The 120,148-nt window shown below is 41.1% G+C and overlaps 3 protein-coding genes across 6 annotated transcripts in view; 2 read left to right on the top strand and 1 right to left on the bottom strand.

Annotated features, from left to right (window-relative positions):
- Positions 1 to 3,033: 3,033 nt before the first annotated feature.
- On the top strand, positions 3,034 to 107,119 carry LOC308614965 (uncharacterized protein; the record flags this gene model as incomplete). Its single annotated transcript, XM_081229860.1, has 7 exons — positions 3,034 to 3,072; positions 4,754 to 4,922; positions 5,497 to 5,557; positions 24,781 to 25,022; positions 35,624 to 35,708; positions 102,706 to 102,850; positions 107,038 to 107,119. 7 exons carry the CDS (start codon positions 3,034 to 3,036, stop codon positions 107,053 to 107,055), a joined length of 759 nt encoding a protein of 252 aa, XP_081085986.1. The 3' UTR covers positions 107,056 to 107,119.
- GATM (glycine amidinotransferase) lies at positions 81,747 to 97,078 on the bottom strand. Its single transcript, XM_081227097.1, has 9 exons — positions 96,911 to 97,078; positions 95,208 to 95,426; positions 88,667 to 88,862; positions 87,603 to 87,793; positions 86,496 to 86,633; positions 86,190 to 86,354; positions 84,858 to 84,921; positions 84,282 to 84,398; positions 81,747 to 82,302 (listed from the first exon to the last, which is right to left on the bottom strand). The coding sequence occupies exons 1-9, from the start codon at positions 96,977 to 96,979 to the stop codon at positions 82,190 to 82,192; spliced, it is 1,272 nt and encodes a 423-aa protein (XP_081083223.1). The 5' UTR covers positions 96,980 to 97,078; the 3' UTR covers positions 81,747 to 82,189.
- A 10,443-nt stretch (positions 107,120 to 117,562) lies between the features above and the next one.
- The window catches only part of AFG2B (AFG2 AAA ATPase homolog B), a 15,640-nt gene continuing 13,054 nt past the window's right edge, over positions 117,563 to 120,148 (top strand). For 2 of the 4 annotated variants that reach the window (XM_081228207.1, XM_081228206.1), the window contains exons 1-2: positions 117,566 to 118,840; positions 119,848 to 120,033. In XM_081228207.1, coding sequence (XP_081084333.1) covers positions 117,746 to 118,840; positions 119,848 to 120,033 — 1,281 coding nt within the window. In that variant the 5' untranslated portion in view covers positions 117,566 to 117,745. Of the gene's footprint in view, positions 118,841 to 119,847; positions 120,034 to 120,148 lie in introns of all 4 variants that reach the window. The other 2 variants (XM_081228208.1, XM_081228209.1) reach the window with 2 other exon arrangements.

Here is a 120,148-nt window from a genome sequence, read left to right as displayed (position 1 = left end):
ATCAATGGAACAGGATAGAAAGCCCAGAAATAAACCCACACATGTATGGTCACCTTATCTTTGATAAAGGAGGCAAGAACATTGGAGAAAAGACAGCCTCTTCAATAAGTGGTGCTGGGAAAACTGGACAGCTACATGTAAAAGAATGAAATTAGAACACTCCCTAACACCATACACAAAAATAAACTCAAAATGGATTAAAGACCTAAATGTAAGGCCAGACACCATCAAACTCTTAGAGGAAAATATAGGCAGAACACTCTGTGACATAAATCACAGCAAGATGCTTTTTGACCCACCTCCCAGAGAAATGGAAATAAAAACAAAAATAAACAAATGAGACCTAATGAAACTTCAAAGCTTTTGCACAGCAAAGGAAACCATAAACAAGATGAAAAGACAACCCTCAGAATGGGAGAAAATATTTGCAAATGAATCAACTGACAAAGGATTAATCTCCAAAATTTATAAACAGCTCATGCAGCTCAATATGAAAAAAACAAACAACCTAATCCAAAAATGGGCAGAAGACCTAAATAGACATTTCTCCAAAGAAGATATACAGATTGCCAACAGAAACATGAAAGAATGCTCAACATCATTAATCATTAGAGAAATGCAAATCAAAACTACAATAAGATATCATCACACACCAGTCAGAATGGCCATCATCAAAATATCTACAAACAATAAATGCTGGAGAGGGTGTGGAGAAAAGGGAACCTTCTTGCACTGTTGGTTGGAATATAAATTGATACAGCCACTATGGAGAACAGTATGGACGTTCCTTAAAAAAAACTACAAATGGAACTACCATATGACCCAGCAATCCCACTACTGGGCATATACCCTGAGAAAACCATAATTCAAAAAGAGTCATGTGCCAAAATGTTCATTGCAGCTCTATTTACAATAGCCAGGACATGGAAGCAACCTAAGTGTCCATCATCAGATGAATGGATAAAGAAGATGTGGCACATATATACAATGGAATATTACTCAGCCATAAAAAGGAATGAAACTGAGTTATTTGTAGTGAGGTGGATGGACCTAGAGACTGTCATACAGAATGAAGTAAGTCGGAAAGAGAAACACAAATACCATATGCTAACACATATATATGGAATCTAAAAAAAAAAAGAAATGATCATGAAGAACCTAGGGGCAAGATGGGAATAAAGGTGCAGCCCTACTAGAGAATGGACTTGAGGATATGAGGAGGGGGAAGGGTAAGCTGTGACAAAGTGAGAGAGTGGCATGGACATATATACACTACCAAACGTAAAATTGATAGCTAGTGGGAAGCAGCCACATAGCACAGGGAGATCAGCTCAGTGCTTTGTGACCACCTAGAGGGGTGGGATAGGGAGGGTGGGAGGGAGGGAGATGCAAGAGGGAAGAGGTATGGGGACATATGTATATGTATAACTGATTCACTTTGTTATAAAACAGAAACTAACACACCATTGTAAAGCAATTATACTCCAATAAAGATGTTTAAAAATACATAAATAGGGCTTCCCTGGTGGCGCAGTGGTTGAGAGTCTGCCTGCCGATGCAGGGGTCACGGGTTCGTGCCCCGGTCTGGGAGGATCCCGCATGCCGCGGAGCTGCTGGGCCCGTGAGCCATGGCCGCTGAGCCTGTGCGTCCGGAGCCTGTGCTCTGCGATGGGAGAGGCCACGGCAGTGAGAGGCCCGCGTACCGGGAAAGAAAAAAAAAAAAAAAAAACATAAATAAATAAATACAAAGAAAAAAAGTGTTTCATGACTCTGTATGTGGAATCATTACTATAAAAGTTATTGTAATATATAATTAACATAATTGACAAATGCTTCACTTTATGTTGGCTGGAGTTGCCCTGAAGTAGACCTTGGATGTTATCTGAATACTTTGGGAAGGATGCTGTTAGAGGTACCCATTTGAGAATGAAAGTTGCAGTTTAATGCCCTTTACTTATAGCTTACTGGTTTTCATTTCATTTTTCTTTTTGTATCAAAACAATGTATTACAATGGGCATTTGGACAATTTAAACACTTGGATAAAATATATAATTGGCAAAATTTTAAAAAAATTATGTGGATGTGCTATAAATGTGATTTGGTATGTAATGTGTACTGAGGTGAAAAGCTGTATTTCTTGGAGTTCTGTGGATGAGCTGGGTTTATGGTACTAAAGGTACATATGAAAGTTCCATGAATTTTTTTTTTTTTTTTTTTTTTTTTTTTGTGGTACGCGGGCCTCTCACTGTTGTGGCCTCTCCCGTTGCGGAGCACAGGCTCCGGACGCACAGGCTCAGCGGCCATGGCTCACAGGCCCAGCTGCTCCATGGCATGTGGGATCTTCCCGGACCGGGGACGAACCCATGTCCCCTGCATCGGCAGGCGGACTCTCAACCACTGCGCCACCAGGGAAGCCTTCCATGAATATTTAAGGATAAGATTTTTCTGGTTGCCACACATTCATAAACCTGAAAACTCTTTAACATCATTACACAGTAAACAGTTTTTCCTATATGCAAACTTATAAGGAATATCCGTTTCTTAGAGGCCCTTACTTCATTTTAGTATTCTGCTTTAGTGCCATATTTGCTTCAAGTTTACAATGAGTCTTTTAAAAAAGTGATTTTCGGCAGGGAGGGGGGACAGTTTTTCCTCCCAGAGGACATTTGGCAATGTCTTGAGATATAATTAGTTGTCACAACTGGGGGAATGCTACTGACATCTTCGACGGAGTAGAGGCCAGAACTGCTGCTAAACATTCTACAGTGCACGAGTTAGCCTCCACAACAAAGAATTCTCTGCCCCAAATGTCAGCGGTGCTAAGGCTGAGATACTCTGATTGAAAATATTTAACATATTTCTTATATCTAATATTATTTATAGTATTAATAATATTATAGCCTTAAGGAAGAGTTTCAAAAGGATGTAGGAGTTCCTCAAAAAGTTAAAACTACCCCCTGGCCCCACAGTTCTATTCCTTGGTATACCCAAAAGAACTGAAAACAGGTACGCCAACAAGTACATGTACCCGCATGACCATGGCAGCATTCATTATTCACGATAGTCAGAAGGTGGAAACAGTCCAAATGTTCATCAACGGCTGAACGGATAAACAAACTGTGTTATGTACATACAATGGAATTCTATTCAGCCATAAAAAGCATGAAGTACTGATATATCCTACACAGAAGAACCTAGAAAACATTATGCTAAGTCAAAAAGCCAGACACGAAGGCTTATTATTGTATGATTCTATTTTGTATGATTCCCTTTATATGAAATTTTCAGCATCGATAAATCCATAGAGACAGAATACAGATTGGTGGTTGCCAAGGGTGGGGCGGAGGGGGAATAGGGAATTACTACTTAATGAATATGCAGTTTTACTGTGGGACGATGGAAATGTTTTGGAACTAGATAGAAATGGTGGTTACACAACATTGTGAATGTACTAAATGTCACTGATTTGTTCACTTTCAAATGGTTAGTTTTATGTTATGTGAATTTCACCTCAGTAAATTTTATATATGTGTAAAATTTATATATATAAATAAATATATATATAATTTTGTATATGTAGACTATTTGTATGTTCCCTTAGCTAATCTACCTTCTTCCATTTCACAATTATCTGAGCTCAGAACCTCTTGGTCTGGGCTTCCCTGGTGGTGCAGTGGTAAGAATCTGCCTGCCAATGCAGGGGACACGGGTTTGATCCCTGGTCCGGGAAAATCCCACATGCCGCAGAGCAACCAAGCCCGTGTGCCACAACTACTGAGCCTGCGCTCTAGAGCCCGTGAGCCACAACTACTGCAGCCCATGTGCCACAACTACTGAAGCCTGTGAACCTAGAGCCTGTGCTCTGCAACAAGAGAAGCCACTGCAATGAGAAGCCCACGCACCACAGAGAAGAGTAGCCCCTGCTTGCCACAACTAGAGAAAGCTGTGCACAGCAATGAGGACCCAACACAGCCAAAGATAAATAAATAAATATCTTCATACTTTAATAAATAAATAAATAAATACCTTTAAATAAAGTTTATTAAACTTTATTAAAGTTTATTAAATAAATATATAACTTTAAGTGGCGAGGGGGTGGTGGTGTGATGAATTAGGAGATTGGGATTGACTATCCATATAGTTATCTTATGGATAATTAATAAGAACCTGCTGTATAAAAATAAATAAATAAATAAATAACTTTATTAAAAAAAGAACCTCTTGGTCTTCCTTCCAGTCTCCTGTCCCAACTTCTCTCCCTTATTTTCCAAACTTGAGGTAAAAGAAAACGAAGCCTCAATAAAGAAGCATGCTTCTTGTCCTGCACACCGATTTTCACCCTAGCCTAGTTTCTTTCTGAGAGGCAGCTGAATGCAGTGGTGGGTGGTACTGGACAGTAGGCCAGATTACTTGGGTTCTGCTTTGAGCTCTGCCACTTATCCCAGAGGATCATGGGCAAGGTCCTTAAGTCTCTGTGCCTTGGCATCCTTGTCTGTAAAATGGGGTTAATGGGACCTACCTTATAGTTAACGGTTGTGAGGTTGTAAAGGGATCAAGAGTGTCCGCTCACTGTAAGCCCAATGTAAGGGTTAGATACTATTATTACCATTTAAGGAGCTGAGTTCACAACCATCAATTTATTGAGTTATGTATGAAATTTAGTTCACACGAGGAAGGGTATGGGGCGGAGGAATCTTCTTATTTCCTTTCAGGGGAATTGACTGGCTTTCTAACTCTGTCTCCTATTTCAAGCAAATCTGGTCTAAATTCTCACACTTAGAGGGCCGCCCTGTAACAGCCGGAAGCGTGACAACACCATCACCAGCAGAACAGCCTCACAAGCGGGAGGAACGAACAGGAAAAGCTGAGCGTGATATGGGCAAACACAATGCTGCCTCGTGGGGCCAAGAGGCACTCGCAGGTGAGCACAGCAGAGACCCGGGTGGAAGTGGGCTGGGCGGGCCTGGGTTGAGTTCGAAGTGCCCGGTCAACCCGGAGGGGAGGCGCAAGACGGGGACCAATGGCCCTTGGGCTCCGTCCTGTGGGCGGGGCAAACATGCAGATTCCCAGCTCTTGGAGACTCCATGGTGCATGCACTTGACTGCCACAAACAAGTCTCCTTGTTTCCATCCCTGATAAAGGAGTCTTAGGCAGAGAGAAGAGAGGAGCCTGAGGAAGAGCGGCCAAGAGAAAAGACTGGAGGACTAGGAAGGGGGCTGTGTTGGGATGTGGGAGCCGTAGTGGGAAATGTTGCAGGAAGGGGGACCCCTTCCAGGGCCCGAGAGTGGGCTCTTGTCTAACACTCGGAAATGAATTGTCGGAGGAGACACACGTGCTGACAAAGCGAGAGACTTTATTGGGAAGGGGCACCCAGGTGGAGAGCAGGAGGGTAAGGGAACCCAGGAAGGACCGCTCTGCCACGTGGCTCGCAGTCTTGGGTTTTATGGTGATGGGATTCGTTTCCGGGTTGTCTCTGGCCAATCATTCTGACTCAGGGTCCTTCCTGGTGGCGCACAACCACTCAGCCATGATGGATTCCGGCGAGGATTCTGGGAGGTTGGTAGGACCTGTGGACTGGCGTCTCCTCTCTCCTTTTGACCTTTCCCGTATTCTTCTGGTTGGTGGTGGCTTGTTAGTTCCGTGGTTCTTACCAGGATCTCCTGTCGTAAAATAACTCATGGAGATTGTTACTGTCTTTACCTGGCCAGGGCGGGCGGTTTCAGTCAGTGTTTCCCCTAGGAAGGGAGACGGTGGAAATGAAGAAAGGAGAGTGGCCGACTGGATCACTGAATGGGTAGAGTCTGTTCTTGCAAACATTACACCATAAAGCCTCTTTTGTGTATATTATTCCACAACCTGCAATTTTTGCTTATGTGTGTGGACATCTTTCTAGACCGGTACATGTAAACAGTTTGTGTTTGACTCCCACTGCTGACTGTCCTTTAGATACCTGAACTACTCTTGGTGAAATTCTTTGGCTAAGCTATTGGTTGTCAGACATTTAAAAGGTTATCCCATCTGTAGGAATAATTGACTTTCAAGATAGGAATAAAAAGATTAGGAGGGCTTCCTGGTGGCGCAGTGGTTGAGAGTCCGCCTGCCGATGCAGGGGACACGGGTTCGTGCCCCGGTCTGGGAAGATCCCACATGCCGCGGAGCGGCTGGGCCCGTGAGCCATGGCTGCTGGGCCTGTGCGTCCGGAGCCTGTGCTCCGCAACGGGAGAGGCCACAACAGTGAGAGGCCCGCGTACCGCAAAAAAAAAAAAAAAAAAGATTAGGAGCCAGAAGATCTGGATTCAAAGTCCTGTCCTGAGTCCCTTTCAAGCCACGTGAAAGTTCTGAATAATTCGAAAGCTCAATTTCCACTTCTGCTGATAATTATAATAATGAAGGTGATGATAATAATATCTACCTTTTAAGTTGCTAGAAAATTTGAATTAATAATATATATGAAAAAAGTACATTATGTAAATGATAAGGTGTGCCAAAGCTATTCTTTTCACAAGTAGTTAAAGTGTACGGATTTTGTTTTTTCCCTTTGGGCTGTGTTGTGCGGCATGCAGGGTCTTAATTCCCCGACTGGTGATCCAACCTGGTCCCCCTGCATTAGGAGCATGGAGTCTTAACTACTGGACCACCAGGGAAGTCCCAAGGTGTAAGGATCTTAAATAGAGAGCATTTGTTCCTTCATACATGAACATTTGCTTGGCAATTATCAAGTTCCTTGCGTTGCTTAATGAGATGTGCGTGTCCCCTGCCCCAATTTAATCTGTACAACAATCCTTTAAGAAAGGTACTATTATTATCCCAGTTTTCCAAAGGAGGAAAGATAGGCTTAGAGAGATTAAGTTGCTCCCTAGGGTCACATAGTAAGTGACAGAACCATGATTTGAGCCCAGGGAGTGTCTAACTCCAAAAGCCTCTTAACCACTCTGTCTGTTCTCATTCTATCCCAGCCCTCCCTGCCTTCTTTCCTTCTTTAAACCAGTGCCTCAAGGCCAACCAGTTTAACCCAAGTGATCTCATCAGCTTCTAAAGTATTTATTATTTCTGAACGACTTGTGTGCCAGTCATGTCCTGCTGTGTGGCATCTTTTGTATTTTTGTCTTATTTTGCAGTTTGTCTTATTGTTGTCTTCTATTGCAGTAAGTAGAAAAATGATTGTTATAAAAACTGGCAAGTACCTCAGATAGAATTGTCTTTATTTAACAAGTTACTTTTATCAGGTCTTTGAATATGGAGCTCCATGAGGGCAGAAACCAAGTCTGTTTTATTTATTACCAAAGCTCTAGGAGCTAGCACTGTGCCCAGCAAAACAAAACAAACCTGCAAGCAAAAAATGCATTTAATATTGTTGAGAAACAAAAAAGAGGAAACTCCAAGGGTTTTGGCCTAGACACCTGGGAGCAAAGCAAAGTGAGAGAAAATGTCTGCTATATGATAGAACATACGGCCTAGTACAAAGTAAGCTTTTATAATCAGTATTAGTTATTATTGCTACATATATATAATAGGTTTGGGGAGGGTATGGGTAGCAGGTAGAAAATGGGAAGGCAAAAGAAAGAAAAAATAGAACAAAATGATGCTGGGCTAGTTTGTGAATAGATGGCCAGTGAGGACTTTTCAGGCAGAAATGGGTAAAGAGCATTTAAGAATAGGGATACTTAATATTTAACCCCACCAACTTTGCCCTCAAATCCTCAGTAAAAGTCTGCTCTCTATATGATCTGGTGCCAATGGTATTTTGATGAATTCAAGAATCCAGATGGTATCCAGTACAGATAGTATGGTATGGGAACTCCAGTCAACAGGAGTAAAATAGAGCCATAAATTATAAGGAGAAAGGTAAGGTGTCCAAGAAACCTCAGAAACATTGGGAACAATGCTGGTTTTTCTCATTTTATATAGGACGGGGACTCAAGACCATTTCCATTAAATTGTAAAGGATGGGGAATTCTCCAGTAGGCAGGAGGACTTTTGAGATATCAAGACAGCTAAACCTTGAGTTACACTGCTGTGGTTATTCTCTGTAAGTTATGTTTATGTCATGTCCTCCCAGCTGGATTGTAAAATTTTGCAACTTGAAATGATGAGAAATGAGTTGAGTTTGTATGGCATTTTTCTATGTATGAATTTTTTTTTTTACATGAGTTCATTGAAACTAACAAAACCATTTGTGGTATGTATGATGTCATCACTTTTCTCCCCTCTGTTTTAAAAACAAGGCAATTCATGCACAGAGAGTTTAAGTACACCTGCCCTTGGTTACAAAGCTAGCAAGGACCTAAGCCAGTGTGGTATAGTGAAAAGGATATAGTTTAATAAGGCTTTTCACTATATGGGTGAAATCTAGCTTTCCAATCTCTTTCTTTTATTTTTTCTTCTCTTTTTTTAAAAATTGAGATATAGTTGATTTACAATATTATATTAGTTTCAAGTGTACAACATAGTGATTCAAAATTTTTATACTTTATACTCCATTTATAGTTATTATAAAATATTGGCTATATTCCTTGTGCTGTACAATACATCCTTGTAGCTTATTCACTTTATACATAATAGTTTGTACCTCCTAATCCCCTATCCCTATCTTGCCTCTCCCCCTCTCTCTCCCCCACAAGTTTATTCTCTGTATCTGTGAGTCTTTTTCTTCTTGTTATATTCACCAGTTTGTTTTATTTTTTAGATTCCATATGTAGGTGATAATATACAGTATTTGTCTTTCTGTGTCTGACTTATTTCACTAAGCATGATACCCTCCATGTCCAGCCATATTGTTGCACATGGCAAAATTTCATTCTTTTTTTTTTATAACTGAGTAGTAGTTCATCCAGTCTCTTTCTTACCACTATCTCATGCTACCCATCCATGTACACAATCACCACAGAGATCTACCGACTTTCCCTAAGAAATCTACACCTCAGTGACTTTGAAAAAGTACCTAACCTCTGAGAGCCTCTATTCTCACAGTTATACTAATGAAGATAATAATGGCTTCATTAAAGGGTTGTTGTGGAGGTTAAATTTTTTAACTCTAAAGTGCTTGGAACACAGAAATGCTTAAGGAATGTTCTCTCCTTGATTCTTTGGTTTGCTTTCTTTTTCATATCTTTCAACTTAAAGTTCAATACTTTCTGCATAACTCTACCAAATATTTCTTATATTTCTCTGCAACTTCGATGGCACCTGGCTTCATGTCCTGTGCATGTCCCAGCTCCTCCCCTGGGGCCAAAGGTAGTCTCAGAAAGATGGGGCAAAGGGCTGGGTTAGGTCTGGCTGGTAGTTGCTGAGGGTGACCTGAGGCACTGCAACAGGAACCCCATGCCACGTTTAAGTCACAAGACCAAAGATCAGACTTGATGGAGCCAAATCTTTTCTCAGGGAATGGAGGTGATGTAGATCTGGAAACAGGGGTGACTAGGTCATCAAAGGGTTTCAAACAAATACCAGATACTCATGACAAACACTTGTCATCAACAAGAAAAGCATGATTTAGGAAATTTATTAGAAACCACCCCTGTTAACAGCTTACATTTTTCATTAGATAATAACTTTTACCAGTTTTTATTTTTAAAAACTCAACTCTTATATCCAGAAAAGAAAAGCATATTTTTTGAAAACCCCAAATGCACTTTTCAGTTTCAAGGCTCATGTCTATCACATTTATCACATAGATTTACCTTGACTATAAAAATCCTTTCTGTATATTTTAAGCAAGAATCAAAACAGAATATTGAAGCCATTTTTAACACATAGAGCAGCAATTTCTTTGCTGAAACCATATTTCCACTTGTCAAGAGCTGTTGTTCCCTCAAGGGAAGTACACATTATGTCTGTGGCACTGAGTGTCTCATACAGAAAAAAATGGAGGAGGGAGCCCTCTTTTCCATGGTGACAAGACTAAGGTTTGAATTATTCATTAAGTGAAAGATACTTATTTGTGATTAACCAAACTCAGAGGATGATGTAGGAAATTTCCCAAAGAAAATATTATCCCTCAGGTATTTGGCTCCTGTGTTCATGGTTTCAGAAGCAAATCTATGACTCTGTGAAAGGGCAAATTATCCTTCAGCTACATGGCTATGATTTATAGAACAAAAAACAATACCAGTTTACTTCCTCAGTGGATTTCAGAGACAAGTTAAATGCTTAAAAGAATTTTTTAAGGTGGCTAAACAATGAAAGGCAGTATCACTAGTCATATTTTATAAAGGGAAGATACTCAGCTCCATCGCACAGCTGTATGCTGCCTGGCCAGTGGCCACCACTCTTGTGAATTTGTTGCAAATCCATTTGGCTGCTTGGCTATCCCCCGCTGTTGTGGACCACTGCCTATGGCATTGCTGAACCACTCAGACGAGTCTGGCTCTGTATCAGAGTGATGATTGGGTCCAGTGGTGCCTAACAAAGGCTTGGTGGGGGAGGGGGGAGGAGGATGCTCATAACAGTCATATCACATAACAATCACACACAAAATTTTCACTTAATTACTATTAATAATAATAGCTAACATTTGCTGAGTGCATACTAAATGCCAGGCACTGGGTATTACTTGACCGAGTCCTCACAAAAACACTATGAGGTATCCTGTAGTCGTGAAGTTATAGCCCCTGGTGCTATCTGGCCCCCACAACTGAGGGTCCTCCACAGGTAGTACTGACTGGGAAGAAGAACTGAAGCACCTGAAAATTGGCCAGAATGAACTGCTGAGGCTTTAGCTTCCCAAGAAGCTACCTGGGTGGGGAGGGGTAGGGCTGGGTAAAACAATCCAGAAGTGTAGCAGAGTTATGTCTGGGGGTAGATAAAACTTAACCCATGAGAGACAGGAGACAGAAAGAAGCCAGCATTGCTCACTCTTTCTCCTGTGTGAAGGGCAGTTCTGAGAAGTAGTAGCTTCATAAGTACTTCCTGGAGATGCCCTGGATGATCAAGCAGCCAGCTTTGTTTGCAATTAAGCTATGGCCATCTTGGTAGCACATCCGTTATGTTTGTTTTTACTTTTTCCCTACCTCACTTCCTTTTTCTCTCACACTTTCTTCCCTGGAATTTCACCCATCAGCAAAGCATTAGTATATTATCTTCTGCTTCAAGTTTTGTTTTCTTAGACTCTCTATTAAAAAGCACTGGTACGGGCTTCCCTGGTGGCACAGTGGTTGAGAGTCCACCTGCCGATGCAGGGGACACGGGTTCGTGCCCCGGTCCAGGAAGATCCCACATGCCGTGGAGCGGCTGGGCCCGTGAGCCGTGGCCGCTGAGCCTGTGCATCCAGAGCCTGTGCTCCTCAACGGGAGAGGCCACAACAGTGAGAGGCACGCGTACCACAAAAAAAAAAAAAAAAAAGCACTGGCACTAGGAGTGGTCTTTAAGAACAGACCGTCAAAATGAGATTTTGGAGTTGAATAGCCCGCCTATCTGAAGGCAATAGGAATGGTTTTCCTGATAGTAAGTAGGATAATAATTCCTGCTATGAAGTAGCATGGCATCACAGTTACTAAATCTTTCATCTGTACTTAAATGGGATGAGGTGCAGGTGGAAGATAAAGCACTGGGATACCAAGTGGATGCTGTACTTGACTGGTATGGGAGAAACGATAATGATAAGGATTGGGGAAGAGATTGGCTCCTTTGTTTTTGAAGTATAGTTGATTTACCACGTTGTGCCAGTCTCTGCTGTACAGCAAAGTGACTCAGTTATACACATAGAGACATTCTTTTTATATATATATACTCTTTTCCACTATGGTTTATCCCAGGTGATTGGATATAGTTCCCTGTGCTATACAGTAGGACCTTGTTGTTTATCCATTCTAAATGTAATAGTTTGCATCTACCAACCCCAAACTCCTGAGACTGGCTGCTTTTGACAGCACTGGAAGCCTTGCAAAAAGAAAACAATAGTTTGAAGCAGCTAATTGCTGATGTAGGAACACTGTGGAAGCCAGAGGACTTCTCTGGCAGCCATAAAGGAGACTCTGATCTCTTGCAGAGCAAGTGAGGCACTGTAGAAAATTCAGTTCAAGATCCAGAGTGGCAGAGCTGCAAAAGAGATTGACTGCATAGCTTCAACAGATCAAAGACTTTTCCAGATAGGAAAAATGTGAGACCTTAAGACCTGGACAAGAAATATTTGGGTGGATGGATCCTCAGAACCTTGACCTCCCAATTGTCCCTAAATCTTCTGGGCCTGAAGAAGCAGTCCATTTCCTCTTGACTGAAGAAAACAGTCTCCCTTTACCCGGAGACTGTACATGAATGAAATATTAATAGATTCATTGCAAGATGGCTCTTGTTTTCCTCCATTGCCCTTATTTGCTTCCAGTCTGATAACCAGTGTCAGAGCTCTGCACACCCTAACCAGGGAAGTACAGGTCCTGCTCCAGAAGGAATTCGCCTACATTCTAAAAGAATTATAGGACCTGAGAATATGTGAGGATCAGAATAATATAGGAAGGAACTTGACAAAAGTCATGCAGAGCCAAATTTGAAAAGACTTTAGTTCTAGGTAGAATAAAAGATCAAGATAATCTCTGATGTCATTTTCTCTTGGAAAATGAAGGTTGTAGGAAAATAACTCAGGAGTGAATCCCCACCTAAACTGTGTTTAAACCTGTAACATTTCATTAATTCCATCATTCTATAGACGGGTGTCTTAACTGACCTCTGAATGTATTCAGAAATTGGCAGTTTACAGGACCACTTTGGTAAGCCTCATGCATCAACTGATATGCATGAGGACTTTCACTGTTTTGGTAGGAGTTTGGGGCAGGTGTGCCAGGGATGGAGAGTAAGAGAAAAATGAGATAACGAGGCAATAGATGGAGTGTATGTATCAGCTAGAACCAATGATCTAGTTTTGAGCTTCTTTAGAAAGGTTTAGTTTTAGAAAGAGAAAAAGCACCATATTCATGAAAAACTTTAAGAGACTCTGGGATTATTCACTATATTCCAAAACTCAGGGGGAAATGTAGCCATAGAGCTGGAGAACATGTCATTCTTTCTTTCCTTTCCCCCTCTGCCTCTGTATAGCCTTGGGACCCCAAAGGCTCCAGAAGACCATCATCACAAGTCTAAGTAATTACCTTCAGTGGCTACTGCATCTAGAGGAAGGACATTCTCACAGAGGGCACTGGGAGTGGAAAATGAAGGTTGTAGGAAAATAAACCAAGAGTGAATCCCCACCTAAACTGTGTTTAAACCTGTAACATTTCATTAATTCCATCATTCTATAGACGGGTGTCTTAACTGACCTCCGAATGTATTCAGAAGTTGGCAGTTTACAGGACCACTTTGGTAAGCCTCATGCATCAATAGAGGCATTAGATAGCCAAGTCTCTAAACAAGGTAGATGGAGCAAGAGAACTCAAGACACAACTACTCTGAAGTTCTGCTTCTATTTCTCTAATCCCAGGCAGTGTGGAGTAGAGGAAATAAGACCAGACTTTAGTCAGGTAGCCTGGGACTTTAAACCCTGGCTCTGCCACCTACTGGTGACGTCGATTTTGCTCATTAGAAAACTGCGGTAATAATACGTACAGGCAGGGTGGCTGTGAGGATGAGTAACATCCCATCTGTGCAGAACCTGGGAGGAGGTGCTGAAGAAGAGGTAACTTATTTTTCCTGTTTTAAAATTCACTTAGAAATACAAGTGTCATCTCAAAGTCTATTTTTCTTTCCAAAGCAATTACTCCCCCAGACCTGTCTTTTCATTAGTAGCTCTGTCATTCTTCCAGCCAGCCAGGCTGAAAACCTGTCATACTGGATTTCTCCTCATTCTTTATCTGCCTATTTTTAACCAGCCACAAGATCCTGCCCTTTTTCTTTCCTTCTTCTAGCATCCTTGTCTTATACTTCAGAATTCCCTACCTGGACAATTGCGATTGTCTTCTGGCTGGTCTCAGATACCACTTCACCAGTGTCACTCCTTTGTGCCAAAATCTTCCATGGATCCTTATTAGCTATGGAATAAAGTCTCAGTTCCTTAGTATATATGAAAACCTTCCATAATCTGGCCATATGGTTGCCAGATTTAGCAAATAAAAATACATGGAGCCCAGTTAATTTTGAATTGTAGATAAACAACCAATTTTTTTTGGTAAAAGTATGTCACATGCAATATTTGGGATGTACTTATGCTAGTAAATATTTTGCTGTTCATCTGAAATTCAAATTTAACTGGGAATCCTGTATTTTATCAGGCAAACCCACTTGGCCCTAACTTTTCTCTCTTTGGTCCTATAACTCAATACTCTCCATGAACCTAGGCTACCTGTGGTCTGTCCTCAGGTCTCATGTTGCTCATGGCTTGTATTTTGGCCTCAGGTGCCCAAGGAGAATCAGAAAGATCTGATTTTGAACCTCTGCTTTCTTACTTACCAACCCTATGACTTTGGAAACTAATTTAACCTCCCGAACCTCAGATTTCTCATTACAAAATATGAGCCCTAATATTGACACATGAGGGAGTGATTGTGAGGATCAGACGAGCTATGTAAAACCTGGAATCATGGGGTCTACTGTATGTATTCAGCGTGTTCATTGTTGCTGTTGCTAGGATTTCTGTAAGAGCAGAACTTAGTCAGCTCTTCAGGTCCTCAGTTGTACTGCTGGCCATGATTTGCAAGAAGCAGTGTGGTCTAGGTCACATTTGGAAGTTACAGAGGCTGGAGTGGATGTCAGGGTGATCTCTCCCGGGCACACTTGCCTTCCCACGTCATACTCTGAGCCCAGCAGTGGGAATGAAGCAAACTGTGCAGCAGGGGGGACCTGGGGACAGGGAGCCACTCACCTCCCCTGCGCCAAGGTTCCTCTACCCCACAAAACCTTCTCTCCTCACCTTACTCTCTCTCAACCTGTATCCTGTCACTCTCCTTGTCTGTTTATTGCTGAACGTCTTTTTTTTTTTTTTGGCGGTACGCGGGCCTCTCACTATTGTGGCCTCTCCCGTTGCGGAGCACAGGCTCTGGACGCGCAGGCTCAGCGGCCATGGCTCACGGGCCCAGCCGCTCCACGGCATGTGGGATCCTCCCAGACCGGGGCATGAACCCGTGTCCCCTGCATCGGCAGGCGGACTCTCAACCACTGCGCCACCAGGGAAGCCCCCGACGTAGTTTAAAGGTTCTCACACTTGCTGTTTTCCATTTCTACATATGAAGCTCAGTTGACACCCCAGTAACTCCTTTGAAACAGTGCTTTCAACCCTCTCCAGTCACCTCCTAATTGCCAAATTTGGTCTATTCTTTACTCCTGTATTTGGAACCGCTGACCATTCATCTTCCTGTGACCTCTGTGGTATTGACCTCTTCTGGTTCTCCTCCTACTTCTCCGATGGCTCCTTCTAAGTCTCTTCTGCCTGCTCCTTATGTATGACTCTTCCGAGCAGGATGGTAGAGTATGGAAGCCTAGCATCTGCCTCCCCCAAGTCCACTGAAATAATCAATAGAGCAGGGAGACGGGAGGAAATAATTTATCACTACTGAAAACTAAGGTTGGAATCATCTATAAACTAAAAATCTGGAGGAATTTCTTCTAGCAATAATGATGGGCTCGGATTAAAGAGAGCCAGTGAGGACTTCCCTGGTGGTGCAGTGGTTAAGAATCTGCCTGCCAATACAGGGGATATGGGTTCGAGCCCTGGTCCAGGAAGATCCCACATGCCGTGGGGCAACTAAGCCCGTGTGCCACAACTACTGAGCCTGCGCTCTAGAGCCGGCAAACCACAACTATTGAGCCTTCGTGCCACAACTGCTGAGACCGCGTGCTACAGCTACTGAAGCCTGGGCACCTAGAGCCCGAGCTCCGCAATAAGAGAAGCCACTGCAATGAGAAGCCCGCACACCGCAACGAAGAGTAGCCCCCGCTAACCGCAACTAGAGAAAGCCCGCACGCAGCAACAAAGACCCAACGCAGCCAAAAAAAAAAAAAAAAAAAAAAGCCAGTGAGGGCTGAGAGCCACCCTCCTTCACGAGGGAGGATGACTCATCTAAGACTCCCTGGCTGCCTCCACCGTCACCCGCTGACTTGGAGAGGCAAGGGCAGCGCTGTTCTGGCAGAGAGGATGTGAGGCAGATCGGGGTGGGGGGTGCTGTTGAGAGGCCCAGCACCAGGAGCACCTCTGGCCTCTGTGGACCTCTGACACTGTACTCCACTGCTAGCTTGCAAGGACTGGCTTGCAAGCAGTAAACAGAGACTGAATGCTGTGTGTGTAGGGATCTGGGGGTCCTTTTACAGGGCATAATGGCCCTGTGACTTAGGCTTCCTCCTCATTCACAGCCTTGGCTGGTGACCTCAGTACTCATTACCTCCAGTTGCGCCCAGCCTCGCCTCCAGATTCAGTCCCAGACCATCTGCTGTTTGCCCACGCCCACCCTCTACGCCTCTCCCCTGCCTTCTCTTGTTTCCCAACTCCCATTTGGCCTTTGGACCAACCCAATCCTTTCTGTAAGGGGTGGCACTTCAGCTCAAGCACTTTAAAAAATGTATGGCTAAAGAGGCAGCACTATGGACTGATTTTTTTAAAATTAATTAATTAATTAATTTATTTTTGGCTGTGCCGGGTCTTTGTTGCTGCGCGCGGGCTTTCTCCAGTTGCAGCGAGCGGGAGCTACCCTTTGTTGTGGTGCACAGGCTTCTCATCGCAGTGGCTTCTCTTGTTGCGGAGCTCGGGCTCTAGGTGCCCAGGCTTCAGTAGCTGTAGCACATGGGCTCAGTAGTTGTGGCATGTGGGCTCAGTAGCTGTGGCACGTGGGCTCAGTAGTTGTGGCTCACAGGCTCTAGAGCGCAGGCTCAGTAGTTGTGGCACACGGACTTAGTTGCTCCACAGCATGTGGGATCTTCCTGGACCAGGGCTTAAACCCGTGTCCCCTGCATTGGCAGGCGGATTCTTAACCACTGCACCACAAGGGAAGTCCCTGGGCTGATTTTGTGTGTGTGTGTTTGGTACGCGGGCCTCTCACTGTTGTGGCCTCTCCCTTTGCGGAGCACAGGCTCTGGATGTGCAGGCTCAGCGGCCATGGCTCACGGGCCCAGCCACTCCGCAGCATGTGGGATCTTCCCAGACTGGGGCACGAACCCGTGTCCCCTGCATTGGCAGGCGGACTCTCAACCACTGCGCCACCAGGGAAGCCCCCTGGGCTGATTTTTAAATGCCCTCCTCCTTTATACTCTTCTCAGGAGGTAGAACACCAAACTCTTTGATACAATCTGGGCTCAAAAGAATATCCCTCAGAGGAGTATGATGCCACAGCAAAGTAATTTCAACAGTTTTCTCACTTCAAGATATTTCCCCAAGGGCTCTCCCAGGTCATTAGGACACCATCTGGCTAGTAGTTTGATAAGGATAGATAGTGCTTTCCAAGATGAGTAAGTGAACTACAGCCAGCAGCAGAACAAAGAAATTTTACACTGTTTGAATTTCAAACAGTTTGTGAAAATGTAACAGGTCTCTCTGGGGGGATAGCCAAATATAAAAGAAATAAATCTTTGCCTCCCAGGAAATAAAATTCTATTGTTGAAGTTCTGCATGCAGTGAAGGAAAACTGGCAGTAAAAACAAACAAACAAAAAAACACCTTCCTTACCTGCCCAAGTTCAGGATCAACTGAAAGACAAAGGAGTTGGTTAGCTGGATATTTTTTAAATGAGAGAACATCTGCCATTCTTTTTAAATCCCATTCCCTGTCCCCCCCCTCCCCCGCCCCAGTCTTGTCTTCCCGTTCATTTTCTTTCCTCCTGGGCACGAAGGCAGTGAGCTGGGGGCAGGGGTGAGCTGCATGAGGTGGTGTGGCAGCTGCCCACCTGCACCCCGGGACACACACACTGAAGGGAAAAGGAAGGCCCTGTGCAGAGCATGTTGGTGTTGTGCCCACTGGTGCCCAAGAGCGAGGTGAGGAGACAAACAGCAGGGCTGGGAGGCTGCTTACACTCAGCAAATAAGAAAATTCATTGAGCAAATAATTAAATATATTTGGGATTAGAGAGCTGGTTTCTCACCATTGGAGAAGGGAAACATGGAAAGAGGCAAAGTTCAAAAGAACCCAGAGGTGTTGTAGTGGTTTTAGAAGTCATGGTATAAATTCATGGATATGTGTCTACATACATGCCTACTTATGTACATAGACCTCCTAGCTCTGTCCACTGAAAAAAGTCTGGAAGCAATGACACTCTGGAAGCAGTGAGCACATCTAGTAGCCAGATCTTGGTTTTCAAATACCACCCTTCTCTAAAATGCTAGAACTCCTTGGAAAAATGGCTGATTCCAGTGGAAAAATGGCTGATTCCAGGGCTGGGGCAGGGAACATACAAGGTGATCCTGGAATATCTTGTTCCAGAAAACAAGAAAATATTTACAGAATGATGGGGACATGTCAAAAGATCTTAGAAGCCCCTTGATGGAACTCCCATTGGCCAAACCTGGATCAATTTAAGCATGAAAATAATGATAGTAACTTACGATAATGAATGAATAAATGAATAGGAATTCATGAGTCCATACTAATATAAATAAATAAATAAATGAAAGAGTAAATAAATAGGGAGGAGGGAAAGATCTTCTTTACAGTAGAATATCAAGTACTAAACGTAGCAGGAGTGCTGGAAGTAGAAAATCACCATTTGGCAACGTTCATAGTAGTGGTTTATTGAGGTAAAGTTGTCAGTGAAGGCTAGGGCTGTAACTGGAGGTTGATGGCATTAATTTGGCAGCACATCTCCAGGAAGTACTAATCAACATTTACAAAGGTGAATGGGGACCTTACAGGAGAGAAAACTGCAGACGTCAACACCACCAGGTGACTAAGGTTAACATCACCAGCGGTGGGAAGGATTGACAACGCAGGCCCCATCTCTACCCTAGAAAGTGTCCAGCATCATTTCTGAGGAATCCCTGACAAGAAAGCACAACTCCAGCGTGGTCAAGAGGAAACACCAAACTTAGATTAAGGATCATTTCTCCAGAGTGTAAGGTCTGTATTCCTTAAAAGTGTCACAGACATGAGGTAAAACTGTTGAGGGTGTGAAAGGCAGGGAAAAAGGGAGGACAGGTTCTGGCCAGAGGAGACGGAAGTGACATGACCCCAATGGCAGCGTGTGTTCCTTTGAGGGTTAGTTGCCAGAAAGGAGGAAGAGGCATTGTTGGGAGAGTTGGGGAAATGTGAGTTGGGACAGGATGGGGGTGGGAGTCTGTGAACTAAATGATGGTGTTGTATCAATGTTGATTTCCTAACTGGGAGGGTTTTATGGTAGTTGAGTAGCAAAGGGTCCTTAATTTGGGAAAATACACACTGAAGTATTTAGGGGTGGTGGGGTATCATGGATGTAACTTGTTCTCAAAAGGCTCAGAAAACAATTATATATATACATACAATACACATACAGAAGGAGCAAATGTGATCAAATGTAACACCCACTGGGTGAGGGGGATGTGGATATTCTTTGTACTGTACTTGCAATTTTTCTGAAAGTTTGAAAATAAATTAATTAATTTTTTTTTTTTTTTTGCGGTACACGGGCCTCTCACTGTTGTGGCCTCTCCTGTTGCGGAGCACAGGCTCCGGACGCGCAGGCTCAGCGGCCATGGCTCACGGGCCCAGCCGCTCCGCGGCATGTGGGATCCTCCTGGACCGGGGCACGAACCCGTGTCCCCTGCATCGGCAGGTGGACTCCCAACCACTGTGCCACCAGAGAAGCCCTAAATTTATTTTTGATAAATAAAATAAAGTTAGTAATTTATCAATTTCCAAAAAAATCTTTAAATTAATTAAAAGAGAGTGTCAGCTTTTTTTCTTTTCCTTTTTTGACTGACGAAAGCTAAGTTGAAGAACGTACAGCCCTTTTCCACCCAGGACAAATAACCAAGGACAACCTCAGGCCTCACTCTGCAGGAACAGTCTCTTTACTATACAGACTAAAATACCTGCATCCCAAGATTAGGCTGGGTCCCAAAGAGGAGGAAGTGAGAGGCTGAACCTCATATGCTGTGTCCCTTCTCCCAAACTCACCACTCATACAAGTCTCCTCCCAGCACATCCCAAACACAAATACCCAAGGAGGAGTGAGGGAGGGAACCTCATTTAGCTGACGTCTCTCTACTTGGAAACACAAAGATTGAACATAAGTGTTATTCCTCAACAGCCTTGTTTTGAGGAGCCTCCTGTTTTTCAGGTGTTGGTGGGTTGCCCCATGGGCTCCTCGATTACTTTGGGGGGCATGAACCCTGCAGCTGCCCAGAAACTCCTCTGCTCCAGTCCCACCACCCACTGAGACCAAGTGTGTTGATCTCAGCACGGGTGCGAATGCTCTTGCAGCTGGTGTTGCTTCTCTTCTAGCTGCACGTGCTGTCAACTCTCAGGCCAGCGACTCTGTGCCAGGTGTGGACTCAGAACCACTTGGTGGTCTCCCCCAGCCCAATTCTCACCCTGGGAAGACCTACTATTTTCCCATTTCTCAGACCACTTGGGCAACCTCTCCCAGGAAGTTAACTGGCTTGGGCAATAGCCGAGCCTGTCTACTGTGCCTTCTGAGTCGTTCTGGGATGTTTCAGTCTGACCAGGAAGTCACTTCCATCTTTCTTTTTCCATCTGCATATGCTGGGCCACCAAGGTCTGGGACGGGAGTCCTCCCAGACCCCATCCGGGCCTCCCCCTTCCTTAGAAATGGTTTTCTTCCCTTTCCGTTCTGCCAGCCATCTCCCCACTAGCATCCAGTCAGCACATTTTAAGGGGTCTTGTTTTTTTCTTTCTTTTTTTAAGTTTCATAGCATTCTCATTTTACAAATGAAGAAAGTGGTGCTCAGAGAGGTTAAGATGCTTACCTAAGATCACCCAGCTGGGATGTGGTAGAGCCAGGACTTACACACACTCTAACTCCACAGGTGTGCCCTCCATCTCAATCAGCGAGGCCTTCAAGGTTCCACATTCACTGGTCTCCTGTCTCTTCTCCTACCACATCCCTCTGTCCTCCTGAGACTGCTGGTTAGTGCTCTGGCTCACTGGTGCTTTCATTCTTCCACCCACGTCCATTGCTATTTCCTAAGTCTGGAAGGACACTGTCTCATTCCTCATTTATAGAAATCTTGCTCAGCTTTTAAAGCTTACTCAGCTCAAATATAAATTATCATATTAGTTAGAACTGCAGAAGACTCAGGAGGAATAATGCTGAAGTTAATAAAATCACAAGTGAACATGGACTTGTTTAACAAGTTCTACAATATTAAAGGAAGGGAATATGTCGTGGAGCTTCAAAAAGGCATTTTGGGGGCATGTAAGAGAGGATCATATGAAACGGTGAGTGGTAAACTAGTGGAACCTGTTATTCCACAGGTGATAAAGCTGGAAGATCAACAGCTGACATTTATTGAGCATTAACTCCACGCTGGTTCCAGGAGACTAAATGAGTAGCTTAGTGTTTAATTGGAGAGACATGTGCTTAAGTACACAATTACAACGGCAATGTGCCATGTGCTGTCATTTGGTACCATGAGAGTGTTGAGTAGGTCTAAAGAAACCAGGGAAGGCTTTATAGGTGATGCTGCACTTACAGTTGAAGGAACAGGAATTTCTCAGGTAGATAAGTGGGAACAGGGAGTAAGAAAGACATTGTAGGCAGATTGAGCCGCAGTGTAAAAGCATGGCAACATGAGAGAGTTTGAAGGGTTTGCATTTGATATTGCTAGAGCAGAGGTCAGTGTGAAACTTGCGCGTGTGTATGTGTGAGATCGTCATGAAGTGTAGGTGGGTGAACAGATTTCTTGGAAATAAGGCTAGGAAGGTGGTGTAAGGTCTTATCATGAAGAGTTGATGTGAAAAGTTAAGGAGTTTAGCTTTTTTCTCTATAATTTTGAATAGTTGCATGATCAGTTTCTTTTCGGAAAGATCATTCTTGGTTGCCATGTGGATCCTGAATAAGAAGAGATGGTTGAATCTAGAGGTAGAGTTTCTAACGAGAAGGCTACTGCAGTAGTTCAAGTGGTGATGAGGGCTGGTGTGGTAGACACTGGGGTGTCCTGCCCAGATCTCCTTGCACCGGGCTGGAGCCCCCAGCCCCGGCAGTGACTGTGGATGCTCATGGCTCACAGCTGCCTCTTTCTCCAGAGAATTACCCACCACTGACTGCGGCCACCTCGCCCAGGAAGTTACAATGCCCCCACGGGGTGGATACAAGAGATTGGCTACTACTAATTAGAGGAGTGAGAAGGGAAGATGAGTAGAGGAAGGGATCTGGAATGTTCTCTAAATCTGGCTTGAGTCTAAGGGGGGGCTGCTATTCATTTACTGAAATAGTTCTGGGGTGGGGGTAAGGGAGGAGATAGGCTAATTCCATTTTGTGGTTGTTTTTTTTTTTTGATCGTGCTATACAGCATGTGGGATCTTAGTTCCATCTGCACCCCCTGCACCCCCAGAAGCACAGAGTCCTAACCACTGGACCACTAGGGAATTCCCTCATTTTGGACACTCTGGGTTGGAGATGCTGTGGGATACCCCGGGCATCCAGGTAGAGATGAAGAAGGCAGCTGGAGTTTAAAGTTCAGGATAGGAAATCAGAGTTGGAGACATAGATTTGGAACCAACAGCAAATAAGTGACAGTTACAATAGAGGTATTATGTTCTCAATCCTGGCTCCATGCAGGGAGAGTTACAAGATGCTCTCCTGTTGAATCTGTAGGTTAGCATCAGGGAAGGCAATCTAGTTCTCCAATTTAGTCCTTTTGGTCCATTGTGAGAATTCTGAGCTGTACCATCTGGACCTGGTCTTTTTTTTCTTTTTTTTCTTTTTTAATTCTTTTGTTCTTTTGTTCCTATTGTGGCTCTGTGTCATCTAATGATGACAAATGTAGTAAAGAATATTATAAAAATAACCAACTTTTGTTCACGAGTCATAGTCACATCACTCATATATATTATGCCAAAATGAAAAAAAATACAAGAGTTGTTTCTTACTCTCTTCTTTCAGAGCCAGAATTGACTGTTTGCTAAAGCCCCATAATGAAGGCCATTAGCCTCCAGAATCTGAAAGGAAGGACAATTTTTACCCAATCAATTATACTAGACATTAAGCCTGAATTTCTATCCTCTCTGTCTCAGAAGTAGAGAGCCCTGAGGATACCTAACTCAACTTTTAGGATGGAGGCCCACCAAAGAAATTACTTGGTAAAGCATGACCTAAGTTGCAACAAAGGTTGGGAAGTGAGTTTCCCAACAGGGGCAGAGTTAAGTATGAAGCATGGGAGAAGAAAGGAAGGAACTAGGTCTCCTAACACATCCTGTAGAGTTCCTTTCTGGTATAATTTGAAGTATGAAAGAGAATACATTTTTTATTCACTTATTCACTGCTGAAGTCCTCACCTCCAGCTACTTAGCATAACATATTGATACAGTCTCATTGCTCTGTATTAATCTGAACCACTATGTATTCCTTTGCCTTTTCATGTCACCACTTCCCTGAAGGGACCATCACTTTCCAGTCCCTAAGTGAAACAGAGTTTAGGGTTTAAATAGGCCACTATGAGACTGGTTAATTTCTTTACTATTCCTTATTCAAATTACCTTTTTGTTGGCAAAGTTAGTTGAGTTCCTGCTCTACAATCAACTTACCAAGATCTTTAATAGAAAATCTTAAATTTAGTCTGTTCACTATATCCTAAAAATGAAAACTTACTGAACAATATTAGAAATTGACCATGGACCTTACCTGAACTTAGATTTGAAATAATAAATATTACCATAATATGGTAATAAATTCAATCAAATAAATTCTTAACATTTTTGTTCCTGGTAGTCAGTCTATAAATTATATGATGTAATGTGGTATACATGTGTTATGATGAGTAATGGAATCATGGTGAATATGACATGTATTGCAACCTTAGTAAACACCAAGTGCTGTGCATGTCTTATATGTATTCTTCAAAAACCTGGGCTGTAGGTACTATTGTTCCCTTTTTACAAATAAGGAAACAGGCTGAGTGATTAACTTTCTAATATGTGGTATAGCTGGGATTTGATCCCAGGAGATCTGACTCTAAAACCTGCCTGCCTAACTGATTAAGTACAAAAAAAAGAATTACTAGATAGTGGCAGGGCCATGATTTTTTTTTTTTTTAACCACACCAAAGTTTCCATGTCTTAAGTCTAAGGCTCTTTATACTTATAACAGTTCAGTTATCTATACTGTGTATAAATGGCGCATGTATCTACTTGGCTACCGCAAGTTCAGTTCCTCCATTTGGTCATAAAACACTTTAGTTTCAAGAAAATTTTCTATTTTAGGCTTCCCTGCTAAATTAGGAGTTAGGGAATGCTGACTTTACAGTTCTGACTGTAGCAGTAGATTTTGCTATGGCTACTGTGGAATAGGCAAGGGTGAAAGTTGAGAAATAAAGCTGGAAATCCGACCACCTGTGTTCTAGTTTTAGTTCACTTATTAAGCTGATCATGGGCAAGATACTTAACCTCCCTGTAACTTAGTTTCCTCATTTGTAAAATGGAGATAATATGCATCTACCTTACAGAGAAATTAGCTAATTCTTATAAAGCGTCTATAATAGTGTCTGTGGCACAGTAAGTTTGGAGTGTTAGCTACTATTATCATCATGGAGCTCAGTCCATGGCTATGAATCAGTTTGTTGGACTTCTTTAAAAGTTGGGCCAACACACATGAACATGGAGACAACTTGGAGAGGAAGGGCAGGCTTTCTAATTCTGACTCGTCTCCTATGTAAAGGAAATCTGGGTGCAGCTCTCCTCGCAAGGAAACAAGACGGTGCTAAGACCATCCCCCGCAAAACAGACTGAAAGGTTGGAAGAGGAAAAACGAGGCTTGTCCGGACCTTGGCAGGCTGGACACGTCGGTTGGGTGGAAAGAGCTGCCAGTCCTGGGAGGCGCACACTGGGGACCAATCGCTCTCGGGCTGCGCCTTCAGGGGGCGGGAGAATCGGGACGTCCACGCGCGTTGGGCGGGGCCTCTGGGGCGCTCGCATTTCTGCCTTCAATCCTGCGTGGGTCGGCAAGCCGCGGTCGGCTGGAGCAAGGTGAGCGCGGGAAAGCAGCGCGTACGGGGTGGTAAAGGAAAGAGCGGGGGCTACGACTGTAGAAAATGGGAAATAGGAAACGATGGGAAGGAAAGAGAGGGTGGGAGTTTGGGAGGGTCCGGAGAAATGGGGAGAGGGAGGGAGTGGGGGAGGGATGGGGACCGGGCGGCGTGGTGAGACCAAATGGACGGGGAAGGGAGAGTGCAGACGGGGCGTTGAAAGGGGAATGGGAAGAGTAGGATAACCCACCTTACAGGATGCCCTAGGAGTTCATTCCGAGTGAGGCAGTAAAGCAAAGCCTGGAAGAGAGCTGTCATATGATCACCAACCTAGCCACACTTTCTGCCTCACTCGGCATGCAAATTACCCGGTGAGTGCAGAAGTGCTGTCTGGCCCTTTAAGACGAGGCTGATAATGGGACTTTTCCTAGGCTCCTTTGACTGGGACTGCCATTCTACTCAAAGCATTGGACTAACAGATCAACAGATTCGACCTCAAAGTCACTGCAGGATTACCCCTCACATCCTGTAGTTTTGAGAAAGGAGCATCTTTTCTTACCTCTTCCTTTACAGGATACCTGACACTTTGACTCCTCCGACACATCCTCTAACGTATACTCCCCGAAGACAGAAGACAGTTTCTACTGATTTATCTGCCACCTTTCTGAAAACTTTTCTTTCGCTGACTTTTATGTTAGACTATTTTCTCTACATCCTCCCAGCCCGCCGCCGCCTAAGAAACCCATCCTGATCGTGTAGATTTACAGACTGGTAAGGCAGGTTTGGGAAAAAAACAAAAAACAAAACAAAACCAAAAACCCAAAAAAACAAAAATAACAAGAGACTCGGAAAGGTGAACGTGACATGTATTGCGACCTTAGTAAGCACCAGGTGCTGTGTATGTCTTATATGATTCTTCAAAAACCTGGGCTGTAGGCACTATTGTTCCCTTTTTACAAATAAGGAAACAGGCTGAGTGATTAACTTTCTAATATGTGGTATAGCTGGGATTTGATCCCAGGAGATCTGACTCTTAAAACCTGCCTGCCTAACTGATTAAGTACAAAAAAAAAGAATTACTAGATAGTGGCAGGGCCATGATTTTTTTTTTTTAACCACACCAAAGTTTCCATGTCTTAAGTCTAAGGCTCTTTATACTCATTACAAGTTCAGTTATCTATACTGTATATAAATGGCGCATGTATCTACTTCGCTACTGCAAGTTCAGTTCCTCCATTTGGTCATAAAACACTTTAGTTTCAAGAAAATTTTATATCTTAGGCTTCCTTGCTAAATTAGGAGTTAGGGAACGCTGACTTTACAGTTCTGACTGTAGCAGTAGATTTTGCTATGGCTACTGTGGAATAGGCAATTAGGCAAGGGTGAAAGTTGAGAAATAAAGATGGAAATTATTGGAATGACAGTTGCTGGCACTTAAGGGTTTAATCTATTAGGTTCCCTTCTACTCAAGGCCCCCAGATTTTAGGAGTGGCTTAGGCAGGCTTTAAATGTATAAGTGTCCTCTTATACTGTAGCTACTAACTTCTATTTAAATGGAATATCATGAAGCTGGAGTTGTCCATCTTCCTGTTACCATTTTTTCTGCATGTGCGACTCTTGACGTAATGAGCAGTGCCATGATTTCTGGCATCTCTTGATATGCAATAATCTCAAATCCTCATTACCTAGAATTTGTCCTTTTCATACTATTCATTGCCTTTTTATAATTTATTCTTTTTTCTCTTTATAATTAAATAGCTTATTTTTTCAGGAGCAAACATCAGTCATGAAACAGCCATCTACCATTTTAATTCCCAGAAATTGACATGATATATATATATATATATATATATATATATATATGTCCATATATATGCCATATAGCTAAAAAATATATACCTTCTCTCTATATATTAAATGTATATATTTGTTTTAAATTATATAATTTAAGTCCCAGAAATTGGCATTTTATACGTAATTACCATATATACCATATTTTAAAATATATTAATATTATATATTTAAATATTATAGATGTGTTTTAATTATATACCTGAATTAATGTTTATTGTAAAAAATTAAAACGAGACGTATATAGAGTAAATGAGAAAATCCTTTTTTTTTTTACCCTATCCTTGTATCCCACTTATTTTCCTGAAATAATCACTGTTAATAATTTAGTGTATTCCATATCGTCTGTACATTTACATAGCTGTGGGGGGGTGGGTATGTGCATACACATACACACACAGGTTTTTAAAAACATAAATGAGACACTGTATCCATCTAGGGTCTCAGGAGACAGAAACCATACATCAAATAGAGTAAGTTTGACATGGAGAATTATTAACTAGTAATAGGGAATTAACTACTAAGGGGTGAAGAGAACTCTAAAAGAATTCGATAGCCAATATAGGGAGAAGCCACTACCTCCAGGTTTGAGGCAAAGCATTCAAGGAAGGAAAGAATTTGAAAGAGGCCCTCTTTTCCTCCAAGACTGATAATTGGACTATATGGGAGAGTATGTGATGGTTTATGTCCCTGGATGACAAAGTTTGCTGAGTTGCTGCCCACTGAAGGGCTGGCATGCAGGAAACTGGATGTGCTGGAATGCCGAGTTGGAGGGCTGATGAAACTCGCCAGGAAGTCACTACGATTCTGGGAAGCTGCTCACAGGGATGCTGAGGGAACTCAGTGGGAAGACACCCACAGGGGTGCTGTTGAAACTTGATGGTAGGCAAGCACCCAGGCACGGAGAAACCTACCCGTTCCTCATCAGAGTTCCTCTGGCGCCCTCTACTGGTAGAGGTTAAAATCATATCAGAGGGCAAAGGAAAAATGCTTACAACGTCCAGGTCACAAAACAGGCAAAGAAGGGTAGATTCGGAGCTAAGGAGCAATAAACTACCTGGCACAGATTCACAACTTACTTTTTTTCACTTAACATCTTAGAGAATTCTCCATTTGATATATACAGCTCTATCTTATTCTTTTTAATGATTACGTAATATTCCATGTGACTTAATTTCATTCCTTGATAGATATTTGGGTTATTTTCAGTTTTTCACTGCTGGGTGAGCATTCTTATACACATCACTTTGTGTATATGGCAACTATATCTTTAGGATTAATTTCTAGAAGTGGAATTGCTGGATCAAAGGATATACATGTTTAAACCTTTATAAATAAAATTGATTTTTCACCAGTTGTGCATGATAATGCTGCTTCAGTCAAGCTTTTAACAAAATGGATATCATAAATGTTTTATTTTTTGCCAATCTAATGGGTAGAAATGATGTTGTTTTAATTTGTGTTTTCTTGATTCTTAATGAGATTAAGCATCTTTCCATATGTTTTTCTCATTCTGCAAGCATTGTTTTTTTAAATTACAGAAGTAATTTTTATAATAATTCAGTGTCAAAGTATATAAAGTGAAAATGATAATGGTTAACGTGTAATGAGCATTAACTATGTGCCAGGCACTATTCTGCAGGCATATTAACTTAAGCACAGTCTGTCAATCATTACCACCTGAGGTGACTGCTGTTGACAGTTGTGTGTGTGGTCTTCTAGGCTTTATTCTAGGCTAACACAAACATATGCATTTATAGAACTTGTTCCTTGGGACTTTTTGTTTGCTTTGGTTTTTACAAAAAAATGGAAACTCTTGTGCATATATTGTTCTACATTATGCTTTTTTCCCACTTAGTTATGTTTTGGACCTCTTTCTAGGCCAATATGTAAAAATCTACCTCACCCTTTTAAATGTCTTCATAATATCTCATTGTATGGAGGTACCATAATTATCCTTTTCCATTCTGGTAGATATTCACTTTGATTCAATTTTTTCTTTTGCTAAAAGAATCAGCACTGCAATAAACCTTTGTATGCATACCTTTATACACTCATTAGGTTAACCTTTCAACACTATTTTCTGAGAATTAAAATGTTAGATTACTGCTTTGTGAATCCTCACATCTTCCAGTTTGTCCACTGTAGTTCAACTCATAGAGCTCCAATGCACATGTACTGTAGTATGTGTATATTACTGTACAGTATATACACAATGTGTAGTTGTAATATAATCAAGGTTTCCTCACAAATTACTTACATAGATGTAGGTTTTAAAGCTTGAATAGTCTCTGTTAGGTATTCAGTGTCTTCCTATCTTTTATTACGATATCCTGACTGTAGGTCCTGATCCTCAGGGTAATAGTTTTTCTTTTCTAGTCTTCCCTGTATCCACTTTTAAACCATTCTGAGATATCTCTGTCAAATCCCCTTGTTCTCAGAAATGCAGGGTTCTTCTCTATCTCTGTTCCCTCTAGGTTTCTTGCCCTTCAGTATCTTAGTGAGTCTTATGATAATCACTCGTCTCACCTATTCCACCAGCATTCCCAGAGCTCTGCCAATGAGAAAATCCTTGCATTTGCTTTTTTGGTGATTATGTACACTCTGCTCCCTTTTTTTGAGCTAAGAATGTTCATATCCATCATTGTTTCCAGGGTGAAATTCTCAGTTTTATAATTCCTTGTTTTGATTTTCTTTGTATTTGTGTCACTGTGCTTTTTTCTGTCTTACTCCTAAGGCCTTTTTGGTGGGTCTTTCAGCATCTCCCCCCTTTTTTTTATTGAGGTGAAATTCACATAATAAAATTAACCAGTTTAAAGTATACAAATCAATGACGTTTAGAACATTCACAATATCATTTAGTCACCACTTCTATCAAGTTCCAAAACATTTTCATTAACCCACCCCAAAAAGATAACCCCATACGCGTTAAGCAGTCATTCTTCACTCTTTCTTCCTCCAAGTTCCTGACAACTCCAGACTGTTTTCTGTCTCTGTGGATTTACTTATTCTGGGTATTTCACAGAAGTAAAATCATGTGATCTTTTTTGTCTGGCTTAAACTAAGCATAGTGTTTTCAAGGTTCCTCCACATTGTATCATGTATCAGTGCTTCATTTCTCTTTATGGCTGAATAAAATTCCATTGTGAGTATGTGTGTACCATAACTTGTTTATCCATTCATCTGTTGACGGACATTTGGACTGTTTCCACCGTTCAGCTTTGTGAATAATACTGCTGTGAACATTCATGTACGTGTACTTGCTTGAGTCCCTGTTTTCAATTCCTCTGTATACGGTATACCTAGGGGTAGAACAGCTGGGTCGTATGGTAATCCTATATTTAACTTTTTGAGGAACCACCAAATTGTTTTTTGCGGCAGGTGCACCATTTTACATTTCCATCAGCAACACACAAAGGTTCCAATTTCTCCAATCCTTTCCAACACTTATTTTCCACTTTTCAAAAATAGTCATCCTAATGGACTTAGAGTGTTATCTCGTGGTTTTGATTTGCATTTCCTTAATGATTAATGATACTGAGCACCTTTTCATGTGCCTGTTGGCCATTGGTTAATTTTTTAAAATTAATTAATTTATTTATTTTTGGCTGCGTTGGATCTTCATTGCTGCGTGCGGGCTTTCTCTAGTTGCAGCCAGTAGGGGCTACTCTTCGTTGCGGTGTGTGGGCTTCTCATTGGGGTGGCTTGTCTTTGTTGAGGAGCATGGGCTCTAGGCGTGCGGGCTTCAGTAGCTGTGGTACGCGGACTCGGTAGTTGTGGCTCGCAGGCTCTAGAGCGCAGGCTTAGTAGTTGTGCCACACGGGCTTAGTTGCTCCGCAGCATGTGGGATCTTCCTGGACCAGGGCTCGAACCCGTGTCCCCTGCATTAGCAGGCAGATTCTTAACCACTGCATCACCAGGGAAGTCCCAGTATAATTTGTTTGAAGACATGTCTATTCAAGTTATCTGCCCATTTTTACTTCGGGTTGTTTATCTTTTTGTTGTTGAGTTGTAAGAGTTCTATATACATTCTGAATACTAGACTCTTTTTTTTTTTAATATTTATTTGTGCCGGGTCTTAGTTGCAGCAGGTGGACTCCTTAGTTGAGGCTCAAGGGCTCCTTAGTTGCAGCATGTGGGCTCCTTAGTTGTGGCATGAAAACTCTTATTTGCAGCATGCATGTGGGATCTAGTTCCCTGACCAGGGATCGAACCCGGGCCCCCTGTGTTGGGAGTGTGGAGTCTTAACCACTGTGCCACCAGGGAAGTCCCAAGACTCTGTATTAGTCATGTGATTTGCAAATATTTTCTCCTATTCTATGGGTTGTCTTTCTCATTTTCCTGGTAATGTCCTTTGATGAACAAAAGTTTTCAATCTTGATAAAGTCTAATTTATCCATTTTTCTTTTGTTGCTTGTGCTTTTTGTGTCATATCTAAGAATCCATTCTGAATCCAAGGTCTGAAGATTTACCCATATGTATCCTTCTAAGAGTTTTATAGTTTTAGCTCTTATATTTAGGCTGTTGATCCATTTTGAGTTAATTTTGATATATCATATGAAATAGGAGTGTGGGTATCCAGTTGTCCCAGCACCATTTATGGAAGAGACTATTCTTTCCTTGTCGAATAGTCTTGGCATGCTTTTTGAAAATCAATTGGCCATAGATGTATGGGTTTATTTCTGGACTCTCAGTTATATTCCATTGGTCTATATGTCTATCCTTATGCCAGTACACACTGTTCTAGGTTACCATAGCCATATAGTAAGTTTGGAAATTGGAGAGGGAGTCCTCCAACTTTGTTCTTCTTTCTCAGTATTGTTTTGGCTGATCAAGGTCCTTTGCATTTCGCTATGAATTTTAGAAGATTGGCTTTTCCATTTCTTTAAAAAACTTCTTCTTCTTCTTCTTCTTCTTCTTTTTTTAGTACTGTCTCTTCCTCCCTCAATTTATCCTTATAATTGATCCCAAAGTTTCCTACGTTATCTTTCTTTTCACGCTTTTCTGATACCATTTCACTACCTAAAGCCTGATGGTAGGTCCCTGTTGCATTCTGGATCAAGAATAAGTTTGCTGTAGGCTCCCTCAACTTCTCTTTTATTCCACTCCTGCTGCTTTTTAAAATGTATAAATAAATAAGTCCTCAGGTTTAGTTATTAAAATATTTTTTCATCTACTCTGTGTCAAAATGAGTATTTCTTATCATATAAATAGTTCCTCAAATTTTGCTTTTTCCATAAAGCCTTCCCAGACTGATTATTGGGGAGGGGGGAAGCTAATTACCTCTCTTCTCCTAATGCATTTGGACATGAGATTCCTAAGTTGTACTTGCTCCAGTATCATTCCCAACTATGTTCACTCTTGCTTTAACAAAAATGCACTTAAAATCACAGTATTTAGTGTTGGAGGGAACCTTAGGACTGTAATGCAGACTCCTAGTTAAATGTGGTTGAATGAACAGCTTCATTTATCTCTGCTCCCTATCCAAAGTCTTCTAAAAGGAATAAGTTCAAAATGCATAAACCCACAAGACAAAGAACGTGGGTGAGCAGATGACAGCAACCACATTTTGGAAGAGTGGAAACTGACTTAGCAGAGTAGTAATTCACTAAGCTATTAGTGGGGAAGCCATAACAAGCCAATTTTTAGGACCCCCAGGAAAGATTAGGTGGTGGAGGTACTAGATGTCTCTGAAAGGGGGAGTGTGAGTGAGACAAAAAAATAAGAGGCATAGCTGAGGACAGTATTGGATGGTGATATCTCAGCCTCCTTCTGTAACTCAGCTCTGAGAACGCTGGCAACCAGGCTTGCTCCATGCCCTCCTTGACCCACAGGCAATTGGATAATTCCTCAGTGGGAAAACTTTCCAGCCCAAGAGGGGCAAAACCCGGCAGTCCTAATACGATCATCCTGCACTGACCAGCCCGACCTCCTACCCTGCCTCATCCCTGCTGTTGGTCTCATTGCTCTTCATGGACAGCCAAGGCTCACCCTCAGACAATCCAAGAAAGGCCCAGCATGAAAGACAGACACCAAAAGGAACTCAGAGGACATTGAGGCAATGAAGCTGGCAGGGAAACTTCTTTTAAAAAATTCTATTTTCTGTCCTTGTTGATATCCTTGTCCCCCCAAAGAAAGAAGGCTTTAAAAAGGAGCTTTCAGAAGAAAAAAGACTCATAAATTGAAGATACTATAGTAGAAGTGAAAAATTCAACAGAAAGGAAGGAAACTAAGGTGAGGAGACCCCTGAGAACTGAAACCATCTGTACCCACACAGCTTATTGTTTGCATTTACAAGACTTACTATTCCACTCATCTCAAGTATAACTTTATTATTACAGGGAACTTTTTCACAAGGCAATGACAGATGTAAATAATTTTGTTTATTCTGGGACTGTCCTTCCCCCAAACCCATTTAAATGCTGAGCTTACCAATAGATAGCATCAAGGAACAGTTTACTCCCCTAGACTCTTTGAATCTGCGTCTCAAAATCCTTCCTTGCTGGGACCACCAACACTAAACTATTATTCTTGTCCAATCCTAATCAAGCCCTAGCATTGAAAGACCTGCCCTAAACCAGGTTGCAAAACCTCAGAAGTGACTAAGCTTTGCCCTCCCCACTCCAAGAGGCTAAGACTCCGTCAAGTTAGTGCTGTCCCTTCCTTCAGTAAGAATAAACTCAGCTTTTTTAAAAAAAATTTTGATTTTAATTTTTTTATTTTTGGCTGCGTTGGGTCTTCGTTGCTGTGTGCAGGCTTTCTCTAGTTGCGTCGAGCGGGGGCTACTCTTCGTTGCGGTGCACAGGCTTCTCATTGCAGTGGCTTCTCGTTGAGGAACACAGGCTCTAGTCACATGGGCTTCAATAGTTGTGGCACGTGGACTCAGTAGTTATGGCTCACGGGCTCTAGAGCGCAGGCTCAGTAGTTGTGGCGCACGGGCTTAGTTGCTCCATGACGTGGGATCTTCCTGGACCACGGCTCGAGCCTGTGTCTCTTGCATTGGCAGGCGGATTCTTAAGCACTGTGCCACCAGGAAGTACCTCAGCTTTGTTTTGCCAGAGGTTGTTTTGGAGATACTTTGGTGGAGCCAGAAATATCACCTCTAAAAAATTAGTACAAAAAAAGAGAGGAGGAACATGGGAGAAAAAGGATAAGAAAGTTAAAAGCCAATTCAGGAGATCTAACATCCAAATTATAAGAATTCCCAAAAGAGAAAATGGGGAGAAAAATATCAATGAAATAATTCAAGAAAATGCCCTAGAACTGAAGGACATATTTCCAGAATAGAAGGCATGATGGATAAAAGGAGACTCATACCAAGGTTAAAATCATTGTTAAATTTCAGAAAAATTGAGACAATTAGTAGGCAGAGGGAAAAGTTCTTGGTTGCCTGCAGGTTAATATTATTGCCCCCAGATGGCAGTAATGCCTCAAAAGGTCTCAGATTGTTTTGTTTTGCTTTGCTTTGTTTTCTTCATAAAATGTCATCTCTTTCCAAAGCATTAGAAAGAGGCAGGCTCTGTCTGGATTCTTTCAGAGCTCGCTCTGATTTTTTCCTAAAAGACTCTGCTAAAAGGTCACCGTACAATGAAGGAAGGAAGTAAAAAGACAGTTCTCTTTGAGGAATGGCTTATGTGGCTCTGAGGGAAAAAAGACTCTTAAGAGAATGGACTCTGAGCCTTACTTGTCTGTGTGGACAGGAGGACTTCTATCATTCATTTATTCTCTCAAGTCTTATTGATGCCTACCGTATTCCAGGTACTGTGCTAGGCACCAGGAATACCCCAGTTAAAAAAAAAAATCAGAAGGGATCTTTGTCTTCATGAAGCTTACATTCTGAGGGGAGAAATATCCAATAATCAAGTTAAATCACATATGTATCTGAGGAATTTGATAGAGTCAGGGTAGAAGCAAGCACGCCAGCTTGGAAGCTAATGCAGTTGTCCGGGTGGGAGATATGCATGACTTGGGTTACAGTACTGGTAGGGGAGAGAGAAGTAAGCAAATTCAAGATGTATTGGAGGGGGCTTCCCTGGTGGCGCAGTGGTTGAGAGTCTGCCTGCTGATGCAGGGGACATGGGTTCGTGCCCCGGTCTGGGAAGATCCCACATGCCGCTCCGCCGCAGAGCGGCTGGGCCCGTGAGCCATGGCTGCTGAGCCTGCGCGTATGGAGCCTGTGCTCCACAATGGGAGAGGCCACAACAGCGAGAGGCCCGCGTAATGCAAAAAAAAAAAAAAAAAAAAAAAAAAAAAAAAAGATGTATTGGAGGGTAGAGTTGACAGGACTTGGTCATGGTCTGGACTCGGTCATTGTCTAGAGCAGATGTGTTAACATGTCCAGATAGAGCAAGTGGCTGGGTGGATGGGTTGCCATTTTCTCAGGTGCAGAAAGCATGGAGGGAAAGAGGTTTTGGAGTAGGGGATGGTGGTTAGAATCAAGAATTCAGTGAGGAATATTAATTAAGTTAGTCTTTCTCCCCAGGCATTAGGTTCTGGTAGATGTCACTGATCCAGGCTAAGATGAGGTTTGCTTTGACTACTGCCCAAACAGGGTGGCTTGGTCTGGCATATTTGTTTTAAATTGGCTCACAGTTAGCGTTCATTAAGTTAAAAATTGCTTTAACTCAGTCTCCCACGGAGCAAGAGCAAAATCAGCTGAAATTTGCAGTGTTTTTTTTCCTGAGGTCTGCATTTGAGAGTTAAAGAGCATGCCAGAGCACCTTTTACATTTTTTTTTTGTACTCTGTTCAGAAATGGCACACAATCTCAAAGACAAGAAACTTCTAGAAAATGCAAGACCAGTTGTGTTGGTGGATCCTTGCGTTCGTATTTACAGGTAAGATCCTGAGTGTGATTCTGAGATGTCAGAGATGAAAACATCTTCCATTGACTCTGAGGATAGAGACCTTTGTCTTATTTTGTCCCCAACGTAGTACCTGATACAAATGTACTCAGTAAATATGTATTGAATTGAAGCCACTCCATCTGGATTTTTTTCCAAGCCTCCAGACCCAAGTTAATCTCTCCTTAGGACTTGAAATAGCTCATATTACCTGTTTCCCAAAAAGCTGTTACATGGGAGGAGGTGCCTCTCCAGACTCATCATGGCTTAGGACCACATCACCCGGTGTGTTAGGAAAAGACACACCTTCTTCCTTGTTCCCCATGGGAATATTTTGCTATCATCAACACAGTGTTAAGACAGAATTTTAAAATCAACTTAGCCCTGAGCATCTGTGTTATCATTTGTAACCTGGAGGTTGAGTAGTTCTGTACTGTGCCCATAGTCAACAGTTAGTTACCTCAGTCACCTTCTTTGATTCCCTCCTTGCATACTCTTTACACCTTTGGATTGTGCTTTTCTGAGGGTAAGAATTGTGTATTTTATTTTTATATTTTTATTTTTTAATTAATTTTTATGGAGTGCGGTTGATTTACAATGTTGTGTTAGTTTCTGCTGTATGGCAAAGTGAATCAGTTATACATCTATCCACGCTTTTCTAGATTCTATTCCCATATGGGCAGAATCGCATCTTTTTAAACTTTATGCTTTCATACAATTTAGAACAGTGCTTTGTAGACCTGTGGGTGTGAAGGAGTGGCTTAGGAGAGCTTTAGCTTCCCCCACCGATTTGCATAAAACCCACAACTGCCCTCCAGAATCAGAATTCATATGTAAGAAGAAAAAAGTTTGTAAATTATAAATAAGAGCATCTTTAGAAAACACATTATTTTTATTGTTGTGTAATATGCATTCGAAGTAAAAATGGTGTGCTAACTACCGAGAAGCAGCACTCAGTTAAGACAAGTCCTCCAGTCTTCCCTTCCAGCCAGACAGCTACCCCTGTTTCCCAGCTAAAAATCTGACACTCGCACTGCTCAAGAGATTTATTAACAGCTGTTGTTTAAGAGAGGGAGCCAATGCCTGGCAGAGCATTCTCCTGTGAGCTGTCTCTCTCTCTGGGCTGTTCTTCTCCCTCTCTCATTAGATTATGTTGTTTTTGTGCTGTAGACTGTTTTCTGGATTTTCAGGAGTCCTTATTTATCTGTATGTGTGTGATTCTTGTTTTCCTGATCCAAAGCTTTTTATGTAATACACTTTTGGGGGAAGTGACATGTCTAAAGTCCTGTGAAAATTCCCCTTGAATGTCTGCCTGAAATGGTAAGGAAAAAGTTCCGCTGTTTCTGGAAGGCAGACTTCGTTATAAGTTCTTTCAAAGCAACGCAGATGTGGGATATTTAAACAAAGTGAAATTTTGGGAAGCTTTTTGTGTAGCAGATTTGGGGAGGGTAGTCTGGAAACATCATACTTACAGTTACACCTCAATCTAAATAATAAAATGTGTAAAGTAGTTTTCCTATATATTATTTTCTCCCAATTCAGAAGACTATTCTGAGGCTCAAGTTTTTCTCATAAAAATGATAACTGCTTGATAGACAGTATAATCAGTCAAAAAAACAAAATTAGAGGTTTAAATATTGAAAAGGAGGTGGCAAAATTATCATTAGTTGCAGATGACATTATAACGTAGCTGGAAAACCTAAGGAAATCAACTTAAAAGTTGCTAGAAATAATAGGAACATTCAATAAGGTAGCCATTACAAAATAAATGTATAAAAATCAATAATAGTCTTATATTCCAACCAAAACCAGCTCAAAACTATCATAGGTAAAATTATAATCACAAATCAGAACTATAATAACAGCAAACTCCTAACAGGAAGTATGCATGACCTAGATGAAGAAAAATATAAAACTTAATAGAGGATATAAAAAGGCTTGCTGAGAACACTCCATACTATAAATATATCCATTTCCCTTGCATTAATCTGTAGATTTAACTAAATCTCAACAAAAACTATAACTGATTTCTCTTTTTGGAACGTGACTTGATTTTCAGTTTCACTGAAAGAGTGACGGTGAAATTGATCAGCTAAAAAAAAAAAAGTGTTGTATGGGAAGACTTAGCTCTGGTAGCCAAGCTGTAAGACAGACCCCAGTGATCACTGTCTGCCTCTTGTCTTTCACACCCTTGTGTAGTCCCCTCCTATATTGTACCAGGGTAGGGCTGCCAGATAAAATATAGAATTCTCAGTTAAATTTGAACTTCAGACAAACAATGCATAATTTTAAAATGTTGCACAGGGCATACTTACATAGGCATACCGTATTTTATTGTGCTTTGCTTTATTGTACTTCAGAGATACTGTGTTTTTTACAAATTAAAGGTTTGTGATAACCCTGTGTTGAGCAGTCCTGTTGGTGCCATTTTTCCAAGAATATTTGCTCATATTGTGTCTCTGTGTCACATTTTGGTAATTCTCATAGTATTTCAAACTTTTTCATTTTTATTATACCTGTTACGGTGATCTGTGATCAGTGATCTTTGATATTACTATTATAATTGTTTTGGGGCACCACAAGCTGCACTTATATAAGATGGCAAACTTAGTGATAAATGTGTGTGTTCTGACTGCTCTACTCAGCAGCTGTTCCCCCATCTCTCTCTCTGTCACCTTGGGCCTCCCTATTCCTTGAGACACAACAATATTGAAATTAGGCCAATCGATAACCCTACAATGGCCTGAGTGTTCAAGTGAAAGGAAGAGTTGCACATCTCTCACTTTAAATCAAAGGCTGGAAATGATTGAGCTTAGTGAGGAAGGCAGTCAAAAGCCCAGATAGACTTGAAAGCTAGCCCTCTTGCACCAAACAGTTAGCTAAGTTATGAATGCAAAGGAAAAGTTCTTGAAGAAAATTAAAAGTGTTACTATAGTGAATACACAAATGATAAGAAAGCAGAACAGCCTAACTGATGATAGGGAGAAAGTTTTATTGGTCTGGATAGAAGATCAAACCAGCACAACATTCCCTTCAGCCAAAGCCTAATCCAGAGCAAGGCCCTAACGCTGTTCAATTCTGTGAAGGCTAGGAGAGTGAGGAAGCTACAAAAGAAAAGTTTGAAGCCAGTCAAGGTTGGTTCATGAGGTTTAAGGAAAGCTGTCTCCATAACATAAAAGTGCAAGATGAAGCAGCAAGGGCTGTTGTAGAAGCTGCAGCAAGTTATCCAGAAGATCTAGCTAAGATAATTAATGAAGGTGGCTACACTAAGCAACAGAGTTCAGTGTAGATGAAACAGCTTTATATTGGAAGAAGGTGCCCTCTATGACTTTCATAGCTAGAGAGGAGAAGTCAATATCTGGCTTCAAATATTCAAAGGACAAGCTGCTTCTCTTGTTAGGGGCTAACGCAGCTGGTGACTTTAAGTTAAAGCCAATACTCATTTACCATTCTGAAAATCCTAGGGCCCTTAAGAATTATGCTAAATCTACTCTGCCTGTGCTGTGTAAATGGAACAACAAAGCCTGGATGACATCACATCAGTTGACCACATGGTTTACTGAATATTTTGAGCCCACTGTTGAGAGCTACTGCTCAGAAAAAAAGATTCATTTCAAAGTATTACTCTTATTGACAATGGACCCAGTCACCCAAGAGCTCTGATGGAGATGTACAACGAGATTCATGTGTTTTTTTTGTTTTTTGTTTTGGCTGCGCCGAGTGGCATGCGGGATCTTAGTTCCCTGACCAGGGATCAAACCCATGCCCTCTGTATTGGGAGCTCTTAGTCTTAACCACTGGACCACAAGGGAAGTCCCTCGTGTTGTTTTCATGCCTGCTAGCATAACATCCATTCTGCTGCCTATGGATCAAGGAGTAATTAACAGTTTAGAGTCTTATTATTTAAGAAACACATTTTGTAAGTTTTTAGCTGCCATAGACAGTGATTCCTCTGATGGATCTGGGTAAACTAAATAGAAAGCTTTCTGGAAAGGATTCACCATTCTAGATGCCATTAAGAACATTTGTGGAGGGCTTCCCTGGTGGCACAGTAGTTGAGAGTCCGCCTGCTGATGCAGGGGACACAGGTTCGTGCCCCGGTCCGGGAAGATCCCACATGCCGCGGAGCAGATGGGCCCGTGAGCCATGGCTGCTGAGCCTGCGCGTCCGGAACCTGTGCTCCACAGCGGAAGAGGCCACAAGAGTGAGAGGCCCGCGTACCATTAAAAAAAAAAAAAAAAAAAAAGAACATTTGTGGAGACACTGCTTTGGGAAAGATCCCTAGGTGTTCTCCTTACTAGCTTCAAGTAATAAATCAATCTTTCCTCCTCCTGAAAGGAAAAAAAAAAAAAAAAAAGAACTTTCATGATTCATGGGAAGAGGTCAATATATCAGTATCCATAGGAGTTTGGAAGAAGTTGATTCCAACCCTCATGGATGACTTCGATGAGTTAAAGGCTTCAGTAGATGTGGTAGCAAGAAATAGCAAGAGAACTAGAATTAGAAGTGGAGCCTGAAGATGTGACTGAATTGCTGCCATCTCATGATAAAACTTGAATGGATGAAGAGTTGTTTCTTATGGATGAACAAAGAAAGTGATTTCTTGAGATGAAATCTACTCCTGGTGAAGGTGCTGTGAAGATTGTTGAAATGACCACAGAGGATTTAGAATACAGTAAGTCCCCCAAGTACGAACCTTCAAGTTGTGAACTTTCAAAGATGCGAACGTGAATTTGCATGTCCAATTATGTAAGTAAGTTCACGTGTCTGGTGTACATTGTCACGTGCATGCATCCTCTACAAGTGGTTGTGCTTTTGTGTACTTTACAGTACTGTATAGAGAGTACAGTAGTACAGTATCTTTATTTCAAGCCCAGGATGTCCAGAAACAAGCGTAAAAGCAGTGGTGATGTAGCTGGTACTGCTAAGAAGCATCAAGCGATAATGATGTAAACAAACTGAAAATAATTGAGAGAGTGGAGAGAGGCAAAAAGATGGTAGCTGTCAGTCATTATTATAACATGAATCGTTCCACCATTGGCACAATTCTAAAGAACAAGGACAAGATCATGGAACATGTGAAGTCTGCTGTGCTGATGATGTTGACAATAATATTCAAGAAGTGTGGACAAGTGACGGAGGAGATGGAGAAGCTTCTCAGTGTGTGGATGCAGGATCAGCATCAGCCTCGAGTCCTGCTCAGCTTAATGCTGATTCAAGAGAAAGCTAAAAGCCTGTATGAAGACTTGAATAAGAAACACAGCAAATAATCAGAGGGCACATCTTTTCATGCCAGCCGTGGCAGGTTTCATTGGTTCAAGGCTAGAGCCAACCTTCACAATGTAAAGATAAATGGCAAGAAACTGGGGAGGTCAAGATGGAGGAGTAGGAGGACATGGAGTTTGCGTCTCCTCACAAGTAGGGCACCTACCAGGTGCTGGTGGGGGACCTTGGACACCTAAGGGGACGGGAGGAACCCCCGAGCGACCGGGTAGGATGTGGGAGGGGAGATTTGGGGAGGAGAAGTGGAGGCGGGACAGGACCTGTGCCCCTGAGGGGCGGCTGGGGGAGGGGAGGGGTTCCCATGCTCGAGAGGGGCCCACCCACAGTGAGATCAGTGGAAATGGAAAGAGACCCCTGAGGGATAGGAGGGAATGGGCCAGCATTTCCCCCACCTATTTGGGCCCCAGGGAGCCTGCTGAGGTCCTGATATTCTGCGCTCTGAGGCCCCCTTTGGCCGCACACCATGCCAAAGCCCTGCTCCCCGCCAAAGCCCTGCCCACCATGGCCAAGGCATTTTCTGGCTTTTTTTTTTTTTTTTTGCTGTTGTGGTTCTGTTTTACCTTGCTGTTGTTTCACTTATATTTTTATTTTTTCTAATACATTTTTTTATTTTTCTAATTTTATTTTAGTTTTTATTCTTTGTTATTGTTCTGCCCCCCCACTTTTTGTTTTGGTCAAGCCAAGCAGCTTGCAGGATCTTGGCTCCCAGACTGGGGGTTGGGCCTGAGCTCCTGTGGTGGGAGGGCCGAGTCCAAACTCTTCAGGGCAGAAGGGAGTGGCAGGATATATTTAAAGTGATGAAAGGGAAAAACCTACAACCAAGATTATTCTACCCAGCAAGGATCTCATTCAGATTCGATGGAGAAGTCAAAGCTTTAGAGACAAGCAAAAGCTAAGAGAATTCAGCACCACCAAACCATCTTTGTAGCAAATGCTAAAGGAACTTCTCTAAGCAGGAAACACAAGAGAAGAAAAAGGCAGGGACTTCCCTGGTAGTCCAGTTGTTAAGAAACTGCCTTCCAATGCAGGGGATGCAGGTTTGCGCCCTGGTTGGGGAACTAAGATCCCACATGCTGCAGAGTAACTAAGCCAACATGCTCTGGAGCCTGCGCACCACAACTAGAGAGAAGCCTGCACACTGCAATGAAGAGCCTGCGTGCTGCAACTGAAGACCCAATGCAGCCAGATAAATAAAATAAATATATATATAGATAGATACATAATATTAAAAAAAGACCCACAAAAACAAACCCAAAACAAGAAAATGGTAATACGAACATACATATCAATAATCACCTTGAATGTAAATGGATTGAATGCTCCAACCAAAAGACACAGACTGGCTGAATGGATACAAAAACAAGACCCATATATATACTGTCTACAAGAGACCCACTTCAGACCTAGGGACACATACAGACTGAAAGTGAGGAGAAGGAAAAAGATATTCCATACCCAAAGCAATCTACAGATTCAATGCAATCCCTATCAAATTGCCAAGGGCATTTTTTTACAGAACTAGAACAAAAAATCATAAAATTTGTATGGGGACACAAAAGACCCCGAACAGCCAAAGCGGTCTTGAGGGAAAATAATGGAGCTGGAGGAATCAGGCTCCTGGACTTCAGACTATACTACAAAGCTACAGTAATCAAGACAACATGGTACTGGCACAAAAACAGAAATATAGATCAATGGAACAGGATAGAAAGCCCAGAGATAAACCCATGCACCTATGGTCACCTAATCTATGACAAAGGAGGCAAGGGTATACAATGGAGAAAAGACAGCCTCTTCAGTAAGTGGTGCTGGGAAAACTGGACAGCTACATGTAAAAGAATGAAATTAGAACACTCCCTAACACCATACACAAAAATAAACTCAAAATGGGTTAAAGACGTAAATGAAAGACCGGACACTATAAAACTCGTAGAGGAAAACAGAGGAAGAACACTCTTTGACATAACTCACAGCAAGATCTTTTTTGACCCACCCCCTAGAGTAATGGAAATAAAAACAAAAATAAACAAATGGGACCGAATGAAACTTAAAACCTTTTGCACAGCAAAGGAAACTATAAACAAGATGAAAAGACAACCCTCAGAATGGGAGAAAATATTTGCAAACGAATCAATGGACAAAGGATTTATCTCCAAAATATATTATCAGCTCATGCAGTTCAATATCAAAAAAAACAACCCAATCCAAAACTGGGCAGAAGAACTAAATAGACATTTCTCCAAAGAAGACATACAGATGGCCAGGAAGCACGTGAAAAGCTGCTCAACATCACTAATTATTAGAAAAATGCAAATCAAAACTACAATGGGGCATCACCTCACACTGGTCAGAATGGCCATCATCAAAAATCTACCAACAGTAAATGCTGGAGAGGGTGTGGAGAAAAGGGAACCCTCTTGCACTGTTGGTGGGAATGTAAATTGATACAGCCACTATGGAGAACAGTATGGACGTTCCTTAAAAAACTAAAAATAGAATTACCATATGACTCAGCAATCCCACTACTGGGCATATACCCAGAGAAAACCATAATTCAAAAAGACACATGCACCCCAGTGTTCATTGCAGCACTATTTACAATAGCCAGGTCATGGAAGCAACCTAAATACCCATCGACAGATGAATGGATAGAGAAGAAGTGGCATGTATATACAATGGACTATTACTCAGCCATAAAAAGGAACGAAATTAGGTCATTTGTAGAGATGTGGATGGACCTAGAATCTGTCATACAGAGTGAAGTAAGTCAGAAAGAGAAAAATATCGTATATTACCGCATATATGTGGGATCTAGAAACATAGTACACATGAACCTATTTCCAGGGCAGGAATAGAGATGCAGATGTAGAGAAAGGACATGTGGACACAGGGCAGGAAGGGGAGGGTGGGATGAATTGGGAGATTAGGTTTGACATAAATACACTGCTGTGTGTAAAATAGATAGCTCATGGGAACCTGCTATAAAGCACAGGGAGCTCAGTTTGGTGCTCTGTGATGACCTAGCTGGGTGGGATGGGAGGGGGGGATTGGAGGGAGGTCCAAGAGGGATGGGTTATATGTATACATATAGCTGATTCACTTCATTATGCAGCAGAAACTAACACAACATTGTAAAGCAATTTTACTCCAATAATAAAAAAAAAAAGTATGTGGTGAAGTAATGAATGCTGGTATGGTAACTGCCCAGGAATTTCCTGAAACACTTTGAGAAATTATTGATGAAGACACAGGTTTTCAGTGTGGATGAGACAGGGCTGTACTGGAAGAGGATGCCAGACCAAAATTATATCAGTAAGGAGGAAAAGTGGTTGCCAGGCTATAAAGCAGCAAAGGATAGGCTAAATCTGTTGTTTGGTGGCATTGCTGAAGCCTCTCTTAGTTTATCATTCAGAGAACCCAAGAGCCATTAAAAACATAGTCAAGGGCTCTCTTCCTGTTGTGTGGAAGAGTAACCCCAAAGCCTGGGTTACACAGGCCATTTTCCAGCACTGGTTTTTCCACCACTTTATCCCAGAGGTAGAGGAATATGGCTTGGAGAAAGATGTCCCATTCAACATTCTTTTGCTGCTCAACAGTGCTCTGGGCTACCCCCATTCATGGATGACTTTCATCCCAATGTCAAAGTAGTGCATCTGCCATCGAATACTATGTCATTCATCCAACCTGTGGACCAGGGAGTTATAGTGACTTTCAGGAAATATTATTTACATCATACTTTTCGTCAGGCAGTAAAGGCAAGTGACGAATCAGAAACAACCTTGCGACAATTTTGGAAGGACTATAACATCTACAAGGCCATAAAAACCATTGATTTTGCTTGGTGTGAGGTTATGGCCACCACCATGAATGGGGTTTGGAAGAACCTTTGTTCATGATTTTCGTGTATTTGAGAAGGTGGATGAGGAGTCCAAAGAGCTCTTCAGCAACTTAGTGACCCTCAGAGAGAAGGTGGAGCTAGATCTGCAAGAGGATGACTTCATTGAACTCCTGGCTGTGCAACACGAAGAGCATACTAGTGAAGATCTGATGGAATTGGAGGCCCAGAGAAAGGATGAAGAGAGACAAGAGGAAGAAGAAGTAATTGAAGAACCGAAGAGATTCATGACGCAGGAAATGGCAAGGGGATTTTCTTTATTTGAGGAGGCACTGTTAGTTTTTGAGGCACAGGACCCGAACGTAGAATGCTACACGAAGGTTGCAGCAGCCGTTCAGAATGCAATCCAGGGCTACCATGTCATTTCTGACAAGAAAAAAAGAGCTACTACTCAGACATCACTGGATCGTTTTTTCAAGAGGATAGATAGAATTGAATCTAGCAAGGAACCAGAATCTGTGCTGACGGTGTCAGGCGTGAGTGAAATTACAGCTTGCCCTCCATCTCCTATTGCTTGTGATCCCACCACCTCTCCCTCCTCCAGTCAGTAACTCTTCTCGCCTGTTCACTCGACGCCAGCCCCTGTATGCCAGCTGTTGTACTATACTACTGTACTTTTCAAGGTACTGTACTGTAAGATTAAAAATGTTTTCTTTGGACTTCCCTGGTGGCGCAGTGGTTGAGAGTCCGCCTGCCGATGTAGGGGACACGGGTTCAACGGGAGAGGCCACAGCAGTGAGAGGCCCGCGTACTGCAAAAAAAAAAAAAAAAAAAAAAAAAGTTTTCTTTATTTTTCGTGTTTGTTTTTTATGTATTATTTGCGTGAAAGTATTATAAACCTATTACAGTCCAGTACTGTATAGCCAATTGTGTTAGTTGGGTATCTAGGCTAACTTTGTTGGACTTAACGAACAAATTGGACTTACGAACGCACTCTCGGAACAGAACTCATTTGTATGTAGGGGACTTACTGTATTACATAAACTTAGTTGATAAAGCAGTGCCAGGGTTTAAGAGGATTGACTCCAATTTTGAAAGAAGTTCTGTGGGTAAAATGCTATCCAACAGCATTGCAGGCTACAGAGGAATAATTCGTGAAAGGACGAGTGAGTCGATGTGTCAAGCTTCGTGGTTGTCTTATTCTAAGAAACTGCCATAGCCACCCCAGCCTTCATCAACCAGCACCCTGATCAGTCAGCAGCCATCAACACCGAGGCAGGACCCTCACCAGCAAAGAAACTTACAACTCACTGAAGGCTCAGATGGTGGGTAACATATTTTAGTGATAAAGTATTTTTTAATTAAGGTATGTGCATTGTTTTTTCAGACATAACGCTATTGCACACTTACTAGACTACATTATAGTGTAAACATAACTTATACGTGCACTAGGAAACCAAAAAATTTATGACTCACTTTATTGCAATATACTAAATTTTGATGTTTATCTGAAAATTATATTTAACTGAGAATGCTATACTTTGCTTTGTTAAATCTGGAGCACTATTAATTTACAAATTAATTGGTCTGTGTGACCCATAACATGTGACAGAGGTAAGGATATGTCAGCTTCAAGATTAGGTTATAAAAGACAGGCTTCTGCCTTGGACATCCCCCCATCCCCTGGTCTCTCACCCTGGAGGATGCAAGCTGCCATATTGTGAGCAGCCCTGTGGAAAGACCTATGTGGCAAGGAATTAAAACCTCTGGCCAGCATCAAGCGAGGAGCCAATCCCTGTCAACAGCAACAATATGGGTGAGCTTAGAAGTGGCTCCTTCAGCTCAGTCAAGCCTTGAGATGACTTCAGTCCTATCCTACACCTGGATAGCCACCTTGTGAGACTCTGAGGCAGAACCACGCAGCTAAGCTGCCCCCAGATTCCTTACAATTGTGTGAGGTAATGTTGTTTTATGATGCTGAATTTCAGGGGTTACTTGTTATGCAGCAATAGATAACTAATACACTGACCCAATTGGATATTTAATCATGAAGCTATAATGCTTGAAACAATTTGGTATGTTATGCCAAGAAATCTACACTTCAGTGGAATAGTATTGGGAGTCTAAAAATAGAATGTGTATATGGGAATTTTGTAAATGATACAGGCCTTATTTCAAATCAATGTGGAAAAGATTAATTAGTAAATAAATTATGTTAGGATAGTTGCCTAGCTATTTAGAACCTTGCCAAAAATAAAGATGATCTCCTGTCTCTGGACAAGGCTTTTAAATGAAATGAAATGGAAATTTTAGGATACAAAAAAAGCAAAAAACATTCATACATTTAAAAAAATTTTCCTTTATTCTCTAAGACATTTCTAAGCAAAATTTTTGTGTTATTTGCATTGCATTTAGTCTCCTGCCAAAGGTGAGACTAACTCAAATATTTGTGCAGTCCAGGGCCATGCAAGCTGACATGGCTTGCGTGGTCCTAGAGCTGGACAGCGTTTGCTGGACAACCTACAGCCCAACTTCCCAGGCGGTATTGAGTGACAGCTTCAAGGAAGAGGGCAATGGGTTCTGATCCCTTTAATACCTCCATCAAGCAAACACTGTGGGCGCTTGGTGACAGTGTGTACTTAACTCTTATTCCTCACTTGAGGCAGTTTCAACATTGACATTCACACAACTTTATAGCCTCATTCAAAGTACTAAGGGGCAAGTCTCTCTCAACTTTCTAATAGAAACATTAAATAGCAAGTAAGCATTAACAAAGAAAGATGTATGACTTCTCATGGACATTCTGTAAAACTGCATGTACTTTTTCCTTATTGATGATATATATGTATTTACTTTCTTGGAAAGGTCACACAAATCCTGGTAAAAATTACTTCATGATTATAATTTGGTAACTTCATCTTCTTTCCAGAAGAAAAATGAAAAAAATATATACATCATAGTGTTAGAGACTTTGGCTAGAATTTCCCATAACATTAATTTCCTAACAAAATTTAAATATAGGTTTTTTTTTTTAAATACGGGAAAGCACAAAATGACCCATTACCCACAAAATGGCCCACTACCCAGATAACCAATTGGCATTAAAAAAGTAAGGCATGGGGGCTTCCCTGGTGGCGCAGTGGTTTAGAGTCTGCCTGCCGATGCAGGGGACACGGGTTCGTGCCCCGTTCCGGGAAGATCCCACATGCTGCGGAGCGGCTGGGCCTGTGAGCCATGGCCGCTGAGCCTGCGCGTCCTGAGCCTGTACTCCGCGGCGGGAGAGGCCACAGCAGTGAGAGGCCTGCGTACCGCAAAAAAAAAAAAAGAAAAGAAAAGAAAATATAGGACTAAACTAGCAATACTTCAACTGAATTTGGGGCCCAACATTTCAGAGTTTTTCTATTAACATAAATACAGGCAAGCAAAGAAAATAAATTTTTAAGAGATTATTTATCAGACTCTTCTGGAATCTACTTTGTTCTAGATACTGTACTAAGTTCTGTAGAGGCTATGAAGGTCAATAAATAAAATTCCTTCTCCTAAGCTTACTATGATTATATTTACTAATATTACATTATTATAATGTATTATAACCCACAGCCCATTATTCTAATTTAGTTTCATCTTGGTATTTAAAGTTCTTCAGGGTCATATTCCCATTTTGCTGTATGCTTTGGGCCTTTAAGCTACTTTAATATTGGCCTAAGCAAGATGTTTGGAAAGTGAAAAATAATATAATTCATGTCAAATTACAAATGAATCATTTGGGGTAGATGTGGTTTTATATAACAGAAAGGCATAAATTACTATGGATTATGCTAATAAATTAACAAAAGTTAACTGCATCAGGATTTTAGTGAACTCTGTACAAAAAATACTTCAGTCACACTTTAAAGGAAATGATATTAGGCAAGAGTTGTAGTGTGGAAGATGATATCCTAAAAATGACTTGAACTTCATGGTAAAAACAGTCTTCCCATTCAACACAAAGGAGAATTATATGTTCTAATGCTGAAGGGTTCAGAGTGAGGCATTTATGGAATTATGAGTAGGCCATATCAATATGGCATGATATTGTCACACCCATCAGCTGCTGGCTTATCCATCCCTAATATTTCCAGACCTTGAGCCAATGTATTCATTTAATCCAAAAACCAACATTACCAGATAATGGTTCTGATTTTTTTTAAAATTCATTCATTCATTCATTCATTCATTTGGCTGCGTTGGGTCTTCATTGCTGTGCGCGGGCTTTCTCTAGTTGTAGCAAGCGGGGGCTACTCTTTGTTGCAGTGTGCAGGCTTCTCATTGTAGTGGCTTCTCTTGTTGTGGAGCACGGGCTCTCAGCATGCGGGCTTCAGTAGTTGTGGCACGCAGGCCCAGTAGTTGTGGCTCGTGGGCTCTAGAGCGCAGGCTCAGTAGTTGTGGCACACAGGCTTAGTTGCTCTGCGGCACATGGGATCTGCCCGGGCCAGGGCTCGAACCCGTGTCCCCTGCATTGGCAGGCGGATTCCTAACCACTGTGCCACCAGGGAAGTCCCAATAGTTCTGATTTGATGTAGGAGATATTGCTCTGCTAAGGAAGGTCCCATGATCCTTACAGGATGACAAAAGGCATAAAGAGAAAAAAAAAAGAAAAGTTTTGAGTTTTTTTCCTGTCGTCAGCATCTAGTTGAGTAGGACCAGATTTTTTTTATTTCCCGCATGATTCTTAGGTTTATCCAATTAAACATGCTGTACCTAGCAGTTTTTCCACAATTTCGGGTGCCCAATATTCCTGTTGTGGTAGTTTTTTTCATTCTCCAGAGTTACTTAGGTCTACTTTTTAAAAAGCAGATTAAACGTGGGTAAAAAGAACATAATTTAGCTTGTAGTTCTTAACATTTTTTGTGTCATGGAATCCTTTTAGAATTTGATTTTTGAAAAAACATGAAAATGCACATACATGAAAATGTTACAAATGTTTCGTAGAGTTCAAGGACTGCCTTGATCTATGGATGTCACAGGAGTCCATGGTCCCCTGTTGAGAACCCTCATCTAGAGGTTAGAGAGATTGTGTATTAACTATAGCTCTTCCCTCCCCCACCCCCAAGATTTTCCTGAAGAGTACCATAGTTGATTCTAGATTTGTCTTTGGAGACATACTGATTGAAGAAATCTGCTTTTAAGGTATGATCATTTCTAATAGACTCATAACTAGTTTCTCTGCCTTCGGTGAGGCCACTGAGAAGTTTTACAAAAGAGAAAAAAAATGTGCTTAGATATTTGGAGTGCTCTTTATTCATCACATAAACTCTGTTAAAATCACTCTATGAGGGACTTCCCTGGTGGTCCAGTGGCTAAGACTCTGTGCTCCCAATGCAGGGGGCCCGGGTTTGATCCCTGGTCAGGGAACTAGATCCCACATGCTGCAACTAAGAGTTCACGTGCTGCAACTAAAAGATCCCACACGTGGCAACGAAGATTGTGAGGCAACTAAGACCCAGCTCAGCTAAATAAATAAATAAATATTTTTAAAAAAATCACTCTGTGAATTAGTTAAATTTTTAAAAAATAGACTTTATTTTTTAGAGCAGTTTCAGATTCACAGCAAAATTGAGCAGAAAAGGCAAGATTTACCATATTCTTTCTTCCTGCCCACCCACAGCCTCCTCCACTATCAACATCCCCCCACCAGAGTGGTAACATTTGTTACAATCATTGAACGTCATTGACGTATAATAATCAACCAGAGTCCACAGCGTGCATTAGCTTTCCCTTTTAGTGTTGTACGTTCTATGGGTTTGACAAATGTATAATGACGTGTATCCAGCATTATAGCATATGGAGTATTGTCACTGCACTAAGTCTTTTGTACTCCACCTCTTGGTCCCTCCTTCCACCCTAACCCCTGGCAATCACTGATCTTTTTACTATCTCCATAGTTTTGCCTTTTCCAGAATGTCATGTTGTTGGAATCATAGAGTATGTAGCTTTTACAGATTGGCTTCTTTTACTTAGTAACATGTACTTAAGTTTCCTCTGTGTCTTTTCATAGCTCATTTCTTTTTAACACTGAATAATATTCCATTGTCTGAATGTACGACAGATTGGGACTTCCCTGGCAGCCCAGTGGTTAAGACTCCACGCTTCCAATGAAGGGGGTGTGGGTTCAATCCCTGGTCAGGGAACAAAGATCCCACATGCCATGTGGTGTGGCCAAAAATAAATAACTAAAATGTACCATAGTTTATTGATTTGCCTGCTGAAGGACATTTGGTTGCTCCAACTTTTGGCAGCTATGAATAAAGCTGCTATAAACATCTGTGTGCATGTTTTTATATACATATAAGTGTTTAAACTCTTTTGAGTAAGTATCAGGGAGTGTGATTGCTGGATTATACGGTAAGAGGATGTGTTAATTCACTAGATGGGGAATCCTTTCACAAAGTATACGTGTATCAGATCACCACAGTGTATACTTTAAGTATGGTACAATTTTATATGTCAATTATACTTCAATATAAAGCTGATTTTTTAAAGTATTTTTTCTTTTAAGTTTTGTAAGTAACTGTCAAACTGTCTTCCAAAGCAGCTGTACCATTTTGCAATGTATGAGAGTTCCTGTTGCTCTCCGTATTTGCCAGCATTTAGTGTTGTCAGTGTTCTGGATTTCGGCCATTCTGGTAGTTGTGACAATCTCACTGTTGTTTTAATTTGCATATCCCTGAAGACGTATAATGTGATGGCATCTTTTCATATGCTTATTTACCTTCTATACATCTTTTTTGATGAGGTGTCTGTTAAGGTCTTTGGCCCATTTTTCAGTTGGCTTATTTGTTCTCTTATTGTTGCGTTTTAAGAGTTCTTTGTATATTTTGGACAATAGTCCTTTATCAGATGTGTCTTTTGCAAATATGTCTGTCTGTGGCTTGTCTTCTCATTCTCTTGACATTGTCTTCCACAGAGCAGAAGTTTTTAATCTTAATGAAGTCTAGGTTATCAATTATCTCTTTCATGGATCATGCCTTTGGTGTATCTAAAAAGTTACCCCTATATCTAAGTTCACCTAGGATTTTCGCCTATGTTATCTTCTAGGAGTTTTATATTTAGGCCTGTGATCCATTTTGATTTAGTTTTGGTGAAAGGTATAAGGCCTGTGTCTAGATTCCTTTTTTTTTTTTTTTTGCATGTGTATGTCCAGTTGTTCCAGTACCATTTGTTGAGAAGACTATCTTTGCTCTATTATATTACCTTTGCTCCTTCATTGAAGATCAGTTGACTGTATTTATGTGGGTCAGTTTCTGGGCTCTGTACTCTGTTCCCTTGATCTATTTCTTTATTCTTATGCCAATACCACTCTGTTTTGATTACTGTAGCTTTATAGTAAATCCTGAAGTCTGGTGGTATCAGTCTTCCAATTTGTTCTTCTTTTCAATGTTGTGTTGGCTATTCTGCGTCTTTGGCCTCTTCATAGAAACTTTAGAATCAGTTTGTCAACATCTACAAAAATAACTTTCTGGGATTTTTATTGTGATTGTGTTGAATCTATAGAGCAAGTTGGGAAGAACTGATATCTTGACAATATTGAGTCTTCCTGTCTGTGAACATAGAATATCTCTCCATTTATTTAGCTCTTCTCTGATTTTGTTCATCAGAGTTCTGTATTTTTCCTCATATAGACCTTGCATATATTTTGTTAGATTTATACCTCAGTATTAGATTTTTTTAAGTGCTGATGTAAATGGTAGTGTGTTTTTCATTTTAGATTCCACTTCTTCATTGCTGGTACATAAGAAAATGATTGGCTTTTGTATATTAACTTTGTATCCTGCAAACTTGCTATAATTGCTTATTAGTTCCAGGATTTTTTTGGTTGATTCTTTCACATTTTCTACACAGACAGTTACCTTCTCACCATTAAGTATTTTAGCTGTATTCTGTAGATGTTCTTTATGAAGTTGAGGATATTTCCCTCTATTCCTAGTTTTCTGATAGATTTTATTAGGAATGGGTGTTGGATTTCGTCAAATGTTTTCCCTGCATTTATTGATATGATCATGTGATTTTCTCTAGCCTGTTGATGTGATGGATTACATTAGTTGATTTTTGAATGTTAAACCAATCTTGCATACCTGGGGTAAATCCCACTTGGTCATGGTGTATAATACTTTTTATACATTATTCGATTTGGTTTGCTAATATTTTGCTAAATATTTTTGCATTTATGTTCATGAGAGAGATCAGTCTGTTGTTTCCTTTTCTTGTAATGTCTTTGTCTAGTTTTGATATCATGGTAATTCTGGCCTCATAAAATCAGTTAGGAAATATTTCCTCTGCTCCTGTCTTCTGAAAGAGATTATAGAGAATTGGTTTAATTTTTTCCGTATTAAAAGTTTGGAAGAATTCACCAACAAACTCATCTAGGCACAATGTTTTCAAAATGAAATTTTAAAACAAATTTATTGAAAAGCCAAATCCATATTTTATTTATATTGAAATAAGCTTATTTCGTTAAAATAAGATGAAATAAAAATTCATTTAGATTAAAATAAAATTTACTTTCCTCACTAAAGACAATAGCCGTATATACTGTTTTATTCCTAAATGAACCACAAAATATTTATTTTTGCAAGTTTTTCAGCTCAAGATGAAGTAAGTGTAGTCAGAGAAAAAACAAAAGATAACAGTAAATCAGTTGTATCCATTGCCTCTAATTCTGTCTTGAGCATGATGCAGAAGTGTTTAACATATACCTGATAAAAAAGTTATAATAAAAGAAGGTGTAGGCTCCACAAAGTAACGTAAATAGCAGCAACCAGATGTGGAACAACAGTGGTAGGCTCTTCATTTGAACTTCAGTTGTAACTTGTTCCTTTAGGTTCACTTGATAAAGACAAAACTATACTGTTTAACCAGCTCAGTTTCTCTCTCTCTCTCTCTCTTTCTCTCTCTGGTAATTCCCTTCACTGTACATTACAGATGTTTAACAATATACTTAAACCTTCAACTAGTCAAAGGTCAGTTGTGAGATTCGTTGTAATATTTTATAAAATGTATTCCTTCCTCCCACACCTCTCCAAAATTTATTCCTTCAAAGAACTGATAACTCGGGCTTCCCTGGTGGCGCAGTGGTTGAGAGTCCGCCTGCCGATGCAGGGGACACGGGTTCGAGCCCTGGTCCGGGAAGATCCCACGTGCCGTGGAGCGGCTGGGCCCGTGCGCCACGGCTGCTGAGCCTGAGCTCTAGAGCCCGTGAGCCTCAACTACTGAAGCTGGTGTGCCTAGAGCCCGTGCTCCGCAGGAAGAGAGGCCCTCGCAGTGAGAGGCCCGCACACCGCAATGAGGAGTAGCCCCCGCTCTCCGCAACTAGAGAAAACCCGCGCGCAGCAATGAAGACCCAATACAGCCAAAAATAAATAAAAAAAAAAAAAAAAAAAAAGAACTGATAACTCAATACAGTTGGGTCCACAGTGATAACAAATGCTATGTTTGAAATGACTTTGAACAATTCCAGAGTGCCGGTACCAGAGATCATGCAGAAATGAAATGTGGCGCTTTCAGTACTGTCTTCTGGAAGACCAGATAAATTTTCAAAGTGTGAGCGTTAAAACGGTGGTTGTTTAAACAGGTAGATTATCAATGGTTAATGTATTCAGTCAGAGCCCTGTAGGCAAAAATATTCAAAGATGAAGGTGCCTACGTGCACCTTACAGCTTTTCCTTCAAATATTAAATATAGGAGAAAACCCATTTTTAAACATTCTTTTAGGTATTTTGATAGTTTATGAATTATCTGTAGGAAGCATAGTTGTATAGTTTGATATATGTGTCTACCGTGAAATCCAGGTCATGTTTTATATAAAAATTCATTTAAAGCAAAACCAAGTTACCTGAGCTTAGGTCTGTTCAAGTGTTCCTCAGGTGTGCTTTGAGATGCTTTCCTCCATTTTCATGGGGCTCATTCTCAACCTCCATCACAGGAAGAATGCAAAGGCCCTTCAGCAATGCATAAACATTAGGAAAAAACTTGAGGCCAGGCAGGTGGAGAGCTTCATAAGGGGTGGATGGAAGCTCTACCTCTGTCCTTCTGTATTTCTGCTTGATTCTCCAATTGTGGAGCTGGGCTGAGAGTGTGTCAGGGTTTGCTAAGACACTTGTGTACACGTCAGCATGCTATTCCTCTGATGTGTTGAATTTGAGCTGTCCTGTGACTGATGGTACCAGAGATAAGGATTTACAGGCTTTGGGGTGTTGTTCTGAGTATATACAGTTGATACTTGAACAACTTGGGGGTTAGGGGCACCAACATTGCCTGCAGTCGATCTGCATGTAACTTACAGTCAGCTCTCCCTAACCACAGTTCCTCCCTATCCATGGACTTGCCCAACTGTGGATCACGTAGTACTGTGGTATTTATTATTGCAAAAATCCTGTATAAGTGGGCCTGTGCAGTTCAAACCTGTGTTGTTCAGGGGTCAGCTGTATCTTTAAGTTCCCAAGTAATGTGCTCCACTGTTGGAACACTTAGGGATTCTTCAGAGTAAGTCTCAGAGGTTAATTGAGATTCCAGGTTACCTTGCTGAACTCTGTGGAATTTCCCAAGGAGTTTCATTTGAATATCAGGTTTGGTTATCAAACTTATGGCTTCCTCAAACCAAAATCCATGGTAAGTTTTAATATTTTCCATCACCTCATTAGTGAATGCAACACTGCAATCATTCTACTGACTACAAAGAAAACGTCAAAGATTTGCCCCCTGGAGATTTTCTCCAAAGACTCTTGAAAAAGATAGGACCTTTTAAAGAGGTTAAGATAGGACACTTTAAAGGACAACAGTGACAAAAATGAAATAAAAATCTGTTGATACACTGCAGAGGACAAATGCTCAGCCAGCTAGATGGTTATTCCATCTAAACATAAAGTAAGTGCTTGCAGGAGATCTATTTAAATTTCAAAAGCATCATTCTTGTCTGTCCACTGAGAATGATAAATTTCCTTCAGGTCATTCATTACCCTTTTCTTTATATTCTGAGAAGAGACAGAAATTACATTGTCAAGTTCTAAAAGAGTCATGGTAATTGATGGATAAAAGAACAACCTTCCTCAGTTGTTCCCAATGCAACAGGTACGCCCCTAACAGGCACTGATTTTGCCAGCCACATATGTAAGGCACAGGAAGAACAGAGTGTGTAGACAGCTTAGGGATACTTCCCTACGAGTCTTAAAGCAACAACTTTCATTTTTGAAGAAAATCTACTGGATGCAACGTCTGCCTGGCCATGACAGTGCTCCATATTTAGTCCCTACTTCTCAGTTATCCCAGTGTGAAATTATACAACCAGAATTTCTGTATCAACTTGATGAGGAAGGAAGCCTACAAATTCTTCTCTTGAGTATGAAATTCATCAGCAAACCTCACCAGGACAGTCTGGTGTTCTTCCCCAGCTATGTTCACACATCGTCATGATCATGAGTCCCTCACTTCCCTGAGGGTTTCTTCCTGAATGAGGCTCTCACGGATCTCTAGCAGCGGATTCTGCTGTTTGCCAACAGAGTATGTTAACTGGTGTTGTCTCGAAGTGCCTTCTCAGGACCTCTTCACCAGAATTTGTCTTGCACTTCTGAAGTGCTTGAGAGTTATCAGAAGTCAAGAGAATTTATGGGAGTTCATCAGCCTCATGTCCATCCAGAGGTAGGTTTTGTTTTACATAAGAATTGAAATTTCAATACAAGCTACTATGTATAAAATAAATAGTAAACAAGGACATACTGTACAGCACAGGGATATATAGCCATTATGTTATAATAACTTTAAATGGAGTATACTCTATAAAAGTATTGAACCACTATATTGTACACCTGAAACTAATATAGTACTGTAAATCAACTAAAATCTAAAAAAAAAAGTTATTTTAAGGAAATGTCAAATAAAGGTTTTTAGGTATTGTTTCCATTCTCTTCAAGAGTTAAAGATAAAATGTCTTCATCCGGTTCTTCACCTCCTTCTTCTGCACCGGGGGTCTGAGCATCACTTTGTATCCTTATATTTTTGTTCCTGTTCAGAAGTTTTGTTGATTTTGGTTTTGGTTTTTATGTTTCAGTGTCATGATTTCACCTTCACTCAATTCTTTTGTTTTCTGTCTATTAGGCAAATTGTTCAGATGACTGGTGAGATAAAAAAAAGTGTACTATAATGACTATTTCTACAGATCATAGAGGTCTCAAAGTGTTTGGCACATCACCAATAATGTTTTATCTTCTAAGTTTTATATTCTTTTTTTTTTTTTTTTTTGTGGTACGCGGGCCTCTCACTGTCGTGGCCTCTCCCATTGCGGAGCACAGGCTCCAGACGCGCAGGCTCAGCGGCCATGGCTCACGGGCCCAGCTGCTCTGCGGCATGTGAGATCTTCCCGGACCGGGGCACAAACCCGTGTCCCCTGCATCGGCAGGCGGACTCCAACCACTGTGCCACCAGGGAAGCCCCCTAAGTTTTATATTCTTAAGTCTGCTTTGCTATGCTTCTTCACCTGCTCTGCATCTGGCCAGGTCCTCCAGGGTACCTAAAGACCAGCTCTGACTCTTCCTTGTGCAGTGGGGGCTGTGAAGGAGTTAAGCGTTCTCATCTCCCAAGTCTTGCTTCCCCCTTCCTATCTCCTCAGGGCATCCCACCGTCAGGCAAGGTTGGGGAGGAGAACCAGCCTAACTCTGCCAACCTAGAATCCTATGCCCAAGCTATCAATTAAATATGAGAGTAGAAAAAGACTATTTTAGGTATGCAAACATTCCCCCCAAAATGTACTTCTCTTGCATTCTGGGGTAGGCACGCTTCTAAACTGCCCCCCAATGATTTTGCCTCTGTGTGTGGGCTGGACCTAATGGTTTGCTTCTAATAAATAGAACAAGGCAAAAATGATGGATATCACTTCCAAGATTAGGTTACAAAAGACTGACTTGGTCATGCTTGCATTCTCTCTTGCTTGTTCTGATGAAGTTAGTTCATTGTAATTTAAATGTGACTGCTAGCATAGTTCATACTACTTAAAGTTTGAAAGCTTTTCTAGTATAGAGTAGCATCATACATTTTGTTTTAGTATTACCTACAAAGTATCTGAAACCACAGCAATGTCAAGCATTGAATGTTCTACACATACAGAAACTCTCTTTCCTGAGATTTTTAGCCTTCCACATGTGCTTTTGCATTTTGTTCATTCAATGTCTGTTCTAATTGTTTATTGCTGCACACCAAACCACTTCCAAACCTAGCAACACAAAAACAAAAGTTTTATTATCCTAATGGAATTCAGATAGGGCATAGTGGGGATGTTTTATCTCTGCTCCACGATGTCCAAGGCCTCAGCGGGGAAGACTCAAAGGCTGAGGGGTGATTTGAAAGGCTGGAAACTGGAATCACGTGGAGGCTTCCTCATTCCCATGCTGGCACCTGGGCTGGGCTGACATGAAGGCTGGGCTGGGCTGGGGCTGTTGAGAAGAGCACCTATGTGGGGCCTCTCTCTCATGTGGGCTTCTCCCAGGATGGTGGCCAAGTTCCAATAGGAACCTTCCTGAGCATGAGTGTTCCAGGAGACCCAGACAGGAGCTCTGTGGCCTTTTATGACCTCACCTCAGCAGTTACAGAGCATCACTTCTTCCACACGCTGTTGCAGGGGTCAGCAAACAGTGGCCTGATGGCCTAATCCATCCTGCCACCTGACTTTGTAAAGAAAGTGTTATTGGAACATGGCCATGTCCGTTCAGTTATGTATCTTCTGTGTCTGCTTTCATGCTCTGATGCAGAGTTGAGTAGTTGCAACAGAGACCATATGGTCTGCAAAGCCTAAAATATTTACTATCTGGTCCTTTACAGAAAAGGTTTGCTGAGCCCTGCCCTATTGGTTAAAGCAGTCACTAGCTATTGTGTGTCAAGGAGAGGAAACAAAACCCCACTCTTGGAGGGGTGGGGTGTCAAAGAAGGTACAGCCATTTTAAAAAATCACCATGGCACCTGTTTGCCTCTCAGATTTTAATCCTTGTTTGGTTTTTAATTTTGTAAGCTATTTAAAATAGCTCTTCTATTTGTATACTAAAGTTCGGTTAGAGAAAGTTAAAAAGTGAGAGTCAACTATGTTATTTCAAGTTTTATTCATTTTTTCTTTTCTTTGTTTATTTTGTTTTTAGGCCGTGCCATGCAGCATGTGGAATAGTTACCCAACCAGGGGTTGAACCCGTGCCCCCTGCATTGGGAGCACAGAGTCTTAACCACTGAACCAGCAGGGAAGTCCCTCTTTTTTCTTTTTAAACTTGCTTGTGTCAGCTCCTGTGGGTAAATATTTGGCTGGTAATTCTTTCAAAGAAAGGTTAGAAAGGTTAATCCATGTTCACGGAATTAATATCAGAGATAAGGAGACCTTTAGTCCTCCCCTACCCCCCCAAAAAAGTGGAAATGGTAAATAATTGTCTAGACAGTTGTCTCCCTTAGTCAAGAAGTTTCAGGTTTTAAAAATTATTAACTACATATTGATGAAAAAATTTTTTACTTAAATATGCTGTATTGGTGCCATTTTAATTAATCCCCCAATTTCCTCATCTGTAGAATGAGGGGGTTAGGTAGTTGGTGGCTCTCAATGCAGGCTGCATATTCAGATCATCAGGATCCCTGGTCCCATCCTAGATAATTAATCAGAATGTCTGAGTATAAGCTGAGATTGAGCTCAATAAATACTAGAGGAGAAAGAAATTCATAAACTTTAAAAGATATTATTTCAATATATTTTCTTGAAGTATTTTCTACAACCACACAGTTCTGTCAAATCATTCCTGGGTGGCGATGATGTGAAACTATTGTAGCTCACAGCTACTCCAAGAAAGGTCTGCTTTTACTTCAATTCGCCACATATTCTGAGCCAAACTGGAATGCCCTGGAATTCTTCAAAGGGAAAAGAAATGCTCAGATGAGCAGACCTCTCCCATTGGAATTCTCCTTAACAGCTGACACAAGACTAAACAAAACCTCTTCCCCAAAGGCTTATCTTCTGGGTCTACCCTGAAGGTAAGAGGTCCCTTAGCCACCCTACAGTTTGTAGACAAACTAGAAATCCCCAGTCTCCCCACACGTTCATGACTGGTTGCAGGACAAGTACACCAAAGGGATTCCTTATGATAGTGGCTTCTGGAACACACTACTGGAAAGTTAGGCTACCTTGAAAATAGTTATTGACATTCAGACAGTGTTCCTAGGGATAAATTAGACTAGACCAAAGAATACTGCATTTAGGGTACTTGTGTTCTAGGAATTGAGTGGAAAATTCCCCTGGGGTCCTCATTCTTTTACCTTTGTCTTTCCTAAAGAACCAAAGCACTCATTAAAACCAGTAAGGAAATGCCTACATACATGTTCAGGACCCAGTACTCTAGAAGGGGCAGTTGAATAACCATATTACATGCCTGATATGCTATATTAGAAGCTTACATTCCTCAGTGTCTGGTGCTCTGGCTTTTGCCAGAAGCTTAGCAAAAGACATGTAGACATCCATCACACTCCTTGCAGTGGTAGCAAAGTCACCAGTCATCAAGGCATGGATTTCGGAGAGCAATAGCCTGCAATACACGGACACATTAGAAGTGCCGCTGTATGCAAACTAGAATGATAATCAGAATTGGATGTGGGCAGCCACAGATGAAAGAACACCAGCTACTCTGCTCACGAAACAATCCCAGAAGTAGAAGGAGCAAGTTATTTTACTGTGGGAACCTGAATTCGGAGAATTAAGTAGTCAACCATTAGGAAAAACCTCAAGTTAACTGAACAACAGGGATGAGTTTCTATCATTGTGGAAAGTTCCTACAAAAAAAGTTATTGAAAAACCTTCTATACCCAGCAGAGCTCTGGGGACTCTGAGATGTGTTTATAAAAATATCTGAGATTACCTAATGAAAAAGATATAGGCTACTTACCATACCCACAAGAATTGTTTCCCGCTGCACTCAGAGTTTCTGTGGCTGCTATGCCCAAGGTAACCTACATTAACCAAGGCAGTCTGCAAACAAGATGGCAAAGTAAACAATAAAAATGTATTCTCCTTCCTACTTCCATTAATCCCCAGAACTAAATACTGGTATAATATGGGTCATTTTTCTGGTCTGGACACTAGTTTTGCTTTGGCTTCAGTGAATGCCCCTGGAATTTACTTTATATGGAGTATATTGGGTTGGCCAAAAATTTCTTTTGGGTTTTTCCATAAGAGGTTATGGAAAAACCCAAACAAACTCTTTGGCCAACCCAATACTTGCCAGGTTCTTCCTAAGGTTCCCCAGTGTAGGGGTGGCTACTTGAACCAGCACAGGAGAAACGGCTTCATTGCTATTAACACACAGAGTTGACTCAGTTTCCCATTTGCAGATTACTGCCCTGAGGTCATTTATGAACTTAACAAATCTCATCATATTGGCTTTTTATCCAACCATAGTAGCTGAATTCATTTTTTTTCTAAATTAGTATTTTTATGCCCCTATTGTAATGAAAGCCAAGCCTCTTTGCTCTATAACTATGACAGGAAATTATTAGTCTACAGCAAGCCTTCTAGAGAGTGAAGGAAAGACGGGGGTGTTAACTCATTCGCTAAACTGAGTTCCTTGGAAGAACCAGAAATCATCCTAGATGCCATCCAGTAGTGGGTGGCAGAGCATTCCCATCAACCAGGAACTTCAGGATAAGAAAGCAGTCTCTGTGACACTGACCTTGCAAACTGACTCTGCATCTTTGCTTGCTGCCTCTGAAATGGCTGCCCCCAGAGGCTTTGCCGCATTGAAACTGATCTGTCTGGCAGTGGAAGAGTCCAAATCCAGGACAAAAAGTAGACAAATGGTAGAGGAAGAAAATGAGTAGCTTCTACATTCCACTGAACACTGATATCCCACTATAATAAAAATACGCTTTCTTAACACAGCCTCTGATATTTTACCATACTCATCTTTGGGCAGAGTTTACTCTCTCATTATTTCTAGAATAATCTTTCTTGTCAGACACTATGGACAGCCACTTGGCCCTGAATTCTACTGCTCTTCCCCCAAATTTCCTTGTGTAGGGCATAGCAGTTTTCTCTGGCTAAGTTGTTTATAGGCCCATAAAATCTTAACAGTTTTCAGAAAATGTACCATAAAAATAATTTCTAACACAACAGGGAGGCACAGACCCTCTTGGCAGCTGCTACCAGTGGAGCATCAGCCCTATCCTGTAGCCGCTGAGATGCTATGGATTAAATTTCTCTGAATAAGTTTATGACCTGTCAATAGTTGTTCCAGCATAAGAATAAATGTCTCTCTGGAATAGAAGAATGGGCAGGAAATTAATAACGGTACATTTCTATACGTAGCCTACCCACAGATGTATACAGTCACATCCATACCAGCTTGTGTTAACAATAAAATGTGGAAGAGAACAATTTAATCCCCTCCAATGTAGTATGGAAACCAACGCAGGGTTGGTGCCTAGAAATGAAGACCGATCTATGGGAAATGATAATTTGAATTTTAATTATTTTCCATGTTTCAGCCCAGGCTGAAAGTGCTAATGAGCACTAAAAGTTCTGTAAATAACTAGAGGGCAAAGAGAAAGAAAAAAGGAAGAGCCACAGACTTAATAGCCAGCCCTTTAGAATTGATAATACATTCCTTTCCTAGTTAATCCACCCCATTCCCAGAGTTAGCCATATCACTGGCCCCAACAATATCATATAATAGTTTTCAAATCCATAGTGTAAAGGCCAGCTTCCCTAGCCTGTCAATAAAGGATAGAGTCACTATTCTAATCTCTGACAGTTTTCCGTCCCTTAATCTGTGTTTTTCTTAAGTTTTTTTTCATACAATTGGGATGATGGAAAGCCTTTAGGCAGAAGAAACAGAACTTCTCACATCTACTTTCTCTTTCTTAGGAAAGAGCTTGTTCTTTGTGGATTTGCCAACCTGGGCCCCGGTAGGGGTCATGTGAGAAAACTTGAGTGAGCACAATAGGAACTCCCCACTTCCTTTTCCTCCTATTAAACCTCTGGAATATTACAGACAATTTTAGAAATGGGTATATTTCATTAGGGCCAAAGTGAAGGCCCTGGTGGAAGATTTGTTTCTATACAATGTAAAGCATGAATACTGAATTTATTAAAATGATCAGGAACCAGGAGAATAGAAATGGTGTCAATTCCCTATGCCCTTGCTAAGTAGATGAACACAAGATTAGTAATGGAAGGCATAATAAAAGGATGTTTCTTTTTTTTTTTTTTTGCGGTACGCGGGCCTCTCACTGCTGTGGCCTCTCCCGTTGCAGAGCACAGGCTCTGGACGCACAGGCTCAGCGGCCATGGCTCACAGGTCCAGCCGCTGCGTGGCACGTGGGATCTTCCCAGACTGGGGCACGAACCCGTGTCCCCTGCATCGGCAGGCGGACTCTCAACCACTGCGCCACCAGGGAAGCCCAGGATGTTTCTTAAGAATGCGTGTTGTTCTTCGCTGAAATTCAAAGAAGAGCATTAAGGGAGGAAGAGTCAAGAGTTAGATGTTTAGAAGGAATATTTTAAAGCAACAGTTTGGGCTTTTGCTCTCACATGATAGGTTCTGGCTTAGGTTTGCAAAGCTAGCATTCCAGAATTTGTTTTATTTCTACCTAGGTATTAATTAAGCTACCACTAGGTGCCATTCTCATAGACAGTGGTTAAGAGGGTCAAAGACTGATGTGCTTTTGATTTTTTAAAAGAAATAGCACTCTCATAAAGGACCTAGACATAAATAATTCCTAGAATTCTCCTTAAGTGTAAAGCATTATACACAGTTGGAAGCAGTTTCAAAAAATACCTAGGTATAATTAATTTTATCCCATACTAATTTCAATGTTATCGATTATTGCTTATTCTAGTATTATCTTGCTTACTTCATTTTATCTAAGCCTTAAGAAGAATAGAATTTTCAAACTCACCCTGAACTCTTCTTGAATTTGGTCTTCCAAGGGCCCTAGTCACAGTTCTGGGACCTTCAGCAGCTTTGTCAACTACCAAAACCTCTTACTTCTTCCGCTGAGGCTTTAACTTAAGCTTTAGGCTGGTGTCTGCTAGTCTTGAACAAGCTTAGGTGACTTTGCCCAGTGCACCACATCCCTGAGTACTCAGAGCTGTTTCCTTCCTCAGCTGAAGAAGAACTAGAGGGAGAACACGCCTTCCTGACTACCTCTGTGATGGTTAACTCTGTGTGTCAACCTGGCCCAGTTGTTTGGTCAAACACCGGTCTAGATGTTGCTGTGAAGGTATTTTTAGATATGATTAACATTAAATCAGTAGACTTTGAATAAAGCAGTTTAACTTCCATGATGTAAGTAAGCCTCATCTAACCAGTTGAAGGTCTTAAAATCGACGACTGAGGTTTCCCAAAGGAGAAGGAATTCTCCTCAAGACTGCAATAGAGAAACTCTGCCTGCCTGCCCTAAAGACTGCAGACTCTAGCTTCTAAAATTCCATGAGCCAATCCTTAAAATAAGTCTCTCTTCTCTCTCTGTCCCTCTCTCTCTCTATCCTATTGGTTTTGTATCTCTGGAGAACCCTGACTAATACAACCTTTCTAATAAGAAAGTTATTTCTAGTGAAATAAGTCAGACAGAGAAAGACAAATACCATATAGTATTACATATTTGGAATCTAAAAAAAAATGAACTCGTAGAAACAGAACAGATTGGTGGTTGCCAGAGGTTGGGGGATGGAGGGGATGGGTGAAAGGGGTCAAAAGATACAAACTTCCAGTTATAAGAAATAAGTTCTAGGAATGCAATGTAGAGCATGATGACTATAGTTAACAATACTATATTGTATATTTGAAAGTTGCTAAGAGAATAGATCTTAAAATTCTAATCACAAGAAAAAAACATGACTATATGAGATGATGGATGTTAACTAGACTATTGTAATCGTTTTGCAATGTTTACATAAATCAAGTCATTAGGTTGTACACCTTAAATTAATACCATGTTATACATCAGTTACACCTCAGTAAAACTTGGGGAAAAAAGAAAGTTATTCCTCTATCTTTGCTTTTAGCATTTTTTTCTTTGAAACCAGAATTGAGCTTCTAATCTGCATCAGTCACTTGCACTTATTTACAGGCATTTCTTCATGGGTTCATGGGTTTCCTTAGTAATAGCTCTAACAGGCTTCTATTGTGCACCTTCTTTTTTTTAAAGAACCTTATCATTCATGTATCTTTTCTAGAAAAGAACATTTCAAAATTACATTTAACAGAAAGTAAAGTTAAAACATAAATAATAAGTGATTTCTTCATACTCCTTTGTCACAGTTTTTTCAGATGGAGCTCTTAAAAATATTTTAAGTCTTTGAGGATATCTATCAGATAATGTCCCATTTCTTTTTTATCAGAATCACTTATGTATGTTGGATTGTGGGTAGGGAAGAAGAAATGTATTTAAATGAATTTAAGACACTAAAGACTGCAAGGTTGATAGTAAAAAATGATGACAGAATACAAATGCCAATTTGCAAAGGAGAAGGCAGAGCTGTTAGTAGTGATAAACTAAGAATCCTGTCAGAATTTCTCCTAATAAACTGGTAACATACAGGACATACAGGACCTTAAGTTCCTTTCTCCTCATCTCCCCTGTTGCCTGAAGCCTCAGTGATGTCCCACCAGAAGAGCAACTTTCCAAGACTCATGAGTGCCTTCTTCACTGGGGCTTGTGTATCTTTACCTGCTTGTGTGGCAAGTAGGTGCTTCTTTGGGTCTTGGAGATAGAAACACATAGAAATATGATTTAGTCTTTAAAGAATAAAGGAACCCACCCACTTCCCAAGGGGGAGGATAAAGTTTGGAGCAATCAGCAACATTTTTTTTGAGTACCCATCAAATGCAAGGCACCTCACTTAGGCTCTTGGGAGTGGTACCAAAAAAAGTAGAAAACAGATCTCTTCAAAGAAATTACAGATGGGCTGATTTTCAGAAAAGCAGAAGACATACTTTACTGTTTAAAAACTCCCAGAGGTGGGCTTCCCTGGTGGTGCAGTGATTGGGAGTCCGCCTGCCGATGCAGGGGACACGGGTTCGTGCCCCCGTCCGGGAAGATCCCACATGCCGTGCGTGGAGCGGCTGGACTCGTGAGCCATGGCCGCTGAGCCTGCACGTCCGGAGCCTGTGCTCCGCAACGGGAGAGGCCACAACAGTGAGAGGCCCGCGTACCGCAAAACCAACAAAACTCCCAGAGGGATTTAAATTCTACATTCTACCCGTGGGAGCATTTTCCCCCACTAATTGGGAATCCTCTCTGTATTGATATGCCCCCAAAGGAGGTGAGGCCAGCTCTGTTTCTCCAATACAAGTGCCCAGCAGCAACTACGGCACCTACGTGCTCTGCAAAGAGCTTTTCCAGCTGTTGGTATCTCCAGGGCCACAGAGCTCCCCTTTAGCACTTGGTGGGAAAGTTGACCACTTGAAAGTAGAGAATAAAAGAAACGTGTGTGAAAATATTTGGCATATATAAGTGGTGTGTATAAAGGGAATGTGATGTCCAACCTTGTGTTTTTCCTTCCTTCCTGGAACCAGTTTGAACAATTGTTACCCAGTTAGTAGAAGTTGCAGGTCTGAACAGAAGCTTCCTGGTCTCTCCAAAGGGTGATTCTAGCTGATGGTTGGAAGCTTGGCATTTCTAGAGAGAAAGAGGTGGCAGTAGCCCTTCGGCAACTTTTGGGCAGCGGTAAGAATTCTAGCCCTTTGTCTTTAAGCATTATGTAGAGCAGACTTCAACGTTTTCTTTCAGCATTTTATTCAAGAGAAAGATAGGAGTGAAGGACAATGAGTCCAAAGTTTTTAGCCTGAGCCACTGGAAGGTTGGAATTACTTTAACTAAATAAGCAGAGGCAGGCTCAGGGAGAAGCAGGTTTGGGGGGAAAGATCAGGAGTTCAGTCTGGGACATATGAAAATTGAGACGCCTATTAGACATACAAGTAGAAATGTGGATCAGGCAGCTGAATATATGCGTGTGGACAGGTCAGGGCTGGAAATGTGCATTTGGATGTCATCTACATGCATGAGACTGAATGAGATTCCCCAGGAGAAATTGTAGTCTCAGACAGCCAAAACTGAGCCCTGGAGCAGTCCTGCGTTTCAAGTCAGAGAGACAGGAGGAACCAGGGAGACGGAGTAGCAGCCATTGAGGAGAGAGGAGAGCCAGGAGAGAGGGGTGTCCTGAAAACCAGAGGCAGAAAATGTTACAAGGAAGAAAAATAAAGTGATCAATTATCGAGGACACTGCTGATGGGTCAAGTAAGGATAAAGAAGATGTGCCTTAGATTTTACAATGTGGGAGACATTAATAGCCCTAACAAGGGCAACTTATGTGAAGAGGTCGGGGTAGAGGCCTGAGTGAGTGGGCTCAGAAGAGAAGGGGTGAGGAATTGCAGACAAGGGGGGTAGATGATTATTTTGAGGAGTTTTTCTGCCGCAGGAACAGAAATAGAGCAGTAAGCTAGATGGGGGAATGAGGCCAGGAGTGGTTGTTTGTTTTTTACGTGGAAGAAAGAGTACTATATTTGTATACTAGTGGAAGTGTCTAGTAGAGAGAAAAAAATATGGATGCATTATAGAGGGGAGAATTGCTAAAGCAATTCTCAGAACGCTGAACACATTCTAACCTTGTGCCAGGAATTTTTTCCCACTCTGCGCACAGTAAGCGCCAGCAATTCTGGTTAAGGAAATAGTTTCTGTAGGGACAGAGTGGAAAGACTTGTGGCGCTCACTTGAAAGCCACAATCCCTGCATCCTGGAGCCCAAGGACAGGATGGGATGAAAATGCTGATCTCGATGTCTCAGCTTTGACCAGACGATACATTTTTTTCTGGGCATCCCCACAAATACCACCCAAGCATCGTTTCTGTGCAATGTAGGTTATAATAAAACCTTCCTAAAACAGATTTGACCATTTGTGATCATTTGAAGGGACAAGATCAAAGTTTCCCCTTTTACCTTAGAGATAATTGTCCCCATAGAAAATTTAGGCTGTCTACAGAATTATACAGGAAATTTTACTTAGTTTTTTCAAAGGTTTCAGGCATTATCTTCAATGTCTATGCAAATAATAAATTTCAATTTAAGAATTGATTTGTGGTAAGCCCATGGTTTCTTAAATCAATTCATTTTTTCCCCCATTTCACTGATTCTCTATTAGGCAATGCTTTCTTAGCCTACTTTGAATACACTAGAGTATTAGAAAATAATAAAACTACTGTTTATGTAAAAATATTTTGTTAGCCTGATTTTTAAATAACTGAGAAGAATTTCTCCCCATAGGTATGGTTTAGAGATGTTTTATTTTATTTATTTATTTATTTTTTGCGGTACGCTGGCCTCTCACTGCTGTGGCCTCTCCCATTGCGGGGCACAGGCTCCGGACGTGCAGGCCCAGCGGCCATGGCTCACGGGCCCAGCCACTCCACTGCATGTGGGATCCTCCCAGACCGGGGTACGAACCCACGTCCCCTGCATCGGCAGGCGGACTCTCAACCACTGCGCCACCAGGGATGCCCTAGAGAAGTTTTAAATAATTGATACCTTCCTAAGCTTTCCTTAAAAAAAAAAAAAGAAAACCAGTTCAATCAGGACTTTTCAGTATTTTCCACCAGTTACCCCTCCTAGCAGAGGAGAACAAATCATACTCTGGAGAGTATGGAGGTATGGCCAAAGTAGCCAATAAAATCATTAAGTTTCTTTGAAGTCTCTTTTTGAAACATTAAAATCCTACAAATATTTCATTTTATACATAATAACACCATATTTTAAAATATATTAAAATGTTTTAAATTATCATTCAGGGAAAAAGAAATGTTCTGCTTGTATCATTGGTTCAGTGAAGAGGCTGCTTTTCTTGCATTCTGTCCATGTCAGAAAACTGGGCTGCACCGAAGGCAGCTGATACCAATATCAGATTCATCATCTCGACAACTTCTCTATTTTGGAGTCTCAGTGTCTCTAGAACCCACACCCACAAAAAAACGGCAAACAGTTTTTAACTGTTAACTTAACCAGAATTGCTGGCGCTTACTGCTTTATGGGCTATAAAAGGGTAAATGCTGAAAAAATATTTGTAGGATGCTGCTGGAGAGAGAGTGATGGTGCAATATTTTCAGGTTCCTGTGATAAACAATTCTGAGAGTTGCGACATCCTGCTCACAGGCCAAGTAACCAGAGTCATATGATCTGCTCTCTGACCCAGTCAGCCTTTTTTTACTATTTCCACAGAATTCTTGTCAAAACACTTTTATGTTGAAGAAAGATGAGTAATGATGTTTTCTATTTCACTGAAGCCAAAACTTTCACTATGCTTAAATGAACTGAGAATCTCAATGATATCGTCCTTATGATTTCCATCTAACTCTCAATCTTTATTATTATAGCAATTTTATTGATGTTCACAAAAAAACTTTAACAGTTTTGCTTTGCAGTTGTCATCTGAAATTATTTAGACTTCAGACAAATAAACCAAAAGCTATTAAATAAGAAAATTGAGTGAGACTTTCTTTATCACCACGTTGAACAAGTTAGTCAAATTATCCAGGTTTTTGTCTTTGGTCATCACCTCTCTTTTCTTGCCTAATGAAAAGCAACTCGACCTTGAGTTTGAAACCTTACTCCAGTGTACTTCCCCCATCCCATATTATTTTGAACCAAATCCTAAATATCATATGATTTTATCCAGAAATATTTCAATATACCAAAACATTTGATTAAGGGCAATTATATCAGGAAATGGAGCTGATTTGCAGGAGCCAGTGGTTTTGTGTATAATCCAAGTATTAACAGTGATTTACGAGGTGAGAAACTTAAGTTGATAAATATCTATTGTACAATAGATATCTCAGCCTTCTTGGACTCACTGAGAAGTCACATGTTCAAGTTTGTCTACTCTGGTCAAAGTATAAATGTGGGCCACAGATACCCACAAAATTTGTTCTTGCCTCGTGTAGCGTCTTGCATTCACTTAAGGAGACTCCAGAGCTAATATCAATGGGTTCCCCAACTACACCAAAAAATGCCAGTTTTCAATCACTCTCTACACATAAAAAATTTTCTACTCTACAGTATGCATTCAAGAAAAACACAAGTTTGACTGACATGGAAAAGCAGAATTTTGCTAATTTTACTTGTACATGTGTCCCAAAACTCTTTTAAAGGGCAAACATTTTAAACAGTTTTTCTCCAAATCCTGGAATAAAACTGACACTCTCTGAAAATGTACCATAGTTATCCTAGAGCTTTGAGAACTGCAGTTAGAATCCTGCAAGAATAAATATGCCCCTGCTTGAGAAGAGAACGAATCTGAAACCTTTGTGGTATGTGTGAAAGCTGCCTAGAGAAGGAAAGATGAAAAATGCTCTAGGGCATGATGTGTGTTAAGACTTCAAGTTGATCCCTGTCCCTGTTATTAGATACAGTATCAGTAATACCTGCTGACACATCAAGAGCCAAGGAAAACCACTCGAAATCATTGACCTTCTTGTTTAATTGATTATTGATGTTGCTCCCAATGTCCTCAACTCTTGGAGCAACGCTTCACACCAAATGGCTAATAGTTTTAAGCAAGTTTGTTTTTTTCTGGACAGATTCCTTCAGCTGCTGCAATCCAACATGATCTAGTGAACTTACCAGCAGTAAATGGCTTTCCTTGCTTGGCTAACAAATGAGCCAGTAGGAAACTGGCTTTTGTTGCAGCCTTATTTTCATTTTTTATTTTTGTGAAGAAATTTTTCTGTGATGAGATATTCCATTTAAGATTTTCCAATTTTTCTGACTGTTCCTCTCCTGTGAGTTGAGAATATTGTGATCAGGCTTAGTTTGGTAATGTCAGCACAGCCTTAATGTCATCGTATAATAAACACAATGCTTTGCCATCTAATTTGATCAAAATAACCCACATTCCACTGTACCTTAGAGGCATGACATTTGAAGTTCACTTTTCTTGTTTTGACATGATGGGTATGCACTGGCAGTGAAAAAAATAAAATGTCATGGATACAGTGATACATAAGGCACTTGAAACACTGTCAAGTTCTAACTGTGTCAGTGGGATCTGTCAAATTCTAAGTGTGTCAGTGTGATTCATAGCCCGCGAGCAGCAGTGTGAAGCAGTGATAGCACCACATAAGGCCTCTGTCCCAACTTACTCAACTCTGCCATTGTAGCACCAGAGCAACCATAGACAATACAGAAGTGAGTACACGTGTCTGTGTCCCATAAGCATTATTTATGGACACTGAAATGAGAATTTTATGTAATCTTTCACATGTTGTGAAATCTTCTTTTGACTTTTTTCAACTATTGAAGAATACAAAGGCCATTTTTAGCTCCAAGGATGTTGAAAACATTTGCTGAATCCTGCTCTAGGGGATGAGCCAAGGAAAGAGGTTTTTAAGAGAAAGTCTGGAAAATGGCACTGGAACTCTCACTTCTGTGTTGAACTCAGAGGAGGCAGTTTCTGACAATGTCGTGGGGCAAACTTCAGGTATAAGTGGATGGTAAGAAAATGATTATGGGAAATAAGCAATCCTTTCATGAAATTTCCCTCTACATGGGGGGAAGGAAATGAGAGGTAGCTGGGGGATGATGTGATTTAAGAGAAAATTGTTAAAATAGGAGAGATTTGGACATGAGCACTTAACCTTTATTTTCTCTTCCTTTTTTAATAAGAAAAATAATACCTATCTTGAAGTTTTTTAGAAAGGTCAAATGAGATAAAACATGTTTTGTACTCAGGATGATGCCTAGCTTATGGTAGATTCTCAATAACTCATATGTTAATATTCATATATGTTCATTATTATTTTTGGTAAAAAAACCCCAACAGAGTCCAGATTACTTTGCTATTAGGTTCCTAAACTATCTTATTTAAAATCAAGACTGTACTCTTATTGAGGTGTTTTGAAAATGGTTAAATAAATTGGAGGTTGACCAGTTAGTCAAGATTTTGTAACTTCAATAATTTTGATTTTGTAACTTCCTCAGCTTTCCTTCTTCTAGACTGAGTTCAATCAATTTAGTCTATCTTCACGTGAGAGCCACTTTGCCCTTCAGATCCTTTTCATCGTCTTTTTCAAGCCGTAATACAGTCATACCAACTATTATACAAATGAATCACACAAATCATACACTGATTTGGTATATTAGTAGGCTTATTTTTATTCTTACTAGTTTTTTTGGGGGGGAGGAATGTAAATTTTTTTAAATTTTATTAATTTTTTTATACAGCAGGTCCTTATTAGTCATCAGTTTTACACACATCAGTGTACACATGTCAATCCCAATCACCCAATTCATCACACTGCCACCCCCAGCCCCCCCGCCGCTTTCCCCCCTTGGTGTCCATACATTTGTTCTCTACATCTGTGTCTCAATTTCTGCCCTGCAAACCGGTTTATCTGTACCATTTTTCTAGGTTCCAAATATATGTGTTAACATACGATATTTGTTTTTCTCTTTCTGACTTACTTCACTCTGTATGACAGTCTCTAGATCCATCCATGTTTATAGAAATGAACCAATTCAGTTCCTTTTTATGGCTGAGTAATATTCCATTTTATATATGTACCACATCTTCTTTATCCATTCATCTGTCAGTGGGCATTTAGGTTGCTTCCATGACCTGGCTATTGTAAGCAGTGCTGCAATGAACATTGGGGTGCATGGGTCTTTTTGAATTTTGGTTTTCTCTGGGTATATGGCCAGTAGTGGGATTGCTGTATCATATGGTAATTCTATTTTTAGTTTTTTAAGGAACCTCCATACTGTTCTCCATAGTGGCTGTATCAATTTACATTCCTACCAACAGTGCAAGAGGGTTCCCTTTTCTCCACACCCTCTCCAGCATTTGTTGTTTGTAGATTTTCTGATGATGCCCATTCTAACTGGTGTGAGGTGATACCTCATTGTAGTTTTGATTTGCATTTCTCTAATAATTAGTGATGTTGAGCAGCTTTTCATGTGCTTCCTGGCCATCTGTATGTCTTCTTTGGAGAAATGTCTATTTAGGTCTTCTGCCCATTTTTGGATTGGGTGGTTTGTTTTCTTAATATTGAGCTGCATGAGCTATTTACACATTTGGAGATTAATCCTTTGTCCGTTGATTCGTTTGCAAATATTTTCTCCCATTCTGAGAGTTGTCTTTTCATCTTGTTTATGGTTTCCTTTTCTGTGCAAAAGCTTTGAAGTTTCATTAGGTCCCATTTGTTTATTTTTGTTTTTATTTCCATTACTTTAGGAGGTGGATCAAAAAAGATCTTGCTGTGATTTATGTCAAAGAGTGTTCTTCCTCTGTTTTCCTCTAAGAGTTTTATAGTGTCTGGTCTTACATTTAGGTCTCTAATCCATTTTGAGTTTATTTTTGTGTATGGTGTTCGGGAGTGTTCTAATTTCATTCTTTTACATGTAGCTGTCCAGTTTTCCCAGCACCAGTTATTGAAGAGACTGTCTTTTCTCCATTGTATATCCTTGCCTCCTTTGTCATAGATTAGTTGACCATAGGTGTGTGGGTTTATCTCCAGGCTTTCTATCTTGTTCCATTGATCTATGTTTCTGTTTTTGTGCCAGTACCATATTGTCTTGATTACTGTAGCTTTGTAGTATAGTCTGAAGTCAGGGAGTCTGATTCCTCCAGCTCCATTTTTTTTCCCTCAAGACTGCTTTGGCTATTCGTGGTCTTTTGTGTCTCCATGCAAATTTTAAGATTTTTTGTTCTAGTTCCGTGAAAAATGCCATTGGTAATTTGATAAGGATTGCATTGAATCTGTAGATTGCTTTGGGTAGTACAGTCATTTTCACAATATTGATTCTTCCAATCCAAGAACATGGCATATCTCTCCATCTGTTGGTATCATCTTTAATTTCTTTCATCAGTGTCTTATAGTTTTCTGCATACAGGTCTTTTGTCTCCCTAGGTAGGTTTATTCCTAGGTATTTTATTCTTTTTGTTGCAGTGGTAAATGGGAGCGTTTCCTTAATTTCTCTTTCAGATTTTTCATCATTAGTGTATAGGAATGCAAGAGATTTCTGTGCATTAATTTTGTATCCTGCAACTTTACCAAATTCATTGATTAGCTTTAGTAGTTTTCTGGTGGCATCCTTAGGATTCTCTATGTATAGTATCATGTCATCTGCAGACAGTGACAGTTTTACTTCTTCTTTTCCAATTTGTATTCCTTTTATTTCTTTTTCTTCTCTGATTGCCATGGCTAGGACTTTCAAAACTATGTTGAATAATAATGGTGAGAGTGGACATCCTCATCTTGTTCCTGATCTTAGAGGAAATGCTTTCAGATTTTCACCATTGAGAATGATGTTTGCTGTGGGTTTGTTATATATGGCCTTTATTATGTTGAGGTAGGTTCCCTCTATGCCCACTTTCTGGAGAGTTTTTATCATAAATGGGGGTTGAATTTTGTCAGAAGCTTTGTCTGCATCTATTGAGATGATCATATGGTTTTTATTCTTCAATTTGTTAGTATAGTTTATCACATTGATTGATTCATGTATATTGAAGAATACTTGCATCCCTGGGATAAATCCCACTTGATCATGGTATATGATCCTTTTAATGTGTTGTTGGATTCTGTTTGCTAGTATTTTGTTGAGGATTTTTGCATCTATATTCATCAGTGATATTGGTCTGTAATTTTCTTTTTTTGTGGTATCTTTGTCTGGTTTTGGTATCAGGGTGATGGTGGCCGCATAGAATGAGTTTGGGAGTGTTCCTTCCTCCGCAATTTTTTGGAAGAGTTTGAGAAGGATGGGTGTTAGCTCTTTTCTAAATGTTTGATAGAATTCACCTGTGAAGCCATCTGGTCCTGGACTTTTGTTTGTTGGAAGATTTTTAATCACAGTTTCCATTTCATTACTTGTGATTGGTCTGTTTATATTTTCTATTTCTTCCTGGTTCAGTCTTGGAAGGTTATACCTTTCTAAGAATTTGTCCATTTCTTCCAAGTTGTCCATTTTGTTGGTATAGAGTTGCTTGTAGTAGTCTCTTAGGATGCTTTGTATTTCTGCGGTGTCTGTTGTAACTTCTCCTTTTTCATTTCTAATTTTATTGATTTGAGTCCTCTCCCTCTTTTTCTTGATGAGTCTGGCTAATGGTTTATCAATTTTGTTTATCTTCTCAAAGAACCCTTACTAGTTTCTTTTTTTTTTTTTTTTTTTTGCGGTAGGCAGGCCTCTCACTGTTGTGGCCTCTCCCCTTGTGGAGTACAGGCTCCGGACGCGCAGGCCCAGCGGCCATGGCTCACGGGCCTAGCCGCTCTGTGGCATGTGGGATCTTCCCAGACCGGGGTACGAACCCGTGTCCCCTGCATCGGCAGGCGGACTGTCAACCACTGTGCCACTAGGGAAGCCCACTAGTTTCTTTTTAATGTAACTTTTTTTTCTTTCTGTAAGTAGTACATGGAATTACCGTATGACCGAGCAATTCCAGTTCCACTCTGGAATAGCTGGGTCCACATGAAAACTTGCACCCAAATGTTCACAGCAGCACTATTCATAATTGCCCCAAAATGGATATAACATAAGTATTCACCAACTGCTGGACAGATAAAATGTGGAATATCCATATAATGGAATTTTGTTCAGCCATAAAAAAAGAATAAAGTGCTGATATGAGCTACAAAGTGGATAAAACTTGAAAACATTTTGCTAAGTGAAAAATCCCATCACAAAAGACCACATTTTGTATGATTCCATTTATTAAATTTGCAGAATAGATAAATCTGTAGAGACAGAAAGTAGATTAGTAATAGCCTAGGGCTTAGAAGAAAATGGAGAATGACTGCTAATGGGTATGGGGCTTCTTAGTGGGAGGATACTTTATAGTCTGTTGTGTGATAATCTGATATCTGGAGTGTCTGTGGATATATTTCTGTTTAATGTTTTGCTGAAAGGGTCTTTACTCTTCATGTGTCTGTCTATCTTTGGTTGTGTGTGGGGCTTTGTATATGAAATCTTATTTTTAGAAACAATCTGAAGCCTAGACAGATGTTACATTCCCTCAAAGAAGAATTCTTCTTACTTTTTTCAGGCATCTGGCAGTGCCAGCCATCAAGTATCACTTTAATCCAATTCCAAGCTAGAGATTTTCTGGGCTACTCAAATGATGTGAAGCTGAGCTGCAGACGGTGCAAGGGCTGGTTCACTTCCATTTCACCTTAATTCCTGGTGTGCAACCAGGTTGTGCAATTTGGGGGAAATTCCCTCAATTTCTTCCTTTATCATGCTATTTAGAATTAACTGTTTAAAGACTGACACATGATTAGGGACTGAATTGGATTAAAAATAAACATTTATCTTCACTTTCCCCTGAAACTGCCCTAAAATGATAGTAATGGAATAACAAGGTAAAAACCCACAAGGACTAAGAGAAAAGAGAGAACAGTAGATGAGAGCTGCCTATAAATTTTTGGAAGACAGGACAGCTGATGGAGGAGTGATACCTAATCCAGACAGCAGGGTACAGGAAGCAGAGACCAATGTGAGCCAGTTCACCACAGAATCCCACAGAAAATGTGCTGTTCCCATTATCAGTCGACAGGGGGGAGGCAACCACAACTTGCATTGATGTGTTATGGTCTATAATACACAATTACTGTATCACATCAAGGATATTTGAACTCGCCCATGTATTGTCACAGTCTGGTCAGGTGGGCCCTAGATCTAATACAACTGGACAATATTCGTATATGCTATATTGGTGATATTTTGGTTATCTCAAAATCTGAGGATCAAGCTAAAAGAGACCTTATGAAGGTCATAAATCATATAACTAATTGGGGATAATTGCTTAACTCCAAAAAAATCCAGGGCTGTACACAGACTATGAAATTTGGGGGGACTGCATACTGTAGACAATGAGCAATAAATTATTGCTTCCCACCTCTCGGGCTATAGGGACTCAACACCTAGTGGGCCTGTTTGGCTTTTGGAAAAATTGTATCCCTCACTTAGGGATACCATTAGTTTCAGTTCATAAGATTACCCAGAAAAAGGCTATATTTGACTGAGAAGCTGAATAGCAACAAGGCTTCTTAGAATCACAGAGGGCTGTGACCCACATTATCCCATTAGGACCTTATGATACTAATGATGCAATAAAATTAGAAGTGTTGGCTGCCTGCACTCATGCCAACTGGAGTGTCTGGCCAAAGGCAATATCTACTGCTCAACGGTGACCTGGACTTTGGAACTAGAAAAGTACCAAATGCTACTCTCTAGTATATTCCTTTTGAAGACAGTTACAGGCTTGTTACTGAGCATTTATGGAACAGCTCCAATCATAGAAGGATATAGGATTATATTAAGACCTGAAATACCAGCATGTCATGGGTGATGTTAGAAAAGCATTCCAACAAGAAGGACAATGCCCAAACAAGTTCCATCCTAAAATGGATTTGGTACACAATGGGAGCACGTTCCTAGGAGTTTCTATGGGAGGAACTCACTGTAGTCACAAGCAAGTAGCCTCTTTTCCCCTAGGACTGACTATAGAGCCTCCTGAAGAGGATTGGCCAGCTGTTATTTGGCCCTACTGAGCCTCAAACTCTTAATAAAAATTGCCCTATTTGCCAACAGGAAAGGCAGAATTTTCGGTTCCTCTGGGGAAGTATTCCCAGGTGAAAAGTTCCATTATATAGCTGGCAAATAGATTACATTGTCCCTTTACCTATTGTTTGGCAGCTTAAATATTGGCCTTAGGGTTTGGTTTCACATACCAATGGCTAAAGTCAGTGTTGCAAATTCTGTCAAAGGACTGCAACAACCACACACACACACATATATCGCCTTCCTGTTTGGCCCTCCTAGTTACATTTCATCAGATCAGATCAAGATACTTCACTGCCTCTATATACAATGAAACGGTAGGCAAAGAAACATATTCAGTAGGCTTAGCATATTACTTGTCACTCTCAAAGTAGCGGGTTAATAGAAAATGGGGATAAACAAAACATATGCTTTTTAAACTGAAGGAAAACAAGTGATTGAAGGGCCGTTCCACAGAATTATAGGACTATGTCTTATAACTTGACCTGAGGAGGATCAAAGGTAGAATTACATTAGATGATTGGGTAAAACTAATATTGTAGAAGCTAATAAAACGTGTGATAATACTGATATGGACAATCAAATGTGAATATTGGGAGACTGAACTAAACCCCTTTAGGATATTATCTCTGGGGAGGAGAACCGGCATGAAGAAAATTTTGACCTGAGCAATGGTAGGTCGACTACAGTCCCTGAATCCCTCAGCAGATACATACCATAAATACAATGGCTGTAGAAGAAGTAGACAAATTGTAAAGTTAGTTCAGAAGTACGAGAAAGTTTATGCTGGAATTTTCAGCTATTTGTTTAAATCCATACCAGCCCACAGATTATTACAAATGCATGGAATTTTCATGTACATTTTGATTGTCTGCTTGATTATATATCATCAAGCAAGTAATGGCTCTCAAACTAAGAGTGACCATTTTGTCCTAAAATGGTCTTGACCATGGATGAGGGGGATAGACCGTGCTGTGAGGGTTAATTCCTGCAGACCTGAAATTGGCCCGAACTGTTTTACTAAAATAAGAAATGTACCCACCTGACACTGACCTCTGGTCCAGGCATAACATCTACTGATTATTAGTGCTGCTTTGTAACCATGGGTGGGAGGAGTTTCAAGGCAAGCTGTTGACATTGTTTATTGATAAGAGTGAAATTGACTTGCACCGGGTCTGAGACACCCAGAGGGTTCTGTCACTGGAACTGGTTACATAGCAAGTATATGCCCACGTGACCAACAGGGGATGAGAAACCCTGGTTGAGACTCTATCTTGGGCTCCTTGGTTCTGAGATGGTCCATGCTCATATTGGTGGTTCCAGATCTGAGAAAGTGTGTCTAGACAGCCCTTACAGAGGGCTAACAAATGCAGGTCGGGCTGGGCTGCCCTGGACTCTTTGCTGTGAGATGGCCTTTGGCTGTGATGCATATCTTTACTTTAATACTATTGCTATATTGTGTCCTTTTCCTGCAATAAACTATATAGATCTATAAGCACTGTCATTTTAAGTCCTATGAGACTTTAGCAGTCAAACCTCGTTTAACTGTTAACTGTTAGTGCACTGTGATGGGAATCTAAGTGTTTTTCATATTCTAATTTCTCCAAAAAAAATCCTCTACATCCAAAAAGTTGACCAAAAAAAATCTGAGGTACTGTATTTTTATCTTCTTCTGAACTGTTGGGTGGTATTCCTATGTAGTTGCAAGTTAACACACTAGAGTGGTCAGATCCATGAACTTTATTTTTAAAAGGCTATTCCTGAAAGAAATACCTTGCTTTTTTACTAGGAACTAGACCTGCCCTGGCAATATTAGATATTTTTATTTAAATTTAGTTAATTTTTTATGACAGTAGGTTCGTCCTAATATGCACAGCTGTTTCCTTAGACATCGAGTTACAAAAGGCTTGGTGTTCCCTAGGAAGAATGGCAATCTGCAGTTGTTGGCAAGTGATCTGGAAACCGTGACTCTAAAATGGCAAATGGTGGGCCTTCTGCCTGCTACAGATACCAGAGAAGACACCAGGTTGCAGGACTGGTGGATGATGAAAAGAAACCTGATAGCAATTGTGTGGTGGACACCAGGCTGCTTGTTTTCCTCCACAACTTTGACAAGAGGGGGCACCAAGCAGTGCCAAGGATCTAAAAATAGAGACTTTATTAAATCATTCAGTTGAGCTATCTTTGTTGAAGTAATCGTCTTATTTAATAACCATGCAAAAAGCCAATGCTAGAGACACGATGAGATGAGAAAGAGGGAAGAGTCCAGGATGGCTTGGCCAACTGAGTCAGTTGTGATAGTGTTGAGCCTGCGATGCCTTTGCACATCCAGATAATGTCCACAGACAGTTGGGAACAGGACCTGGGGCTCAGGGCCAGGCCTAGACTAGAAGGTCCAGGCTTAGGGCCTCCCCTCCCACGTAGCCTCTGGGAATTACTGGTGGATATGCAGAGGGGAAGACCTGTGCACAGGTGAGATAACCCGGGAGGATCCAGGAGAGAAGAATAGGCCCCAGGGAAGCACCCTGTGGACATCCACCCTTAATGGAGGAAGAAGACAATCCAGTGGAGGAGGTTGAAAATCAATGAGATGGGAGAAAGCGGTATCTCAGAAACCCAAAAGAGGAGGGACATTCAAAGGAATGGTCAGTAAGGCCTGAATTGTGTCCACTGGAAATGACACTTGGGTCAGGGTTCTCAGCAGTACACTGAAGCAATAAGGTAGAAATCAGCAAGAGATTGAAGAGTAAATAAAAGGTGAAAAAGTGGACATATCAGTAGATGTATTCTTTCTGGAAACTGAGCTCTAAAAGACAGTGACATTGCCAGAGGGATAGTTTTTGTTTTGAAGATTATTTTGAACATGACTATTTGCTGAGGGAAAACACACACACACACACACACACACACACACACACACACACACAGAGGCTGGAGTTATAAGAAAGATGATAACTGGTGAAGCCAGTTCCTGAAAGAGGAGAGAAAGATTAGAATCTAAGGACAGTTGTGTGGATTAGACCTGGTCAAAAGGCTCCCCTCTTTCTCTGCAGTACTGAGAGAAGTGTCTTTGTAGAGGGTTGAGAAGTACAGTTGAGTGATGAGAGGAAGACCCAACTTTTCTCTTTAGAAGCTTAGCTAGTACAGGCAAGGAGAGAAAGAATTTAACCAGGGAATGCAAATGCAGGTAAATCTATAGAGAATTGGAGCAGAAAAGCTGAGGAAACTGACACCTGATGGCCTCTATTTTCTCTGTGAAAAACGAAACAGTATGATAAGAGAACAAAGTGAAGGTTTGGAATAGCCACTGAGGAGAATGTGGAGGGGTGTGTAATAGAATTGCAGAGTAGTACTTAGACCAGGGAATATATCCCCTAAGTGTGCACCAATCCACATGATTGTAAGGTTTCTCAAGCAGGATTCAGTCAAGTGTAGAATGGGCAGGTATTTCTGTGGTGTGTGAAAAAAGACACTAGGCTACAAAGGCACGGTCGAAACCCATGACCACTTCAAAGTACACCCGCCCATCCCCACCCCACAGATTTTTCATGGGTCAAAATACTGAGTATCTAGAGAATGGAGACTTTTTTCTTCTTCTGGGGCCTAGGATTAATCCCTTATATTCAGAAGACATTCAGATATTGTTGACTGATTGGATTAATTAATAAATAAAATCTGACTCTGCTAAACATTTCTGAATACAAGCATTAGGTTTAAATTTTTATCTACTAGAGGTGAATATATTGAATAATTCAAAGCATTAGAACACTGTTCCAAGAGCTATATTCCCATAATTTACTTATGCTTAAAATGATTAGACTGATGCCAAACTCTAATAAAACCCATTCTGTAACACAAAAGTTTATTAGAATAAAAATACATGTACCGTATCCAACATTAAAATTATTTCACATTGCATGTAGATTTTACCTCCATTAGTTTTTTTTTAATGCTTTTAAAGTCTGTGCTTTAATTAATTTGCACATCTGTAAACAAATCTTAGATCACCAAAGATGCAATGTATCCATTAAATGCCGAACATCAAACTTTAGGAATTGGAACTGATAGTTATATCCTATTGCACTAAATATTCCTCTAAAATTCTGGACAGAGAAGAAAAAAGAGATTAAAATAAATCACTTGAAATGAGGTAAGTTGTATGAAAAGGTTTTTAATAGCAAATATCACCAATGTTGAGATAAGAATATTAAAAATATTCATGGAAAATTCACTTAAATGTTTGCATAGTCTAGGTTATTTTTTAAAACTAAAAATTACCCAAATTTCTTATTAGAAAAAGAGACAATTACTGGTTCTGTAAGATTTGTGTACATTCTGAGTCTTTTATTTAGAAAAAAGAAGTGATACAAACATTCACAAGTTTAGCAAAAAGGAAAAAAAAGTGACTATTAGGACCAACATTTCAAGCTGCCTTTTGGAAAGAAAATTAAAAACAGAGGTAGATGGTTAAATATATTAGTAGCCAAGTTACTCAAATGACTAATTTTTGTTTTGGTAGACATTCACCAAATTTTCATGCTTGAAGACAAACAGTAAAAAATTTAGGAGAAGAGAGTAAGATCTAGCACAGGTTATTTTCCTTTTATCAAAGAAAAGTAATAAAAATAAACCAGGCTTAAGACCCCTGTTATGGATATGATTGTATAAAGCACTACAGTTCATGCACTTTTTAAAGCAGGAGAATGAACCTTATCCCTAAGCTTCCTAGGTTTATTTGAGGCCAAGCCCCAAGCCCCAGCAGGCCTGGTCAATCAAAGTAGGACTGTAGAGTGCCTCGGCGCCGGACATCGCAGGTCCAGCAGTGGAAGCCTCCTCCCAGGGAATTGGCATTACGAATGTTAACCTTAATGGTACTGATACCTGCATGGAAAGAGAGAGACGTGGCCAGTTAGATGGACTCACCTGAAGATTCTTCTATAGAAATGAGCCTAAAAATGGGTAGGAATACTGTGGTTCTAACCCTTAAGTCCACCCCAGAATAGTCTTTCAGTTTTATTCGTCAATTGTATTTCATCTAATCTATTCCACTGCTAATATAAAACCTTCACCAGAAAGTCAGCAGAGACTCTGAAGTCTATTTTGTTCTATTGACTATTCACAAGTCAACAGGTTTCATGAGCGGATATATCTGACAAACGTTCAGAAACAATCCAAATAGTAAAATTTCAAGGCCTTTTAGAATTATGCTTTAACTACTTTGTCAGACTGGTTCTAATTTTACCATGTCAATTTAGTAAGAAAAGTATCATTTAGCCAACCTGAAAAGTTGACTTTACCTACCCACATATAAGCATATAAGCATATAAGTTTATCTGACACAATTAGCTTGACCAAGCCACCTTAAGGAAACAATGGAACAGAGCTCATCTGGGTTGTATGGTCATACAGGTATCAGAGCTACTCAGGCAATTAGTTTAATCCAGCACCATTTGTATTAATATGGTTAAGATGTACATGGCCCAGTCAACCAAAGGTATTTTAGAAGAATCTGTTGTGTTTGGCATAATGGGGTTTTAAAAAGAAAATCTATTCTTCTCTCTTGAGGAATCCATTATTTTGAGAGGAAAGCTAAGCTACAGAGTTGCTAAAGGGTCCACTGGTATAGTTAGAAAGGCAGCATGAGTCATCTGGAAAGCCTTTCATGAGAAAGTAAGACTGAGGAGGGCTTTGAAGAGTAAAAACAGGGTTTGGACACGGGTTCAGGAGTGGGCTTGGGATAAGAAGTGGGCTTTTAACCATGAGCATGTGTTTCCTGATAGAAAGACATATCTATCTTAGTCAGATGGCTAGAGCCATATAACCCTGAATTGGAGAGAACTTAATTTGCTTTAACAAGTTCCCTATGTTCAAAAAGACTTTATTAAAAACAAAATTATAAATCAAATATTTGGTACTTAATAATATTTTAAGTTGAGAAACAATAAAATCTTAATGGACAAGGAAACTGAACCCAAGCAATTGGCTTATTTAACAAAAGCCACGAAAAAAAAAGTGGGATAGCATTAGGGGTGAAATCATTAGATTGGGCTCAATCTAAAACTAATGGGCTAATCTTTTTAAACTGATACTTCATTAAAGAGGGATGTTTCAAAGGGGCAAACAATATCTTCTGAATAGTACACCTGAAATATAAGACATAAATCAAAACATGACTTGATTTCAACAAGTGTACCGCCTGGCTTTATTTGACACTTAGGATATGTCAAGTAGAATGATAGTGATAAACACACACTTCTGCACCCTAATAACAGCCATATGAAACTTCTTTCAACGCTTTTCTCGGTATAGAATAACTGGTCTAAATTTTGAATACCACGATAAGCAAATTCCCACCCAAGTTATAACCAGTTCTGCTAAAAGTTCAAAGCTGAAATGATTTACTGACATCCTCTATTGTATTTCATTACTTTGTTCACAGTGCTTATCACACATATAAGTCACTTCTATATCTGTATCCTTATAGTCCTTTAAAATATGTAATGACAAATTACTTTTAAAGGACCCCAACAATTTCTTATTTGGCGAAGGGCCAAATCATCTATATGCTTATCTGCAAAGGGGTAGTTCTCCACACTTGGGCACCAGGAAGTTAGATAAGTCACAGAAGATTGATAAACTTATTGCTAAGAGGGTGTCTAAGGAGCCTGGGATGCATCTCCAACCTTTTGAGGTTGTGATTGTTGAAAACAAATATATTGTCCATCTATGAAATAACAACTTGGTACTTCTAAAAGGAACAGAAATTTAATTAGATAAATCATACATCAGACCTAGCATGTCATTTCTTCTCATTTAATATTTTTGAATATGAACGTGTTTCATTTATGCTGGGTACATACCCAGCTTTTCAAACATCTTTTGAATCGGGACTTCGTTGGCATCCACCATAACACGCTTTTCATCTAGCATTAAGACATTCATGGAAAGCCATTTGGACGACATCCAGAGTGGGTGATCTAAAAATAGCAATAACCGTTAAATCATGTCTGCTGTTATTCTTGGTTAAAGCAAGGATTCAGAAGTGAAGAATATTCAAGTGACAGCTCAATTCTTTCAATAGTTCAGTTTCCCTGTGAAAATTTATTTTAATCTTAAGACTATCTGTAAATGTTATGAATCAATCCATACTCATTACACATTTGAATTTCACCTTGTCTTTAAAAAGCCATTTCTTGCTTTCTGTGATATTGTTTTATACTGATTTTTCCTGTCTTTTCATTTTCATTTTCTATGGAAGGAGAGGTTGTGAACACAAGTCCAGCCTTGTTCTAGCACCCCTAGTGCCAAGCACCAGTTTATGCTTACCAGGGAAATATTCTAAAAATTGCTAATATGCAGGCTGCTGTCTATAGGTGAAAGATTCTTGGCCACTGAAGTAATTATTTTAGGCTATGAGTATACAAAAGTAAACATACCATCTGGGATGACTGGTATTGGAGGAGTAACTATGGTCCATCCTGCTTTCTTGAAAAGATCAATCTGCAAGACCAAAATAAAAACAACCCCCCAAACCCAAAGAGGCTTAAATCTATAGATACTATTCTTATCATTCTTGGTCTCTGATAGTCCTTATGATTAATAATTCTTTTTGAGAAGCTATCTTCTCAACTGCCAAAATTAAAAAATTAAAATTTCAAAACATTTGGATGATTTTGTCTGCATCTTAGTTAAAATGTACATAAAATCCTCAGATTGCCAGATTAAAGTTAAAAAGTAACAGAAATGTTAAAGCTTTTAAAAATATTCTTGTGCTTTTCACAGGTTTCAGAGATTTTAAAAGACCAAAGATATTTTCCTTGAGAAATTCTCATTAAAGAAAATGAAAATATTTCCTATTAGTTAGTTGTAAGGAAACAAAATATGACTATGTCAAACCCACAGTCCATCCGCTTCATAGTCTGTCACTTTGCGTCTGTGACTATGGTATAAAGACAGATGTTAGGAATATACTCCCAAAGAACCATAACTGTCCCTAGTGACCTATTATAACCCAACCATCCCTAGTTCACATACCCACTTAGTATATAAATTATATTAAATAAATATTTAATAATATATATGACTGATTTATATAAATTATATGTAAATAAAATGAAGTAAATAAGTAATTTTGGTCATTGGTCTAAATATATAGAATAGAAATGAACAGTGATATGGTAAAATAGTGAATTTTGCAATGGCGCACTGCAGCCCAGCAAATAACACAAAATCACTCACCGCCCAACTGGAAGTAGGGGGCAGCGGGCAGAAGTAGGAGGCTGCAGGGGGGGATAGACCTGCTGCAGTGCAGTGGCTCTGCTCCTCCCCTGCAGGGTGGGCCTGGCTGAAGGGAGCCCCACTGGAGAGGGAAGAAGACACCCACTGCCTAGTGGTGTTACCCCAGACATGCAGAGATCATCTTGTTTGCAATTCATCTGCTGAGGAACCTCGGCTGCAAGTTATGAGATAATACCACTCTGTTCAATAAAAACACACACATACACACAAACTTGAGGCTCAGACAGCAGCAAGCAGGCAAAGTCAGAGTCTGATGACACTACACTAATTATCACGGCTATAGTGTATACTTCTGAGTGTCGGACATCCTGTAGTAAATATATCATAAGCAATCCAATGATAATCATGTGAGCATTGCTGAATCTGTCATTTAGAACCATTAGGAATCACGGAAGTGCTTAAAATAATAGTGGCAATTCCTTCAGTTGCCAAACTCTCTTGATTTTCCAGAGTCCTAAGAACTCCCCTACCTGGTGACATGGTCGGTCAGGATTGGAAAGCACAAGACCGGGCCCGATGATATTGAAGGTGGCATCAATGTGCATCGGATTGGGGTCTTTAAAGGAGATGATATGCACTCTGTAGTCTGGAGCGAGATGCTTACGCATCCATTCAATGCCCATGTAGTTTGTCACCTGAAAATAAAAAAGGAGACATAAACCTATAAAGATTTGGTTCTATGTTTAGATAACTAAAAACAGGATGAAAATACTTTAATTTCGGAAATTTAAAGTATAATAATAAAGTGAGAAATTTCTGAGGTAGCCTTTATCAACCTGGCTTCTCTGTGCAAAGATGTCTCTTCCAGCTCGAATGAAGTCAGCAGCATCAAAGCATGGCTCGAACTCAGTCGTCACAAATTTTCCCTGAGCAGCCAATTTGTGTCTGTCTTCTACAGAATGGATGGGGTAATCCTAATTGGAACAAGAATGAACACACACAATGCCTTGGTTCATGAGGAGATGACTCATAGGGCCTTCATTACTAAGAAAATTAATTCAACATCATCATTTCCTGAAATACTACTGACCTGTTCTAGACTGAAACATGCATGGGAAGATGTAGGCCCATGCTAAGCAAACCAAAATAAACCAAACCACCAACAAAAAAATTAAAAACTAGGCATGACAAGTTCCTGATACTTGGAAGCAAGTGGTACAGAGGGAGTAATGAAACTGAAAATATTCCATGACCCATCCAATGATTTATGTATCTATCTACAGTATTGAAAATCTGCAAGATGAAGTCATTCTGTTCTTTTGAAAAAGGAAGTTGGCCCTGAGCCTAAAATGCGATGCCATGCATCCCTTACCAAATTTGACCGGGTGTGCGGTTGGGTAATAGATTCATTACTTACTTCTGTCTTTAAACCCATAAAGCGTTTAAAGAAATTTTCATTTTTTTATTCTTTCTATAAGTGATCAAATAGTAAGTGATCTAATAAGAGACATATACTTCCTTTTACTGTGAATATGGCCTACAGACCAAATTCTTTTTCTAGAAGAGGCTGGAGTTCAGCCTAGTGACTGTTCTGTCTCCACCAATGAATAGCTGTGCGCCTTTAGACAAGTTTTCCTCCCTGTAATGGAATGAAACTACTCACTCATGGGGTTGTTGTGAAAAATAAACAGGACTGAGGATGTAAATAAAGTACTTAGTTCAAGATCTGGCACATGGTAAACACCAATAAGTGTTAGCTATTATTATTACTGTTATTATAACATCATTTACTCTTATTTTCATCATAAAACAATCAGTTTTCGAAAAGTAGGTGATCTCAGCTTCTGAAATACATAATAAATACAAGGTATCAGAGAATCTCTCAGTCTCTGTGGATTATTTAGAAAAGTTACTAATAAGCTCTCCCATAATTGGGGACTTACCTGGTCATAAAGCTCATCAGCCATTGTGGGCTTAGGAGCTGTTGTCCACTTGGCCCCGCGGCGGAAGTAGTCTTTGATAATTGCTCTGTATGCGCGGTACTCAAAGAAGCGAGCGCGCCAGGCCATGGGAGCCTCGATAATCTCATTTCCCACAACTATCAGGATGTCTCGAGGCATCGCACCATATAAACCTGTCAGGCCAGAAAGTTCAAGAGCAACTTCAGTGATGCTAATTTCCAAGACAGAAGAGTCTATATAATGTGATTTCATTCTTTGGTAAAAAAAATAAAAATTACAGAAAACCTACATGTGTATATGTACATAATTATACGCAAATGAAAAAATATTAAATGATACATGCCAGACTGTTGACATGAATTCTGTGTGGGTATGGTGAAGCCGGGCCAAATGGAAAAAAAAAAAAGAAAAAGAAAGGAAGAAGAAAAGAGAAAAAGAAGCATCTCTTGTTCAAAGACATCTTGAACCACCAAGTTTTCACCTTTTATAACTCCTAACAGAGTTTTTCAGGGAATATCAGTACCACAAGATGAAAATTGGGCCAAGGATCACTTATACAACTGTAAATTAGAACACACCGAACTCCACAACTAAGGAGCCCACCTGCCACAACTAAGACCCAGCACAACCAAATAAATAAATAAATAAATAAATATTAAAAAAAAAAAAAGAACACACTGAACTCAGGCACAAAAACAATCCTGCAGCAGTGTCAGTTAAAAATAAGATGGGAATGTTTCTGTTCCCCTTTTAATTTCTGTTCTTGAGGAAAATTAAATGGAATCCACTGGTCTTATGTAAGGAAATGCTCATGAAGTTTAGAAAAACTGCTTCTTTCAAGGAAATTCTAGATTTACAATGGAGTTTAAAATGTGTACATCTAAATCTTACCAAAAAGAACCAAACTGTTCCTAAATAATCTTTAAAGTTTTCAAGGATTATTAAAACAAAGGGATCTCTGAGAAATAATCAGAGCTTTCTCCTTACAGATTAAGAGAAATTAAAAAATTAAGACTCTAGCAGTTTAAGTATCCAGTATCACTTACCCGTAGACTCAAAATCAGGAGTTTTATACTTCAAGGACCAGTCAATGGTGTCAGGCCTCCTCACTGTCACTCCTTCCATTTTTAAAATATTGCACATTTCTTCAATTTCGGCAACAGCCTTTTTCAAATGATCTTTGGGAAAATGATGGCCCCCATACTTTTGGTAAAAAGTCCAGTACTTTTCATATGTGTTGGCCTAGAACCAGAAGAAAGTAAGTGAAATACTTACAGGAAAAAATTACAGCTCAAGATAGGTTCATAGGTTGTGAACAATTACTTGTATAACTTAATGGAATTGAGACCGAGACCACATCTGGTGCAGTGTTCATCCCCAGTACCAAGCACACTGACGCTGGGAAGACACTCAATATTTGCTGAATGAAGATCTCTAAATTCTCTGGATGTTTTGAGACCTTTTGTTCCTTCGGCCTGAGATCTCATGCCTTACCACACACAGCATGTCTGTCCTCACATGGGCTTGGAATGCTCTTGGGCCACTTTTTACATGCTTCACAGACAAAATAGGACATGGACGCTCCCATTAGACAGTCTCAATGAAACCAAATAAGAGAACAAACAAAATAGCTTAAGAGAATAAAAGCACACCTATACGAAGATAAAACCATGGGCTACCCAGGCATCCCAGAATTCTGTCTAAATAACAGCACTTCAAGATACTTTGTAGGAAAATAGAACACTGCTCCCTTAAAGGTTAGGGACATACTCTCAACTATGCTTTGTTTCTCTTAAAAAGCCATTATTGATTATTTTCTCATTCAACAGAATCACCACTTGGCAAACCTGTGCAGCGGTGCAAGTCTACCTTTAGTGCTTCCTACACTTCCCTGCCAAAGTGTCTCTCCCCACCAACCTCTCTTCTCCCCAGTCCATCTAAGCTTTCATAGTGCTTCAGGTCCTTTCACCATAAAAAGAAGTGATTTGATAAGCAAATCCCCCAATTTTTAAGTAGCTGAAAAGAAAATCTTAACATTTAGGAAGTGTCCAAGGGTTATACGCATTTTAAAAGACAACTGAATGGAAAGCGGTTGAATGCTTTAAAAAGGCTCAATCAATTTGCTAAAAATTACTATTGAATTAGGGTAGGTACAAAAACTACAAAATACTGGTTTTCAAAAGTGGAAAAGTCTGGAAGGATTCTTCATTCAGATTGTTTTCCATGTGCAAAGTTCTCAGTCAAATTAAAAAATACATTGGGAAATGTAGGAGACACACATGGATATAATTTATTAAGACACATAAAGCAGAATTCCAATCAGAAGATCCAAATGCTAAGAAAAAGCCTTGGACCTTCATCAAAAGATTGGCAAAGCAACGTACATTTATATGTTTTAAGTTTTTAAAAAATGTTTAAAGCAGGTATTTTTATTTTATTCTTATTTTTAACATCTTTATTGGAGTATAATTGCTTTACAATGGTGTTAGTTTCTGCTTTATAACAAAGTGAATCAGTTATACATATACACATGTCCTCATATCTCTTCCCTCTTGCGTCTCCCTCCCACCCTCCCTATCCCACCCCTCTAGGTGGTCACAAAGCACCGAGCTGATCTCCCTGTGCTATGCGGCTGCTTCCCACTAGCTATCTCTTTTACGTTTTGGTAGTGTATATATGTCCATGCCAGTTTCTCACTTTATCCCAGCTTACCCTTCCCCCTCCCCGTGTCCTCAAGTCCATTCTCTAGTAGGTCTGTGTTAAAGCAGATGTTTTTAAAATGTTTCCTTGTATCGTTGATTAACCAACCACTCGTCCTAATCATGTCCGATAAGGTTTCCATTATTACAAATCAGATAACTTCAGACAGTGGTAAGTGCCATAAAGAAGGGGAAACTGGGTAATGAGATAGACTACCTAGATGTCTAGCTCTTTAATGTCAAAGACCACGTCTTTTCCAGATTATATGTCTCTACTTCCACTTTCACCTCAGCCTGAGAAATATCAAACATATGGAAGCAGACCTGCCTCTTGTTAGTTCAATACCTAGGTTCACATCAATTAGGCTGGAGCTGAGCCTGCTGGGGAGGGAATAAGAAGCTGAAAAACAGGTCTTCAGCAAACAAGGAGATGCCAGTGAAGCTCTAAAACAGGGGCTGGCAAACTAAAGTCCATGGGCCACATCTGGACTGCTGCCTGTTTTTGCAAATAAAGTTTTATGGAACATAGAAATACTCATTTACATATTGCCTGTGGTGGTTTTGCACTACAGTGGCAGAGTTGAGACTGGAGCAGTTGTGACAGAGACCTATGGTCTGCAAAGCCTGAAACATTTATTATCTGGCCCTGTAAAGAAAAACCTTGCCAAACCCTGTCTAAATGATCAGTTAGTTGCTTTATTTTTGAAGATCTGTAGGTAAACAATAAGCTCAATTTCTGGCCCATGAAAAATGTTATCAGAATTAAAAATTCGATTGCTTGTTAAGATCAATCCACTCTTTTAAAAAACAAAACAAAACAAGAGCACTCTACTGTTTTCTACTCCTAGGAGGTCCTGCAGTAGCAACCAGAGGAGAGGATAATAATGACTCTTTATATTCCTCTCAGACACATCCTGGTACTACTCATCCATTCACCACTTCCTCCTTCTCATGCCAGGCACATCTCTAGCAGCCCACGAGGGGACAAGAAGTCTTTGAAAATTTAACTGGGTTAAAGAGTTTCTGCTGCACAGCCATGTTTTCTTGCTGGACACATTCCAAAGTATCCCATGTGACTATCTGTGCAGAGTGAAGCTTGCTTGATAAAAGCAAGCTGGGAGAAAAAAGTTATTTGAACAAGTGTGAATTCTCTTGTATAGTTCATACTCTGACTAAGGTTGGACAAAGTCTGAATGATAGGCCAGACTACATTTTCCAAGAGATAGTTGGAAATTATTCACACTTCCTTTATAACCCTGCTAAATAAGTTAGCAATCATTTACCAAGTGTCTGCAAGATAAAAAAAACACACTATATTAAATGCTTAGCATGTGATGTTTTTAATAACCTGTTGCAGACATGTGGCTGCACTCCTAGAAACCTGATAGTCTTTCAGAGTCTAAAATCCTTTAGGGGTGTTTGCCAAATGAATTTTAAATACTGTCTTTGGAAGGCTAGGTAATCTCAATAGAAACATTATTTATCCAGCTGCAAACTGATATTACATTAACATTGATCGACTTTGTATTTTTTTATTAATTTTTATTGGAGTATAGTTGCTTTACAACATTGTGTTAGTTTCTGCTGTACAGCAAAGTGAATCAGCTATACGTATACACATATCCCCTCTTTTTTGGATTTCCTTCCCATTTAGGTCACCATGGAGCACTGAGTAGAGTTCCCCGTGCTATACAGTAGGTTCTCATTAGTTGTCTATTTTATACATAGTAGTGTGTATATGTCAATCCCAATCTCCCAATTCATCCCACTCAACTTTGTATTTGTATTTTTAAAAGGTCCTTTTATCAAGGGCTTTAGAAAAAAAAAGACAAAAGCAAAACAAAAAGCACATATTTGATGGAAAGTATTCACCACGTTTGCAGAATAAAAAGCCACATAGTGGGCTTCTCTGGTGGCGCAGTGGTTGAGAGTCCGCCTGCCGATGCAGGGGACACAGGTTCGTGCCCCGGTCCGGGAAGATCCCACATGCCGCAGAGCGGCTGGGCCCGTGAGCCATGGCCGCAGAGCCTGCGCGTCCGGAGCCTGTGCTCCTCAACGGGAGAGGCCACAACAGTGAGAGGCCCGCGTACCGCAAAAAAAAAAAGCCACAAAGCTTTCAAAAATTGTGCTTCCTGATGATCGTGTTCCTTGTTCCCATAAAATTTTTCTGGCACTTACATCTTCCAACATATATTATGCTCTAACTGCCTATAAATGGTTTACTACATTATTTTATATTTCATTGGTCCCAAACTGATTAATATATCTGTGTCATTTTTCTCCAACTAGAAGGTAAGACCTTCTAGTTGGCCATGCATGTCTTAGATTTAATTTCCTCTCCCTCAATACCTAGTTTCTTATGTGTCATAAAGCAGAAATAACCAGACAAATGAATGAAATCAATACTGCTAAAGCTACTATTATCTACAATTATTATACCCTCAACAGACTTGGCAAATTGCATCCATACAACTATAATGAGTTGTAGTTTTGTCCTTTAAAAATAAGTAACATGTAACCTTTTACCTTCCTATTTAATCTCATTAGGTAGATAGCAACCCTCTTAATATCTTCATTTTAGTGAGGCCCAGAAATTTGTGGAATCAAGATCACAAGGTCAAAGAGCTGATTAACTGAGATTAGCTAATAAGCTTTTATCAAATACCTAATTCAATCCTGATCTCCTGACTTCAGCCTGGCACACCTTCCAAAAGTCCATGAAATTGCAAAATCTAAAATCATAAATCAAGTGACAAAGAACTCAAAATAATGTCTTAGAATTCTGATTCCGTAAGATCACATGATATAAAAGTCAATTATTCTAAAGACAAATAGAAGGATAAACTATTGCCTGAATTTGAAATTTAATTCCACCCAATTAAAATGTTTAGGGGATGGGACTTCCTTTCAAGAAAAGACTTTAGGGCTTCCCTGGTGGCGCAGTGGTTAAGAATCCGCCTGCCAATGCAGGGGACACGGGTTCGAGCCCTGGTCCAGGAAGATCCCACATGCCACGGAGCAGCTAAGCCCGTGAGCCACAACTACTGAAGCCCGCGCACCTAGGGCCCGTGCTTCACAGCAGGAGAGGCCAACGCAATGGGAGGCCTGCGCACCATAATGAAGAGTGGCCCCCGTTCACCGCAACTAGAGGAAGCCCGCGCGCAGCAACGAAGACCCAACACTGCCAAAAATAAATAAATGAATAAAATAAATTTCTAAAAAAAAAATTTAAAAAAGACTTTAAAAAGATCGTGCCTTTTTAAAACATGTGGATGATACATAAATTAATCTGTTCATCAAATTTCAAATATCAAAACCAAAGGTAATTTCAGAACAACTAGAAGAAGTTATGACTTTTTCTATTACCTTCTCTTCAAGGTCTAACTCAAGAACTGTTTTCTTCATTTAGGAAGAAGACTTCCTAACTATCCAGCATTTGGTCATTGCTTTTCCCTTAGCTCTCCTGGTATTTGAATTCAACTGCCTTGCCAGCTAGTTGCCATAAGATACTTAGTATTAGTCTTCATTTCTATGTAATAAACATCATACCTCTCCAGATGGAAAACAAGTTCTTTTGTGCTAATAACTCTGGAGCCCTGATACAAGGTAGGCAACATTTCTGATGATGATGACAGTGATGTAACAGAACTTATTTCCTCAACCCACATTACAAATAAAAATGTTAATATTCAGGAAGAATTTAAGTACACTGAAGATATATTTGTAACCCATTATTAATGGAAGCTTAAGCTGCATCTGAAGTGTGGATGGAACCCTTATGCAGTATACAACCGGAATACCAGCCCACAGAGACTCTGGTCATAAAAATATTACAGATAAAGAGCACTAAGAGTTTTAAAAAAGGAAGATATTACTTGTTGCCAGGGAAATCCTGGAAGGCTTTGTGGGAGGTGCCACTGGAACTAGGTGGTAGGAAGAGGGGGAGGTTTAAACTGCAGACAAAAGGGGTGCAGGAAGGTAGGTGGGAGAGTTCTAGGTGGGAGCAAAGGCCTGAGGCTTGTTTGGTAGTAGTCTAATTTGGCTGTTTATATGGTTATCTCATAAAATCTGCTGAAACCTGGGTGAAATTATTAGAGGAGAGAGGCTAGCAAACTAGAGGCTTGATAGGAGCAGGTGAGTAACAATACTGAATTTGGGTTTTAAGAAATTACTCTGATAGAAGCTAGAGGTGGTTTAGAGAGTGCAGCAAATAGGGGAGACCAGTTGGGAGTTAACTGCAATACTCCAGGCAGTCGATGAGATCCTGACCTAAGGCAGTAGCAGAGGGATGGAGGTAAGGTTCATTTTGATAAAAGACTTGTTTGATCTTGGAGAATGGATGTGGAGGATGTGACCGAAGGAGAAATAAAGGTTTTAGCTTGAATAAATAGGAATGCCAAAAACTGAAAGGAAGGAATGAAGAACGTCCCAGGTTTGCAGAGTGGCTGGCAGCTGAACTCAAATGTGCCATGTTTGAGGTCCAGTGGCAATACCCAGCAAGGAATTTAACGTGTTCATATGGACAGAATTCAGGAGAGAGATCTGGACCAGAGTGGAGGAGTGGGAGGAAGCTATGAGAACAGCTACAGTGAAATTCTGTTCAGCCCAACATTACAGACCGTAAAGGAAGAAGATGTGAGGAATAGGGAAAGAACTAATATCCCCCCCACCCCACGAAACGGTCTCCCCAAACCTGAAGGAGGGAGTAATCATTGGTGTAGATGGTGTCAAATACTGCAGGGATGCCAAGTAAGAGATCATCAGCCACTGGATCTGGGTAGTCTTGGGTAAGCTAAAGTGAACGCAGTTACAGAGGAGAGTGGGAGCAGAAGCCAGACTGCAGACCATGAGGAATGAACCCGCTCAGACATGTGAAACCCGGCTTTACCTTCACCTCCACAGTGAATGGTGGAACACAGGCATTTTCTGCTCTGCCCACTATCACTTCCTCTAAGGGGTCCCATTCGTTGTAAGAGGAGACAGGGCAGTCCTTGGGCAGAGGATCAGTGGCCTTGTCGTCAGCTGCACAGGAATTCCGGGAGGAAGCCGTAGCTGCCTGGGTGCTCTGGAAAGTTCGCTGCACCCATCCCGTTACAGTTCTTCCAAGCTTCCAAGAACAAAGAAAAGATTATTGTGTGGTCCTGCACAGTACTTGGGGGAGGGGGAAGTAGAGGTGGGATGAAAACCCAGGATAACACAGCCAGGCATTTAAAATCTTTTAGGAGAATGTAAACAGATGTTAGTGGATAGGTGGGTAGTGGGGTTACAGATTTTACTTTTGTGTTTATTTATACATTATCTATTATGTTAATTGGTATAACTCTTTAAAACTTCTTGGAAGATTTTCTCCCCAAAGACCATACACCCCCATTGATATCTCGGAATGGTTTTCTGCAATCAAGCCTTAAGCAAGTTTTCTGCAGGTGATGGGTCACCCTTCTTCCCAGAAAACCACAGAAAGTGGCTCTGGATCTCCCTGCCAAGTCCAGCTGGGGAAGGGAGCCTCCTGTCCCTTTCAGTACCAAAGGTTACTAATACTAAGTATTAGGATCCCCTCCCCCGGCCCCACGCAAATGAAAATATAGAAGCATTTTAAATGACTTTATCTTTCAGAATAATCAGCTTCAAACCATCAATTTGTCCTCACTGACACACACTTCACATTATTTGGCACTGCAATTATGAGAGAGTGACCAAGTGCCATGGGCTTATTTTACAGATGGTCCACAGTACCCTAGCCAAGATAAGGATTAACTAACCCAGGTACAAACTTAAACAACTAGGAAGGAGATCTAAGAACTTCAGAAAAGGCTTTTGAAAATGTAGAGCCCATAAACTCTAGAGCAGGGAGAGTCCCTCATACACTGGGCAAACCTCAACCCCACAAATCTCTATCCGGTTCTGTTAAAAGCCTTAGGAAGGAGGCAGGAGGGGAGCCAGGGTGGAGACTACAAAGCAGGACGGAGTGACAGCTGTTCTGAAGTTAGTTGCTGGCGGAAGCCAAACTGCCTGGCTATTCCCGTCCCAGGAGCTAGGGAGGGTTTGCTGCAGACGCTTGTCTGCATACCAGGGAAGCGGAGGGCAGGACCGGGCAGAAATCTGGGTACAGACCGAACTCGTTCCAACTCCTCTCGCGACTCAGGTCTCCACGTTACACTTGGAATGAGCCTGCTCGCTCCCCCTCCGTCCCCGAGTCCCACTTCGCCCCTTCTCCCGTCCATCCACGGTACACGCATGCCCAATTCTCTGCCCACCCATAGCGATGAGCCGCCAAAAGGCCGCCCTTTTTCACTAAGCGGTGTTGCTTGTCGCCCTCGCCCCCTCCGGCTGGGGAGGGCGGCGCCCCCCGCGCTGACGGCCAACGCAGCCCGAGGCGCGCAGACCGCAGCTGTGCCCACTGGGTGTGGCCCCAACGCACGCCCCCTTCCCCTGGGACACCGCCAAGCTTCCGGCAGCCGGCAAAGGCTCCTGAAGCCGAGCTTCCAAGGGGGCCCAGAAAGGACAGGGTCGTGCAAGGCTGGTGGGGGAAAGCCAGGAAAGGAGAGGGGGAAGAGAGCACGCGGCTGCCCGATGAGGCGGCGGCGCACGCACCCGAGACCCGATGTAGTGCACCGCTTCGGCGCCGCGGCTCCCGCCGCGCAGACACCGCACCCGCAGCATCGCCTCGCGCCTGCCTGGTCCACAAGCCGACTGTGCCCAGCACTCAGCCACCTCCTTCCGAGTGCCCCGAGAGCGCGCCCGCAGCAGGGGGTCCCAGTGCTCGGCCTTTTGTAGCCTCGCCCCGCCCCGGCCGCCCCACCCACCCCCGCGAGCCCCATTGGCTGCCGGGAGCAGGTGGCGGGGCCGCGAGCGCACGGCGGCGCGCGGGGCCGCCCGGGAGTTAGGAAGAGCAGTGAGAGCGGCGGACGCGGGGTGAAGTCCCCCGGGCTGGCCCTCTTTTAGCTAGTCAGTCCGCCCACTGGTTTCTGCCGGGCTCCGCCAGCCCCGCCCGGGTCCGCCGAACCAGGCCCCCAGTCTCAGGGACGGGGGGGAGGACGCGATTTCTGACGAATCAAGTAATGATATATACACGTATGGTTTTAAATTTACATTTATGGATTTAAATATGCAAAGCGTGAGTAGAGTCTCACGTTCAAATTCATCTCCGTGCACTGATCCAGTCCCCTCATTTTGCAGTGAACGAAACCACCTCAAGTTTAGGTGGCTTCTTAGGGCAACACCGGGATGGAGCCTGGAGGGGACCAAGTCTGGAACTCAGGTCATCCGCTCCCCGGGGTGCTGCGTGGTCCACCCACTAGCCTGTTACGTGTTCTTTGGAATACTTGTCGTTTCAAATAGTCTTCGGCCATGTGTCCCTGGCTTGAGAAACTCAGTCATGAAAATAGAGATAAATGTGGGCCAGAAATGGGGGAGGACTACAGGGAATTTTTTCCCTTGTATTTCATGTGTTTAAAATTTTGTTTCAATTTGATAAGGATACATTTGTTAGAAAAGTAGCTCCCAAACAGTGCAAAGTTTTAATTGCTGCGGATTTGTGCAAAACTGGAGAACTCGGTTTAACATTTATATTGTTAGAAGGAGAGGGGACAGAGAGTATTTCATGTCTGTGCCTACAATATATGTAATTACTTATTTTTAATAAGTAGTTAAGAGCTGTCTTTTAAACTGTGTTGTCTCGCACTCATTTTCCAGTTCAGGCACTAGACAAGCAGGATAGCATGGTGGAAACAGCCATGGTGAGGGAATTGGGAGTACTGGGTTCCGGTCTTGACTCTGTTATAGACTACCTTGTGTCTTTTTGAGTTGCAATCTTCTTATCCTCAAAGGGAGAACAATTGCATTTATTGTCCCAAGCACACAAATGGGCCAAAAGGAGAGATCGTACACGTAGAACTTAATGTGGCACTAAGAACTATACGAATTTGAGGTAATATTTTACCAGCCCTAACAATAAGGAGGCCTCCAAATGTGATAATCAGGTGAAAGGAGTCAATAAATCTAGGTTCTAGTCTTAGCTTTGCTACTAACTTGCTTTATGACCTGGGATCAAATTCCTTCACCTTTCTCATAAAGGTGTCACACTTCTAGCAAAGGCTTTGGGAAATCTCTAACATTTCTCAAAATTTACAGAGTGCCTTCTCCCAGCAATTAAATGCAGCCACCTCTAAGTTCTAATTCTCTCAGTGTACTTAGCGTGGCCAGAGATCTGCTGCTCTTCAATAAAGGAATGTAAGGGGACAGTAAGTATACACAACAAGTGGTATTGACATTACTTGTTCCATTTCTGTCTGAGATCTGAGGACATCCTCATGTCACTCATTAAAGGCACTATTTTGATTTTGTAGATGTAAGAATTGGGAGTGTCTGGAAATAATAAGGCCAGGAGGTTATTAAGTTTTACATTACAAAAAAAAACTCATTATAGTCATAGAACATATGTTTATCTCCTGGAATCCAGAGGAAAGTGTATGGATAGAGCCACCCAAACCAGTCCTACCACTGTAAAAACAAATCAAAGCACTTTCCTCACCCCCTAATTTTCTTTTCCTATTTATTAATTTATTATTCATTTATTTTTTGCTCTTGAAAAAGTTCTGTAACAATTTTTAGATTGACCTTATCAGTTGGAAGCACACGTCTTCCACACTGGTTTGTTTGTGTACTGCTGAGCCAACTCTGCAAAGTATTGATGGTGATACCTTTTAACACCTTGGTCTTTGGTTGCTCCTTTTTTCAGAAGAAATGGAATACACTGTGAACTCTGCCGTCTTTTCCCTCATTCACAACAGGTCAGCATGACACCAATAACTTTGACTGAGCCAGTACCTGTAGGATTTTGGTGGTCTCGTAACTAATGGTTATACATATTCATGTCTAATAGTAGTATACTCTTGTAGGTTAATCTAGAGGCATAATTTAGGGTAATGTGGCAGATGGGGGGGACAGGTAAGAGGACAAGGAATAGAACACACATCAGAAGCATGGCAAATTCTGCTTTCCAATATCTCCCTCATTACTGTTGCTTTGGGGATATGCCCAACTCTACCTAGTTCCAACCAACAAAGTACAGAGTTTTTGAAACGTGTCCTGAGATTTAAACAAAAAGCTAGTATAGTTACAGGGTCAAGAAAATAAATAACAAAAGAGCTTATTGTAAGAAATCATTATTTCACTATCATGACTGACATCAGAATCTGTACATAGGAAGCAATCATAATGTGTTCCTAGAACTTAGAGATACAGATACTCTGTGAAGCTCACACACACACACACACACACACACACACACACACACACGTACACACATGGATGAGATTGGCTATCGGCAGAAGTTACCCACTCTAAGAGACATTTGTACCTATAGTTTAAGAGACAGGATATCTCTCAAATGAAATCAGAAAAAAGTGGGATTACTCAAATTCAAACAAGGTGACTTAAATATATTCTCATGACTGGAATGTAATTAAAGGAAGATGCAATTTTTAAAAAGTATTATTTGGACTGCATTAATAAAATGTCTATGGAAGGGTACACGAGACACGGATAACTTAAGTTGGCCCTGGGACAGGGACCTGAGTGACTAGGGGACAGGGCAAGAGGGAGATTTTTCACTGTATACCCTATTGTACTTTTACATTTTGAACATGTGAATGAATTACCTAATAAACAAATAAATATTTAAAGGACTGCATTTATAGAGGTATGATTGCCAAAATGGAGTTTTTACAAAGGAAGCCAGAGTGTACCATCTATCAGAGTCTATTCATCCAGCTCTATCTAATGATGGAATCAGAATATTCTGGTTCCTGGAAAGGTGATATCTATTGAGGACAAGAATGATTTCATGGGTTTTGATGAAATATCCTTTAAGAATATTCACCTCCTTCAGATTCTGAGTTTACCAAGCAAGCTTCCAATTCCTGGGAATGGGGACATGGGGAGGGGGTTACCCTGCAGGATGAGCACAAGTGAAAGATAAGGCTGGAAAGATAGAACCTTCATCGTCAAGTATTAAATCCTTTTTCTAGCTTATCCTTCACAGTCTGGTGGGTGTGGTTAGTGTAGCTCAGTCCTTCTTCTCAAAGTATGTTCTCCCTTTCCTGCCTGCCTAGTCAATTCTGGGTAAACTGATAAAATTCAGTTTCTGGACCTGAAATGCTAGGGGACCTGCTTGGCCCCCACCACACCCCATTCTCTTACCTCACAGCATCTGTCACACTGCACTGGAATTGCCTGCTGATCTCTCTCTCACTGGGCCATTGGCTCCAAAAGGGCAGGGAGCCTCTTTTATCTGCCACTGTATCCCGAGCACAGCGCCTGACAAAACATAGGCCCTCAATCAGTCGTCCCGTGAAGGAGGTGCTGCTCTGAAAGCCCAGGCTAGGATCACCGGACCTCCCTCTTTGAGTCATTGATTTCAACATCTTTATGTCTCTAGAAATCCTCTCACATGACTTCAGCTTTCCCCACTATTCAGCTGACTTCCAAGTTGTTCTTTCCAAGTAGCAGCACTTTCTCTCCTGAGTGTCTGATCTACATTTCCAACTACTTGCAGCTCAGAATGTTAGCCTAGGAGCTCTGATACCAATTTTCAGATGTACCTTGGGCAAGTCACTCGCCTTCACTCAGCCTGAGGTTTCTCATTGAAAATAAAGGCACTAGTCACTAGATAATCAATACGGTCACTTCCAGCTCTAAAAATGCTATACTTCTACACTGGTAGAAGCACCAGTCAGCTGAGTTTTTGTCAGCACCTCAAACTCAGTGTGCCTGCAGGGGAGCTCGCACCAGCCCTTCCTGCTAACTCTTGTCAACGGCTCTGTCATATTTTAGTCATTTTGGCTGGAAACTCTCTGGGCATTTTTGCCTCCTCCTAATCTAGTCCTCCATATCCAAGGAGTTGCAAAATTTTATGAAAGCAGCCTCTGAAACACTGTCCTCTTACACATCTTTTTAGGATTTTTATTAGTTGTCAACAGCAGGGTTATTACTGCCCAGCATTTCTCAGTGTGATGGAGTCTTTCATCAGATGACCACTGCAAACTGTAGCTCCAACTAAGTTAAACCCAGCTTTCTCCAAGTATTTAAAATAATCTTGGCTTAAATTGGCATTCAAACTGACCTGGCTTTAAGAAAATGAAGGAAGAGGGGCTTCCCTGGTGGCGCAGTGGTTGAGAGTCCGCCTGCTGATGCAGGGGACACGGGTTCATGCCCCAGTCCGGGAAGATCCCACATGCCGCGGAGCAGCTGGGCTCGTGACCCATGGTCGCTGAGCCTGCACGTGTGGAGCCTGTGCTCCACAGTGGGAGAGGCCACAGCAGTGAGAGGCCCGCGTACCGCAAAAAAAAAAAAAAAAAAAGAAAATTAAGGAAGAAACTTGTAGCGTCTGCTTCAAGGAATCTTCTAATTTCTTTCACTTCAGTCTTTAGATACCCTCTGGAATTTAAAAGCAGTAAGCACTCTTCTCTTTCAGGTCCTAAGTAAACTTAAACTAAAAGGCAAAGGTCATAATGATAATATGTGATAATGTCTTGATACATGGGTATATGGCAGGCAATTTTTGTTAATGGAAAAACAACTGCATCTGTTCCAGCCCAGTCTTTTACTTTTAAATAGCAGCTTTATTGAGATATAACTTCACATAGCATAAAGTTCACTCTTTTAAGGAGTACAAGTTGGTGGTTTTTAGTATAGTCACAGAGTTGTCCATCCATCATCACTAATTCCAGTACATTTTCATCATCCCCAAAAGAAATCCTGTACTCATTAGCAGACACTCCCCTTCCACCTCCTCCCAGACCCTGGCAACCAGTAATCTACTTTTTATCTATTGATTTACCTATTCTGGGCATTTCGTATAAATGGAGCCATGCAATATGTGGTCTTTTGTGTCTGGCTTCTTTCAATCAGCATAATGTTTTTAAGGTTAACCCATATTGTAGCACGTATCAATACTTCATTCCTTTTTTTTCTTTTTAACATCTTTATTGGAGTATAATTGCTTTACAATGGTGTGTTAGTTTCTGCTTTATAACAAAGTGATCAGCTGTACCTATACATATATCCCCATATCTCCTCCCTCTTGCGTCTCCCTCCCACCCTCCCTATCCCACCCCTCTAGGTGGTCACAAAGCACAGAGCGGATCTCCCTGTGCTATGCAGCTGCTTCCCACTAGCTATCTATTTTACTATTCCTTTTTAAGGTCAAATAATATTCCATATCTATTCTATCCATAGATAGATTTACCACATTATATTTATCTATTCATCAGTTGATGGACATGTATAGTTTTCATTTTGGGCTATTATGAATAGTGCTGTTATGAACATTTACATACAAGTTTTTTTGTGAATGTATTTTTCATTGATCATGGATGTATATCTAGGAGTGGAATCGCTGTGTCATATGTTAACTCCATGGTTAACACTCTGAGGAACTGGCAAGCTGTTTTCCAAAGTGGCTGCATGAGTTTTACATTCCCACCAGCAATGTGTGAGGGTCCCAGTTTCTTCACATCCTCATCAACACTTGTAAGTCCATTGTTTTTGATCATATCCATCCTAGTGGGTGTGACATGGTGTCTCACTGTGGTTTGAATTTGCATTTGCCCAGTGACTAATGATGTTGATGGTCTTTACATGTGCATATTGGCCATTTGTACATCATCTTTGGGTCACCTCAGTCTTAGGACAGATAAAAATTAAAATACCTTTATTTAGAGAGGAACTGATGCCCGTTTATAGGAACCAACAGCAATCTTTCAAGTGAGGCCAAATTAATAGTTGTTTAAAAATGCAAAGGGGGAATACTTCTTTAAATATATAGCATAGGACTCTGGGGTTAAAAACACACTTTTATCTTTAAAAAGTTACAAAAGTTAACCTCAAAGCTAAGTGATTTCTCTTAAGGAAAGCTAAGGAAATTTCTCTTTTAGAGCAGAAAAATAAATAGTAACTACTGCTCACATCAAGAATTAAACAATGGGCTTGTAAGAGACATTACCACCAATATTCCTATCCTTTGGAGGAGCCTCTGAGACTTGCTTAGGACTTAGTAGATAATGTAACAAATCTGCTGTTTCGAAAAAGACAAAGTTATCATTTTAATGTAAATGAACCCACAGAGAAAAACTCAGTTCACATGAAAGATAAAGTATAAGGGGAGGGGGGCTATCATACAGCCCTGCCCCTGACAGTGCTCAATTAATATTTGTTGACTGAATTAATTTGAAAATAACTTCCACTCTACTTAATAATAGCTACTATTTACTGAGTGCTTAAAGGTGCCAGATTAAGAGCTTCGTGTATGTTATCTTATTCACTCATCTATGAGGAAGTATTCTTTTTTTTTAAATAAGGACAAATTTTATTTATTCATTTATTTTTAAATTTTATTGATTGATTGATTGATTTTTGCCTGCGTTGGGTCTTCGCTGCTGTGCGCGGGCTTTCTCTAGTTACAGCGAGCAGGGCTACACTTCGTTGTGGTGCGTGGGCTTCTTATTGCTGTGGCTTCTCTTGTTGCGGAGCACGGGCTCTAGGCTCACAGGCTTCAGTAGTTGCAGCACGTGGGCTCAGTAGTTGTGGCTCATGGGCTCTAGAGCGCAAGCTCAGTATTTGTGGCGCACGGGCTTAGTTGCTCCGGGCATGTGGGATCTTCCCGGACCAGGGATGTGTCCCCTGCATTGGCAGGCAGATTCTTAACCACTGTGCCACCAAGGAAGTCCTGAGGAGGTATTCTTAAAATAATCTCAAATCTCATGTAGATGAAGAAATTAAGCCTTAGGGAGGTTAAATAAATTGCCCAACGTCAAACAGCTGCCAAGTGACTGACAGAGGCAAATTCAAATGCAGGCACAGATTTCAAAGCCTGTGCCCTTACCTCTCATACCTCTTGATTTTCTCCAAATTCTCAGGGAAATACATATTGCAACACAAGGTATATGTGTAATCCAACTACATTCAATATCAGATACTCTCCTGTAAGCTTCATGTTGTGTCACATGCTTCCATTTATCCTTCAGGATATCTGAGTGTTTCTTCTGGGAGTTATTTATCAGATAACTGCCCTTCTTAGGATAACACTGTACCTATAAAGATTGCGTGGTAGAGTCTTTGACAAATTGAACTTCTACAGGTCAGCTATAGCTGAATGCCAAAGACAGGGAAAGACCAGAACATAGTATGAGCACTCCAATGCTCGCTACAGCAGCATGTATACTAATATTGGAACAATACAGAGATTAGCATGGCCCCTGCACAAGGATGACATGCAAATTCATGAAGCGTTCCATATATTTATGTAAAAGAATGAAATTAGAACATTCTCTAACACCATACACAAAAATAAACTCAAAATGGATTAAAGACCTAAATGTTAAGACCAGATACTATAAAACTCTTAGGGGAAAACATAGGCAGAACACTCTCTGACATAAATCACAGCAAGATCTCTTCTATCCACCTCCTAGAGTAATGAAAATAAAAACAAGGATAAACAAATGGGACCTAATGAAACTTAAAAGCTTTGCACAGCAAAGGAAAGCATAAAGTATGAGCACTCTAAACAAGCACAGGAATGGCTTAGGTGTTTTACTGAGAACTTTACAGAGGCAAGAGAAGGTACTTTAGCTGTTTAGGTGTAGCTGTTTCCCCTGAACTTCAATCAAAGAGGGGAGAACATAAGGAAGGGGATGGATGCTCCACAAGGGTCTATCCTATGGGGATGGTTCTGGAAATAGACTACATATTCATCCCCACTTGAGTCCACCCTTAAGACTTTTCGCAGGGGCTAAAATAGCTCCACTCACCCTGCTGAAAAAGGTGCCTCACATTTCCCTCTGAGTTGGCACTTCCCTTTCCTAACCCAACAGCCGCTAGCACTGGTGGTGCTGGCCAGTGGTGGGCCACATCTAGTCAGCACCCAAGAGTGAGGAAGGCATTTGGCCAATTCCAGAAATGGTGGAGAAGTTACTGAATCACCATCATTAAGTTATATAACGTCAGTGCCACAGAGATTTCTTTGCCCATGAACAATTCCTGATTTTGCAGGAAATATCCTTGGATGCCTTAGTGGTGGGAGAGCAGCTTTCACTGGACCCTCTCCCTCGTTTCATTCATTCAGCCTAAATTCCTCTCCCATTATTTTTTCAACCTTCTTCTTAACTCTGACTCCCTGTTTTCACGTCTGGCCTAGATCCTCAAAAAAAAAAAAAAAAAAAGCTATGAAATAAGAAAGGGATTGAGTGGCCAACAACTAGCAGATGGGTAAGGAAATTAAAACACATTCAGCATTGGGCTCTTAAGTGAAAAAATAAAAAAATTTAATGAATATTTCTTAAATGAATGAATAAATTTAGGATTTAGAGTAAATAAATTTCATCATAGGATAAAACATGCAGCCACTAAGAAGAATGTTTACAGAGAATTTTAATAACCTAGGGCAATTCCTATGTCATGATATTAAGAGAAAAAGAACAGAATATGAAATTATACATATAGTATGCTCTCAACCGTGATGAATACCTATGCATGTAAAATCCTGGAAAGAAATTCACTAAAATTTTAATAGTTACTATCCTTGGATAGAGATATAATGGGTGTTCTTTATATTCTTCTTTCTGCTTTTCAGCAACTTGTGCAGTTTTCTCTATGAGCCATTCTTACATTTATAATCAGGAAAAAACCCATAAATGTCAATTTTTTCTTTAGAAGAAAAGGATTCTGTGTATACTGCAAAGAACTCTCTTACTGTCCCAGATGTTTTCCCTCACATCCCCAGGAAAACTGTAAACGCTGCTCTGGGAGAACACCTCCCATGGCCACCTGGCTCCTCTGTGTCCACACAAGTGATGATCTGGCAGGACGCGGGGATTAGCATGGGAAGGCATGTCTGTCTGTTGTGCACTTTGCCCGGCTCTCTCAGATCTGTGCTTGCTGTTTCACTCCCATCTGTCTCACTTGTTGCTGGTGAGGAATTTCCCCAAATTATCACTCCCAGCAGAAGGCATTTCTCTAGCTAGGCCTTGGGAAATGGAGACGTAACATTTGCCAATTTTCTGTACCCCTCTCTCCGATTGGCTTGGGCTACATCCCAGGAGAAAGCACTTATCCCCACCCCCATCAAGATCATTTAAGTGGCAAAGCTCCCCCCACAGTCATGTCACGTTCTCACTAAAGAAAGCCCTGCCTAAATAGAATTATTCAGAATTTGCAAGCTTAGGGTCCAGGTAGGAGCCAATTTTAAATTTTTGCTTAGGAATCCTAAATTTCCATTTCTGCCAGGCTGTTCAGAATTTAAAAGCAAAACGATATACTAAGACTGAGGATTGTAAGGCCTGAGCCACAGATGTTCAGCTGTAAGATGGAAATGAAATGATCTGAGAGGCATGAATGTTTAATGAGGCCTGATTTAGAAATGACAGAATATGTAGCCCACACATGGCCTTTTCTAGAAAACTATCTTGTTCATGTGAATGTTGACGCATATCAACGTTCCCCAGAGAGCTCATCTGCCACCTGAGATGGTGTACTTTTCTGGCCCAGCTCTGTAGCAGCCGAATTACTGACTCAACAACCAATGTATGGCTGGGAAATCCAGTAATCCCAAATTCTCATACACAGCCAATTAAAATAAATGTTTACTACTATAGGACAGACTCCTCACTGACTCTGTTTAGATCAACTTGTAATGTTTCTTTGTTGTCCTTGTTTCTCAGGTCCAAAGCCGTCTCTAGCCTCCACAGGCAGAGCAAAGCAATTCCTCCCTGAGTACCAGTGCACCTTGTTAATACCTCTTTTTTTTTTTTTTTTTTTTTTTTTTTTTTTCTTTTTGCGGTATGCGGGCCTCTCACTGTTGTGGCCTCTCCCGTTGTGGAGCACAGGCTCCGGATGCGCAGGCCCAGCGGCCATGGCTCACGGGCCCAGCCGCTCCGCGGCATATGGGATCCTCCCAGACCGGGGCACGAACCCGTATCCCCTGCATCGGCAGGCGGACTCTCAACCACTGCGCCACCAGGGAGGCCCTTAATACCTCTTTTACAGCACTTGTTACATGCCTGTAACAGCTTGTTTCCAGATCTGTCTCTATCACCAGACTGAGACCTCTGGAGAGCAAGGGCTGTAGGTGCTGTACCAGAGCACAGTGATTGCCGCTTAATAAATGTCTGTGGAATTAATTGCCTAATCAAAATGTTCATTTTTTTCCCCTCTCAGATTGATACCGCACTTTAAACAATGTTTAACATATTTGAGAGAGGCATATTTATAGAATTTTAGAACCGGGAGGGACCTCACTTTGTCGATGGGATAACCACGGCTCAGAAAAGCCCAATGACCCATACGAGTCCATCAAACGTTGCTGAGATCAGTGCAATTCTCTTTGCAAGAGTTAAATGAACTTTAGGAACATGGACTTTTATTTTACGTTCTGGGAATTCAAATCTGTAAAACTTTAATTTCCAGGTTTAGCAAAATGGTGCTAACAGGCCTCAAGAAGTATTTTAAAGGTGGATAGTATAGGTCGGCATTTGACCCAAGTCTGCCCTCTAAACTTGCAGAAGATACTATCAAGAGAAATCTTACTTTAATGTGTTAAAACTATTCTCATGAGTTTGTGGGACATTTTATTTTTATTTTCCATTACAGGTTTTAGATTTATAGAAAAGTTACAAAGGTAGTACAGAGTTCCTATATACCTGTCACCCAGTGTCAGTTCTCCCTAATGCTGTCATCTTACATTACCACGGTACATTTGTCAAAACAAAGGAACTGGGCTTCCCTGGTGGCGCAGTGGTTGAGAGTCCACCTGCCGATGCAGGGGACACGGGTTCGTGCCCCAGTCCAACGGGAGAGGCCGCAACAGTGAGAGGCCCGTGTACCGCAAAAAAGAAAAACAAAACAAAACAAAACAAAAAACTAAGGAACTAACACTGTGTATTCCTATTAATGAAACTCCAGACTTTATTCAGATTTCACCAGTTTTCCCACCAATGTCCTTTTTCCATTCCAGGATCCCATCCAGAATACCACATTATGTTTAGTTGTCGTGTCTTCTCTGGTCTTCTCTGGTTTGTGACTGTTTCTTAGTCTGCTCTATGACAGTTTGTTTGTTTTTAGTTTTTATTGGAGTATAGTTGATTTACAATGCTGTGTTCATTTCAGGTATACAGCAAAGTGAATCAGTTATACATATACATATATCCATTCTTTTTTATATTCTTTTCCCATATAGGCCGTTACAGGGTACTGAGCAGAGTTCCCTATGCTATATAATAGGTCCTTATTAGTTATCTATTTTATATGTAGTAGTGTGTATATGTCAATCCCAATCTCCCAAATTATCCCTCCCCCCCTTACCCTCTGGTAAGTATAAGTTTATTTTCTACATCTGTGACTCCAGTTCTGTTTTGTAAATAAGTTCATTTGTACCCTTTTTTTTTGGATTCCATATATAAACGATATCATATATTTGTCTTTCTCTGACTTACTTCACTCAATCTCTAGGTCCATCCTTGTTGCTGCAAATGACATTATTTTGTTCTTTTTTATGGCTACCATGATAGTTTTGAAGAGTACTGGTTGGGTATTTTGTAGATTGTCCCTCAAACGGGTTTGGTCTTATGTTTTCCTCATGATTAGACTGGGGTTATGTATGTGTTTTTGGAAAGCATACCACAAATGCCAAGTGCCCTTCTCATCACATTACATCAGGATGTAAATGATATCCCCATGCTATCACTGGTGAGGTTAACCCTGATCACTTGGTGAAGGTGGTATGTGCCAGGTTTCTCCACTATAAAGTTAGTGTTTTTCCTTTCCATTCTCTATTCTTTAGAAGTGAGTCACTAGGACCGGCCTGGAAGGGAAGAGAGGTTTATCTTCATATAGTATTTGGAATTCTTTCATTAGGGAGATTTATCTCTTATCCTCCCTTTATTTATGGAGATTTTAGTTTAGTAGATAATAAAAATTCCTTGAATTTGTGGGAAGTTAAACTAAAATTATAACTGTATAAGACAGTAAGTTTGGGCTGATATAAAGTAAGCATATGGTGTTGGAATATGAATTTAAGAGATAAACACCTCTTTGGGGGACACCACCATGGCTGAGAGAGATCACATCAATAAACTTTCCAGATTACTGAAATGTATTGCTTCAATCACCAAGAGCTTTTTTTTTTTTAATATATAAATTTCTCCCATTCTTCTGGCTGCCTTTCTACGGTATATCATATGCTTTTATCTTCTTGAACAGGATATCCTGAACAAAAATTTAGCCTTTTTACAAAAATTGATCATGATACTGAAATTCACAGCAATGATGGTGGTTAAACTTGATGACCTCTAAAGCTTTTTCCAATCCAAGTTTAACAACTATCAGACAAGATTAATGAAGTTACGTCCCCAAATAACCAAAGACTTCTTGTTTTAAACCTAAGGTTTTTACTTTGGGCTGGGGTACAGTGGTCTCAGCCTTACTTCTAGATCAGAGAGAAGCAACAGGTGTTCACACAGGAGCAGGCAGGACAGCTCATACAAATCACGCAGGGAGGTTGTTAAAAGCCAGATTCTGATTCAGGCCTGAGATTCTGCATTTCTAACAACCTCCCAGGTGATGCAGTGTTGCTGGTCTATAGATCATTCTTTGAGTGACAAGGACCCAGGGAACCCTACATACCCAACTTTGTCGTCTGGCTGTTGGCAAGGCTTTAGGAGGCCAGGAAGTTCCTGGGACAGGGCAGAACTTTTCTCTCATGTTGCAAAGAGCTTTGAATAGACATGGATCGTTCACAAAGTACAGTCAGAGCTTAGAAAAAGAAGGAGCTAGGTGACCAAAATAAATAACTCATTCTTCTAAAATAAGCCAAAGGAGGGAAAGAGAATTCTCTTCCTTAAGAGAACTACTTTAGAGGCAAACAGTTCTTGGACTTTCTGGTTCCTTTGATGTTGAAAAGAAGCACCCAGACTACCTACATCAAAAGGACAATAAGCTAGTTTTACATAAAGATCAGTTTTGTGGAGAGAGGTCCACTTCCAGAACTTGAGGCTTCTTATCCTAAAATTACACTTGAGGATTTTAGGATGACACTAATGTACATTTTATATGATTGCTTCTATTTTCTTACAAACACAAGGGGGGTTTGTCTGTCCTTCAAGATCTAAGCCACAGCAGCCAAACCCTTAGTTGCTTTCAAATTAAGCTAATATGACATATGGAATCTACTTATTTAAATCTAAAGTCATTCCTCACTATCCAAGGGGGATTGGCTTCAGGAGCCCTGTGGATTCCAAAATCCATGGATGCTCAAGTCAGGGTTTCTTTCAAGTCCTAGTCTTTCACCACTCCATTTCCATAGCTCAGAAAGATATTTTGCATACATTTCAAAAGGCTTATCCCTGTTTACAATGTCATTAATAAAGCTGATTCTGCCAACTTGTGCCTAACCCTTGAGCAAGTTGCAGCTTTAATGTTATATCAAGTAATCATCAGAGGAAAAATAGCTGAGATTTGACCTCATTTCTTGAGTAGATATGTTTGTGGTTGTCAGCTAGCTAAGCTAGTGGTGTAGTTAATATTATACAGAGTTACTGCTAAACTCTTTTTCTCCCCAGATAATGACTAAAAATCAAAGTTTATAGCATGAATTATTACCAGTTGATAAGATTCTGAATTTATCATACTGGCTAACAAATATTACGTGAGTTGATTTAAGTAATTAATTAATTAATTAATTAATATATTTTAAATTGTTTGGCCGCACTGCGAAGCATGTGGGATCTTACTTCCCCCACCAGGGTTCCAACCCGCACCCACTGCAGTGGAAGCACGGAGTCGTAACCACTGGACTACCAGGGAAGTCTGCAGAGTTGATTTTAGATGAAAAAATGACTCTGGTATCATTGACTGAATTATAAAAGGTAAAGAAGAAAAATGTTGACTGCTGCCTGAAAAAATTTAGCTTGGTAAATATATATCTAAGACAGTGGCAGGCACTATGGCAGGGTGAGGTGCAGCCAGCATAGTAGTGGGAACATGGGCTCTAGAGCTGTACTTCCAGGTTTGAAGTCTGACTCAACCATTTGTTGGCTGTATGACCTTGTGAAGTTGTTTAAACCCTCTGGATCTCAGCTTTCTTGACTGTAACAGGAATAATACTAGTACATAACTCACAGAGTTGTTATGATGATTAAATAATATATGTAAAGCACCACTCACTACATGTTCGCTAGTGTTATTCTTATTCATAGGAACTGGGGGACTTCCCTGGTGGCGCAGTGGTTAAGAATCCACCTGCCAATGCAAGGCACACAGGTTTGATCCCTGGTCTGGGAAGATCCCACATGCCGTGGAGCAACAAAGCCCATGCGCCACAACTACTGAAGCCCGCATGCCTAGAGTCCGCGCTCGGCAACAAGAAAAGCCACCGCAATGAGAAGCACGTGCACCTCAAGGAAGAGTAGCCCCCTCTCGCCACAACTAGAGAAAGCCTGCGAGCAGCAACGAAGACGCAGCGCAGCCAAAAATAAATAAAATAAATTTATTTTTAAAAAAATAGGAACTGGGGCTTCCCTGGTGGCGCAGTGGTTGAGAATCCGCCTGCCGATGCAGGGGATATGGGTTCGTACCCCGGTCCGGGAGGATCCCACATGCCGCGGAGAGGCTGGGCCCGTGAACCATGGCCGCTGAGCCTGCGCGGCCGAAGCCTGTGCTCCGCAACGGGGGAGGCCACAACAGTGAGAGGCCCGCGTATCGGGGAAAAAAAAAAAAAAAAAGGAACTGAAATGGGGAGAAGGGGAACTAGTCAAGACAGGAAGGCAAGTGTGGCCACATTAAGAAAAAGATGCTGAGAGCAAGTCCAGAAATGGGGAAGATAATACTTTCTACATCTGCTTCCTACATCAGGTATTCTCTGGACGTGACTACAACACTCTTGTATATAACTCTTCACTATTTGCATGTGTGTTTGTGTGTGGGTGTAATATTTCAAAGTGATTTCCTATATATCATTTCATTTGATTATCAGCCATCTAGGGAGGTAAAATCTCTTATGCAATCTAGCAAATACTGCTGACTCTCACGGTATGTGGGTAAGGCAAGCACAGGATGGACCCTCAGAGTACCAAAGTACAGTGCAGGAGAGCACAGTAGAGCACAGCTGGCCAATCCCTTCCTGTCTGGATTACCAGAAGTGTTGCTGGGCTCTTTATATGTCACGGGAGATGTAATGTGGGGCTATTTTCTTTCCCAAGATGACCTTATTGTACATTTCCTGAAAGCATTATATTTGATGATCCTCACAGCTTCACATTCATCAAATATATTGGGTTGGCCAAAAAGTTTGTGCGAGTTTTTCTGTAAGATGTTACAGAACGAACTTTTGGCCAACCCAATACTTCATGTTCCTTGGTAGTAAGCATATTTTGCATGCCTCACCCAGCCTTAGCTATGTATCAGAAAGTAGCCATTTAAAGCACTTTCTCTGTTTAGTCCTGAGAGATACTTGAATTGCTGTTTTGTTTTGTTTGTTTTTCCTATGATAGCAAGGCAATATCCTATAGAACCATGCCCCCAAAATATTTCAAATAGAATTAATGGACCAGTAGAAATGACAATATGGTGATGATCAGAACATAATCTCTAGCTGAGTAATAGGAAACATGTGTCAAAGAAGTTATTGGCTTATTGTTACTAATTAAAACAATAATTAACATTGGCCACTTACCATGTGCCTGGCAGGATGCCAAGTGTTTTATGTGACTGTAATCAACGTGATATTGCAATATGCCCAGCTATAGCAAACAGGAGGAGTTTAATAGATATTTGTTGAGTAAATAAATCTGTGAGATAGGAATTACTTTTATCAATTTTACAAATGATGAAAATTAGGTTTAGAATTTTAAGCTTTGCCTAAGGTCACATAACTAATAAGTAACAAGTGAACCTAGCTGGTAAACTGAAATTTGATTGTAGCATAACATAGTGCAGTGGTTCAGAGTGGGAACCACAGAGCTAGTTTTGAATCCTAGCTCTGCCACTTACTAACTGTGTGACCTTGGGGGAGTTACTTAGCCTTTCTGTGCCTCAGTTCCTTCATCTGTAAATTAGAAATAATAATCCCAACCTCCCAAGGTTATTGGGAGGATTAAATGAGATCACACATGTAAAGCACTTAGAACTGTGACTGGCACCCTCTAAATATAGCTATTACTGTTTAGTAGAGCCTTATATTACATACCAATGGAGTTTTCTACTTTTCAAAAGAAATTTTTATACATTATCTCATAACGTCCTTATAAGGACGTTATGAACAATAATCATTACAATTAAGATAATAGAATCTCATGGAGTATAATCAATAAAAATATTGAATCACTATGTTGTACACCTGAAACTAATATAATATTCTAAATCAACTATACTTCAATTTAAAAAATATGATCTCGGGCTTCCCTGGTGGCGCAGTGGTTGAGAGTCCGCCTGCCAATGCAGGACACACGGGTTCGAGCCCTGGTCTGGGAAGATCCCACATGCCACGGAGCAGCTGGCCCCGTGAGCCACAATTACTGAGCCTGCGCGTCTGGAGCCTGTGCTCCGCAACAAGAGAGGCCGCGATAGTGAGAGGCCCGCGCACCGCGATGAGGAGTGGCCCCCACTTGCCACAACTAGAGAAAGCCCTCGCACAGAAACGAAGACCCAACACAGCCATAAATACATAAATAAAAATTAAAAAATAAAAAATCAAAAATATGATCTCACTTAATCCTCATAATAATCCATTTTATAGATTACAAGAATCAGGCTCAGAAAGGTTAAATGGATTGCTAAAGATCATACAGCAAGTAGTTAGGCCCTGCTGAGAAAACATAGAATGAAAGATTAACACACAGTGTCAACTCTTAAAATAAGAAGGGAGTAGAAGGAAGACAGGTAGGAAAACAACTAGCTCATTCAAGGCATAATGAAGCCATGTACTAAAAGGGGTGCAGTTTACATGCTGAGGAAAGCCAAAGGAAGAATTGATTAATTCTGTCTGGAGGTGGTATGTTTGCCTAGAATCCATCCCAGTGGCACCAAAGCAGGTCAGACACTGTTTCATGGCAATGAAACATATTGAGACTGCTTGAAGTCAGAAAAGTTTGAGGGTGTGAGAGTAGCAGAGAAACATGGAAAGAAGTTTCCCAAAGAAAACTTTGAAAAATGCCTAAGCATTCATGACCACTCCCACACATTTTTTTGGACGTGGGAGGGAAACAGTGACCTTCATTTCAAAGGACAAATGAAGTATTCAGCACCGAAGATAATGTGAACAATGTGGGAAGTGAGTTATACATGGCCTGAGGCATGTAGAAATTATGTGAAAATAAGTAACTATATATCAACAGATTGTTTCATACACCTGGGTGTGAATCTTGGGAAAACCTAGAACCACAGTTGAGCACACTTCAGACTCAAATTTTACAGCCTTAGGGCTTATTTGGTTCTGGACTCCCTCTAGTGGTTCAACCTTTGGTGCTTTAATTGGTACTCTTCAGTTCGTAGAATCATCAAATTTTGGGTCATATTAAAAACAAGCAAAAGGACCACACAACTCCTGAGTGGTTTCCCACAAGAATAAAACTATGTGATTGAATGGTATGATAATGTGGCTATTAAGGTAGTTGAAATAATTGTGTTTCAAATGGTCTGACCTAAAGGGACACAGTGGATTTCACTGGCTGACTAGAAAAGCCAGTTATAGTTCTGCTGAGAATGTGTAGATAATAGCTGAAGGTCCAGGAACAGCATTTCTGTTTGCTTTTGTTTGCAACCTAAGGTGAGAATTCAACCTTTTAGGGATAGAGAGAAGTGACTGTTTTCTGGGTATATGGGTCCTACAAGGTCAGAGAATTCTAGCTTGACCTTGTATAAAGTCAACCTTTCAGACCAACCCAAAGCAACATGTGGTTTCCTTCATATCATATCCCTAATATTGCAGCCTATACATCTGTTTTAAACCAAATTCAGAAAATTCTAAGAGTGATTTAACTTTATTTGCTTCCCTATATTGGCTTTGGTTATGCCCCTTGGCTATGTCTCCTGCTTCTTGCACATGACCACATGAGGAGGCAGACTCTTGTGTTCACTCCATTAAACTTGCACTTCCTGGCCAGTTCTGCATTACAGATATACATAAATCTGCCAACTCTTTAATATGACAGCCCTTTGCATATTTAGGACAGTTATCATGTCCTGTCTTCTTTCCCTTTTTTGGATCCCCAAAGCTTCTTGGAACCAGAATAAAAGAACCTCTGTGAGGTAGAGGTATCATAATTGAATAACTTAATGGGCATTTTGTTCACATCTTCAGAGGTAAAAACATTGGCTTTTTAAAAAAATTTTTATTGAACTATAGTTGATTTACAATGTTGTGTTAGTTTCAGGTGTACAGCAAAGTGAATCAGTTGTGCATACACACATATCCATTCTTTTTTAGATTCTTTGCCCATATAGGTTATTACAGAATATTGAGTAGAGTTCCCTGTGCTGTACAGTAGGTCCTTATTAGATATCACTTTTATATATAGTAGTGTGTATACGCTAATCACAATCTCCTGATTTATTCCCCCCCCCCCCCGCCGCCTTCACCTTTGGTAACCATAAGTTTGTTTTCTCCGACTGGGACTCTATTTCTGTTTTGTAAATAAGTTCATTTGTACCCTTTTTTTAGATTCTACGTAAAAGAGATATCATATGATATTTATCTTTCTCTCTCTGATTTAGTATGATAATCTCTAGGTCCATCCGTGTTGCTGCAAAAAAAATTGGCTTTTTATTTCAGAAAATACAAAGCTGTTCTTGAAAAGTCTGAGTTTAGAGTCTTTGTTCTCCAAAGAGAATAGAAGGCAATACGATTAAGAGAAAGAAGCAAACAGGATGTAATGGGTGATCTACCCATTTCAGGACCTCCTCTTAGTATGCTATCTTCTAGTTCCTTTTAAGTTGTTCCAGCACAGTAGTTGGAAACATACAGCAGAGATCTGATAAGTGACTGTGGACTCCAGAAGTTAGTCATAGTGTCTGCCCTGAGGTTTGGGTAGAGTGAGGCCAGGAATGGGCGTTAGTCATAAGATCCCAGATCTGACAGTACTTTCCATTAAGAGATCACTAGAGAGTCTGCAGCTGATTATTTGCATAAGTAGGAAGAAAAAGCACTCAAACACCAGTGACTTAAGCATTCCATCTGCAATCTCAATTTTGTAATCACATAAATTTGGGTTTCAGTGAAAGTGGGAAAAACAAAGGTAGAAAGATGTGAGTAGGATAAAAAACAAGGCGTATTATCTTGACTTTGAATATCTGTAGCTCTTTTTTTTTTTTTTTTTTTTTTTTTGCGGGCCTCTCACTGTTGTGGCCTCTCCCTTTGCATAGCACAGGCTCCGGGGCACGAACCCTACATCAGCAGGCGGACTCTCAACCACTGCGCCACCAGGGAAGCCCTGTAGCTCTTTTTGATGAGCAGCATTTAAAAGGATAGGAGGAAAGAGTAATTCCCGGTGGGGAGGGGAGAGGAGAGGTGGAAAGAGAATATTAGGTGGAGGTTTAATAATGTAGACAGGCATTGCCTCTAATACAGGACTTAGTACTGTTGTGCCCCAGATAGACAATAAGGACTTAATCACATGAACAGAAGAGGTTATGATTAAGTTGTTGTCAAAGAACATTCAAAGGAGAAGTCAGGAATATGAACAGAATGTACTGGTGTGCCACAACTACGTCAGATGGCCTGGTTTTCCCCCTTTCCCTTCTTCAAGGGATTTAAAATGTTACACTGTGATTCTCTTTTGCTCGGCTGGTGCTTTTGTATACGAAGGACATGCATGCACTTTACAAACGGGTTGGAACCCAGGTTATCGAAGGTGCCAAGGCTGTATTTCTCATCCACTCCAAGTCACCTAAGACATTACCACCAGAGCACTCAAAAATACTGTGCCCCTGAGGACTGTCGAGGTTTTTTCACAAAATAGCACAGTCTATAGGCTGATACTCCAAAAGCGCAGATGGTGATGCACGAGTCCGGGAGCCAGGGAAAGAGAATGCTATGTGGCAACTCCCCAAACCACCAAGGTACATGCTTAATGACCTAGTAAAGGTAGCTTACGCTGCCTCTCAGACACCCGTGACGAAGGCCTTGTTCGTAAAGCTATGGAAATGACGACTAGATTTCATCAAACCCAGCACCACAGCAAACTAGCCCCGAGGGTCCGAGCGTTGTTTAACTTCGTCTAACTTTCCGATTGGTCCTTTCTGCTTCATGTAAGGGAACGGCAACAGATCCCTGGCGCATGCGCATCACGTGCTTCCGGCAGAGGCGCTCTGTGTACCGGTCTTTCTGGCCCGGGTGGAATACCTACCCCACTTTCCTGGGCCTCGCGTCTTCCGTGAGTAATGGCTCCAGACTCAGGTCCCTTTCCAGAAGGGCCGTTCTTAAAGCTGCTACCTGTAGACGCTAGGGACCGGGGCACCCAGCGCTGTCGCCTGGGCCCGGCGGCCCTCCGCGCCTTAGGCGCGCACCTGGGCTCGGCGGTGGAGATCTCGCTGCCTGACGGCGGCTCCTGCCTCTGCACCGCCTGGCCGCGGCGGGATGGAGCGGACGGCTTTGTGCAACTGGATCCGCAGTGCGCGAGCCCGGGGGCGGCAGTGGGGGCGCCGGGGTCCCGGGGGAGTCTGAACCTGAGCCGACTCCGGTTAGTGCCCTGCCCGCCCCTTCGGCTCCTCGCCGTGTGGCCGGTGTTGCGGGAGCTGGCGGGCGTGTCTGGTGCCCCAAATCCAGCCGCGGTGCTGGAGGCGGCGCAGGAGCTGCTGAGGAACCGTCCGGTCTCTCTGGGCCACGTGGTGGCCGCTCCTCCGGGCGCTCCCGGCCCGGTGGCCGCCCTGCACATCGTCAGCGGGGCACCCAACCCGAATCCGGCCGGGCTGGTCACCCCTCGCACCCACATCAGTCTGAGCGGGCTACCTCCGTCGGAAGAAGAGCCGCAGCCCGAGGTGCCCCTTGGGGGCCTTTCCGAGGCGGCCGACTCGCTGCGGGAGCTCCTCCACCTGCCGCTCAGCTACCCCCGCGCCTTGGCCTCGCTGGGGCTAGAAGTGCCACGCGGGGTGCTCCTGGCCGGCCCCCCCGGAGTGGGCAAGACCCAGCTAGTTCGGGCCGTGGCCCGAAAGGCGGGCGCGGAGCTGCTGGCCGTGAGTGCCCCCATGCTGCAGGGCTCCCGGCCCGGGGAGACCGAGGAGAACGTGCGGCGGGTCTTCCAGCGCGCCCGGGAGCTGGCCAGCCGCAGGCCCACCCTTCTCTTCCTGGACGAGGTGGACGCCCTGTGTCCCCGGCGGGGCGGCCCACACCAAGCCCCCGAGAGCCGCGTGGTGGCCCAGGTGTTGACGCTGCTAGACGGCATCAGTGGGGGCCGGGAGGTGGTGGTTGTGGGATCCACCAACCGGCCGGACGCGCTAGACCCAGCGCTGCGCAGACCTGGGAGATTCGACCGAGAGGTAAATAGGCTCAGCCAGCTACCTCATTGCCCCTGGAACCCCGGCCTCTTCTGGCCCTGGTTGGCTGCCCCGAGGCGTTTGCCACTTAGGTTTGGAAGTCAGTGAAGCTGGAGTGGGGCTCTGTAAAGCAGAGAAGAACCCATTCTCTGGTCCACAAATGATCTGCGAGCCAGGACCCTTTCCCCCTCCAGAGGCAAATTGTTCTGAGAAGCAAGGGGGCCGATAGGGATGAGTTGTGCAGGTCCTGAGAATGAGGAGTACTATAATCAGTAGTGTTAGTTTTTAAGGGAACTAGGACTGCTACAAGCATATTAAACTCTTACGGATCTGGAAGGAGAATTTAAAGTAGGATAGCCTCGAGAAACAAATGTATTGAAATAAGGGGGAAGGCAGGGAAGGACTAAATCAGAGCAGACATTTTAACTCTTCTAGATTTGTTCATTCCTTGTTTGAACGCCAGCCTCCTATCCCACAATTGCTCCCTGAGTTGCCAGGAAGGTTGAATATTCAAAGCTGTCCTATTTTATAAACTTCAGTCCTAAATTGATTCTTGATTTCTACTAAATAGTTTGAATAGTGATTATTTAAATGATGTTTGAACTTTGTGGTAGGTTTCTAAAGAGACAGGTGATAATTGCCCACTTTAGCATAATCTGTTTAGAACGTGAGTGGATTTCTTCCTCACACCATGTAGTACCTGTCTCCTGAATAAGCTCCATAAGAGCAGGGACATAGACCATCTAGTTTACTGGCTCCTAGAACGTGGTAGGTTCTCAAAAATAACAAAAACTTATTAAATGACATATGTAATTTTTAACTGTGCAACTTTCTAGCCAGTGTTACTCCTCTGGAAGATAAGGATTTTCATGTATTCAGAATGTAAGGTATGCTTAAGAGTACACAGTAATAGTTCCAGATTTGTTCGCTAAATTATTATACATGTTTGTGAGGATTAAAAAAATAATATTTTAAGCTGTAAACTTTTTCTTTCCTTGCTTTGCACATAGATTGTCATTGGAACTCCCACACTTAGACAAAGAAAGGCGATTCTACAAGTGATTACCTCAAAGATGCCCATCTCCAGTCAAGTCGATTTGAGCCTCCTTGCAGAAATGACAGTTGGCTATGTTGGTGCAGACCTGACCGCACTCTGCAGGGAGGCTGCCATGCACGCTCTGCTTCATAGTGAGAAGGTAAGAAGGATTGATTTATGACCTTCTATGTGAACCCTTTTATTAACGTAACAAGTTAATTTAGAGATTAAAAAAAGTGGTAAGTACATTTTCTTCAAACTTTTGATACCTTCGA

The sequence above is a fragment of the Mesoplodon bidens genome (assembly GCF_964165515.1).
Source record: "Mesoplodon bidens genome assembly, chromosome: 3".
Lineage (NCBI taxonomy): Eukaryota > Metazoa > Chordata > Mammalia > Artiodactyla > Ziphiidae > Mesoplodon > Mesoplodon bidens.
Note: the sequence above shows the minus strand (reverse complement) of the source record. Positions and strands in the feature narration are given on the sequence as shown.

Bases quoted from the DNA above. Each gene is read 5' to 3' on its own strand.
- GATM (XM_081227097.1), bottom strand. From the start codon at position 96,979: ATGCTGCGGGTGCGGTGTCTGCGCGGCGGGAGCCGCGGCGCCGAAGCG. The intron at 88,863-95,207 runs GTAAAGCCGGGT...TTCTGGTTCTAG, and splicing joins CATTCACTGTGGAGGTGAAG to GCCAACACATATGAAAAGTA. The intron at 86,355-86,495 runs GTTGATAAAGGC...TTTTATTTTCAG, and splicing joins TCTTTGCACAGAGAAGCCAG to GTGACAAACTACATGGGCAT.